Source organism: Gambusia affinis, linkage group LG08 (assembly GCF_019740435.1).
Source record: "Gambusia affinis linkage group LG08, SWU_Gaff_1.0, whole genome shotgun sequence".
NCBI classification, from domain to species: domain Eukaryota; kingdom Metazoa; phylum Chordata; class Actinopteri; order Cyprinodontiformes; family Poeciliidae; genus Gambusia; species Gambusia affinis.
This window is the reverse complement of record NC_057875.1, coordinates 3764807-3886702: the sequence shown is the minus strand read 5'-3', so window position 1 is coordinate 3886702 and position 121896 is coordinate 3764807. Positions and strand designations below refer to the sequence as shown.

The following is a 121896-nucleotide window of genomic DNA, read 5'->3' as shown; positions in this document are numbered from 1 at the left end:
TCCATCTTTCTGATTGGATGTCAGGCAAATTTATCTTTGAACTTTGAAGATTATTTACAGGAAGGAGCGTCGAGGCTACTGTAAAAATAATTTACAAAAGGAGTAAATTTCAACCAAAAATTTACATTTTGAGTTTAATCAGAAAGTTTCTGACATTGTGAAACTCAGCAATTTCCTTGTTACTTCTGAAAATTTTCTATTAATCTAAGATTCATGAGATTTTTGGCCTTAATTTACTTCCTTTTCCCCCCCCAGGCAAACAGCCCTAATATGTCGTCATAGACACAACATTTGATGTCTGGTAAACAAAAAATATTGGCTATTTTCTTATCAAAAGAGGGGAAATTTTTACTATACGGTAAAATATGACAAACATCAGATTCTGTTGTTTGTATCCTGGTGATAAAATCTTCCACCACAGAACTGGCCAACTGAAATCAGGAGATATGAGGCAGCATTTCTGCTAAATGAATATAATAATTAATGAAAAGTGAATAAAATAACAAATTAGATTTTTCTTTACATACTTTGCAGCATCAAATGTTTGGGAATCTTTGGTAAAAACAACCGGAAACTTTTCAGTAGTTGCAGTAAAATAATTCATACAATATTTCTGAAGGATAAATCTGTAGCGGTTCTGCTCACCATGGAAACCAGGCCCGGTCCGATCCTTTAACATGTTGGAAACATCTGCACTCAAGTATTAACCACTGGAACATCTGTAACGTGACTCAGTTTTGTTTTTTCTGCTGTTGTGCAAATAAAAACTTCATGAAACTCAAACGAAGCGTCTGGAAATTTCATCCTGCAAAATCCGAGACGCGTTTTTACTCCGTCCTTTCAGATTATAAAATATTAAAAACAAAACAAATTTGTGGCTGATATGTAAATAATGAGCAGGTTTTAAGTTTAAAATGAGGAGAAAAAAAGGATGAAGGACAAAGACGGAAGTAGGATACAAGAAATAACAAAGGAAGGAAGGACACAAGGAGGAAAAGACAAAGAGACAGGAAGGGTACAAGGAAGGAAATTAACAAGGAAGGAAGGACACAAAAGACAAGAGCAAAGGTATAAGGAAGGAATTCAAATGTTAAAAAGGAAGGAAGGAATGAAATATGGAAGGAAGGACATGAAGGGAAGTAGGAAACAAAAAGAGAGTAATAGTATAAAGAAAACAGACAAGGAATTAAAACAGGAAGAAAAGAATGAAATAGACAAGGAATAGAGGAACAAAGACAACAGAGGAAGGTACAAGGAATGAATTAAACAAGAAAGGATGGAAACAAGGAGGGAAGTAGACAAAAAGGACACAAACAGAAGGGAAGGAAGTAGGATATAAGGAAGCACACAAGGGAAGACAAAGATAATCAACGAAGGAAAGACAAAGGAAGTATGAGACAAGGAAGAAAATAAAAGAATTTAAGAAAACAAGGGAGAAAAAAGGACAGAAGGAAATAAGGACCTAATCAAGTGATGAAGGAAGTGAGTTTCTGAGCAGGAAATGAGTCGCCATCCTGAGATCATTTGATGCTCTGCATCAGGAGAGGCTGGCGGCTCATTAACTGCCGTCCATCTTATTAAAGTTCAAACGGTTTTTGGTTTTTGCTCGGCGATCCGAAGCCGACCTTCACATCGACGGATCTGAAATGAATCGCACAGGAAGTGGACGCTTTCGCCAGGCAGGCAGATTTATTCCATCATAATCGACACCAAGCAGCAACGATGACTAGAAACTCTAAATGTCAGTGGGGAGTTTACACAGACATCATTTTACACAGACATCATTAATCATTTTACAGCAAAATCATTAAAAAAAATGTTTTTTTAAATGTTAAACCAGTTTCTACCTGGTTTGGATCAGATTAAGCTTCAGATGATACACAGAATAAACCCAAAACTTGTCAATGGTGTAAAGACTCAAAAGGAGGAAGTATTAGAATGGGCGGATTATCAGGAGCTGAAGTAATTTTAGTTATTTTCCCTCAGCTGCATGGAGCTAGCAAGATGCTAACGCTAGCATTTCTTTTCCCTTCTCACTTAAACATGCAATGAAGTAGCGAACGCATCCCTTCCAGGTAAAAGTGCATGAGAAGATGCTTCATATTCAAGCTACATCCAGACTCAATAAATACAAGTGGCTCATTTTCTGCTGGTCATCCGGTGGTTTAGTTTTCTGTCTGACCTACAGGGGGAAGAAAAAAAACGAGAGGAAAACAAAGATGGAGTATTTCCCTTCAGTTTTCTCCCAGTTTGAGTCGAGCGAACTCATTAGCCAGCTGTAGCGCCTCCTGCAGGCACTGCGTGTTTCTGCCCGTCGCCTGTGCCGACATGTCTTTGCCGCCACCTTTTCCGTCCAGCAGAGGGCACAATTCCTGAACCCACTCGCTGGCCTTCAGGCCACGGTTTGCCACGTCCTGCAGAAGAAGAGGGAAGGGATTCAGTGGGAGAACAGTTCAAAAACAAAATCAAAACATTCCTGAAATGTTTCAAAGTGTCTGCGATCAACATTTCTAAAGCAGCTTTCAGGTTTCCATGGATTTTCTATAAAACTGTTTGCACAGGGACATGGACATGCTAAGTTAACATTAGCAAAACAAGCATAAATAGGCTAAACTATGCTAATAAAAATTAAGCTAATGTAAGGTCATGATACATTAGCTTAATTTGAGCTGAACTAATCTAAACAAATACAAACAAGCTAAAATTAGATAACAAAGGTTAAGATAGCAAGCTAAGCTAAATGAAGCCTATATAGAAAAAAATCAAACTAAAATTTTATTAAGATGACAAAAGTAACGCTGACTAACCTGAGACAAGATATAGAAAACTAAGATAGGTCAAACAAAACTTTTTAACCAAAGGTAGATTTAGCAAGGATAGGCTACACCACATTTAACAACATTAAATTAGATAACTACCTGTAAGCAAAAGTAATATAAATTTAGCTAGAACAAAAAAATAATCTAATGAACCAAATTAAGCAGTTTTAGTAAGGCTACAATAAGCTAAGCTAAACTATAAGTTAAATAGGCTAACGTGAGGCTAAGATAATTTTAGCAAAGCTAAATAAATAAAAGGTATGAGGTAAATTAAGGCAAGCTAAAAAAGTAAAGATTACAAAAAAAAACATAATGTAGCTTCACATGTGCTAAAGTGAATTAGCATGAATCAACATCAACTAAGAAACAATAAATGTTAAGATAGACCAACCTTGACTACCTGGGTGAGTTTATGGATTCTAAACAAAACTAAGATGAACTAAATTAATCTAAACTAAATTTAGATTTGGTAGGAAAATAGATAAAAGCAATTTGTTAGTTACTAACTCTTTGGAAAACTAAAAATTGTTGGTCCATATGTCAAACTTTTATCTTTGGCATCATGCAATCCTGTTTATCTGATGCCAAATAGCCTAAAAATCCACCTTTAAGTAAGTAAGTAAGTAAGTAAGTAAGTAAGTTATTTATTGTGGAAAAATGCACAGATGTAAAGAATGACTTGTATGCATGAGTGTCATACCTGAGGAACCTGACACAGACAGGTGATTTTACCAGCATCAGGGTCAACCGTGAACAACATGGCGGCAGTCTGCGGCGACTGGCTCTTCAGCAGCTTCAGCGACTCATTTAGAGCCTGAAATAAAAAATAAAAATAAAATGTTGGATGTCATGCGCTGCCATGTTTAGTTAGTGTAACAATTCGTTAAATAAAATAAAACCTGCAGATGTAGGTATTATTAATTCAGTGCAGTGCGCCACAGCAAAGGGAAAAATAACGCAGAAAAACCATAAAAGAACTCAAAACCACTTTTTTTCTCTCTTTCTCTCTGTACGTTACACAGTACGCTGACTTGTTGCCGTAGCAACTGACAACGCCATTATATGCATCAGGACAAACCTCCCCCCCCCAAAAAAACAAACACTCAAACGTTTCAAAGAACCGAACATTCAGTCTGATAGTTTTATGTTTTCAAGTTTGATATTTATTTTGCAATTATTAATAAGCGACTGCTGTGGCAGATTAGCTACCACTGCTATTAGCTAGGCTAACACTCTGGTGGTAGATTAGCTACCACTGCTTTTAGCTAGGCTAACACTGTGGTGGTAGATTAGCTACCACTGCTATTAGCTAGGCTAACACTGTGGTGGTCGATTAGCTACCACTGCTATTAGCTAGGCTAACACTGTGGTGGTCGATTAGCTACCACTGCTATTAGCTAGGCTAACACTGTGGTGGTCGATTAGCTACCACTGCTATTAGCTAGGCTAACACTGTGGTGGTCGATTAGCTACCACTGCTATTAGCTAGGCTAACACTGTGGTGGTCGATTAGCTACCACTGCTATTAGCTAGGCTAACACTGTGGTGGCAGATTAGCTACCACTGCTTTTAGCTAGGCTAACACTTTGGTGGTAGATCAGCTAACTGAAGCACCTGCTCCAATAATTATTTGTCAGAGTTGGTGTTTAGGTCGTCTTATTTTATTTCATAACTGAACTGAAACAAAGAATTCCACAGCACATGTACATGTTACGTTTGTCATAGTCAAGCTAGCATAACTGAACTACTTCTCTGTCCTTTGTTATATTCTTTTTAATTAAAACTTTTTCCTGACCTTGTCTTCTAGATGACAATTAATAGTAAAGCATTGAGTCCGTTTTTCTTTTATACATTTAAGATTCATGTTGTGAACTTAACAGCTAAAATCAATGCTAGTCAGTTAGCGAGCAGCTTTTCACCCTCCAGCAAGGCAAGGCTGCAACCTGTCTATAGAGGGATCAGACCGTTCTCAAACCCTAAAAACACCAAATCGAACTTCATGTAATTTTAAGTATTTTATGAACCCCAGGCGTGATAAAATCCAGCCTCTTGCCTTCGCTGAGGCTCCGGTTTCCATTTCCATGATGAGGAGCGGCTGGTTGGGCTTGTTCTCGATCTCCTCCTTCGTCTTCTCCAGGACTCTCTTCTGGATGTCGGCCTTGTAGCTGCGGTCCAGATCGTCCATGGTCTTCTTCAGAGCCTTCAGCGTCTCCCTCATCTCGTCCTTCTGCCACTGAGAGATCAGGGCCGTGCCTATAGACTGCAGGCGACACCGAAACATTAAAACGGAAACGCAAAGAGCGGCTCTGAAGCGCAGAGACTCCGCCCACCTCGGTCATATCGGCGATTTCTTTCTGCACGTCTTTGTTCGGGCACGTCTGCTGCTTCACTTTGTCTCCCAGAGCGGACAGGGACAGACGCAGGGCGTCGGCTTTCCGATGGGCCTGCAGGAAAACGAGGAGGGAAAGAGTCAAAGGAGGAGAAAAAACAAGAACAAAGCAAAATCCATGGAGGAAGATCAAAGACAATAAAATAAAATGTCTTCAGGGTCGGAAACACTTTTCCTTTCAACTCCAATTTCAATCTCATTAAAGTTTCACCAGCAAAACTTAAAAATTAGACTTTTATCCTACTTTTGTGTTCAATTCTTTAGTTGTTAAATCCAGAAACAATTTGCCAATCAGCAACCGAAATAAGAATATAATTATATTAGTTGTACCCAAGTACAAATTTAAAATTGACTTCATTGCAGGATCTTTAATTAATTGATCTCCTTTTGACTGAAGACTAAATAAAAATTGACAAAATAAGCAACATTTTCAATTCAAAAACACTTTTTGCTGTTAAATTGTTGACGAAAAAAAGGACAAAAATCAATAATGATTTAGGAAAAAAATAATAAATCACGTAAATTTTTTCTCCTAAAAATTTTATTAGCCCCCACTCAAAAAAAGGACAAAAATCAACAATGATTTAGGTAAAAAAAATAAAATAAAATCACCAACTCTTTTTTCCTAAAAGATTTTTTAAGTTAAATAAATAATTTTTGCAGAAAACAGACAGACTAAAAAAAATCATGAACTCGTTTCTCCATAATTTAGGCAAAGGAGAAAAAGGAAGGTGACGATATAATAAGTGCATTATTGTTTTTATATTTTAAATTTGCATTGTGTGAGTCTCAGACCTTCTGGGCTTCAGCTCCCGTCACGGCGACGATGCGGCGGATGCCTTTAGCGATGGCCTCCTCTGAAACGATGACGAACGGCGCAGCGTGACCCGAGTTCTGCAGATGGCTGCAGATAACAGAGACAGCGGCGCATTACTGAGCGAGCTGCAGATAACAGAGCAGAAAGCAGCAGCAGCAAGAAGGAGAGGCGGCAGATTCAGAGCGACAGCAGGAATTTAATACTTTGATAACAGAAAAACAGCAGCAATCGTCAGCTTTTAAAGAAACTGACTGTGGGGGCCACAAGGGGGCGCTGTGGGGGCCTCAGAAAGTTGGAGAAGCTGAGAAAAAACATGCAACATCTTTAATTCTTCATCTTATTTACTTTCTTTCTGACCCAAAATATCCGTGACTCTACGTTAATCAATGAATATTAGGGAATCGGAAAATAAAGATGCAAATCAGATTAAAAGTAAAGAGTTTATTCAAACCCATAAATGTTAGAACATTTTTTATGTTTCTGTCGTGACACCATTTGGTTATATTCTGGATGTAAACCTTTGTTTTGGTTTGTTTTTTATGTTATTTGTTCTTACCTAAACCTCTTTTTTAAAGTCTGTAATGTTTGTTTTACATAAACTAATTAGTGAATAAAAGAAAGAAAAACTAAAATACAAGTTATTATTTCTGATGCTCATTTTCTGCCAGTGGATTTATATTTATTTTACAGAATCTGAACCAGGTGTAGCTGAAACTTGAGGAGCTGTGAGTGAAACATGTTTACAAAGAATCGTCTTTTCTCATCTGAAATACAAAATGTTTGTATTTTTTAATACAGTTGTGGCTTTATTATTTCTCTACATATGCAGTTTTTTCAGCTCATGGTTTTGTTTTGAGTCTCTATACTCCAGTCAAGGAATAAATTAGTTGACAAAAATCAATTGATCACAATTAAAACAATTAATCATTGAGCTCTACTGCCAAATTTATCTGATGATTTTTGTATTTTTGGAGTTTACTTACTTTTAACCCTTAATTTCTTGTGCATTCTTGCTTCATTGCTGTTTTTTTTTTTTGTTGGAAGTATTGAAGTTTTCAAATTCAAAAACACTTTATTGATACTAAAGAAAATTAAATGTAGCTGTAGCTCTTTTAATGAAAGAGTTACTGTAGATGTAGATTTTATTCAGGTTGGCTGGCAGTGGGAAGTTATGATCTCCTGGTTTTCTGTAATTTGCAGGTTGAAATGTTTGAATCATTTTTGACGTTCAACTTGATCACCATAAAATGGAACAACGCCGCCACCTGCTGTCAGGAAGATGTAAAGCTTGTCTTCCTTCTACTTGTGAAAACAAAACTATTTTCTATTGGAAAAATTTATTTATTGATTTACTGTGGAAAAATCGTCAGAAACGTCAAAATGAGACACGTCATCTTTAAACTGAGAATTTCATCAATACTTAGAGACGAGTAAAGTACCCAAATATTTTATTCCAGTAAAAGAAAAAAGTACAGCAAAGTAAAAATACTCTTAATAGAGTTGGTTAAGTAAATGTAATTGAGTAAATGTAGCTAGTTACTACCCAGATTTGTTAATAAATGATGGAATATATTAAAACAATTAATCCCAACTGAGTTTCTAGAAACAACTGGTCATTTAGAAATTATAAAATAATTTTATCTTACTTTTTGTTTTTATGGTATGAATATTAACACATTATTATTATTATAGTTGACAAATTTCAAATGTACGATAGTAAATTTTTATTATCTTCAGCCTTTTTACAGTATTAAGGAAACTGAACTAAAAAAAGCTGTGAAAACATCTGGATGCTGCAGGTTATTGAATATTTTTTTCATTTTTATTTATGAATTTTGACACAGGAACAAGTGTTATTTACCAAGAATACAAAACAACCCAATCCCTCGTAAGACAAGACAAACACCACAACAAAACAGAAATATTACAAAAACTAACATGATCCTTATATTTAGTCTGATTCTATTTGTAATTGGTCATTTTTGTTTTGTATTTATTGTTGAAGCCCCTGCCATGTTTTTCCATATTTCTCTGTATGTAAATTGTGAATTATTAATCGAACCCAATCATGCTCTCTACTCACGTTCCGCCGCAGAACTCGATGGAGGTGAGGGACCCGGCGGGACTGTTGGGGTCGTCGAGCAGCTCCTGGACCGGGATGCCGATGGAGACGACTCGGACCGGGTCGGGGTAGGTCTCATCGAACACGGCGCGCAGACCCTGGATGGCCTTGGCCTCAGCCAGCGGGGCCTCCATGGCGTACACCGGCTGCAGAGCGACCAGCGGTCAAATCTCATCACAAAATTACAATTTTAAAACTATTGACTCCGTTTTTCCTATTCGTGATCCAGTTTGATTAAAGAAACCTGTCTACAGAACGTCAGAGGGTTCGTTTTGGACTTTCATATTCACACAGCAAATCTAGATGCTCAATTCAGATGTTGTAATTTTTTTTTGCGCTGTTCATTGTACTAATTAAATGCGAACCATTTCCAACCCCAAAGCGACGCCAATGCGCAGAAGAACAACGTTGATGTTGCACAGTGACGCTCTGCTTACTGAAATAATAACAGATGGTGCCGTTTATGGATGGATTTTAAAGTTCAATAAAATTTAAGACTTTTAAAAGACCTTTATGAATAAAATTTAAGACTTTTAAAAGACCTTTATGAATAAAATTTAAGACTTTTAAAAGACCTTTATGAATAAAATTTAAGACTTTTAACACAACAGAGATGTACAAAAGACATTCAGGAGACCAAAATGGTGAAATGTCTGGGGTCTGTTTGTGGCTGTGGGAATTATTTTTGTGTTTCTCACATGGCATATGGTTCTCTGGCTAACTAGCTAGCTAGCAAGTATTAGCAGCTAGTTACTGTTAGCCTTAACCTAAGGCCTTGAGACTGTGACTCAGTGAGTGCAGATGTCCGAGATAGAAAGAGCAGGTGAGAAAAAACCTACATGGAATAATGAGGTTAAATAGTCTTGACACAACAAAATTCAAGATTCGTGAATAAGTTAGCCACATTTAAGGCTACATTCATGAATTCAAGACATTTTAAGGCCTTAATTTAAGACACAAATTTACAACTTTTTAACACTGAATTATAACAACTAAAGAAGCGACGGCGTTTTGTGGAGCATTGACTAAAACTGCTGTGGATAAATCTGTGTGGATGGACCAGTAGTTCTGATTACGATGCGTCTTAGTGACAGACGTCCTTCATAATTACATAATTAGAATTTTCAAGCTGAAAAAAACAAAAACAAAACAGATCTGAAACTGAAAAGTATATTTTTTATATAGTTTTGTCATTTGTTTTTTGTTAGAACAAACATTTTTGCCCCAATTTAGTTCCATAAAATGCAGTTTATATAGCTCTAACTAGATTTTTGTCAACGTAGTCCAACTTAATTTTGTCAATTTCTTAAATTGACCAGATTTACTTTATCTAATCTAAATCTAATCTAAAATTTAAACCAACCCAACTTATTTAAGTCGCCACATACAGTTTGTATTTTGTTTTTCTTATGCTTAGTCTAATTTATCCAACCTAAACTAACGATTATAGTAATGGATAAATCGGATTATAAATCTGCTAAATTTTCTTTTAACCAATTGAGTCTTTTTTTTACACAATATTAGAAAAAGTACTATCTTCTAATCTGTTTATTTTTATTTTTTTATTAATAATTGGATATAAAAAGGTGCTCAAAAGGAGATTTTATTTTATTTTTGTACATAATTTGAACCAGGTGAAGCTAAACCTGCTATTGGAGGAGTTTTGAGTAAAACACACAAAGAAGATTTTTCATCTTAAATGCAAAATGTTTATATTTTTGTACAGTTTTGGCTTAATTACTTCTCTCACTGTTCTTCCATCAAATGAAGTTAAAAACTAATTGATTAATAAATTAGTTTACGATTATTTCAATAATCGATTCATCATGACTAATCCCCGGTTTAGATTATTTTAACTTAGATTTTAAAGAAAAGCAACATTACAAAAATCAAAGCATTATTATTAAGCTTGAATTTGAATGATTCCACCAACCTTTGCATCTTTTATCATGGCACAAGCGATCTCCTCGGTCCGGCGGATCTCTGCGGTGCTCAGAGCTCCTTTAGCTGTGAAGTCGAAGCGCAGGCGATCCGGAGCGACCAGGGAGCCCCTCTGGTCCGCCTCGCCCAAAACGCTGCGCAGAGCGAAGTTTAAGATGTGCGTGGCCGTGTGGTTGCTCATGATGGGCCGCCTGCGAGCCTGGAAACACGAATGTTTGTCGTTTTTAGCTGCAGAGATGGAGAAGTCGGAGCGAATGATAAAACTAAGATTTTCCACCTCGTCGATGTGCAGCGTGACCCGGTCTCCGACTTTCAGGGTTCCGTAGACGGTTCCGATGTGGAGGACGTAACCGCCCCGAACCTGCGTGTTCTTCACGGTGAACTCCATCCGCTACAGAGAAACAGAAAAAATAAACACAGCAAACCTGTGGTCAGAACCAGAACCATTACTGCTTCTCTATGTGAAAATATAGTTTCATTTGGATTGACGGGTCAGAGATCAGAACCTGACTATTTTCTGTCAAATAAAACTTCTGCCTGCATAAAATTTTTTTCAAAAACTTTCAGCTAAAAAAGTCGTTTAGAGCTGCAAAAGTTACACGACCCCCGAAAAAAAACAAGACAGTTTTCAATAAAGACCTCCTCGAGAAAAAGTGTTTTTTAAAGAACCATCATTTTATTTCTGCCATTTCTACCCTTTAAAATAAAATTTATTAAAAATAAAGGAAAGCTTGTTTGTAAATGAAGATGTGTGAAGTTTTATCGCGATAAATTCTGGGACAATTTATCGTCCAGCAAAATTTGTTGTTGTAGTTCAGCCCAAATACTCCAACACTTTTTGAAAATATTTATTTCGTAGTTTCGTTTTTAGAAAAGAAAGTGAAAAATGTATTAAACTGGTATAAAAAATATCTGAAATGTTATTTTTAAGCCAAATATTCCCAGCATAATGAACGGTCCGTGTTTAACTTGTTTAACGTTTGTGGCACCTACATCCTCAGAGCTGTCGTCCTCCCGCAGCATGTACCCCTCGTCGAACGTCTGGCCGCCCTGCTCCGCGTAGAAGGACGTCTGGTCCAGCAGCACGCCGCACTCCTGGCCCGTGGTCACCTCCTGGCAGAAGGCGCGGTCCCGCCGCAGAGCCAGCACCGTGGCGGAGGTCGGCCGAAACTCTGAAGACGACAGAAACCGTCAGCGTCTGTGAACGCAGGCGGAGCGCGGCGCAGCCGGAGCGTCACCAACCGTAGCTCCCGTTCTCCTCGGAGGTGTATCTGTATTTGGGAGAGTCGTCTGTGGCCGGAACCTGCTGGTTCCTCAACTCCTCGATGGCGTAGATGTCCAGCATGATGTGGTCCTCGCCTCCAGCTCCTTTGCCCTGAGACTTCAGCTGAAAAAACACGACAGGTTACAGGTTTGAACTGGAAACTGACAGAATAACCAGGCAGAGAGTCGGAGCACAAAGACAAAACAAATCATTCGCTCCAGAGGGTTTAAATCCAGAGTTGGGTAGTAACTAGTTACATTTACTTGAGTAACATTTTTGAAAAAAATTACTTTTAGGAGTATTTTTTGTACTTTTTGCTTTTATTTGAGTAATTCTATTGTCGACTATTTCTACTCTTACTTTGGCAACATTTCTGGATTTTCTGCCAACTGAGTGAAAAACAAACAAGTTTTAACCAGAAATCCACTGGAATCAGACTCACACCTGCAGATTTTGGTAAAGTTTCATTTGTGTTTTATTTAAAGAAACTGATTTAGAAAAAGCTTTTTCTGCCTGATTTTGTCATCTTTTGTTACTTGTATGAATTATTGTCAATTTCATCTTTAAAATACCAAAATGTTTTATTTTTGGTCCATCTGATAATATCCGATTATCATCCGATAATATTTGATCATTTTTAAACATGAAATGATTTCTAATTTAATTTTTACCAAATATTTTTTTACTGTTACTTGCGTAATTTCTTTTAACTTGAGTAAAAATACGGCGGCTGAACTCCAACCGTAGGAGAACGACTGCGCGGACGTCATTAGTTTAATTGGAACCGATTTTAATTTAATAAACGGATAATTGTGTGTAAGTTGATTATTTTTTATTTCTGCTTCCTTCTCACCTGTGCAGCTTTTTTCTCCTCCTCGAATGCAGCCAGGTTCACCGCCATGCCCTTCTCCTCGGCGATGAGCGAGGTCAGGTCCAGAGGGAAGCCGTACGTGTCGTACAGCAGCCATGCTGTGTCACCTGGGGAAACGTGGCGGCCGGTTAAAGCATCAGGAGACGAGCACACCTGAAGCTACTGTTGTGTTATTACCTGGATTATGAAAGAATTATGAATGTTTGCATCTTGTAATCAATGTTACGACCTCTTCTCAATGTGTAACAACTGACTGAAACACTCAATAAGAGAGGAGGGTTGAGGTTCGGCCCGTTCCAGCGGCGCTGGGTTTAAACTTTAACTGGTCGATATGGATGTAAAATAAAACCTCCCATTCTTTTTTCAAACCAGATCTGATTTTAATCAACTTTTTCTCTCACTTTCTTAATAACAAACAACAGAAAATATTTGCAAAAAGTGGCTTTTATTTTGATGATCCCTTCTGAGAGTTGCACAACAAACTATCAGGGCCAGGCTACCAGAATCTTTGTTTAATTACAAGAACATAATCATAATATTCAAAGAAAAAGACAAAATTATAAAAATTATGAGAAAAAAGTTGTTTTAATAAGAGAAAAGCTTGGATAGTTGGTTTTCTTTGTGGTGGATTTCTCATAAACTTCTCCCAACTCTTCTTAAGCTTTATTCTGGACTTTATACTTGCATTATTTTGACTTTATTGCCATATTACTAAGACTGTATTCTTGTAATATTATAACTTCATTCTTCTTATGAAACATTTAAATGTCTTACCCAAACCACTATATCTTGTCTCAATTCAAAGTCCAAATAAACAGAAACAAGATGGCGGCTCTGGGTGTGGTGACATCACTCCAAACCACTCAGGGAGTGGATTAGTGAAAAATAAAAAAGATTTCCCAAATATTAAGTCTTAATCGGTAAAATCCTCCAGATGTTTAAAAATTTCCACATAATAAAAAAAGGAGAAACAGGACAGAAAAATCCAAGTTTTCACTAAATTCACTCACCCGGGATCGTCTTGCAGTCTCCCAGGCTCATGATCTTCCTGTCCAGGATGCGACGCCCTCTGCTGAGCGTTTTGAGGAACTGCGTCTCCTCCTCGTTTATGACATCCTTCACCATTTCTGGGTCTTTCCTCAACTCTGGGAAAGCTTCGCCCTGCAGATTTATAGCAAATTCAACGCAAATTATTGCAAAGTAAAAAAAGAAAAGAAAGACAGACGGGCACACGGTGTTGATTTCAGCTGAGCAAGTCCATTATTTTCCACCTACCTCTGTACAATGTTTATTTAATATATAAAACAAGATTAAAAAAAGAAATGAGATGAAACTCTTACTAGAGAATCGACCACCACATCCACCAGAGAGGCGAAGAATCCCCTCTGAGCGCCCAGCTTCTCATGGGAATAACGAACCGCACGACGCAGGATCCTCCTCAACACGTAGCTGGACAGAAACCCGCAGAGAGGAAGGTCAAAAGGTGCAGCAATAAACAATTAAAACACTCTACAAACTATTGTCGATTCTAGGTCAACAACTGAGTGGAAACAGTTGTTGTGTATGATGGAAAAAATGCGTCTTTGTAAATAAAAATGGATCTTTTTAATCAGAGCTTTAATCAGATATTTATATCTGTATTGGTCTCAATATTGAACATTTTTTTTAGATTGGTATCGGTGACAATGTGGCAAATCTACTCAGTCTAATTCTATGCTTTATTATTAATTTACATTATATTTAGTTGTTCTAACTGCACTTTTTGAACCTTTCGGAAGAAGGTTTGTTACAGTTTATTTTTACTTTTGATAGGTAGTCAACCTATTGTTTTCCTCTGTTTCTTTATTATTTATTTTGCACTGGCTGTTATTCTCCTAACTGCACTGACTGACCAAATTAAAGTTGTTTTTACATGTTTGACCAAGTTTGTGACGCCATCGGTGTATTTAAGTGAGCTGTAGAGTTCTCAAATACATTTGTAATTCAGTACATTTTTGTCTTTGTTTAATTAAAAAGAAATGTTTTAAGTCAATTCAATAATGTTTTTCTGTATCGGATCGGCATCGGCCGATACTGAACCTCAGATATTGGTATCAAATTTGAAAAAAGTGGATCGGTGCACCTCTAGATGGAACATGGTGAAAGTGTTTAAGGTATATAGATTATAGATAATTCTGTAAATTAATCGGTTTTTTCTTTATTTTTTTTAAATCACTGGTATCTGTTAAAGTTCTGATTTGAATCGAGTTAAATTTTTAAAAAATGGTTCCCACGCACCCTCTGCCCGTGTTGTCGGGCCGTCCGCCGTCCGACAGAGAGATGGTGATGGTGCGGGCGTGGTCGGCGAGGACGCGGTACGCCATGTCGATGCCGTCAACATCATCAGCGCCAACTTTACCGGTGTAAGGTCGAGCCCCCGTACCCTGAGGAAAAAATCATTTCCAATTGATTCTGCAGAACAATCTGCTGTCAAAAACACATTCCTGAACAAATTGTTGTCCCAGAACGGCAATATTTAGCTAACGACACATTATTGTGATAATATATTACATTATCACAAGTAATATAGTGATAATGGCATAATAATGCATGTTTGCTCTCTTAAAATTTAATAAACTTTAGTTACGTAAAAAGCACTAGAAGATATTTTAAATATCCAATAAAAGAAGAAAATGAAAGGACCATAATTGCTTCATTCCTGCTTTGGTTGTTTTTGTTCTTATTTTGAACTTATTTATTGTTCTGTTATTATTTTATGTATGTAAACAAAATTGTTCTTCAAAAAATATTAATCATTATAATGGAAATTACATTTTAGTTTATAGTGCCATTAATTGATTAATTGGTTACTGCAACAGGTTTAGCTCTTTTCTTTCTGTAGGAAAGTCATTTTGTATCTTTTAAAACCTAAAATCAGTTTTCACACATCCTGGTTTTTGTGAGTGAAGTCCTCTGATGTTTGTTAAAGTTGCAGTTTGTCTTCGGTGAGGAATAATCCGGGTGTTTTCTCGTACCTTCTGGATGGCCTCAAAATACGGGACGAAGAGGTCGGTGTCGTAGTTGGACATTTTGTTCTGGAGGACGGAGACGAGGCGCTCCAGACCCATCCCAGTGTCGATGCTCTTCTTCGGTAGAGGCTTCAGCTCCGTCTCCGACTCTCTGCAAATAGAAATAATTTTAGTGATTCTAACAGACCTAAAACAAGAAAAGTTTGGTCTGACTAACCTTCAGATGAGAAAAAAAAAATAAATTGTCTGTCTTTTTATTGAGGTTTCTAGCAAACATTAGATTGCAGTTTGAAAATCAACCACTTTCCAGGACTTTCCAAACCTTTAAAATACCAAATTGAAATTCAAGCATTTTTAATCATTTATAGCACGAACCCAGCAGCTCGGTGCGTCTGACCGGACCTACCTGTTGAACTGGATGAACACCAGGTTCCAGATCTCCAGCACGTTGGGGTCGTCCATGTTCACCAGGTGAGACGCGTCCCTCCCTCCGATCCGGTCGTAATGGATCTCACTGCAGGGCCCGCAGGGGCCGGTGTCTCCCATCTCCCAGAAGTTATCCTTCATGCTTCCCGGGAGGATCCGAGCCTCGTCCACACTGCGGCACCATCGCAAAACAAAATGGATTTATCATTAAGGTGAAACCCAAGGACTGTGTTTATATTTCTGAACAGAACCGCATACAGCGCATTTTGAATCCCACAACAGACTCTGTTTGGACTGTTTCTCCTTCTTGTTCTGGGATGGTCCCGCCATCTTTATTTTGGTATCAACTCCACTTAAAATGCAACTAACCCCCAACAAATCAACTTTTTTGTTGCTGATAAACTGTCCAATATGTTTTTTAGGGTTCTATCTTTATATTTCAGTGTGAATTTTGACATTTCCATTTAATTTCGTTAGTTAGAGGGGAAAGCCTCGCATCACAGCAAGTTAAAGTCAGACTCACCCCAGATCCATCCAGATCTGTTTGCACTCCAGGTCGGGCTCCAGGCCTGCGTCGGCGTTTCCCCCAAAGTAGGTGACATACAGCCGATCGATGGGAATCCCGAACTCCTCAGTCAGCAGCTCCAGAGCCATCTTACAGGCCAGTTGCTGAGGGCAGAAAGAGGAAATCGTCGAGGACTTTGCATCTTCAGTTTGTCTCATTTCTGACAGACTAAACAAAGCATCCGTACCTTAAAGTAGTCCCCGAAGGACCAGGACCCCAGCATCTCAAAGAAGGTGTGGTGGTAGACATCTTTCCCGACGTCGTCCAGGTCGTTGTGTTTTCCTCCGGCGCGGATGCATTTCTGAGTGTTGGCTGCGCGCCGCAGTTTGGCCATGGGATGAGACGGGTCGATGGTGTTCAGGAAGATCGGCTTAAACTATCAAAAAAACATGAACAGTATCTCCTTTCAGTTTAATGATAATCTAAAGAAAAGGTTGGAAATCTCCCGGCTTCTACCTGGTTCATGCCAGCATTGGCGAACAGCAGCGTGGGATCGTCCAGAGGAATGGTGGACGAGGAGTGAACGTACTGGTGCTCATAACGGATGAAAAAGTTTATAAACTTTTGCCGAATTTGAGCTGCACTCAAAGACGAATCCATTCTGAATCAGCTTTCTGAAGAACGAAAAAGGAAGGAAACAAGGTAAATGGTCTATACAAAACATGTTCATTATATTTTTGCACAAAATGATTCTTAGACAAGAAGATTTCATTCTGCTCACTTCTGCCTACTTTGAGCTCCTTTCAGAATGAGGTTTTGTAGGCAGTTTTGCCACTTTAAATCCAAATAGTTTTGCATTCACACACAAAAAGAGGCTTCAAACAGATGCATGAATACATATCTGAAAAGCATTAATAGAGCCTCCTGCAAAACCAATAAGAATGCAGCAAGAGGTTTCTGGATGGTAAGTCCACAACAAAACACTTGTTTTTTCCAGTAGCAGTAAAACCAGCTGTCCAAACATGCTGGAGCTCAGCTTGGGTTGCTAGGTAACGGGCTAGGCTTGACTAGGGTTGCTAGGTAATGGCACAGTGCACATCAAATGTGACTCAACAATCAGGAGATCTTTGAAATGGCACCAAAAAAAAATAAATTATTGCCAAAAAATGTCTGGGTTTTTTTAAGTGCTTAAATTGTTTACAGAGCCAGTAAAGACCCAAATGTAAAATGTGTAAAATGTGAATTTTGCATAAATCTGTCCCTTTCAAGAAGGAATCTCAGACGAGGATTTTAAGGCAGCTTCATGTTCTTCCATGTCAGGGACATAAAAAACAGTTGTGGCCTTTTCACAGAACTTATTTTCCAAACAACAATCAGGAGAATGTAGAATAAAAAATTATCTTTTTCCTTTTGGCGTCGACAGCCGAGTTTTAACAATGCAATTAGCTGCACCCTTCATTCAGCAGCGTACAAACCACACCTTTAAATTCACTACATTTTCACACAGCACAGTTGTGAATTAAAAAGTATTTAATATAAGGTTTTTGCAAAATGCATCAGAAACTAAAGTAAAACAAGATGATTTATGTTTTATTTTTATCCAATTAGATAAAAAAATTAACTCATATATCAAATGTTTTGGCTTTTTCCACAGTGAATAAAAAGAATTGTGGCTATCCAAGTGTAGCTTCAGCATAAATCACGCTGTGTGGCGTTAAAACGGTGCAGAGATGAATAATCCAGCAGACAATCTGTGGAAAACCAGGAACCCTCACAGGAAGTCTCATCTGCTCTGCGGGGCCCAAACGGGTCGGGTGGAAAACAGCCTGCTGTCCCTGTCCTGACTACAGGGTCTGTTTATGATGGGATGGAAATATCAACCCCACTGTGGTTTACTGCAGGATGTAGCTTGACGGAGCACATCGGGGATTTGACCTGCTAATAAATATAAATGCTGTTGGTGTAGATACTGTGTCAGATAATAGATTCTTGGGAATAATCACTCAGAATCAGCCAAATAGTGTCTCAATTATCAACAGGGCTAAATACTTCCTATGATATTACATTTATTATATTGTCCATTAGTTTTATAAAAGTTTGCCGCACCTCTTTGTACTGCAAAAACATGTTGTGAGGTTTACATAAAGTAGGATTTTATGATCATACCAAGCTGTAAATGGAAGCAGCGATACAACTTACAAAGGAATCGGAATGTTGGGAGAAAATACGTTTTTCTTCATCCCACTAATTTCCAAATTATATCATTTCCGTATTTTAGTACATTTAGTTTTGTCTTATGAAGTGTAAAGAAATCACCTGAAATTGTACAGTATCTAATTTCTTTCTGGCTTTGAATAAACAAACATGCTGCAGAGCTGCTGAAGTAATAAATGGGGGTGATTGGTTTATCAAATCTGCTTTCTAAGCTTATTTGTGATATTTTCAAGACAGTAAAGTGTTTTAATTCTCTGGACAGAAATATAAACTAATAATAGAACACATAAACTGTATTTACACGACAACATGAATAGAAAAAATGTCACTAAACTGGTTTAACTGTTTGTTTTTTCACTCTTAGCCGAAGAGAAACAAGCTGACCTGACGTTAGCAAGCTAACATGTTAGTTAGCCTTGAAGGGCTAACTATTTTTCCAGGCTAAATTCAATAATTCGGAGCACATGTATCACAGGTAACCTGTGCAGACAAACTGGTTATTGCCGTGTATTTACACAGAGGTTCGTGATAATACTCACAGAAGTCGCTGTTATCACAGAATGAATCGGTTTCTGCTCCCAGAATCACCGCCTTGATCCACGCTGCTCGGCCAAAAGGGAAGCCTGAATCCAACGAATACGCCCATGAAGACCGCTGATTGGTCTGAGGGTAGCGCTACGTCAGCAGTACATGATTCCCATTGGACAATGCCGCTGTCCGTTTTAGCCAACCCCGCCACATCAGTGGTACAAACTTCAGCGGCACGGCTGATGCAATGGAGGAGACGCAGGTGTCAACGTCGGCACCTTACTCCTGAATCAGCTTTGATTTATTTATTTATAGCTTACTTTATTTTCTAAACACAATTTTTTAACTCATAGTTTTGATTTAATTATTTTATTTACACGTGTATTATAGTTGATAGGGTTTTTTAAAAAAAATATTTTCTTCCTTGCTAATCATCCCCGTGCCCATTTTCTTTTGCTGATCTTTTCATTCAGATCTCACAGCATTTTTTTTTTCTGTAATACGTTTTAGATCCTTTAACTGGAAAACAAATGTTCAGAAGCTGCTTTAAAACTGAGTAAAATTGATGTGTTGTCCTGTCATATAAATGTTAAAAAATACATTAATGTTTGTGGTTGTAACATGATAAACGTGTAAAAAAAAGTCCTGAGATATAAATACTTCAGTAATGCAAATGCAAATAGATAAATTGACATTAAATAAACATATTTTTAACATTCAGCAGTGTTTCATGCATATTTGGATATAACATACTGGTAGAAAATAAAATCTTAACAATACCAGTCACAGAATAAACATAAACCAGGGAAGACCAAAGTGTTTCCCGGGGATAATTTGGTTTGGGCCCATTTAAGAACGTAGTGGATTTGCGATTAATTTGAAATTTTTACAAGCAAAATCTTCTTAAACATTTATCTAGGCCCAGCAAGCGATGGGCAACGCTTGTCAAAAATATATGGGAAAAAAAGAAAACCAAGGACAATATAACCCCCCAAAATGTTTTGAAAATATTTAGTTGTCATTTAATACAGCAACTGTTTCTTGAAAAAATTTACTATTTTCCTTTTTTAAAATATTGTCAATTTAGTACATTATCGCAGAGATAAAGGTAAATAATTTCAATTTTAATAAAAAAAAAAGTCTCTCTCCTGTTCTCTCAACTTAACATTTTTGCCCTAATGGCAAAAAGTTTGGACATCACTGGCATAAACATTTAAAAAGACAATATTGGTCAACAGGCCCCCGGAACGTTTCTCCACTAGCTGTGGTTCACCGGGGACCGTTTTGTCTAGCGTTTTACTTCAGCTCGTCATGCCGACCGATACGAAGCGAGTTCGAGGGCCTGAGGCGTCTCAGAGTCCGCTCCTGTTCTGGTCCCGACCCGCCAAGGCTCTCCCTTCTCACGGACCCAGAGCGGACGGTCGCCAGCGGGATCAAGTTGACGTGCGGCCGGTGTTTGTCCGCTGCGGCCTGGTGAGTCAAGCTAAAGGTTCCGCTTACATCGAGGCTGGAAACACCAAGGTGCTGTGTTGCGTTTACGGACCGCGGGAGACGGAGCGGAGAGATGAGACTGACATGAAATCTGGACGGTAAGGACTGTTTATTAATCATGTTTATTTTCTGTCTAACCCACAGAAAACAGGATTGAAATAAATAAAAAAAACTCTTTTAGAAAATATTTTCTGTTGCTTGTAATTTCATTTTTTTAGAAAAAAAACTTTAAAAAATCTAAATTGAATTGAGTATAGAAAAAAAAAAAGATTTTATTTTCAAGCTGTATCACCCAGCCCTGTGGTTTGTTTTCTGACTCCAGTCTAAAAACAGTTCTGGTGTGTTTTGAGTCACTCTCTGTGTGTGTGTGTGTGTGTTTGTGTTTCTGTGTCTCAGACTGACCACCGACATGCGCTTTGCTCCGTTTTCCTGCCCGGAGCGCGGTTCCTGGATCCAGGGCAGCCAGGACAAGGACTTTTCCCTGATGCTCCAGGAGAGCCTGCAGCCGGCCGTCTGCCTCCATAAGTATCCGCGCTCTCAGATCGAGGTCAACGTCATGGTTCTGGAGAACAGCGGCTCGATTCTGGCCCACGCCGTCACCTGCGCCTCCATGGCATTGGCGGACGCCGGGATTGAGATGTACGACCTGGTACTGGGCTGCTCCCTGCGCCAGGATGGCGGCTCCTTCGTGGTCGATCCGACGTACCCGGAAGAGAACAGCTGCAGGTCGGGCAGCGGGGAGAAGCAGGGCAGGCTGACGGTGGCGTTCCTGCCCAGTCTGAACCAGGTGTCTGGGCTGCAGTCGGACGGTGAGATGGCGGAGGAGACGCTGACGGCAGGGATTCGGACCTGCATCGAGGGATGTTATAAGGTGTATCCTGTCATCCAGCAGGCTCTGATCAAGGCGGTTCGCAGGGCGGCTCCGCCACCAGCAGAGAGCTGAGAGACACTCAGGACTCACTTCTTCTCTTCTGTCTTTATGTTCATTAACATCACTTGTTTTTTATCTGCAGTGTTACAAAAAATAAACTATTCATTCCTCAGTAGCTTAACATGCAAACCTGTTTTTATACCCTTGTCGGACCTTTGCTTCCTGATTCAGCGTTTACTACACAAAATCTTACCAAGTATTTCTTGTCCAAATATCTATATATTTCAGCAAGGTATAGGAGCTTGTTTTATGTCAATAATCTTTTGTAGATTATTTAATTTAAGACATTTTCCCCCATATTATCAGTGAAATAATCTGCAAGTAGAACTAGCTCTTTTTCAGCAACATTAGAAAATTAATGCTCCTATATCTTGCTGAAAAGCTACTTGTATGTTTGTTTTGTCTCATTTGAAATGTATTAAGATATTTGAAGTAGAAAATAGACCAAAATTACTTGGCAAGATTTTGTCTTTTTGCAGTGTAGTACAGCGAATATAAAATATACAAACTGTCAAGCATGGTGGTGAAGGAGTTATGATTTTGGGCTGTTCTTTTTGCAGTCTTTGTATCCAACAGAAAAAAATAGCTGCTGATTAGAGTTGTTTGATAATTCTAAAACTCAAAAATATTTTTGAGTTTTAGTTCATCTGGCAGTTTTTTTATTTACATGGGAACATTGTCTTTTCATAAATGAAATAATCTTCTAGTGGAACTATTATCGGTATATATATATTATAAGAATAAGGAACTACTGACCTAAACAAAGCTATAATTCACCTATATCTTGGTGAAAAGTTACTTTTAAGTTAGTTTTGTCTTATTTCAAGTTTACCACAATATTTGCACTTGGAACTGGGTAAAAAATGCCTGGTAAGATTTTGTGTTTTCGCAGTGTAGTGGTGCAGACATAAAATAATACTTCTAACATGCAAACCTGTTAGAAGTATCTTTCTCTCAGATATATTCCAGATTTTTTTCCAGAACATAACTTGCAACTTTCTAGTTACTTTCCCAAAACTTACAGGGTGCATTCAGAGACCAGCTTTACTAAATTGTGACTTCTAATGTAGAACTTTCCAGAACTTACTGGATATTTTCCTGGAATCTACTGGTAAGTTCACAACCTAAAATTTACTGTATGGAATCTGTAAACTCCATAAAGCAACTGGCAATTTCCAGAACCTGCAGAAAGTCACTCAGTGTCTCTTTATGGATCTTAAATGTGTTGTGAAGGATTAAAATGTCAGATCCTGAATTCTTCAGCTCTCATCTCATCCTTGCATGTTAGTTTAGTTTAATTGTCTAATGAATCACCGTCTGCTGAGAGAGAAACAGAGCAAACTTCAGTTTATTCACCAAAAAGCTCTGAATCCCTAATGTAAGCAGGGCACAGCTGGGCCCACTTGGGAAGTTGTTATAATCCTCCTCTGACCTATAAACAGGAAAATACAGAATATAAAGCATCATGCTCCCATCTCCAAATAATACACTGACTGTGTTGTCCTTGTAAGGGAATCCACCTCTGCAGCAACTCCGGAAAATTCAAACTTTGGATCCGAATATTTTCTTTTGACACAGAAATATCCACATAATTATCTGAACACTGAGCTGAATGTGACTTTTCCACCATTTATTTTTTAGATTTTAGCTCTTAGTTGGAATGTTTTGCTATAAACAAACAATAACAGCAGTTTCTTTTTAATTTTGACAGTTTTTTTTATCCCCAATATAAAGCAGCCTCCAGTTAAACACGTTAGCAGCCATTATTGCCTTCACTCCAGCTGAATAGAACTTATTTAGAACCACAAAAGTTATCTGATCTTTTGAAGAAACAAAAATGTATATTTTTTATGCACTTTATAAAATTTATTTTTAAACCTCTGTCATGTTTTTTTCTGTTTTGTTCTTTTTAAACAAAGAAAAGTCCAATGTTTTTGCAAAAAGAGGATGGATACATGTCATTCTACAATGCTAAAATTTACAGAGAAATTATGAAGATGGGAGAAAGGTCAGTTTTCAACCTAATTGCTAAAAAAAAATAATCAAGAATAATACTATAGGCACTTTTAGTCACTTTCAATTTATATGCACTTAGGGTGTCTTAAATTCAGGTGTCTAAAATTAAGGCCTTAAAATTTCTTAAATGTATTTATTTATTTTACTCACTTGACTTTTCTGTCAGGCAAAAGTTTGAGGCCCCGCAGACATTGCGCTCGAGACGGGTTGCGGCTACCGGTAACTAGCTGCTAACTAGCTAGCTAGCAAAATCCCACAACCATTACCTATATTTATTTATTTATTTGTCTTAAAGTTAAATCAAATTGTCATTAAAAAGGTTTTTAAAGTTTCTAAATTTGACTTGCTGTAACCTGCAGATATCCTGAAAACAATTAATCTATAAAAATAACAAAAACCGCATTTGTCTAATTACAAAGACGAGTTGGTTCTTTATCCTTTTTAGCTCAAATTTTAAAGAGCAATTATGTTAGACTCACAGAGTAAATTGAGTATTGGAGAAGCACACAATCTTCCCAAATATTTTTCGCTAATATAAAACTAATATATCTTGTTTTAAGTAAATAATTACTTGATATTGATGAAATTTCACTCAACGATTTTTCTTATGTAAAATAATTTGTTAGTGGTACTCATTATTTAAAATGAGTACCACTAACTATAATTAAGGAATTATAGACCTAAAACAACCTCCTATCGCGCTAAAAAGTTTCTTTTAAGTTAGTTTTGTCTCATTTCAAGTCTACTAAAATATTTGCACTAGAATAAAATACGTGGTGAGATTGTGTGTTTCTGCAGTGCAGACCCCTGTCACTTTTGCTCAGTTTTACTCTGAATTAACGCTGAAGTTAATCCCTGCGCGTCAGGATTTTATTACGAGGCTCATAAATAAGTGAACAGAAACTGTTGAAAGTCATTTAGTTTTTGTTTTTAATTCTGTGACTCCCTCCCGGTTTGCTTGTCCTCCCTCTGCGCAGGGCTGGACCTGCAGATTTCAAACAGCACATCAGCGCGTTTCTGGAAATGCTGCCCGGAAATTTGTCCAAATAAACACAGCTTGATTCGGCCTGGGTGGGCAGACTTATCAAGCACTAATTCTGTAAACATATGAGGGGAATGAGCGGGCCCCTCATTGGCTGCGGGCCGGAGGAAGAAGAAGAGGGAGGAGGAGTGGAGAGGGGGGTGTTCGGTGAAATTTGAATGAATGTGGGTGGGCTGGGAACACAGGCCGGTTCTGATGGACAGTTTATTTCCCATTTCAGTGTCAACATAACGCAACAAACCTCCAACAGCTCTGGACAGTTTTCTGGGGCCCCATGAGTGTGAGAAGTCAGTCGGTGAAGCAGAGGCTCCCCTCATGGCTCTGTTCCCCGGCCGCCTGCCGCCGCTCGCTGTCTCCTCCTCGGCTCTGAGCCTCTCCGGAAACCCGCTGATCTACCTGTACGGAGGGGACAGCACATTGAGTCTAGTTCCGGGCTCCCAGGAGCCCCCCCAGAAGCCTCCTTACAGCTACATCGCGCTCATCGCCATGGCCATCAGGAGCGCGCCCGGGCAGCGCGCCACGCTCAGCGGCATCTACCAGTTCATCATGGATCGGTTCCCTTTCTACCAGGACAACAAGCAGGGCTGGCAGAACTCCATCCGGCACAACCTATCGCTGAACGACTGCTTCATCAAGCTGCCCAGAGAGAAGGGCCGGCCGGGGAAGGGCAGCTACTGGACCCTGGACTCCAGCTGTTTGGATATGTTTGAAAACGGAAACTACCGCCGCAGGAAGAGGAGGACCAAGAGCCAGCAGGACGCGCCAGACTCCAAAGATCCTGGTTCGAGACGCGCAAAAGTCGCCGTGTCGTCCAGGGGAACTCTGAAGTCTGACTGGGGGACAGCACCGGCGCCAAATAAAGAGCCGAACACAGAACCGTTTCTTTTAAAGTTCACCCATCAGAATCCAGTCGCACAGAGACAAAAAGCTCATATTTCCACGGAACCTCAAGCTGATCCAGGATCGGCTCAGCGCGCCAACCTGGCCGCTGCAGCACAACAAACACCGAGAGCGAACGTACAGAGGACGGACAGGTCCAAAGGGTTCACCATCGAGAGCATCTTATCCAAAAATCAAGACGAAGCGCGCGGCCGCGTCCTGGACATTTCAGCGGAGAGTCTCTGCGCCCCCCCGCTCATCAGTGCGCATCCCCATCACCTGGTCCAGGTGGGACTCCCCTTCTGCTCCTACCTGTCTCTCACCTGCTCGGACTCAGCGCTGCGCTTCCACTGAAGGGGAGCGGGCAAAAACATTCAAGGATTTCTGCGCACAGATGCGTAAAAGTTTGCTAATCAAAGCTGTATTTACCCAGAAACCACGAGATCTGCGCCATTGTTATTACGTTCATCACCATCATCGGCATTAAAACAATACAGCAGAACAACAGGGAGAAAGGCAGGCGTAATTACTGAATGTTTTTGTTCATGTGTGACTTCTTGTTTTTTGATTGCAGAGAAGCACGTTTAAATGCATTTTTGTTGTAATTTAACTCGACAGGGCCTGGAGATGCCAAACAACGTGAGGATTAACTTCACTGAACGCTGTAACCAAAACATATAAACTGGTCAGCTCTGAGTTGGAATGTTGCAAAAATAAAGTTCAGGTAGAGATCAAACTGTTGCATTGCTGTTATTGATTTATTTTATCATAAGAAAATCAGAAAATATCATGCAGTTTCCAGTTCACTGCACTGCAAAAACACAATCTTACCAAGCATTTTTGGTCGAGTTTCTTTACGGAAAATGTCTTCAAATAAGACAAAAGTAACTTACAAGTAACTTTTCAACAAGATAGGAGCTTGTTTTAAGTTAATAAGTTGATTTTGATGGAAAAACTGTTAGTTGCACTTACAACATGGGAAAAATGTCTTGTACTAATTGATTAATCTGCCAGGGGAGCTAGTACTGCTTTAATCAATATGAGGGAATTATTGACTTAAGACAAACTCTTATTTTCCTGAAAAGTTACTTACAAGTTATTTTTTCTTTAAGACTTTATTTGAAAGGATGTTTGAATAAGACTGACATAACAGTTGCATTGAAAGTCCATTAAACGTGTCATTAATTACAACATGACACTTCGTGACAACAGTGATAAACATTAATAAAGACTCGTTTGTGTTTATGACGGGGTTCATGTCAGTCTTATCCACACCCCTTCAAATAAACTGTTAGCTTTCTGTATTATTTCCAGTGAACTATTTGCACTAGAAGATCAAAAATACTTTGTAAGAGTTTTGCAGTGCGTTTGGTTAGTTGTGCATCACCCTGCTGATGGCAGCAGGACTGAACCAGAATGTTTCTGCTGTTTTCCTGCATCAAACTACAGCTAGTTGTCATCATTTAGCAGCTCGGGTGTCACAAATTCTACAAATAGATGTTGCAGAAAAAAAATCTTTGTCCCCTGGATGCAACTTTTAGCATCTTTATCGCTGGATCCGAAGCAGATCATGATGTCAGCTTTCTGTTTTTGCAGATAACATGCTGCAGGAATCCTAAAACAAATCAAACGACGGATCAGAGCAGGAAGCAACGAGAGGAATAAAGAGAAAATTACTGATAATGAAAGTGAATCCAATTTGCTGCAATTCTCTAATTGATTTTTTACAATGTACAAACAAACAAATTTAGAATTTAACTAAACGAACTATGCAAAACAAAACTTCAGATTATATAATTGTTTTGAACCCAAACTCCCCGCTTTATGCTGCTCTGTTCAGAGAGCCACATCTCCCAATTATAAACCTGCCACTTCAGGGACTGAAGCCGTTTTCTCCCCCTTATGATCGACATTAATTAAGTCTTATGAACATCTGCAGCATAAATTTTGTTTTATTACACTAGAACTAGATGTTTATATGAAATTTTACGTTTTAAAACAAAGTAAAGTGTCAAACCTTTACAAGAAGACAATTAAATTATTTTCTTGGATGAAACAGTCCAGATGTGTTTGAAATGAAGAAAGATGTCTTTAGTTCCTAATGAGATTTTATGCAAATGTAACATTTAAAAACGTAGAAAATATGCAGGAAAACAAAATGAAAATGACCAAAAAAACTGAAAAATGAAAGTCACATTAAAAATGGAGAAAGATGTCCTTATTGCTATGGAGACTCTATGCAAATAAAACATTTTAAAAAACATGTTAAAACTTATTTTTTCTTCTTATGTTTAAAAATACTTCTCAGGTTTTACGAACAATCGGTTTGGAGGACATAACGTAACTCTGGAACCTCAGATTGCAGACCCCTCGTCAAATCAATAGAGCCCGAATCCACACAGCGGAAAATTATGGCCTAGTCAAAGTCCAGCCCTCCACCTCATCTAAATCTTGCAGAAGAAGCAAAAAGTCAATATTGTTACAATAAAACCTTAAAACAACAAACGAGGCTCCATCAAGAGTTTCCAACCTCCAACCTGTAACCTGTATGAAATCAGAGCGCCGCATCGCCATCATGTCTAAATATAGACCCACGCTCCACAGAGGAGCTGTGAGGTCGACGCTGAGCAAATCAGGAATGTTTGTTTGAAATAAATAAACTTCCCTCACAATCACAAGCATTTCCTGTGTATAGGATTCCTTGGGCAGATGTGTAAATAAAACATGAGGAGAGGAGAGGAGAGGAGAGGAGAGGAGAGGAGAGGAGAGGAGAGAGGAGAGGAGAGGAGAGGGAGAGGAGGAGGAGGAGAGGGAGAGAGGAGAGGAGAGAGAGGGAGGAGAGGAGAGAGGAGAGGGAGAGAGAGAGAGGAGAGGAGAGGAGAGAGAGGAGAGGAGAGGAGAGGAGAGAGAGGAGAGGGAGAGGAGAGGAGAGGGAGGAGGAGAGAGGGAGAGGAGAGAGGGAGAGGAGAGGGAGGGAGAGGGGAGAGGAGAGGAGAGGAGAGGAGAGGAGAGGAGAGGAGAGGAGAGGAGAGAGGAGAGGAGAGGGAGAGGAGAGGAGAGGAGAGAGAGAGGAGAGGGAGAGGAGAGGAGAGAGGAGAGGAGAGGAGAGGAGAGGAGAGGAGAGAGGAGAGGAGAGGAGAGAGAGGAGAGGAGAGGAGAGGGAGAGGAGAGGGAGAGGAGAGAGGGAGAGGAGAGGAGAGGAGAGGAGAGGAGAGGAGAGGAGGAGAGGAGAGGAGAGGAGAGGAGAGGAGGAGAGAGGAGAGGAGAGGAGAGGGAGAGGAGGAGGAGAGGAGAGAGGAGAGGAGAGGAGAGGAGAGGAGAGGAGAGAGAGGAGAGGAGAGGAGAGGGAGAGGAGAGGAGAGAGGAGAGGAGAGGAGAGGAGAGGAGAGGAGAGGAGAGGAGAGGAGAGGAGAGGAGAGGAGAGGAGAGGAGAGGAGAGGAGAGGAGAGGAGAGGAGAGGAGAGGAGAGGAGAGGAGAGGAGAGGAGAGGAGACAGGAAGAGGGTCTTACCACTGTCAATCACTCTCATGTATGTGCTGCTTACAAACTCCCCCTTGATCTTTGCTACCCCACTGCTGCACTAACTGCTATTTAGTGATGACAGACTGTTTTCCTTGAACAGTAAATTGTTTCTTCAGCATCAATACATTTAGCACAAGGTACACAAGGTTGATTGTCAGCGCTAAGACCCTCCTCCTGGCCCTGATTGGCTGTTGTAGATCAGGAGCCGGGCTTTTCTTCACATATGGAGGAGCTTGATCTTTTCACAGTTTATCTGTCTCATTATGTACTATCACAACATGATGAACATTTTAGCAAATCTGGAAAAAAATTTTTTATAATTTTGTAAACGGACTGCAGCTTTAAAGAGGAGCGGCAAAAGCAAAAGAGGCAGATTAGCAGTGCTTGCCAACAACTGATGGTGCTAATCCATGACATGTTGCTGCTGAACATTGTTTCTGCTGAGCATTGAGCTGTTAGCATGTTCAGACCATCATGCAGCAACAGTCTTCAGTCAGAGGCTTCTTTAGAATCGTTGCAAGACTGACTGCTTCCACACCAAATCCACAAGGACGTGAAAAAATTGAGCTCCGTTATGACTTTTATTTTCCCTTTGGGATTGAGGAAGTGTTTTCAGTCTGAACTGAGCTGAATTTAATGTGCAGGAAATCTCAGTGGACCGCAGCTAATTGTCGGTTTTAGAAATCCCAGCGGATCAGCTCAGAGCATTTTGAACCCGATGTTGTCTCGATGTCTCAGTGTTCGGCCCGGTTTCTGAGACAAACACCAGAGGAACCATTAACTTCCTTCCATGTGGAATCGAGCTCTAAATATCCCCGTCTGGAGTTTTCTGGATCAAAAGAGCTTCTAATCCTGGTGTTTATTATATGTTTTCACTCCCTGCATAAACCACCTCCACTTGTCCAAATACACACTCAGCACCAGGCGGGAGGGCAGGGCGGTGATGAAGACGGATGGACCCGGTTCTGGACACATTAGCCGCTAATCACGAAAGGTTTACTTAGTTCAATAAGTCACATTGTCCGCCAGAGAGGCACTGATGCTGTTTACAACACGGACCCAAACACAGGCAGATGTGCAGCAGGAGTTCTGATGAAATCTCAGAGGAGACCCGAACCTGGTTCTGATGTTCTGAGACTCACAGCAGCTCTCAGTTCATCATGCCGCGAAAAACTAAACAATTCAACTCATTTCTCTTCCTGAAATACATCAAGAATCCAGAAAAATAAATAAACAAATACATAAATTAAAAAAAAATAAATTTAATTCAAATGAAAAATACTTTGATTCCAAGTGGAAATAAAATGAGAGATTTAATTTGTATTTAGAAAATTTAAACATTTTATGTTGCAAAGTTCACAAAACTAAATCAAAAATAAAATTTTAATTTTCTATTAGTTTTAGAATAAGTAATAAAAAGCTAAAGGTTAAATGTAAACATTTTTACATTAAATTGAAAAATATTTTGAGTAAAAAGATTTAGAATAAAATAAAAAAATATCTAAATAGAATAAATGTTTGATTTATATTCAAATTGTCAAAACGAGAATATAATTTCAACTTAAACGGGAGATGTAATTGGCATTTAGAGTATTTAAGCATTTTATTTTGTAAAGTTCACAATCAAAATTTAAATAAAAATAAAATAAGAAATTTGTATTGAAAACGGAATAAATTTTGCTGGGAATCACTTGTTTTATATTTTAATTTAATTGTCATTACCTTGTAAAAACCAGTTTTCACTTTGATGTTAAAGGTTTTTCAATTGTTTTGTAAAACCAATAAAATTGTATGAATAATTTTTTAATAGCTCTGTCATGGAAAACATAACCTGTTTCCTCCCCTTTAAGCATCAGTTTCATTTAATGTTTTATGACTTTTTATAAAAACTACCTTTTTAATCTCTGGATTAAAAAGTAAAATCCAAACAGAACATTCTCACATCCCGTTCTCGTTCCTCTTTCTTCTCAGAAGCTCAGCCTAAACATGGAGATTATTCCTTCATGTGTGCTCGGCAGCGCTGCGACGCACAGAAACAAATATTTATTGTATGTTTAACATTTGGATTTTGCTGTTGAAGCTCCACAAACTGAAGCTCTGAAGGAAAACATCCTGGACCCTCGGCTCCGCGAAACGAGACGTAGAAAATGTTTCAACATCTCTGCAGCTTTGCTTTCTCCAACTGTAAACAAACACTCACGATCCCACGGGGAGTGTGTGTGTGTGTGTGTGTGTGTGTGTGTGTGTGTGTGTGTGTGTGTGTGTGTGTGTGTGTGTGTGTGTGCGCGCGCGCGTGTGTGAAGGTTTGCACGCGGCAGCAGGATTACCACCCTCGGATCGGGACCACCCTGACTTTTAACACTTAATCCAGCCGGAAGTGGAGCGACGTCACACATCTCCTTGAAGAACCGTGTTCGGTTTGTCTCCACACAAACTCACACTCTTCTTCCGCGGCCTAAAAGCCAAACAAACTGCTGAGGACATATGCTGCACAGCTGCTCTCTCACAAACCCAACATGTTTGTTGAAACTGGTATTTCCAGAGAGTCTGTGAACGCATCGGAGTTTGTCATGAAGGGAGAGGAATTGGATTTTGGAAGGTCGGGAACAAGGGTACTACCTCCACCTGGAAGTATGGGAACAGCTCGGCGGCTGGGCTGACACAGTTTACAATCAGTCTACCGTTAACTCACACTTTGTCAATAATGTCAGAGTTGCTACCTGTAACTGGTCCGGCTCCTCCGCTGAGCTGCCAGTTTTGGTGAGTCTGAATCGCTGCCAACAGAAAAGTCAGGTTCATTTCCAAGATGAGGAACAAAATATGAGTCCAGCTTTTGCCTTTTCCTTGCTCTCCTTTTTCCATTCTTTTCACTTTGCTGCTCCATGGAGCTCCACTCATGTTAACTTGGTCCATAGAAATGCTCTAGCTAGTTTGCCAACTGTTGCCAAGTGACTGATGATGACGTTGGTGGACGCTGGTGACAAGCTTTACCCAGAATACACTTGGAGACAATATGGACTATCCACTTGTAATTTTGTGTGTCATGCCAGTCATGTACCACAATATTTTATTCAATATTTTACACCCACTGTGTCAATAAAATTAGTCGGTCTTGTAAAGGTTTTAGCAACCATGAGTCAACAAGGACTGGGGCAGCCTACTGTATAAACTACTGGGGCACCACACAGTAGAATCATACAAATGAACTCTTTCTCCAGCTCTCATCAGACATCAGGCTTGGTTCCCGTCATATTCTGGCTCCCGCCTGGGCCGTGGGCCCCCCAACCCCTGTCAAAGCTCCGCCCCTGACCCACAGATTCCTTTCCAGGATTAGAGGACTGATGTCTCAGTAAGATCTAGAGAAACTAATCCATGCATTTATCTTTAGTCACACTTATTACTGCAACAGTGTCTTCACAGATCTGCCTAAAAAAATAAAGAATGCTGCTGCTTGTGTTCTGACTAAAACCAGGAAGATAGAGCACATCACCCAAAGTCCTTCACAGGCTCCCTGTAGCTCAGAGGATAGACTTTAAGATACTGCTGTTTGTATATTAATCACTGAATGGCTCAGCACCACAGTACATTAAAGATCTGCTGTTGTCATGGCAACCTTTCTCAGATCTTCTGGTTCTTCTCTGCATCCAGAACCAGAACCAAACATGGCGAAGCAGCATTCAGCTTCTATCCACCACAAATCTGGAACAAACTTTCCAGAAAAAAGTAAAACAGATGACAATCTAGACCGGTTTTCAGTAGAGAGGCGCTTCCCTGGGGGCGCCAGAGCACTTTAGGGGAGGCGCGGTGCGAGGGAAAAAGTAAACCGGAAAAGCTATCTGCTTGCTGTCTACTGATGTGAGAGAAACGTCTTTTACGCACACGATCAAATCTGTGGATTTAGGAAAAAGTTGGTACTGTGGGGTGCGCGTGTGGAGCGGGGATCAGTGGAAATGTTTCCCACCTTAGAGGATCTTTTGGCCAGTGATGTCAGTAACGTTTCTGACGTCGGACCACTTTTTTCTGTAACGAGTAATCTAACGCGTTGCTATTTCAAATCCAGTAGTCAGACTACAGTTACTTATCAAAATCATTTTTGTGTTACTGTGCGTTAATATCTTATTTTGTTATTTAATCGTATTTTCTCTACGCGTCTTGTCGAGTGACCGACGTCTCTATGCAACAGAAATGTAAACAATGGAGGGAGATGCGCATTTTGTTGGTGGAAAAACTGGAACTATTTTCAGTTTCTGTCGCCAAGTCCGATTATTATAAGCGGCTTTGGGCTTCATCTTTTAAAAGTCGCTTGCAAGTTTAATGAGCGGCGGGTTGCGCCTTTTTGGGCTCGTTTTTGAACGTGAAGTTGCTCATTTGGGCTTGGAAATAAGCAGAGACTCAATAAATCCCAGAATTTGTCCGTCATTAAGGTAGTTTTACTCAGTCTCTCCCTGTTCATCATTTCCCGGATGATCCGTCCCGCTGTGTCTTTGTTAATGTCAACTTAATTTATTACCTCTCAATGACATCGAGCCGGCGTATGCCCAGAAAACTAAAATATCGAAACCAATATGAACAGCGCAATAAACGTGAAAACAGCCACGAATAAACGTGTCCGTAGTTGGCAATAGTTATAATGGCAAGTTAGCACCGTTATAATTATTAATATTACGGTAAGTGTCGCAGCCATCTGAGCTGTGGAGCTGCAGGAGGAGCTCTGTGCGCTGCGACATCAAACTCAGGGGCGTAACGCAGAATCTGGAGGCTGGGGGGAGGGGGGCTTTAAAATCCTTCTTTGAGTTTTCCAGACAACAGTGGACCACACAAATTACTCATGTTTTTTATTTTTGTACTGTTTTTTGTACAATCTCCTCTTCAGTTCAACCTTATCAGTGGAGACACATTGTTAATGTTATCATTATAAAATAACTTCCAATTAAGTATTAGCAAAGATCAATGTGATTTTCACAGGAGGCAGAGCGTTGTTGTTAGCAGCTGCTGAAAGTAACTAAAAAGGGGGGTGGGGGGGAGGCGCAGCAGGCATTGGGCTCCTTGGAGGGGGGCTCACCCTTTCATACTTTGAAAACCCCTGATCTAGACTAAAAACCTTCCTGTTTAGTTTTTTAAAAACCATAATAAATGAAAAACACTTTGATGTGTGAAGACGACTCTTGACAGAACTTAATGTTTCAGCTGCTGACTGTGATTTTATGATGTCAAGCCCTTTGAACTGCCTTGTTCCTGAAATGCATTACACAAACCTGATTGACAAAGTGTTTAAAGATTGGGTCTCATTTGTAAAGTTTGCTGTAAATCCTTTGTGTGACTGAAGAGGCTTAATGTGACTTAATGTTCTCTTTCAGACGCGGAACCAGCAGCCGTACATCCACGACATTAAACGCACCTACCGTCATGTTTCACGTCTGAATCTGGGTTTGCGAGCGTTGCATGACTGTGCCGAGGTCTGGCAGTAATTAGACGGAGCGGGCCGCTCATAGTGTGACACCGCTGACGGGCCTTTCACAGCTCATTGCGTGGCATCCAATCAGAGCTCAGCTAGCGTGACCGCTGTTTATTTATCCTGGGAGCTGGAAATGACGCGGAGATCGAGCCTGGACCTCTGAAGCGCATTGTCTCCATCAACATGGAGCAGACGAACCGAACTGCACAGGAACACGTTCTGGGTTTTTCTGTCACATCTGTTTCTGCTCAAATGTTTCTCCTTTAGGATCACTGTCAAGGCTGGGGTTTATTTAAATTATGTCAAATAAGCAAAGTCGATGTTTGGGACGCAAGAACAAATAAACCCGGCTACATTTTCTCATGCTTAAAAAATTATTTGGGTTACAGTATTAACCCTCTGAGATCCTTCCAGGAAAACTCACACTTCAGACCCAAACGGATCGCCGAAGAAGAAAAAATGCTCTAAAAATATTTTTTTTCTTATTTTTTAATAAATAACACAAAATAAAGCGACGTCTGGATGCTTGTAGAAGAATCTTATGGTGCCTTATAAAAGCGTACAAATTAAATAAGTCATTTTGAATCATTTCAGATTTTTTCCAAACATAACGTGACTTTTATTCTCTAATGGAAAAACAAATATGTTGCCAAATAATAGCGGATGAGGAAAAGTACGGGTTTTGTCTTTGGAGGTCACACCTGGGATTTTTTTCTGTGAAAATACTTTTAACTCATTTTGTCTGATTAAATTTAGTCAAAGGAGATTTTAGAGAAACTTTGAGGGCTGAGTTTTTAAGTTTTACTTAAAGAAGGAAGGATACCAGAAAAAAGATAGAAACAAAACTGGTTTCTCATTAATGAAATTTTTGTTCTTAATGAGAAAACTGTATAAATAAACGTGAAATAAAAAAAGGAAGGAAGGAAATATGAAATAAAATAATATGTAAATATGTAAATAATCAGCCTCTGCAGAAGAGCAACCTGGAAGAAACGTCACACTGAGAGAAAATATTTGTTTTTTTAAAACATAATCACAATTTAATCACCTTGTTTTTAAATGTTATTACATTAATTTAACATTGAACACATTGGACAGCTCCACTTGGAATCCAGAAACACTTTTGGATGTACATGAAGAGCGTAAATTTAGTGCAAATGGTTTATAGAGAGTCGACAAATACAACACAACAGATACAGTTACATTTCTACTCTGAATGGGTCGATCCTTCTTCACCGGATCAATGGAAACAAAAAAAAATGCTTTCACTTCACAGAAGAACCACATGGGGGCGCCACAGATGATTTTTCCACATTTAGCATCATATTTACACCAGAAATATTAACGAAGGTCACGGTTCTGACGCAATGCTGCCCCTTAGTGGCAGGACAAAGTCACAGCAGCTACCTCACAGTTCAGTCACTGGGTTTGGACATGCAGCATGCAGCGGGACCCGGCAGGCGGGCCGGACACGACACTCACAGCCAGGCTGATGAAGCCTCCCGGAGGAGGAAGGGAAGCGCGGCGAGGTTCGGGAGTAACGATCCACAGAAGGCACTTAGCAGGCGGGAAAATCTGTGTGTCTGTGAGGCGGCTAAAGCTGCTAAAAGCAGAACAAAATGTCACAATTTCACATCTTAATCCTCCCTTTTTTGTTTTTGTTGTTTGGTTAGCGGAATGTGAGCCTTTAAAAGACTGCACTGCAAAAACGCAAAATTTTACCAAGTTTTTTTGGTCAAGTTTCTGGCACAAATATCTTAGTAAAGTTGAAAAAACAAAACTAACTTAAAATGAACTTTTCAGCAAAATGTTAGAGCTTGTTCCTTAATATTGATGTAAAAATACTTATTTCACAAGACATTTTTCCCATGTTGTGAAATAATCTGCCGATGGAACAATAAGGAATTAATTACTTAATACAAGCTCCAATATCTTGTTGAAAAGTTACTTATAACTTGGTCTTAAGATATTGAAACAACACTAAAATTACTAAGACTTTATGTTTTTGCAGTGCAGATTGAAGCTTGAATTTCTAAATTATGTCAACATCTTGTCAGTTTAAGAAGGAAATCCACAGAACAGGAATAAAATCAAATCAAATCAAATAAACGTCTGAACATCAGATCACGGCATGCTGAATCCTTAATGAGACATTTCAAAACACCAAACGAGTCTGACAGGGATACGCGACACCTTCACGTGAACAGTGGATGCAGACTTTATGGCGTATTTAATATAATATTGTTCATATTCCAGCAGTTTGCAGACGGTATTTCTCAGCACTGGACCACATAAACACAGAAATGACGTCAAACTGGAAGGAAACCGGCACTGATCTCCGACTCACTCCGCCGCCATCTTCTCAATATGGTCGCTCAGCAGCTGGTATTGCTCTGCAGGTGGAAAAAAAAAAATAAAAATAATAATAATAATAATAATAACTACAATAGTTGTCAGCTGTAGCCCTAGTTGAAAACACACACAACATGCAATGGGATAGTCAAAGTCCAGCCCTGTGCAGGAACATGTAAAACATGTAAAAAAACAAAAAAATGTAATGAAGAACTAGTGCAGCTTGACCTTCGTTCAGGTTCCCGATGACCGCCTGCTTCTTCAGGAAGTCGTTACAGAGCTTCTTACTCAGACCGAACGCCAGCATGTTGTGGGTGAAAGTCCTGAAAACACAAACAGTAAAAAAAAAAACATGCTGCACAAACAACTTCAGTCAGAATCAAGTTTCAATACTTTCATCAATGTTAAGGAATTATTTACGAAAGCTCATATTTCGTCTTATTCCAATTTTACTAAGATATTTGCACTAGAAACCAGACTAAAAACACTTGGTAAGGTTTTGTGTTTTTGCAGTGTTCCTCACCCCAGCTGGCCAAAAGTGATGTTCTCATCGATTTTCAAGCTTTCTTCTCTCTCCTTCGGGGTCAAGTGATGCCACTTCTCCCTGCAGATCACACAGAGCCGCAATCAACTTTGACCTCTGACCGGGCCTCTCGTCTTCGCCATGGCAACAGCTCAGGGCTGGGTGTCACAGCAGCACCAAGCGTGACCGCGAAGCAACAGGATGTTTGACACGTTGCAAACAAAAAACACAACTCAGAAACAGAGCTTCAGACGTCAACAATGACATCCAACCCTGGAACTGTAAACTGCTGCGGTTGCCACACATGAAATGAGTCAGCCATCAGCAGCAGCACAACAAATGATTCCTCCACCGAGAATCATCGTTGGTCCGCCACAAGCAGATGAGGAGCAAAAAGTGAAAACGGCAGCAGGGAAGGTTTTCATGCCTGCACACACCAACAGCAGAGACATGAAGCGTTGCTTTCTGCAGATCAATCACAAATATAATACTGTGTAACGAGATACGGGGTTGGTGAACTATAACTGGGTCTCAGTGCAACGAGCTCCACAGACCAGCCACACTTTCCAGCAGAAACACCATTCAAAGTTTAAGCAGTTTACAGAAAGCTGGACTTTATTCCACTGAAATTACTTTTTAACACTTTTTAAAGTTTTTGCACAATTGCAGCTTAACTTTGATGATTTCTTTTCAGATTTCCCAGATAATGTCCCACAACACTAGATTCCAACCCTGTAAAATGTTCAGAAAAATGTGATTTGAACCACTTTCATGCCCACAGTTTCGTCTCCACGTATTCATTTTACACATAAAATTGTAGGGATTTCTGTCAACTTTCATCTAGTGTGTCTCCCAGTGTTATAGACTTTAAAGGTTTCTGACAAATAAGCCCAGAGTGAAGAGAAAACACACCCAAACTCTCATTTACTCCCATTATATTCCAGCTTGGCTCTCCTTAAAATCGCATAACTTGTGGTCAAAACTCATAAAAATGTAAATATGTGGCCACCAGAGGATCCTGCCTGCCGTGGTTAAATAATTTTTATATAAATTATAAAAACTACCACACAACTACTGTTTATTTGAGGTTTGTGTTGTCTGCCTCTGATAAACAAAAAATATGCTTTAGGCTCCTCCCACTTCCAGCTCCTGCCAAAGGAGGGAATCGCCATGGCAACCAGTAACTGCCTTTTCAGTCTGTTCACTTAGTATGCCTACAAACTTGCTCTTCTCATTAGAAATGATTATTATCTGTATTTCTAGTATTAAAACACTCAAAGGGCAAACAGGAAGTGATTTAGTTTGGCGATCCAAAGAACTAAAGTTTGTTCCTAAAAGAGCAAAAAGAATAAAATTATCAGTTCAGTTGGGATCAAATAATTTTTTCAAATTTAATTATATGCTGTATGCGCCTAAAACAGTGGTGTTCAAAGTGCGGTCCGAGGGCCATTTGTGGCCCACTTGATAATTTTATGCGGTCCTCGATCACGATTTAAAAATGGAGCAAATCTGGCCTCATGTCTAAAAATAGTCAGATTTTTACTAATCAAATATTAAAATAGAAATATTTCTGACTTGTTAACCAGATTTCTTCATTCATCCTATTTATATTAATACAGCAAAATATTTTAGAAGACTTAACTTCTATTTTTTGTCCTTAGTTTGGACTAAACAAAAATTTTTTTAGCCCAAAAATACAAAACTTACCGTAAAATTATGAACTGCCTGCCTTATGATAGTGCAAGACCTTTTTTTTTTTTTTTTTTTTTTACTTCTGGGCCATTGCAATAAAATCTTACTTGTTTATTTTATAATTGAGCAGATAAAATAAAAAGGTACAAAAAATTATTTAAATTTTAAAAATAAATAAATAAATCTATATTTTGTGATTCCATAAATGCCTCCTCTAAATGCCACTGCTGGAAAATTCAAAGCTGTTGCACGTTTTGACCTTTAAGAACTGAAACAGATGTGATTTGATTTCCTCCAGGCAATTATGAAATGCTGTTGATCGGAATACAGAGAGCAGAAAATCTCTTTAGATGCTCAGGTTTAGACCAAAAACGCAAAATAAATCAAGTAAAGGTTTAGCTTTTATTATGATTTTTTTTTTTGAAATCCTGGAACCTATATTTCAACCAAATGATGTATTTTAATCCCAACGTTACATCAGTCCATGTGGTGAAAATGTCCTGCACAGGAAAGCACAGAGGCGAGCAGAAGGAGCATGCAGATGGAGAAATCGTCTCATTTTCAGGCAGATCGTTGGCGTGAACATGCAGTGAGCTGTGAAGAAGCAGAAAGCACCTTCAGAGTCGACTGCTCCCCATTAAAATATATTTATTGCTGCAGTCATTTCACAACCTGGCTGTGACCTCTGTGGCTGCGATGCGTTTGCTCACCAGGGGGCGACACAAGAATCACAGAAGCAGCGAGACAACAGCATGCCAAGAGACGAAGACGGCACAGAAATATCGAAAGCAAAACTAGGGACTGCTAAACAAACCTTAAATTACTAAATCTAGTCCGTTAAAACAAGAATGACATGTTGATCTCTGATTAAAATATTTAATTTGTGTCTCATATCTGCTCTCATTTTGTCCCTCTCAGAACCTGTCCGGAAGTTGGACGATTAATCAGCAAATGCGAGATGCCTAAAGATTACATTTCATAACAATCCAGTTATTTCCGACTGAATCCTCTAAAAAAGTCCCAAACTGCACAGAGTCAAACGAGCCTGTGGGGGCGCTGCACCAAGGAAACCACATAAAAGCCTCTGAAAAAGATGCTTAGCGCAATTTACTTGTATTTACCCAGAATGCCCTGCGTCATAGTCTGTTTCCTGCTTTTGGAGCGGTCTCCGGTCGACGCCAAAGTTTGTTTAGATGGAACTGAGACCGAGGTTTGTAGGCGAACCAGTTTGTTTTATGGTCGGCATCAGAGTTCGATTTCACGTTCACATCTTCCCAAACAAATCAAACTTTCAAGACAAATGAACTGGAGTTCGATTAAGGCGGACTAAACGAGGCTGGTGTGAATGCAGCCTAAATGTTCAACAACAGGAGTCCAGAGTGAAGCACGGTGGTGGCACCATGGCGTGGGAAGTTATTTTTTAAAGGTTTTGTTGGCTCTAGTGGCGTTTATCTGAAAGTAGCCAGACAGGAAAGAGAGCAATGAGAGAGGGGGAAGACACGCGGCAAATGTTGCCAGGCCAGGAATCGAACCTGCGACCACAGCCAAGAGGATTATGGGCTCAATACGTGGGTCGTGCTTTGCCCCTGCACCACCGCAGCCCCCCAAGGTGTGGGAAGTTTTCATAGCAAAATTTAAAAACATTAAAAACAGCCAAGTATTATTCATGAAGCCCACTTTTCCAGAATGATAAACATCAAAATGTTGAAGTTTTGACTGTTTGTGTTGGTCAGATGCCACCAACTCAACGGGCCGTGTTGCATTGCTTCTCTCTGAGTTACAACAATAACTGCACCGCAGTTTTCTACCTACTTAAATCCTAACACTTGCTCTCATTTATGCCTTCGTTAGAGCCTGAAGGAAGGACAGACCTCTTGTCTTTCTCTGCGTCCTGCGCTCCACTGCCCGGTAGCAAGGAAACAGAGAGTCACAGACAACAAGCAGAAAGTCAGAAACTGCGTTTTAGTCAGAAAGGGAGGAGAGGCAGAAGACAAAAAGAGTCACTTCAGACCCTCAAAACTTCCTCAAAGAGTCAGAAACATTTCCACTCTTCTCGTCCCGACTCACCTTGTGGTCGGAGATCTCTTTGTCCGCTCGCAGTGGACGGCGTCGAAGAACGCCGCGTTCCAGAACCTGAGCGTGTGCCTGAAACAGAGGGAGCGCTCACATGTTTCCCTTCCGCAACAGCAACAGCATGAGCTCCACTCGGCCAATCAGTAAATCAATTAATCAGTTAATCACAGGATAAACTAAAACAAGCTCAATCATCTCCATTCTTATGATTTACTGTTATTCTATTTTCTCCCTTTCTACCAAAAGCTGGAATAAATGAAATAATTTTAGCAACTCCAGCTAAAATTATTTAGCTGAAGTTATTATATTATTATTTAAAATTAAACCTAAAACAACAGAAGTTTAGTCTGATTTAACTTCAGAAGGTGAGAAAAAATGTTTGTGTCTTTTTCATTTTGTTAGGCGTATGAAAATATCTGGTTTCAACTGTAAACATTTTCCAAATTTAGGTTTTTAATCAGGCGTTACGTTGCACCTTATTACAAAACTGTGCAGTTTGAGTATCAAGGACTTTATACAGAATTCAAGCTCTTTCCAGACTTTGAAAAAACAAACAAACACATAACTGAAATTCCATTATTTCCAAGCAAAAGTATGAATCCTGTTTTTATATAAAACATTTTGTAGCTCTGTTCCTTCTTACCAGATGGGCTGCTGTTTCAGGTGAGTGTACAGATAAATCTTTTCTCCCTTCTTCTCTTCTGGGGCCTCTGATCCTGGAGAAAATAAATTAAAAACATAGAAGAGTTTATTTTGATATATATTTATTTATTAACTAAATGTGGCGAATGCAGATTTCTGCTGCATTTTACCTGGTGATTTGGGCTTCATTTCAACGGTGCCTTCACTGTCGTCAGAAAACGCAGGAATGGAGACGCATGAGAAAGTTTTAATGGAGTGAGCTTAAAAGCAGACGTGTTGCTGTCACTCACTCAGACCTGGGAGTCATCGTGCTCCTCAGTTTGCTCTCCAGGCCTCCGAAGAAGCCTTTGACGTCAGTTTTCGATGTGTTTTTCAGAAGGCGCTCTGCAGCGTCTTTCTTCCCCGACAGCCAGGAGTTCGCCTTGTTCAGGTACGAGTCCAGGCCTGCCTGTGGGTTACCGCGGTCCAGCAGGTCAGAGGGAGACGGCGGGCACTTTCCTGCACAGGAGGCATGCAGACGGAGACTTCAGTCGTTACAGTAACGATCTGAGAAATTAAATTTATTCTATTGACCGTTTGCAGGTGACGTCACGCTATTCTGAACTTCACCATGACGGCTTCAAAGCCTGTCAAAAAACAGGCAAGCCGGCAGCGTAATATCACATTTATTTTGTCGATTTCAACTCTAAAATGGTCACAGGGTGCCACGTTAGTCGGCTGCATAAACAGACAAGGATACAAACAAACATGTCATTTTATTTTACAAGTTTTAACTTATGAAATAAAGTTAAAACTTATAACTTTAGTTTGTAAAGTTATAAAACTTTTACTTTTGTTTAAGTATACTTGGTATAATTTTGTTTACCAAGAGTAAACAAAACTCTTGGTACTGATGATACATTTTTAGACAAACTGATGGGAGAGAGAGGATGCAATTGACAGAAGGCAAATGCATCAGAACAACACATAGAAAAGGATAGCAGCCACCAATAATGATGAATACTGATGACTGTCAGCACTCAGTCAAATCATGGATTTGTAGCCAACACTTTTTACAAGATAAGAAGATTAATGTTCATATATTTTATAAGTAAGTATGATTGGAAAGATATCAAATATTGCATTATGCAGAAGGTCCGCCTCCAACTCGTAGTTACCATGGTTACAGGTTAGTACTGGTCTTATATAAGTAAGAAAGAAAAAATACAGCAAATAATCGGAGGATATTTCTGCTTTTTAAGTTGTAAATCTCTTGCCAACTGAAAAAAGAAATTAAAAAATCCGCCTTCGAGGGTTTACCATCAGCTGTCTGTGGTTTGGTTTCTGCAGACAGGTTCATCTCACAGGTTACTACAGAACAGCAGCTCAGTGTGAAAACGCCTCAACAGTATTTGGCAAAACAGTTTTTCATCCATCAGCTCAAAGAGCCTTTAAACAAACAGCCGGCTGCTTTTCTTTGGATCGAGTTTCGTTCTTGCTCTCGTGCGTCTGAGCGCAGCTTCCTGCTGCAGGTTCACCACCGGATGAAGCAGAAACGCCCAGGTGGAGCAACCTGGGGAGTCAGCTGCATGTTGATGCAACGCAGTGTGTCACTAGTCACACAAGGCCTCCTGCTTGCATAAGCAGAAACGTGGTTTTTATTTGTGGTGTTGCTGCAAGAAAGCAAACCAGAGCTGGTAACCGTCTGAATCAGCACAGAGTGATGCAAACAGCCGGCTGCCGTTCTGCTGCAACGCCGTTCGAGACGAGACCGTTTAGATCCGGGGTGTCCAAACTGTGGCCCCGGGGCCATTCGTGGACCTTGGTGTGATTTTAGTAATTCTAGATTGATACAAATTTCTCCTGTGCAGTACAGATGTTAATGCAAACTTTGCATTTTTAATCAAGGTAAAATTGTAACCAACACTACTTTCATATATAGAAAATTATGTTGTTAACACAAAGTGTGTCTTTTTATAACCAGTTTTAGAAACACATCAATGTTTACTGAAAAGTTGCTAAATCAGATTTTATTGACTTTATAAAACTTGGTGAAATATAACAAGCACTTTGACTCAAATCTTATTCTTATAACAGAATAAATTTGTTCAATCAAGCCCAAATGGAAACTAGATGAAATTTCTTTAAGTTTTGGATCTACAATGAATTACAAACAACAAAATCAAACAACTTCAATTGCTTAACTTTATTTTAAACTTTCCAATTTTTTTCCTCTAATTTAAAAACAAATTTTGGCCCAGAAGTTCTTTTGACTCGCCGAGTTTGACCTAAATGACTGAGTAACTAATTATTAATAAACATTTAAAAATTACATCATCAGACAAACCAAAATATAAAGTTAAGTGGAAAAATTGGTATAAGAAGGTAAAAAAAGAAAATAATTTATATAAGTAACAAAAAAATAACAAAATCCGGCAAGATAATTTTTTCCAAATCAGTTTCTTTTAATGAAAAACTGTAACAAAAACTGCAGATGTGTGTCTGTGTCTGGTGAATTTTTGGATAAAACTTGTTTGTTTTTCATTCAGCGGGTAGAAAATCCAGAAATTTTACTAAAGTAAGAGTAGAAATACTTCAAAATAAAATAGTAAGCATTGTAAAAATTACTCCTAGAAGTAAATTTTTTTCCCCAAAAAGTTACTCAAATAAATGTAACTGGGTAGATGTAACTAGTTCCTACCCAACTCTGCTGGTCTTCCTTAACTGAAGCCAGTCGTAAGAGAAACAAAGATGGCGGCGGTTACATCTCTGAACAGGAAAGTGACACAATTCAGAGTCCGGTGTGGGATGCAAAATACTCTTTATGTGGTTCTGAGTAGAAATGTGGAGGCACGTAAGGTTCTAAGTTACTTAAGTTAAGTTTCATATTAACCTGAATTAAAGTGAAAGGTGTTCTTTGGGAGTTAAACTGACAGAAACTGAAGGACAACTTCTAGACAATATCGATAAATATTTTAGTAATCCATCAGCAGGAAGGAGGATCTTACCGATGTAGTAAAATGTGAAGCACATGGTCATGAGGTTTTTCGCCGGGCTGTAGTCGTCCATCTGGTAACATCTGTAGAAACAGAAGTGGATTATGAATGTTCTGCTCTGGAGCTGCAATATCTCATCTCATATCAACCAAACAAGGCAGGAAAATGTTTCTAACTGTTGAGAAATTCAGTAAAAACACTGAATTATTCAGATGATTTGAAATCAGATCCAGGTCTTCCTCGTCGTTTTGATGAAACCACTTTGTTTTCTCCTCCAGGACTCATTGATCATTCTGAGGTATCTCTTATTTAGTAGAAGCGGGTCAAACTCAGTGAAAACACGTCGAATCCAGACGTACTCACTCAAACAGAACAACGGCAAATGACTGGACCAGCCTGTAGAAAGTGGCTTCGCTCACACATTTGGAGTGGCAGCGCTGCAAAAACAGAACAACTGAGTTACGTCTCTCTGCTGCACACATTTAAACGCTTTAAAGATGTTATTTCACCACACAATATTAAAACAAAACATTTTACGGCTATCTGAACTGTGATTGAGGTCCATCTAAATAAAGAAACAGTGTTTCTCCATTTTCAGAGAAAGCAGAATAATCTAACATCTACCTGAACATTAAGATTATTATGGTGAAGGTAACGAATAACAAAGTCTGTAGGAATCTTGATCTGCTGCCTTAAAATTGAACAAATGCAACCTTTTCACTTGCAAACTCATCAAGCATTTTTATTTTTTAATAGTTTTAGCTATGAGCTAAGGCAATTAGCTGGATTATACTTTTTTAAATGCAATTTTGGTTACAGAGACTTTATAATCCATTTTAATTATTGATGTTTCAGTTGGTTTGTTTATTTTCATTTTCAATATTTAAAATCTTTTTTAGTTTCACTGTTAAATATTATTAATAAGTTCAAGTGTGAGACGGTGTACTTGCATTATATTCCATTATTACTTTAATATTAGTTAAAAATAGTCTCAAAATGACAATATTGTCATTTAATTCCAATAATTTATGTTCTCAATCTTATTGTTAAGCTTGTCAGTAAAAAATCCCTTAAACTAATTTCCTAAAAAGAATAGTAAAATTATCCCCGCCTCAGAAAACGCTGAGTCACTGGTTGCTATGGTGATTTCCTCTGTTCCTATAATGAGTGAATGAGCGCGTTGGGAGTACGATCTCTGCACTCTGGACTGATTTGACCAAAAACTGTAAGTCCTACCGCAGAGGGAGATGCACCGGGTGAAACTAGAGAGAAATATCTACGTTTTGATGTATAAACTGCACATGTGGAAATGAAACTATGGACATGAAAGAAGTTTGAATAAAAATAAAAAAATCTGAATATTACACAGGCTCAGAATCTGGAGTTTGCGACATCGTCATTCTTAGCTGAACTTTCCGTAAGAAAATCTTAATAAATTCACCATGATTGTGTAAAAACCATAAACTGTAACAAAATATGAGTTCAGTGAAGTAAAGTCTAACTTTCTGAAAGATGATTAAATTTTAAATGATGTGTCTGCCGGGTGGGACGGCTAAACTATGAAGCTCTAAACAGGCTGGGTTTCCTCAGTGCTTTTACTAACGTCACGTTTTGTTAATGTGGCAAATTTTGGTGTGTTTTTAAAAAAAGAAATGTAAATTTATCACTTCAAAAGGTCACAGCACTTTCCCACAATGAGTTTTAGAAAAGTTCAGAGGGAAACAGACAAAAAGAAATACAAGGGAAAGAAATAATTCATTTTTTTTATTTTCTAGTCTAAACGTAAATAAGTGTATTCTTTAAAACCAATCTGTGAATAAAAAGAATAATTAAATACATTGAAAAACTATTCTTGAGGTGTCAGGATGAAGCTTTTCAGCAGTTTTGTCCCTGTTTTATTTAAGTCTTCTCTCTTAAAGCTGTCCCTGCAGTGATGTTTTCTTATTTTTAGGCGGTCAGCCGTGACGTCTGGACGCACTCACCTGGGCGCTGACGTATTTGGCAAACCATTCCCTGCCTTTTCCGTTCTCTCCGCTGCACAGCTCTCCAAACCTCGCCTTCTCTTCCTGATCAAAGTCCTCCCTGCAAAACAAACAGCTCAGCTGCAATTCATCAGATCTGTGGGGAAACATTTGGTGTGGCTCGTTTCCACACACACACGCCCACAAACACCCGCTTTCTCACCCCACAGAGTGTCTGATCATTTCCAAAATTCAACATCGTTCAGGGCAGTCCTGCCGTTTTAAATTCTCTTTTTCAGATTCCGTAAGAATTTGGACTTGTTTATGGCTAATAAAAGATGAAGCAGGTCAATACGATGATGTTGATGCATGTAATCCCTAAAGACTGGCTGGGTGGTGAGCGCAGCAGACCAGCAGGTCACTGGGTTTGGTCCACAGATGATTATTAATCTGGTCAGAACTGAAAGGAAAAGCAGCAGAAAAGGAAAAGGAAAAGTCTGAAATATGAACCAAAATGTGACGTGGTATTTAGAGAAGCTCGTTTCAACTCTTCACCCCGGCAGTCGTCGCCCCGGGGGGATCAGATGAGTTTTTAGAGACTCGATGTTTCTGATTATTGTGGGAAATAAAACGAGGACAACGGACCAGGAAGAAGCAGAGAAGACGTTCTGAGAAATCCTGCTGCTGGCTTATATTAGTATCTGTATCGATCCAGATATTGAAAAATAATAAAAAATAGATCGGCTATTGGTGACAATGCACCGGATCCATAACGACAGATCTATTCAGTCTATTTCTGTGCTTTGTGCTCTGAGCGCTTTATTATTTATTTTGCATTATATTTAGGATTTTCTAATTACTCTTTCTGAGCCATTTTAAAGGCTTATTGCGGTTATTTTTTACATTTGACCAAGGTAGTCAGCATATTGGTATTTTGTTTTCACATTTTTGACCAGGTTTATAAAGCGGCTGGTGTATCTGAGTGTATCGTACTGTTACAGAGATACCAAATAAATGTGTAATTCATGTAATTATGTCTGTGTTTAAAAAAATAAACATTCAGCTCTGTTTTTCTGCATCGGAACCGGAAGTGAAAAAAGTGGATCCCAACCAGTTACACCAGTTCTTTCAGGAGAAATCAGCCAAAATTCCAGGAAACTATTGTGAGAAGAAACATAAAACATTTGACTCAAATACTACAGGGCTGTTTGAGGCATCGGATCGGGCTGCTCTTTGGATCTTATTTATTTCATTAATTTCCCTTAGGAATCAATAAAATATTTTGATACAAAAACTATACCTCTTCTTTAAAAACTGAACAATAAACCCAACATCCAGCTCATTAACCAGTTTCGTTACCCAAGATATTATTAGGTGTAATTTTGTGTCAAAAGGTGACGTATGGAATAAAGGTTGTTGTTCCTTAATTTTCATGAAACACAGACTCTCCACACAGACCGTCATGAACTCCCTCATCTCTGTTATTTTGGCATCTGCGTCCTCGACGGCTCACAGTGGTGAGGACGCAGAGGAATGGGTCAAAATTTCATTAAACTATCCTGAAAAGTTTGTGAACCGAAACTCAAAACATTTGACTCGAACCCTACTGGGCTGTTTTGAGGCTACAGATCGGATTTCTCTTTGCCAGTCACACGGATCTTACTTTGTTAATTAATTTTCCTTAGGGATCAATACGACATTTCTGATACAAAAAGCTAAAAATCTTCTTGTAAAATCTGGACCATAGAAAGCGAGACATGGAAAAAAGGTCGTCATTCCTTACTTTCCGTGAAACACCTTCTCCATGTAGGCCTTCATGAACTGCCTCCTCTCTATCGTCTCGGCGTCTGCGTCCTCGCCGCTGTGAGCCGACGAGGAGGATGACCGCCTCAGTTCCCAGTCAAGAGACGGTGGGTCCATGTCATTCTCGCTGTCCGCAGACTCCGTGGCGTCGCTGTCCTCGTTGCGTCCGTCCGCACGCTGGGAGCCGGTTCTGGTTGGAGCCAGAGGTTCTGGTAGGAACGGGGCCTGATGAACGGACGCCCGTGGCTCGGGGGAGAAAACGTCCGAGTGGGCCTGGTGATGAGGCTCCACGCAGAGAGACGAGGCCGCTGATGGCTGATCAAAGTCTATCAGGTTGTCCATGTTGGAGGTTTGTCTCTTTGTATGAAACAACGTTTCAGAAAGTGGTTTTTATAGAAACATGTGGATGGAGGACCAGCTGGCGGCTTCAGCTGAGGGGAAACGTCTCACTAGGTCTGGATGGTCATCTCGCTCCCTGAGGACTCCAACCTCAAGAGAAGTCATGAAACAAACACATCTGTGGACAAAACGAAGGTAATCAGCACAAATGTTTCAAGAGGCAACTTACATCTCTGTCAGGACACATGGACCGATCAGCAAACAAAGACTCAACAAATGAACCGTAAAACTCAACAAATGAACCGTAAAACTGAAATATGTCCAGCTGTTTGATCTGCAGACACCAGCTGGGACGTCCAGACATCACCTGAAGTTAATGAAACATTTATCTGTGGTTTCTGCCAGAAGCAGGTGTCTGAAATGGCAAAAGGCTCTGCACATCTGCAAGATGAATTCTGGATGTTTGGTTGATATGAACAGAATATTTCAGCAAGAACTCAAAGAAAAACAAACCGGCAGAAATTAATTATTTATCACCCATTTCTCTTCTGTTCTTCTTCCATTGCCCTTCTTCTTTCCATTATTTTGTCACTTTTTTTCTTTTATTTGTTCTTTCACTCCTCCCTAATGGATCCCATCACGTTTTGGTCTCCAATTCCTCTCTTTCCACCCCTTTATCCTGAGTCATTCTATGATTCCCTCTTTTGTTTGTTTCCTTCATTGTTTGTTAGTTTCCATCTTTGCTTTTTTTTTATTTGCTAGTTTGTTTCTTCGACCGCTAGTGTCTCTTTGTTAGTTTTTCTCATTTTCTTTGTCAGTTATTTTTATACTTTTTCTCTTTGTCAGTTTGTTAGTTTCTTTGTGACTCAGGTTTGTTTCTCATTCCTTTGTTTTCTTCCTTCCAACATGAAATTGTCTTGTAAATTCCCTTCAATACAATTAATTTCATTCAAAATTACTTTATTCGTCCCAAAGGGAAATCAAATGCTGACGAAACTCATCATCCAAGCATCTGTAGAGTCGTTGTGGACAGTGATGCTGTGGGCAGGAGGGATCTCCAGTAGCAGTCAGTGTTTAAGCCTCTGACTGAAGACCGTTTCTTCCCTACTCTCTTGTTCCATTCTTTTACTTCAGTCCTTGTTCCTTTCTTTTCTTGATTCCTTTTTAAAACAGCATCAATGGATGCTGGAAGAAACATCTTCCTTCCATCTATAAATAAAACTTTCATCTTATTAAAATTTAAGATATTCCTGAAAGTCTACCTCTAATAATGCTGCTAAAAAAAACAAACAAACATGTTTTTATTAAGCTATGAAAGAAAAAAAAATATTTTCTGTTGCACTTGAAATCTGTGCAGGTCATCAAAAACCATTAAAGAAGAAATAAAAGTTTTAAACCAGAAAAGAAGCAAAAGCTCCAGGATGACATTTAAATCTGATCGTTGTAAAACTCAAACATTTATAGTTCTGTTTCTCATTAGAGATTTAAAGAAAAAAACAGGAAACCATTAACAGAAAAAGCAAAGTAACTTCTCATCTGGCCAGCGGTTTTCTGCAGAGCTCTGGTTGAAAATAAAGCCACAGTGTCACTGTGATCGTTTCCCTCCCAGCTCAGTGAAAAACTGAACCTTTTATTGGCTGCACTAATCGGTTTTAGCTGTTCTCTGGTCCGAAGCTGTAATGTCGTTACTCTGAACACAGACTGGAGCCGTGGGGTTTGTTTGATCTGCAGGTCTGAGGATGACGTGGTTTCATAATTCACTGTATCACCCGGGGGAAAACACCCAGACAATCAGCAAAAAACCCAAAGATAAACAAGATCAGCATGCTGGTGTGGAAATGTTTCTGCAGAGACGCAAATTCTGGGTCGTCTTTTTTAATCATTAAACACAAAAATCACATTAATTATCACCATATTAAAAAATTAACTATTTCTTCTGTTTTCAGCTCTAAATGATGAGCTGACCTCCTGTCATCTTATCAGCTCCGGCCTGCAGCCTGAACTGATCCGATCTGCAAACTGAACGCTATAAAAGAGGAGCAGAAGTGTTGAAATCATGTCTTCTGGCCTCAGCAATGGCTTCCTGTGAAGAAAAGCTGCAGCATCAGCACTCTGCTTCACATGCAGGAAACCACTGCTGAGAATATTGCATCACAAATACGTTTTCTGGATCATCAAGGACATCAGGTAGAGAGATTTTAAGCAGAAGTGAAGCTTCAAAAGCTGCTTTTCTCCAACAAAACCATCAAGAAGTGTAATAAAATAATTTTATTACATTAAAATCCAGTTTTACTGATGTTTTCTTGCATCTTGAAGCTTGAATTTATTACATTACTACATAATGCAGCGTTACTGGGATGGTGCAAAGGTAATTCATCAGATGAATCCTTGTTGTTCCTGATTGTTTGGGAAAACCAAACGAGAATATGTGGAAAATGGAGAATCCCGAACTGTTCCGGGTCTAAACTTCCTCCCAGTTCTGCAGTTTTATGCAAGAAAAGCCCAGAATCAAAATGTCCATCAAGACCAACATGTTTCAGCAACACAGGAAGGGTTTGGCGATGATGTGTGGATGTTTCAACATGGTGGATGAATGAGTCAAAACGGAAGAGGTCAAAGGTCAGGAGACTGAACCAGACTGAGGACCAGTTGTCTGTTTTCACAAAGCTGAACAAACTGGGATCAACTCCAGTCTGGGGCTGGGCAATAAAAAGATTTGATCAGTTAATCTAATTCAATGGATTCTTTTGTTTATTTTAGCTTAGAGCTTAGTACACCGGAAATAAGACAAAACTAACAAAACTTTGATGCAAAATATATGAACCTTAATATTTTTTTAAAAGTAATACTTACTGCCAATGAAACTGGTGCTTTTTAAAATCAATATTCAAGAATTAGTGACTTAAAACAAGCTTCTATATCTTGGCAAGTTCGTTTTAGATATTTGCACTAGAAACGTGACAAAAATCCTCAGTAAGATTTTGTTTTTGCAGGGTGAAAGTTATTTCTGTTCAGGTTTCACAGATCACCTTCTGTTTGAGTCACTGATGTCAGCAGAATAACTAAAACAGAAGTCTACTTTTTGTCTACTTACACATTTATAAAACCAAAAACTGAATATTTTTACTCTTCTAAAAGGCGGAGCTGCATGGAGCTCATTGGTATAAAATACTACAAGGAAAGGAGACGGTGATCTGCTCGGAAACTGACTCAGATGTTGCTGTTCATGCTGGAAATCTGCCAGGAAGATGCACAAAACAGAGGTCAGATGCTGCTTGGAGGAACTGGAAATACAACCAGGAAGTGGCCGTACGGCCACGTGCAAAAATAAACCCTCCAGATTTACAGGAACAGCTCATCTGCAATTTAAAATGCTTTGTTGTAAAATCATAAACAGGAAAAACTGGATGTTTGGCTCCTTCTGTCATCACACAGCAGCAAAAAAACAAACTACAAACTACAGTGGACATGCAGTTCAAACGTTGTATTTGTTCTGGATAGATACGTTTTCTCTCAATTCAATCTAGAATCAAGGGAAAAATCTAAAACTACAAAATATGTGTATATATATCAGACCTTTTGAACCTGCTCAACAATAAACTAAGCATCCAATATTTTAATTAAACGAGTAAAAATAGTCCTATTATTTTTATATAACTCACTTATAACAAGTTATTTTCCCTTGTTAAAACTCTGCCAATGGAAACAGGAGATTTTTTAAAAATCAATTTCAAAGAGGCAGGATTTATGTAAAATCAACGTTGTTGAGATTGAAATCATGTTATCATGTCATTCCCTCATCCAAAACAAACCTGGAGAGTTTCTGTGATTCTTTCATGCATGTTTGAGAAATCCTTTTGTCTCCAGGGCAACCATTCAGGGTGAGCAAAACACCTGGGGGGCCCTAGCCCCGCCTTCTTCATCTTTCAGAATGTGCTCTTGGGTTATTATTATGCAATTAACATTAAATTACCTGAAAATGGTCTCAAAACAACAATATTAATGTTTATCGCAATAACTACTGGGACAATTTATTGCCCAGCAACATATACTATAGTCACCGGCCTCTGTATGTCTCTCCAGGCTTTTCTCTCTTGTTGCAGACTGAATATCTAAAGATGATGCGGAGGCAGAGGGAACATCAGGCCTGCAGTCAAACAGCTTCACTGAAGGTGTGAGACGCTGCTAGTCACGACTTTCACCAGTGTGACGGCTGCAGAGCCCCTGCTCAGCAGTCAGTCGTGACTTCCTGCTGAGGAGGGACAGCAGCACCAGAATCACCTGCCGGCCTGCGTCCTTCCCTTCCTGTCCTGCTGCACAGCAACGCTGACTGGAAACGCTGCGGCGTTTCTGCTTCCATGAGCAGAAACAGGAGCTTCCCATCCCCCCGCCAACATGATCAGACACTCAGTGACATCGAGGGCCACCGCGTTCCTCCTGACAAGCTTGAGTGATGCTTCAGGGAGCGACAGACCTGCACTGGATGATCACAAGTCTCTAAAAACCAGCAGGAAACATTAAGGAAAGGAGCGCACTGCAAAAACACAAAATCCAATCAAGAGTATTTAAGTTACCTCTGAAATTAATAAAGTATTTTTGAATTTGAATTAAATTTGGAAGTATTTTTGCCAAATATCTTATACTTGGATTAGGACAAAATCAACTTACAAGTAAGTTTTCAGCATGAAGTAAAAGCCTGTTTAAGTAAATTAAAAAAAGTAATTCTACAGGCAGATTATTTTATTTATAACAACAAGACCTGCCACAGTAACAAATGTTACTAGACAATAAAATGTCCCAAAATGTATTGCAATAAATGATAAAATTGTTGTTTAGAGACAATTTCAAAGTAATATAATGCTAATGGCATAATAATTATGCAAGAACTGAATGTCTTCTGAAACTGGAAGACATTTTAAATAACCAAATTAAATAAACTAAACAACGGAAACAACTAATTAAATTAATTATGAAGTTGCTGTAAACAAAATTGTCCTTAATAAAAGGAGCCAGTTGAGACCAAATCACCAGACTGAAGACTTTAGTCATCCAGTTTCTGGTACAAAGAGAGAAAAGAGAAAAATAAATAGTCATGCAAATTGACATTATTGAGTTTGTTTTAATTTACTATGCGATTAATTGATTTATTGTTTTCTGCAACCGGCCTGAAAACAAGAAGGAAAATATCCTACTGAATATAAATATTCAGTAGGATTTTGTGTTTTTGCAGTGTAGAGCCCAGCAGCTCTGCACCCTTTCCATTTATCTCTGTCACCTCAGCTTTATGAACCATATGCAGCAAAAATAAAGGAATAAATCAGCCGCTCTGCCCTGCCACTGGTGCATGATGGGATATCGCTTCAGCGTAGCTGCGCTGTCCCTTTCCCGGAGTCATCACTGAACAAAGCTCATCCTCAGGAGAGCAGGAACCAATCCCCAGCGCGGGACTTCCTGACCCACAATCCTTCAGTGTCCTTCTGCAATCTGAGAGTTTTTAGATGGCTCCCATTATGGCGTCTCCCAATCGCAGAAGCAGCACCAGTGAAAGCCGCCTTTGTTTGTAAAAGAGCATTTTGTTCTTTGCTTCTTGTTTACACCAACACCTGACATGCGACACGTTTCTATTGTTTAACAAAATGGATCCATTTCATGATCCAGCAGGTCTTCTGTCCAACAATATCAACACGCATCTTTACGGCGATTCAGAAGATTTCCAAGCAATTCATTCAAATTTTCCACAACAGAATCAAAAGCAAAATCAAAACCCAGAAAGTCATCAGAGTACGTTCACACCACCATCCATGTACGACGTTTTCAGTCTGAATCACCCAATTCTGACCTTTTCACCCCCAAAAATCACATTTTTGCCACCTCCACTTGTCAAACTTGTTTTCAAAGCGTCTGCTATCTGAACGGTCATGTTGCATTTTATCCAATTTTTTCTCCGTTGACGTGAGACATGGGTCATAATTCTGCGCCAGAAGAAGCCAGACACAGTAAATCTAGATGTAAATACTGCTAAACCACAAAATCTTATGACATATTTTGGTCTAGTGCAAATATCCCAGTTAATACACTTGAAATAAGACAAAGGTAACTGAAAAGTAGCTTTCTGTCAGGATATAGGAGCTTCTTTTAGCTCAGTAATTCCTTAATCTTGATAAAAGTGTTTTTACAGTGAACAACAGCTGAAAATTGTAACAATGAACTTTTGATTGAAGTCTGTGCCACCAAATCACATCACAATCCCATCCCATCCCTCTCAGCTCCGCCTGCACATCCAACAGATTCATCGACAGAAGCTGCATTCAACGCGCCACAAAAGGCCGTCGCCATTAGCTGTGACTGCTTTTTATTAGCTTCCTTCGTCTTGTTGTGATTTTGTGACGATACTGTTGGCCACCACGGCTGAATAATTTAAAATCAATCCATAAAAGTCTTCATTCTGTTAGCAAGTCGCTGTGGAGTAGTAAAACGCTCTCACAGAAGTCTGATTTAGAACGAACATGCAAAAAAAATAACTAAAAAAATTAATAACTTTCTGTGTGAACGTAGACTTAAAGAAGCAACTGTTACTACCAGTCAATCTGGGAAGGATTTACAAGACAAGACACTTGAAAAATTAATCTACAAGTAACTTTTTAGCAAGTTATATGAGGTTGTTTTGAGTAAAAAAAAATTGATATTGATGAAAAAGTAGTAGTTCCACCAGCAAATGTTTCATTTATAATAAGACATTTTTCCATGTTATAAGTGAAATAATCTGCCAATGTAAAGTTAAATAAATGAATGTAAATTAGTTTTGTGTCATTTCAAGTGTACTAAGATATTCACACTAGAAACTAGACAAAAACTTCTTGTCTAGATATTTTGTGTTTTTGCAGTGCAGTGATGTGAGAGGAAGCTTTAGGAAGACGGTTGTTGGTGTTGCAGCGTGAGGAATGTTGGATGAACTGCACCAGGACGTGTTTGGCAGATTATCACCGCCTCTCGCTGGCGGTGATAACTTTTTATCTGCTCCTTTCGCCGGTGAGTGGGAGCGACATTTCTCTGAGACACCTCTGCGTTACCGTCAGCTGAAATACGATCACAGGCTCAGACTGCAGAGATCCACTCAAACGCTCCTGGCTTACTGCAGCTCAAATGGATTCACTCTGATTGTTGTGCAATTAGACTTTAAATCAAACATGGAGCTGAAGCAAAAAAAGGAGAAGTGTTTGACAGCATATGAGTTACTGCCTGAGTTTACAAGTGAGGTTATAAAATTATACAGATCTGAAAAAAACTAAGAGCCCTCCTGGTTATTCCACCAAATATTGATTTCTGAACCATTCCTGAGTTTAAACATTAGTATTATTGTTTCTAAATAAACATAAACTTGTTTTGTTTGCATTATTTGAGGTCTGAAAGCAGTGCATCTTTGGTAGATTATTTTACTTATAAAGTTTTGATATAAGTGATATAATCTGCTAATGGAGCTAGCACTTGTTCGTCAATTTTCAGGAATCATTTACTCCTATATCTTGCAGAAAAGATGTTTGTAAGTTTAGTCTTATTTCAAGTGTACTAATATATTTGCACTAGAAACTAGACCATAAATATTTGGTAAGATTTTGTGTTTTGCAGTGTAAGGAGGCTGTGCATGTTGGGAAATAAAGGAAATCATGCTCCATGTGTACGTCAAGATAAGCAGAGTTTCTGCCAGTCAAGCCGGCAAAGTGCATTCCTAGAAACATGCCGGACGAATTCCTTACATGGCGAAAGATTAACACAGACGTCCAACCCTGAGGAATTGGCTTATAGAATTTTTGATTTAAGAAAGAAACATTTTAACTAAAGTCTGTTTTGTTTTAGTCAAAATAAGTTAAAAAAATCCTTCCATCCATCCATCCATCCATTATCTGAACCTGCTTGTCCTTGCAAGGTCACACGTAGAAAGACGAACCCAGATACAGCACTACCAGCTACTTTTATGATTAAATAAATAGATAAAGAAAAAAATAAAATAGAATTTTAAAAATGTTGCAAAAATAAATAATCTGCACTTGAAAAAAATAATTATTTTAAACCACATATTTCCCAAGCAGGCAGATGAGTTTCCATTGTGATTTCTGCTAATTTTCTATAAGCGCATCCCAAAATGAAAATTACTCACAGAACAAAACATTCAGTCCACATCCCTTCTTACTTTACCATTTGCAGTCTTAATAAAAATATTAATTAATTTGCTTGACAGAAATATAAACTGTTTCAAACTAATCATCTACAGTTGATGTACCTTCAGTCATTTGTGTAAAATTGAAAAAAATTGCTTTAGGTTTTCAGATCAGAATTAGATTTTCACATCATTTCTCCAGTAACTTTACCACTTCTGCATAATATTTTCACCCAAATATTTTTCACTCCAGCCTGTGGAGTCTGACTTCTGAACCATGGGAATAATAAATAAAAAATAATTCTGTCATTTTCTACTCAAATTAAATGCACATACATGACTTAATGCGAAGCCATGTGTAAGAACAAATTAATCCTATGTAACAGAATGCAGATGAGAACGATTCGGATTACTTTGCAAAACACAAAGCCTTTACTGTTCACCCTAAACTAAACAATTTTTAAACCAATTCAATGAATGAATAAAAGAATGAAGTCCCAATCTGCTGCAAATAAAACAAGCTTAGTGGATGAAACACCAGCCGAACCCAGCTGTTTATACAGACTGTTAAAATACAATGTTGAGTCTGGAGGTACCTGGACTGGATTTGGGTCAGAGAGCTATAAGAGCACAAATTAGAGCATTTCTGAAAGAGGATCGGTTCCGCAGGAAGCGGCAGAGAGTAAACACAAACAGCTGACGTTTCCTGGAGAACCGAGTCGTGCTGTGACCACGGCATGTCCGTGGAGCCCTGTGCGGGGTCACGGGGGTCACCCAAGGAGACACCAACCCATAGCAACACACAGCAGAGGTCAAGGAACCAGAACCGAACTCCACTGTGACCCCGGGGCCATTCAGACTCACAGACAGGATGAAACGTGACTTCCGGTGAAGTAAACACGAGGAATTCAAAATAAAACCACAGCGTGACAGACAGCTGTACCTGAACGAACCGTCCCACGGAGTCCGGACACAACAGTAAGCCCACTCTCCTTGTTTCCACGGATCAACCTCCTCCACTGTGAGACTGTACTCTGCTGCGCATGCGCCAGTAGATGCGCGGACGAAGACAGGGGGGACCCAATGACGTCAGGAGGCGCAGCAGCCAATCAGCGCTGCGAAGACGTTATCAACGGTATTTCTCGGTTAAAAAAAATAACAAACCAAAAATAATATACTTATCTTTAACCAGAGAGTATAAGCAGCAAGCAAAACACAAATCCAACAAAAATGAATGCAATTTAAAAGATTTATTTTGGTAATCCGATAGACAATCTGTTAAAATTTGACATAATTTTGTGCAATATCTGTCATCATTTTTCTAATAAACAATAAAAAGATATTTGAAGAAGAGGGAAAAGGTGAAACCAGAGTATCCAGACAATTTTAAACTAAGCAACAACTTAACAGAGTTTAATAGGGAATTAAAAAAGAAAATGATTTAAAGTTATAAAAGAACTGGAATGTTTGAAATCTGGATGAAATCATCATGATGGTCAATTACCCACTTTTGTCTTCTTTCTGAGTGGTTTTCTTTTTGTCACCAATTGGAACTATTTTGATAGCCACATTTTTAACCTTTTAGACTTGTGGTCACAGACCAAAAACAGTCATTTTGAGGGCCACAAATGACCCACAGGCCACACTTTGGACATCCCTTTTTCATAGCAATTGTTTGGAGCTTCTGTTTCTGTGCTGAAAGTCACTATCAATCTAATCGGCCATTGTTTGAAAGAGACTTTGTGCAGACACTTTCTTCGTGAATCAAGCAACTCTGATAAAGATATGATGTTTTGTTCATGCATCCTACTTTAATCCAGTGTAGAAAAATAAGAGTCAAACAACAATTACAAGACATGAATGAAGATATTATTTAATTACATCCAGTTTGCAAAGCAGCCTGAATCAAAAGACTAAAAAAAAAGTCTAATTGTTGCAGGTAGTGATAAGCATTAACTGCATTATAAGTATTATTAAAAACCTGAACTAAAAATAAAACAACTTGATGCTCAGTTTGCAGGTTTAGCGGCTGCAGCTGCTGCTTCCATCTGCTGCAGCATCTGAGGGAGAATGGCAGTGACAAAATCGACCTTGTCCTTCTTCAGTTTCTGCTTCACAGACTGGTTCTGACCCAGCTCCATGTACTCCTGCTTCTGCCTGTCGTACAGCGGCCAGTTCACCAGACCAGGACCATTAGGAGAGCTGGGGACAAATATAAACAAGGCAGACACAAGCAGAAATAAACAATCTGGATAATTACATGTGAAACAATGAAGAAGCTTTCAAATTTATTGTTTTATTTTCTGCACTCGGCTTTTCTTCCAATAAATGTGCAAATCTTCTTCCTCTTCTTTTGGTTGCTTAGGTCGCCCTCTAGTGACTATTGCGGGTACAGTTCACTACCAAAACCCCGCAGCTTTTTTCAGTTTGATGAGTTCATTATGACGTTGTATTATTAGGATAATTGAATAAAGGGGAAAAAACGGGAATAGATTCCCGCCAAAAAAAACTAAAATATTTGGAGATAAATCGGAAATATTTTCTAGAAAAAACAATTAAGTTTCTGTGTGTGAAAAGTCTGAAATTTGCTAGAAAAAAAATTGGAAATTTTGAGAATAATCTTGGAGAAAGTCTATATAAAAAAAAGGAAGTTTGTGTTTCAAAAACGTAACATTTTCCATTTTTGAAACTCTGGCGTTTCCAAGTTTTTTCGAGAAAATTTCTTAAATTAATCCCAAAATTTGAGATTTTTTCTGTAGCATTTTTTTCACTTTTGAAACAAAGAAATGTTAAAGTTTTTTCTAGAAAATTTCTATAATTAATCTAAAAATGTATCAGTTTTTTCTAGAAAATTTTTGACTTTTCAAATTAAAAAATGTTATTGATTTTTCTAGAAAGTTTAGATTGTTTTTTAGCAGAAATTTACTCATTTTAATCAAATAACTGAAAAAAATATTAATAAATACTAAAATATTCATAGAGTATTCATGAAGTTGATGAGCACACGTTAAGTGGTCAGATTTTTTTAGACTGAAGGAAATATTACACAAACATGCGCTAAAGCTGCAGAAGTCTGAATTTCTCAGCACAATGTAAATACAGTATCTTTATATCTACAGATGTGCTCTTTATTTAGACTTAGTCTCAAAATCAAGCTCTATACAAATCTCCGAGATGAGAATCTTTCTGCATCTTCAGAGTTATTGATGTTATTTATTTACTTGGCCAAATGTTCACTTCTTACCCAGTTCTGGCGAAACTGGCCCAGTAAGACATCATGGTCCTGGAAAACCTTTTATCCTCATCGGTGCAGTTGACTGAACATGGAAAAAGAAGAGTTTTAGCTATAGAAAGAAGTTTGTTTTTCAGAAAATTACTGCTTTGAGTAGCATTGGACCTCAAACCTCTGAAGAAGACAGCGTAATTTTCTTCTTCACAAAATGTAAATAAAATGGAGTCACGTCCGATTTTAGCTGTTTGGTTTCTCTTTTGACTAATAAAGACAACAAGCCATTTCTCCCGCCAGCACTTGACTGCATGTTTGTTTTAGTAGTATTTACCCAGAATTCCCTGTGCTATAGTCCGCTTCCTGCTTCTGGAGCAGTCTCCGGTCCGCCTAGCGTTCACATATGTATTCAAACAGCATCAGAATTCACTTCAACCGAGTCGAGATCGAGGTTAATAGACGGATCAGAAATTGATTACTTTTTCATATCTCTCCCCAAAAAACTGACTTTCTAGAAAAACTGACTAGAGTTGGATTAAAGCAAATTAAACACACTGGTGGGAATGAACTTATATTCAAACTAATCCCAAATTGGACTCTGGTGCTTACTCCTGATTTTTCCAGACATAAGGCCAGTTGTGAATGGAAGATGACTTGACTTACATTCCTAACATCTGCAGATATAAGGCGGCACAGCAAGAAGACATTCGATGTGGTAATTGTCATTGTGAAGCTTGTATACCAACCAGTAATTCTGATGTGACTGTTCCAGAAACATACTCCAAACATGTAGCCGACGTCATCAGTATGGTCCGCCTTCACAAAGCTCGGCCTTTTGGATGTGGGTCTATCCGAAACGTAAACAAACTCATACATGTACACCGGAGCGCCTGCGTCTGGAGCCAGGAGGAACAGGTGTTAGCAGAGATGCAGACCAAAGCACAGTGGGTCAGCCATCTTTGTTTCTGACCTGTGTGGTATCCGGCCACCTTGATGGTGGGCAGCACCATCAGCAGGTCTCCTATGACCTCCGTGTAGGCGTCTCGGATGTCCTCTGGAGTATTTGCGCCTTTCAGATATTCAGTCACGATAAGAAAGTTGGCTGCATTGGCGGCCTGAAACACAGACAGAAGTTCATAAATCTGTAAAAATCAGATGCAAGGTTTGTTTCCATATTTAGAGTTCTTTGGATGCTCCAATTTGGGGTTTTCTATTTAGAATGACACATTTTCCAATGTTATACGTGAAATAATCTGACAGTGGACTAGGACTTTTTCAGCAATATTAAGGAATTATTATGAACTTAAAACAAGCTCCTATATCTTGCTGAAAAACTACTTGTAGACTGTTTTATACAGAAGAGGATTACGGCCAATGAAAAACAGAAGAATTTTAACTTAAATCTCAGAATTCTGACATTAAATTTCTGAGATCAAAAGTTAGAATTCTGAGATTAAAATTGAAATTCTGAAAACAAAGTCTGAATTCTTTTCTCTTTTTTCAGTGGTCTTAATATAATTTAAGTGTACTAATATATTTGCAGTAAAAACTAGATGAAATGTTCTAGTTGTTTGAATTTGGTCATCAAACTAAAAAATAATCTGTGATTCTAGCTTTATTTAAGCAGTTCTCACAATCTCACCCCTTTTGGATTAAACAAGTTGACCAACGCCAGCACAGTATCCCTGTTCATGCCTTTATCCCAACCACGAGGAGTGAAGACCTGCGATCCACCAAAAGAGAACAAACCAGTCCAGAATACTTCAACATCAAACACAGACACCTGGAACGTGTCATCGCTGAAACTTTAACGCCACCTGAGGCAAAATCCAGCCAAACTCATGGTTGGTGACGCCCATCATCACTGGGATGTTCAGAACTTCTTTCCTCTGCAGAAGAACATCAGCTGTGCCGGGAAGGAATTCGCCGTCAATAGTGGCTCCGAATATAATTTTGCTCTGCACACAAAATAGAAGCTTTCTTGCTACAGAAACAAGAAAAAAGACTCCCAACACAAAACCCAACAATCTCTCACAGCCAGAAAGGAATACATAAGTTCCCACAAGTCTAATCCGGAAGGGATTCATGCCACTGAACCGCCATCTTGGTAGGCAAACGCAGTGCAAAGCATACTTAAATCATAGCTTTGAAATAAAAAGTATACTGACACTCTTGACCAGAGGTGGGCAGAGAATCCCAAAACTGTAATCAAGTAAGAGTAGCAGTACTTCAACATATTTTTACTCAAGTAAAAGTAAAAAAGTACAGTGTAGTAAAAATACTCATAAAAGTAATTTTTTTTCCCCAAAAAAGTTACTCAAGTTAATGTATCTAGTTACCACCCAACTCTGCTATTGACCAATGTGCTAGAGAAAGACTCTTGTGGATTGTTGTCATAGTAACTACATTCCTGCTGTAATGTCAGTTTGTTACAGATGCCTACCAAGATGGCGGTCAGCTACTAAGTTCCCTACAATCAATATACTCTTAATCCTGTAACACAAACTTGAAACGAGTATCTTCAATATTTCTACCTCTTCCTCAAAGAGGAGGGGATTTCCTCTAAAACCTACTACAAGAAATCGTCCTGACTTCCGCCATCTGGTGGAAGACGTAAGTATTACAGTTAACAGGCTGCAATTTTTGTTTGAGTCAGGTTTTATAAGAATGGAGTTTACAGGAAGGGAAATGTGAAAGTAATAATTAATGATATAATGCAGTGTGAATATAAAATAAATTAACTAAATAAATTGAAATAAGAACAAGCATTTATTAGTTTACGATCCCTAAAATAACCACATTACAGAAAACAGTTGGACAGCCACAATGTCTTAAAACGTTCTTTTACCCGTTTGGTTGCAGAAATGAATTCATCTTGAGTTTTTCCTCGGAGGCACTGGACCAGTTCTTCTGTGCTGCTCATGTAACATCCAGTAAGGTTGGCAACAATCTGGTAATAACACAGGAAATGAGGTCATTAAAAACACAGAGAAGCGTAGAGTCACACTGGACCACCATGAGGCAAATACCAGAGATGTGCATAAAAGTCTTGAGCCATTTATAATTTATTTATTTTAAAAAAATGGGTCCAGATCAACATGGATGGATGGAAATGTGAGAATACCCATCCATTCTTTCATTGGTCCATCCTTCCATCCATCCATCCGGACTGACCAGAAGTTAATCTGTGCTTCCATCTATCCATTCACCCATCCATCCTGCTATCCATCCATTCATCCATCCGTTGGTCAATCTATCCATCCATCCATCCATCCATCCATCCATCCATCCATCCATCCATCCATCCATCCATCCATCCATCCATCCATCCATCCATCCATCCATCCATCCATCCATCCATCCATCCATCCATCCATCCACACTGATTAAGTAACTCTGAAATTAGATTCTGATGTTTGACCCTGGTTATATCTTAAAGCTACAGGACTTTCCTCTCTTCCCTTGTAAGTTTTTCCTTTGCCATTGTTTCCTGTCAGTGGGACATGCAGAGAGCAAATCCAAAGGAACAAATCATGGAGATGTCCACCTTAGGAGTGAGTACAAACACATTCAAACGTACATGGGCCTGAATAAGAGACTGATCAGAAGTATAGGCCCCAATAGTTGCAACTCCACTTTGAAAGATTGCCTTGTGGAAGAGTCCTTTCGACAGGGGAGACAGAGTCTGTGCAGAAAGACACATTTGGTAAGTTAACAGGAGGAATGGAGTGATAAATATTCAACATAAAACAGTTTTAAAAAGTGTGTGATCTCTTCCATTCCCAAGGAATGGGTTTTCTTTACCAGTATGGATGCGCTGATGCTTCCTGCAGACTCCCCAGCGATTGTGACAGATTGTGGATCGCCGCCAAAGGCCTCAATGTTTTCCTGAACCCATCTGAGAGCAGCCAGCTGATCCAACAAACCCCAGTTTCCCTTGGCATGTTCATCTCCAGTGCTTCACAAAAAGGAAAGTTCTTGCTTTAGGCAATCATTTGGACAACATGTGGACATCAGAACTTTCTTACCTCAAGAATCCCAGGATGCCGAGACGGTACTGGATAATGACTGTCACAACGTTTTCATATGCAGTGAATGAGGAATAATCGTACTGGGAGGCAGCACCCATAACCAGACCTCCTCCGTGGATCCATACCATCACCTGAATCACAAAAAAGAGCCTGATGGTTTCAGCTGACCTTTGGATATAGGAACTACGGCTACAAAGCCCACACTGTACACACAGACTCAGCCCAGACTGAGGTCGATATTTTTGTTTACACATTAACATCAGTTGAGCTCAGTGAAAATGTAATTACATAATCAGTATTTACACACTACACAAACACTGAAATGTTTAAAGCAACAGAAAGCAAGCTCTATGCTAATTTTTCTTGTTTTTCTTTCCTTAGAAAGTTCTCATTGTCCACAGCTTCTGGGTTCAGAGGAGAGTAGATTAATTCATATAAGATACAAAGTCAACCAATGAATGCATGAGAACTTCCTACATTAATTAGCTTTTTTAAGTAGTTGTGGATCAGTTTTTCCTTTGTTTAGCCATGTCTCTATTCTGGATAGTCATTGAAAGAGGATTTCCCACCATTAACTTTATGTACTCTCTCCCTTTATGTTTAAAGCCATGATTTTTTTCCTGGATGGAGTAACTGACAGGGTTTTTGTCCATTAATTTTGCATATACTCTTTGCTCAGTCCTATCTGTGTTTAGCTGGGTCTCTTTCCTGGATTTAGGCAATGACAAAAATGTCATGCTGATATCTACAGTACAGACCAAAAGTTTGGTCTTCTAATTGAGTTCAATTAGAAAGTGTGTCCAAACTTTTGGTCTGTACTGTACTTTGTGTACTTTCCTTTCAGAACAACCAAAAGTATTCTTTGCTCAATTCTTCACCTCTAGCTGGGTGTCGTTTGGGCATGTTGTAACAAAGCACTTCAGTGTTTCTTTGTTTAGCCATGTCTCTATCCTGGATAGTTATTGACAGAGGGTATCCCACCATTAATTGTGTGTACTCTCTTTTCTTTCCTATAGAAAGTACACTTTGGTTCTCCATGTCTCTTACAAGGACATTCTAAGAAAACACTCCAGCCTCAGCATTTCTGTGTTTAGCTGTGTCTCTATGCTGGTTTGAGGCATCAGCATTTGCTTTAAACTTTGTGCATTCTCCTTTACAGGAAGTACTATTTGAGCAATTCTTTATCTCTAGCTGCTCTTGCGAGTATATTTTAACAAGGTACTCCTGGTTCACTGTTACATTGTTTATCTCTTTTGATCTCTGCAGCTGTTCAACTCACCGGCAGCTTAACCTCTGGTGTGATTTCAGCTGGAGTGTAGATGTTTAGATACAGACAGTCCTCTGAAACCTCTGGCACCGTGAAGTCCATAGACAGGGCTATGGAAATATTTACGACTATTTCTCGATCCTGGATGCACCTGAGAACAGATGGACACCGGGAAGCAGAGGCAGACATGAACAAGAGTCTCTGGGATAGCGTTGATTTGTTTGGTGCTTTGGGGTTGTTACATGGGGGGCTGCTGTGTGCCGTCTCTTTCCCCCTCCCAGGGCTCCGGGCTCTCTGGGGCAGCAAACCGAAGGGGCCCTACAGGCGGCTTGGCGAAGGGAATCCCCAGGTATCGCTTCACTCTCCTCTCTGTGCCTTTTACAGTCACATAATCTCCTCTGATTTGGCCACTTTTCAGAGAAACCACAAGTTCGCTGCTCCCTAATAAGAACAGAGACAGGTTATGATTTTTCTGTTTTATCGAATCAGTTACTCTTTTAAAAACTGTAAAATTTGGTTTGGTAAAGTATCACAGAGAAAACAGCCTCCAAAAAGTTTTAAAATGACTCATTTCAATTTCAACATATAATTTCTTTCTAATGAGAAAGGAATTGCTACCAGACAGTAACGTAAATTGTCCTTGCCAATTTATTTTAAGGGTTTTTTAGTCCAGGTTTGAGAATGTTCTAGTAATTTAAAAGTATTACCTGACTATATTAGGCTGTTAAAGGGTTTAGTGTTAATATTTTATGCTTTTATTGTTGTTTGTGCAAGTATGGTTAAATGTATCTGATTGTCAACTGTGAAACTGAATAATGCTATTTGTTCCCACTATGCTTCCCCTCTGAGCTGTTAAGAGTTCATTTTTATTAGCTTTCTTCTGCAGGATAAAGACCAAAAACGTTTCCATACTGGGGTTTTTGGTTTTTCTTTGTGGGTTTTTTCTGTTTGCCTGCTGTTTTCACCTTCATCCACCAGATGGTGACAAGAGGCTGCAGACCTGGAGGGGCGTGCCCGTTGACTGTGTCAGCGCACCCATTATTCATCACCCAAACATTCTGGAATTTAAGAGGAGCAGACTGCCAGCACCTCATCGCCTGAGTGTTTGCCAGTAATGGTACTCTGAGCCCCTTAAAGATACTCTCTGTGTTTTCCTTAGACGAGCTTCTAGCAATCGACTCTTGTTGCCTCTCTCTATCTCCGGTGTTCCCTCGTGAGGCCTTGGGAAACTTCCTGTGAAGCCCAATACCTGGCTTCTTTGATTCCCTCTCTCGTGACACCATGGATAGTTACCTACTGGTTGCCCGAGTTCCCTTCTCCGCCTCTGCAATTTAGCCATAAACCGTTCCTGGATTTCCCAGTTGGCAGTCGTATCGCTCCTCTGTTTTCCTCCACGCCTGAACTTACCTGTCCACCCGCCACCGCAGTCTCCACATCATCAACCAGAACTCACTCAGTCGAGACCTCTCTCTGGAATCTGGATTTCTCCAAAGATGCCCACAAAGAAACAAAGACCATGAACCCACAGTTTCCTCTCTTCTTGTCAGAAGCGAGCATCAAATCAAGTAAGGTCAGTTTAATTTCTCTCGAAGTTCCCATTTCCAACAACCTCAAACTCACCATTTCCCTATGCTGCTCTTCAGTGTGCAGATGACTGCGTGTGCCCACCCCAAGGACCCGAACCACTCACTGAACCATTTCGTATTGTTTAAATTAACTTTATTTATCTGATTTTCTGTTCTGTTTGTGGGTAAAGAAACTGGAAACCATCATGACAGACGTGTTGTACAGCCAGCAGAAAAATTACTCACAACCACTTAAAACAGTAAAATATAATAAATAATCACAATAAAGACATAAAAACTATTAGACACAAATATCAACAAGATGTATTTAAAATTATGGTAACGGCAGATAAAAATAAATTCCTTTATTGTTTCTGTGGCTTCTATCCTTTTTAAATACTTTATACCTGATTAACAGTGGCCTTAAATACATTTAAAGTTCCTTAGGCACTTTTCTTCCATCTATCCAACTTTTGCTTTAAAAATTATTCATTTGTAAAAGTTTTTCTCAACCTATTGTCATTTTTTTTAACTACAAGACTCCAGCTTCCAGAGGCTGTTTTCATTTTCAGGTTTCAAAAATCTTTTTTTCCAGCAGCAAAAACATGTCTGACTTTACAAAAGGAGAAAAGTGGCACAATTAAAAGTTAAAATACTTTTCCTACCTGGTGCTGGATGTGCCGTCACCATCAGCACAGGCAGCAGGAAAACAACGAGCAGCACTGTTCTCATCTTGTGCAGCCAGGAGCAAAATACAAAGATTTACTGTCAGAGTTCAGATATATAAGCCTGCTGTTCTGCCCCTCCCCTCTGGTACCTTCACTCTTCACATACAACAAAGTCCAGTAACAGTCGGGTCTTTGCATAAAGGATGTACATTAATGATTTAACCTCTATGCATAAAGACCCATCCTGCTCTCTGAACCCAACAATATTTACACATGCATGATCTCCCACATGGACAGATTTGAGGCACAGTTAACAGGCTGGTCACATGTCTTGGGAGAACAGATACAGAAATCTTAAGACAGGTTTGAGCTGCTGAGTCATGCTGATGTAAAAATCAGAGGTGGTCCAGATTATTTAGACCAGGGGTGTCAAACTCCAGTCCTCAAGGGCCGCTGTCCTGCAGTTTTTAGATGTGCCACAGGTACAAAACACTGGAATGAAAAGGCCTAGTCACCTCCTCCTAGTGTAGATCAGTTCTCCAGAGCCTTAATGACCTTATTATTCTGTTCAGGTGGTGCAGCAGAGGAACATCTAAAAATTGCAGGACACTTCATTTCCTCACACTGATGTCTTTGTTATGCACATTTTTTCTGCCTGTTCTTCGTTTTTCTTCTATTACCAGTTGGATTTTTCCAAGTATAAACTGTGGAATAATCAGATTAAAAGCATCTAAGCCCATGGAGCTTTTAAAAACACGGGGAGCAGATTGGGTTAGGAAACGCTGTCAGTTTGCCCTACAACCTGGAGAAAACATGTTGTTTCATCAGGCTGAACAAACATGATGTGCTCCTTGGACCTGGTTGGATTCAGCCTCCCTCGCCCATTTCCCGGACAGTGGAGGCTTATCAGCTATATGTTGCAAAACGATGGCAAGAGGGGCATGTTTAACTCAGAACGTCAGCTGACTTACGAGTTTGTTGCTTCAAACTGAGATCTGAAACTGTTTCCTGCAGGAAGAATAAAAATGTTAAACCTGAAACATGAAGATCTGGATGAAGGCTGTGACAAGAGAGAAAATGGCTTTCGTTGGCGACTGCAGGGGCGGTTCTTACATGAACAGCGCTCTGGGTTCGTCCTTCCTCCATGTGCACCCACTCCCCAGATGTATCATATCATGGGTCCATTTGGTTCTGACAGATCCCTGTGATAAAATTAAGATTTGGTGCCCACGGCCATCTTTGTGCAAATTTCACCATGTTAACAAAAGTGTGTTAATTAACATTGGCGCATTAGGGTCACTGTTGATAGAAAAATATAAAGTAAATTTCTGTTAGGATGACATGAAAACTGTAACAAGAACCTTGATGTTACCAACTCTAACTGGTTGAGTGGGACCAGCTGCTGCAGAGGAACCAGAACCACCAAGATGGACCGCCTCTCAGTGGAATAATCTGATCTCTCTCCATGTACAGATCAATGATGGTGCTTAAGGGCCGTTATAGGAGTAAAACCCAAACTATTTACGGTTTCCTTTGATTAGTACTAAATGGAACATTGAACAACATATTTGTGTATTGATGATCTTTATCATGGCATTTGACAAAATGTAATATTTGCTGGTTTTCAGAATGTGTTACTATATATTGTGTTAGTGTTTCAGCTTAAAGTTCAAGGCCTTGTTAAACATTGGTTGGATTCGTCCAATGATTTCTTACTCAGACATTACCTCTGAGCTCTTTATGTGGTAATAAACTGAACTACAATAAGAAAACTTGTTCCAGAGTGCTTTCTTGTGCAGTAATTGTTTAGTTTTCAGTTTTACAACAGCAGATTTTACAGACCCAGAATGAAGCAGCCAGTGGCTCTCTTGGTCTTCCACTGCCTCTCTTAATAATAACTTTAGTTAAATTTTCTTAAACATATTTCATGACAAGTGCAGATTTTAGTAGATATTGGCATTCACGTTTGTTTTATTTCTTCAAAAGACCTTATGTATAAATGTAATTTTCATGTGGTGATGTTTAAGAAATGTCCACTAGATGGCAGCAGTTAACTTTGGTGGCAGAAACAAACTCAGTCTTCATCTGTTTTTAAATTAATGTTGCAGCAAACACGGAAAGTTTTTTTTTAGCTTCTCTGCACTATCTGTGTGTCTGTCTTAAGTTTTATTTATTTTTTTTATTATTTTCACAGCGTCAATTTTTAAATTGTCCCTAAAACAAATGATAAACCATTTTCTTTAACTTACTTAAAAAAAATAAATCTATTTATTTTTTTTTGCTTTATTTAATTGTGAATTGAATCATACATAGTTGTAGTATTCATATGTTGCATTTTGAGAGATTTTTATATGAATTCTTTATTTCACTTGATTTAACTTGAAGTGTAAATACTTTAAATTTAAACTTATTTTTAATGTAATTATTTGAGTGTAATTGTAATTATTAATAATATATTATTTTATTTTGACGGCTTGAAAACGACGCCTGTTCGTGGACCAATAGGAGTTGAGTGCGTCTTGCTACGTCAGACGCAGGGGATGACGTAGCTCCTCCTCTCGTTCTCCGCCTCTCTAGCCGCACAGTTCATCTGTACTAGCGCTGCGGCTCCTCTGGAAGCGGCTCTCCGGCTCAGACTTCCCGCAGGAGGACCAGTGGGCGGACCGGTGAAAGGAAAGTTGACAGAAACCAGCTGCAGGAATCCCGCCGAACTCCGCGGAACCGACGCTTTCTTACGGTAAACGGCTCTCCGACAGCCGCTAACGGAATAAAAGGAACCGCGAAAACGGAGGACAAGGTGCGGACTCAGCGGCCACAGGTAGCCCCAGCTGTCTGGAGGGTCATGCGGATCACTGAGCTGTGAACCGCCGCAGACGAATAGAACGAAGCCGCCACCAGAGGGAGGACCGACGGACGGAGGAGGAGAGCCAGCATGTCCCGGAGAAAGCAGAGCAAACCCCGGCAGATAAAACGTAAGGAACCGACAACTTTATTCCTCCTTCGTGCTGTGTTTTCTGATGGGAATGTTCCCAGAGAAACGGAATACTGGGAATTCAACCGAGTACCCACGGCGCTGAAGCTGGTGTCTGATGTGTAGCTCCTGCTTCTGTACTTGGATAAAGGGATATTCCACTAAATATTAAAAACCGAACCCAAATATGAAAAACTTTTACTCGTTAAACCTGGATTGGCTTATTCTTAGTATATCGAAGTAAATACTAGTATGTAAAAGTTTTATTTCAATGTTTAAAATCTAAATGATGCAGTATAATCAAATCTTAGCGTAAAATGCTGTTTTTAAATGATTACACAGATTATAGAGCGTTTTCAAATAATTAGTCCAGCAGGATCAAAAGATAAAGGTTATAAAGGCTAAAAAAGCATAAAATCACCAATTTTGGGGATTATATGAGCAAGATTGAGGTTTTCAGAACACAAATTATGATTATTTTGCACACATTTGAGATGAGATTAAATATTCCAAACAATATTGAATTAGAATAGATAGTTTTGGCTATCTAAATAAAAGTTCAGTTGCATTTTAAGGCTTAACAGACCACAAGTAGTGTTTTAATGAACTAATCGTCACTTTTAGATGAATCTAGTCCGGTTTAAAGGATCCGAATCAGACCCTAACTTCAGTAAATTGATCTAAAACCATTTCTGAGGACCAAATTGAGGCAGAACCGTTAAACTGAGCTCAGAGTTTTTTCCTCCCAGTTTCATCCCTTTCAGAGCCTCCCTGTCGGTGCAGGAAACTTTTCATTCCTTCCTCTCTCTCTTTCTCTCCGTGTTCAGCCTGTTTTTCTGTGTTTTTGTCCATCGGCAGCTGAGCTGAATGCGTCTCCGCTGCTTCCTGTTTAATTCTGTTGTGGAAACGTCAGTGTTCTCTGAAAAAGCCGATGTGAGGAGAGATAAGGCAGTGATCCGATGTGAGCTCAGATAAAGATTAAAATTGGATCTTTTAAAAAATTTTTTTTATTTGTTTTCAGTTTTAGGCTGCATCCCCCGCCCCCTCACCATCCCTTCCTCCTTTCTCCCAGAGATGGGGGCTGCAGATAGGCCTGCACGGCTGATCTCAGCCGCTGATAGCAGCTCACAATCGGATCTTTTTTTTTTCCCCATCTATCCTTTTAACTCAATAATGCATCTGGGGGCCGCTTGAAAGGGGCCCTTTTTCTGGTTCTGGTCTCCGAGCTTTTCCTGTTTATAAGACCTGCGAAGCTTTATCAGGTGGTAACTGATGTTCAGAGTTGATAGAAGAAGAAGAAAAAAAGCGCATTAAAAGGCTTGTTGCGCACAGAGTTTTAATGAGCTGAGGAACAGTTAGGAGGCTGCAGCTGGAAGGTGTCTTATCTGTCTGTTTGGCTTTTTTGCATCGCTGATTGTGTCACCCTGTCCTCAGAAACCTCCTGTCTGCTGGCAACACTTTGGAAGTTTAGTCTGCATGATATCACCTCGCAGAAATGCCTTCATGTTTGCAGCCGTAGAGGTCTGATCGCTGTGATCAGATCCAGCATGCAGCAGGTGCATTTCGCCACGTAGGAGTTTGTTCTGTCCTGAACTCTTCAGCATTTAGTCAACTTTACATTTTATTTGGTTTTTTACACAAAGATTTCATTTTTCTCCCTTTTACAAATAATCTCAAACGTGTGGAGTGCTTGTGTAATTCATCTTCTCTACTCAAACCTTTTAATTAAATCGTGTGCAAATCCTATAAACAGAAAATTCAGAATATTTTTAGAGAAAAACATGGAAAACTCTTAATCTATTTTTGTTCCTCATGCTACTAATTAAAGGCAATCAGACTTTTGCGTTAACAAACTAACCCGCATGCGCAGAAGAAGAAGAACGCTGACGTCACTCAGCTCTGTTTACGAAGTAATAACGGACTCCGCCTTCTTTGAATTGATTTTAAAGTTCATTCAGCAGTGAGAGCCAAAAATATTGTCCAAAAATAAGACAAAAGAAGCTAAAACAACTAATAGAAATAAATAACCTTCTGACACATTTTATAATTTCATGATTATAATTTTCAGCCAGTGTTTACGTCCAGATTGATCTGGTGCAGAATTATGACACATTTCTCATGCTAATGACGTAAAAGTTGGATACGATACATATTTAATTTACTGTCATATATGAAAGTGGCAAAAATTGTAATTTTTTTGGGTGAAAAGATTGAAATGTGATCATTCAGACTGTCATGAAAAAGTCGGACATGGGCAAAAAAATCAGGTTTGGGTCATATTTGCATGATGTTTGAGCGTAGCCATAGTTGAGCACTCCATAAAAATGTTTTTTTGGTTAGAAGAAAATAATTGAAATAAGAAAGTTGAAGATATTTAGTTTGCATTTTACAAGTGGAGAAGACTTAAAAAAATGTAAAGAGGTCGGTTTGAAAATTCAGCTTGCACTCCAAATTATCCTGAAAATGCCACTGATACTATGAAACATGGTGGTGGCAGCATCATGCTTTCCTTTATGAAAGGAAAGGAACCTGCTCAGAGTTAATGGGACGATGACAGAAAACCTGCGGTTCACTTTAAAACGGGACAACAATTCAAAAAAATGCACCTAAATGGAGCTACAAGCAAAGAATGGCCTAGTCAAAGTCCCAACCAAAATAGAGTTGTGGGAAATTTAGAAGATGGCTGCTTGCAGATGCTCTCCATCTGATCTGAAGAGTTTAGGATGATTTACAAAGAGGAATTGGAATAGACAATTTACATTAACCTATGGGAGTTGAATACAAATGCACTCCACACTTTTCAGATTATTGACTGTAAAAAATGCTGAAAACCGTGACTAGTTCTCTTTCACTTTCACTCCAAATTAAAAGATCAATGAGGTTCAAAATGTGGCAGAAGGGATGAAACTCTCTTCTTCTTCTTCTTCTTCTTCTTGAAGCGTGTTTCAGAATAAACGCCGCGCCTCCTTTCATTATTGATTCATGTTGTTGTCAGAACATGCTGATGGTTGTCTGTTAAACTTCCCCCAGACCATCGTGACCTTTGCTGATATCTGGCTTTATCTGTAGATCCTGAAGATGTTCAGCTTCCTGTCACATAAGCAACAAATCTGAGAAAGTAGACATTTGACTCAAATCGCTTTTAGCTGCTCACAGGATCTGCAGACGTGTTCATAATGAAATTCAGTGTTTTTAAAAGTTATTTTTTTATATACGACTGTTCGGGAATAAACTCACCTGCAACTTACTGCTGGTGAAAATAAACATCTGAATTTTAAGTAAAAAAACAAGAAGATTTTTGATGTAAAGTAGTTTGAATTCAAAATTGAAGTTTGGTTTTATCCTTTTTGTCTTGTTCTTAGAGGTTGTTGCTCTAAAAATGCTTAAATTCAGCAGGATTTCACCTCAGACCCTTCAGTGTTTCAGTGTTTGGAGTTGTTGCTTTGCAGATGGAGACTTTTTCTGTTTACTTTGCATAAGATTCTCAATAACAAATTAATCTTTATAAATTTTAGATATAAATGTTTTTCTTTTATTATCCATGTTTTTTTCTGTTTTGTTTTGCTTTCACTTTGATGTTACAGTTAATACACAATAGGGAAGCTTTTCACTCAAAAACAAACTTTGTCCTACCCAATAATTAAAACGGGCTTAATAAAGTTAAGGGTTTTCAAAGATGGTTTGTTGCTGGTAATAAATTAAAACTGATATCTTCACCAGCAAGTTAAGAAACTGTACAGCTTTGAAACTGATTTCTGCACATTTTTACTGGGGATTTACTAAGGAAAATAAAGAAAATATAAAATTATGAAAAAAAGTTTAAAAAATACAATAATAAAGGTGTATCATTATGACTTTATTCTCATATTAAGACTTTTTTATGAAAGCATTTTGACTTTATTCTCATATTATTGTGACTTCATTATTTAACATTATTAACTTTATTAACATTATTAAGTTGTGACATAAATCACAAAGATTTTTAAATGTTTTATCTTAAATGCAAAATGTATTTTTTGTACAGTTTTGGCTTAATTATTGCTCTGAATATGTTGCTCTTTTAACAACTGGCCTTTTTTATAGTCTGCAGACTCTAGTTGACGATTAATCGATTACGAAATTAATTTAAAAAATGTTTCAGTAATCTATTCATCACAATTAAAGTGATTATTTCAGCCATAATTAACATTCTTTTACCCTAAAATGTTCTCATACTTTTGCAAACAGGATTTTGCATCTTCATTTTGAAACTTTTTCGGTGACTGTAGATGCTAAGGGGAGCAGAGAGCAGCCGGGTTCTCATCCAAGTCCAGGCTTGATCCCTTCTCTAACCCCTGCAAGGATTAAGTAGGTGGACAAAATTAAAGTCGATGTTCCCATGCCAGAGGGGATATAAAGTCCCTCCAAGGAGGTCCGGACCCGATTTCAGTAGCAGAGCGCATCATATCCCTCAGACAGAACCAGGAAACCTTTCAGACGAGGTTCAGTTTGTTGGATCTCGTTTCCCTAAGCCGATCTGGGATCATTCAGCCTTCAGATTCACAGAAACAGCCACTGATTTCAGCTGCAACCTGCTCCGTGTCACTTCCTGTTTTCTCGTATCTCCTTCCATTTAGGGCAGCGGCTAACGATTATCTTGGTTATCGGTTATCCTGTCAGTTACTCTGATGATTAATCAGTAAAAAAATTGGCATATTCTGCACCTTTTTCTTTTAAATGCAAATAAACAAATTACATAATTCTTTTTAAAAATAAGATGGTAAATATTTTATTGCCTAAAATGCAAAAACGTAGCATTACTTTACTCTACCACACGAGAAGTTCTCGGTACAATACATTTACCATCCAAAGTTGTTTTTTTTTATCATAAATGCAAAATGTATTTATTTTTTGTACAGTTTTGGCTTAATTACAGCTGTGTGTGTTGTTCTTTCAGCAAATGGCCTTTTTTGAATCCGTTTACTCCACTCAGTGATTAATTGATAATTTAGTTGAATAGTACCTCAATAATTAATCGCTTCAGTCCTATTTCCATTCAAAGTTTGAAGCTCCCAGCTCCAGTACAGCCGAGACCTGAGGTTGTAGTCCAGACCCAGAGGCCGATAAACGCGGCCCAGGCTCGTTGCTCGTGAGAGAGCATGCATGTGCGCGTTTCCAGCGTGTCATGGCCGCCTTTGTCAGCTGCCTCGGTCCTCCATTTGTCCTCCACGCACCGGGCCCAGGCTGCCGGGCTGAGATCGGACGGGCTCTCAGCCCCATGACTCTCTTGTGATTCGGCTGACATTTTGATAGGACGCAGTGGGGAGTGATAAGCGCTCTGTTCGGCTGGGATATGTTGGAGGTGAGAGGGTTAGCCTCTGGTGCTACTCCCACCTTTGCTGCTCTTACTGCTGTAGATGTTTAGAGCCAAAGTCCCACCATTTTCAACAAAGACTGAAGACTTTAAGGGTGGAAAGTTAGAAATTGAAGATGAGAGAGACTTTTTCTTTCTTTTATTGGTTTGGTTTAACCATTTAAACACAATTTAGGCTTAGATAGAATAAACTCAGTCCAGATTAGCCCATTGTGGTTGTGTGGTGTTTGACAAAAACAAACGAAGAGTACTGAGAGTAACCTCTTAATTTTTTTTTCAAGCAGCCAGACCTTTATTTTATTATTAGAGTTTTAAGACATTCTTTTCTTTCTTTGCATATTTTTAGTTCAGTCCTTGTACCCGACCTCGACAGAATGATGTGCACTGTGTGCTCAAACAATAAGGATAATGGACAAGTTGATCACTATACAAGTGTCATGGCTAAAGAAATTCACTTCAGTCGTGTTTCAAACTCATGTTTACTTTAAAAAACACAGATATCATGTTTAAGGCACAATAAGTATGGCATGGCACCTGGTTAACTTAGCAAAAAGCCTATTAACAGGGGAAGATATGTTAGGCTAACATGATCTAGGGAACCGTTAGCTAGGCAAGCTAATTTGAGCTAAGCTAAAATGACCACAGATGTTTCATTTTACCTTTTACCGTAGGCTAAAGTAAAATGGTGAAAGCTAAGATTAGGTAATCTTTATATATAATCAAAGCTAAACCAAACTAGCAGTGCTAATATCCGACAAGCTAGGAAAACCCTAGTAAGCCAGGCTAAACTCAGATAAGCTAACTTACAATAATTTGGGTTAAGCTAACATAAGGTAAACTAAGTTTAGATAGGAGTACAACCTAGAGTACAGTAAGTTAATGCAAACTAATGTCAGGTTAGCTAAAGTGAATTTTAAATATGACACTAAAGAAAACTAAGGCAAGCTGAGAAAAAATAAGCTGAACTGATCTAAGATGACTAAGATGACGTGTCACACAAAGCTAAACTAATTTGAGTTTAGCTAAAGGGGGGTAAAATACGCTATTAAAAATATGTTTAGATTGGATAAACTAAGGTAACTTAAGCTAATCATGAGCAGTTTTATCAATATTTAGTTTTTTTCCTTATTTTGTGTTGTGTGAAGTTTCCCACATTGTTACTATAAAGCTGAAAACATCAATAATCTGATGGTCATTTGCTGTTCACCATTTTTTTTTTTACATAATTAATTTGGGAATCTTTTTTTTGGAGCTAAAATAATTTTTTGTCATTTTTTCACAGACGCACCAAAATAAATAATAAACAAACAGGTAAAAAAGAGCCTAGATATCCAGTTTAAAGTTGATTCAGTGAATAATCTTTATTTTTATTAATGTTTATTTACTCAACTCTTCCTGAACAACAACTTGCAGGAGGTGATAACAGAAACAAGAAACAAAAAATCCAATCTTGTAAAGTAAATGTATGCATGTTTTGGCCTTGGTACCGAACAGCTGCACTTTCACCAAATGTTTTTAAATAACTAGAAAAAAAAATCTAATCAGTGATTCATGTAAATATGTGGATGAAGGACAAATGAGCAAATTACACAACAAGCCAAAACATAAAGCTTATTGGACTGGATCTAAATGCTGCCTCTTGTGGCCATCGTAGGAACTGCAGCTTCTTTGCTTGGGGTTTTGTTTTTACCGGTAGGAGCTTTTTGGAATTTGTTTCTTTCAGTGAAAACTAAAAGCTGACAGCCGGTAAAGTTCCAAATTAGTCCCGATTTTAAACTTTCCAAGCTGACATAGCTTCAAAAAGATAACTTGAAGACAGCTGAGTATTTATATCTCTTTGAACAGTTTTCTCTCCAACAACAATGGATTAATTCCAGGGGCTTTCTGGAGCCTCAGAGTGAGGAGGAGAAGGAGTTGTTTGTGTAGCAGATAGATATTTGTCTATGTCTCTTTGTGCGTCATCCTCCCTAACGGTTGGCGATCTTTCAGCCTGATACGGCTCCTCTCATCGATGGGGGAGATAGCATGCAGGCGGCCCACTGAGGCTGGATTCCCCGAGCTTATATTTTGGCGGTTGAGATGGGAGACGTGATAAAAGTTGGCGGCGATCGCTGCAGCTGATAAGGCGGGAAGGTGGAGGGGGAGGCAGACGGAGGGAGAGTAATTACATCTGGATGCTGCATGTTGACGGGCTGCCGTCTGTGCGGATGAATGAATAGATTGAAATAAAAAGAGAAAAGCAGCAGGAAGTGGAAGTAAGCAGAACGCGTAGCTGTTAGATGAGTGTGTGTGTTTTTAATGGCAGCCCAGCCAGCCGTGCCGCTCCCCCACCCTCTGAGAAAGATGTTTGAGGCAGATAAGGAGGCCTGCTGATGGTAGATAGATAACCAGCTGCTGATCCTCTCTGCTGATTGGGCGCCGCGTTGTGACATCACCCTTCCAGCTCAGAGGTCAGTGTGAATAATAATGCTGCCTCCCACGACTGAGAGCAAACCAAGACGTCTGTAGAGGCCAGACGAGGAAGCTGACCTCCTCCTCCTCTTATTTTCTTCCTCTTGAATTAATACCAGCTCAAAGTTAATAAAAAATATTTGTTGTTTTAAAAGCCTTGCAGATTCACAGCAGAGAGATTCATTTGTTGGTGTTGTGTACTCTGAGTTCCACACACCCACCCGGTCGCCTCACACAGCGCGGCGGCGGCGGCTCTCCCCTCCTGCGTGCGTTTCTTTAACTCCGGCTTTGTTCTGCTTTTAGCTCGATGTGAACTTTAGATAAGCCGCGGGGCCTGATCTCCGGTGCAGATACAGATCTCCCGGCGTGATTAGAGTTGTTATCGGGCCGGAGCAGGCGGGAGCAGAGGCTCCGCTGCAGCAGCGGCGACGGGAGCAGCCGGGGTCCGGACCCTGGCAATCAGTTCCAGCCCTAATGGGATTAATGTTGTTGTATAATTAGATGATAGGTGTGAATGCATTGCTTTCTCCTCCTCCAACTTCCCTCCACTCGCGCTTACAAGCATTGTCATTGATTAATTTAATTAGAATTAATGCCACGTATTACTCATTCCTGATTGTGTGTCAGATAGCGCAGACATGTTAGGAAATTCTGATGTTAGTTGATTTTTATCTCTGGGTTTTTCTTTTTTTTAACTGTTCTCTGAAAGGCGTGAAGATTGTAGCGTAAACTGAAGGGGAAGAAGAAGAGGAAAGTGGCAGCATCAGCAGGATGACTCGCTCTTGGTTGATGCCACTGACAGATATTAATGATGGTGACTGATTGGGTATCACGCAGGCAACGATTCTCATGCTGGAGATCAGATATCTTTGCGGGGAGCTGCATCAGGCTGCAGCCGTGCACACGTTTAACTTTCACACGCTACCTGGGGGGGACAGAATGCAGCCAGCGGCGTCCCAGCAGACATGGTGACGCTCCAGCTGAAATTCTGCGTCCTGTGCAGAATAAGTCAGATGTTTACCATCTGATGTTTTCAAATACTTTAAAAGAAATCTCACTTTCAGGTGCCTGGTGGATTGTGGATTTGTTTGCATGCATGTCTGGGTTTGTATTGTAGCTGTCGAAGCAACACTGATGGAGAGTGTTTAAGAGTGTTTTCACACCTGATGGTCTGGTAAACTTGCAAGTTACAGGATTTGTTAAGTTTCCAGCTGCTGTGGTTCATTTTCACACTGCTCTGTGTCAAATAAAACAAACCCTTTGAAAAACATGTTCCCCTCCTCGCCTGCGGGGGCACTGCACCAAGTACCACTGAAAGAAACGACACAAAAACCTCAAAAAAAGACACTGAGCGCAACTTCCTTCTTCACAAAATGCAAGCAAAAATGGACTGTCGTCAGATTTGAGCTGTTTCGTATTTTGGCAAAATTAGATTTATTAAACATGCCAGTTTGCTTTGGTTGTCTTTACCCAGAAGGCCTTGCTCTGCGGTCTGCTTCTTCCAAAAATGGAGTAGTGATAGATTTTAGAAGTTGTAAGATTTGTATTTTCCCATTTCTCCCAGCATTGGGGCTGGACTCGCACATTTTTTTGTGATTGTATTTACCCACAATGCTGTGCACTGGTGTCCTCTTCTTTACAAAATGTAAAAAAAAATGGAGTAGCGTCAGATTTTAGCGGTTATAAGATTTCTCTTTTGTTCGTAAAAGACCATGAGCCATTTCTCCCGCTAACGCTAAACTTGTGTGTTTTGATTGTATTTACCCAGAATGCCCTGCGCTGTAGTACATTTCCTGCTCCGATCCATTTATTGTTCACATATGCATTGATACCGCACCAGAATTCACTTCAACTGAACCGAACCTGGTTTGTAAGTAGAGCAGAGTTTATGTTTTTAGTGCCATTACGCATTCACATCTCCCTTTCTAAAGAAATGAACCAGAGCTGGATAAAGCCGACCAATCAGGGCTGGTGGGAATGAACCCAACGTGTGTGTGTGTGTGTGTGTGTGTGGGCGTGTGTTTGTTTCTAATACCTTGTGGGGACCATTTTCCTGAAACATACTACGTTGTGGGGACCAACTGCTTTGTGGGGACCGAAGCCGGATCCCCACAAGGAGAAACGCTGTTTTTGGGTCAGGGGTCAGGTAGTTTTGGTTAGGATTAGGTATGTAATGGTTAGGGTTAAGGTAAGGGTAAGGATAAGGTTTAGGCTGTAGAAATCAATGGAAAGTCCCTGCAAAGATAGCTGTGCAAACGTGTGGGCGTGTGTGTGTGTGTGTTGGACCAGACTCGGTAAAAGAGGGAAGTCGGCAGGAAGCATGGTTTGCGTTCGGTGTGTGGATGAGTTATTACTTTTTCCTGCTGTTTACCCATGAGATGGCTCTGGTGGCGCTTCATGCTTCGCCTGCTCGCTGCAGCTGTAAATGCTTTCACCTTTGACCCCTGCTCTGGCGGCTCCACACAGGAGGGAGGGAGGGAGAACAACGGTAGCGTAATTGCTGTCCAAACTGTTTGCTTAAGCAGTAATTACCTCTCTGCTCACTCGTTTCAGGGAGCCATCAGAGGGCTTACCTCACTGCCGGTGTTGTTTACGTAACTGGGAGAGACCGCAGAGTCCAAACCTACCTGAACACAGAACTGAGGCCCGGTTCTGCTGGTTCTGTTTGTAGGGAAACCATGAGCCACGTGACTCTGATGTTTCTCGGCAGAAACTCCTGATCCAGCCCTCCTTTCTTTCTGAATTCCTTCCTGTGATCCAGACTTTCCTGTTTTCTTTTAAAATGGTCATGATCAGTGGTTCTGAGTATGCTTCCTCTGGACTTTGGCTGGTTTTTATTCACATATGAAGAAAATAAAATGGAGCAACTCCACCTGACGGGCTTCAAAGCTTTGCAGAAGTTGGAAAATCAAGCATAATAATAATAATAATAAACTCCTGCAGATGAATAAATCTAAAAGTTATGTTCAAAAACACATTCAAATTGTTCAGTTGTGTCATCTATAAGTTTATTTCTCAGTATATTAATATATATTTACATTCGGGCTGAAACTTTAAAGTATTAATTTTCATTAAATAATTTAATAGCTTTTATTACATTAAAAATCTCAACTTTTTTTCTATTTCACATTGAAAGGTTTTACTTTAAAAAAAATTATCGAATAGTTTGCTGGAAAAAAGCCTGAAATAGCATCTTACTGCTGACCGTGTAGCAGCAGCACGTTTATCATGCTGAATTCAGTATTTTCAAAAGAGACAAAACTGTTTCTAAAAGTCTCAAAAGCTGAACGGGTTTAGTAGCACTTTGCACCGATCTGATGGTTGAATCATCCAAATAACGGATTAAAAACAATAAATATCTTTGATGTTGGGCTCACATGTAAATTCATTCAACAATTCAGCAGCAAAAAGGGTTTTCAAATAGAAAATGTTGCTTATTTTGTCTGTATATAGATTGTGATTAAAATGCAATTAATTGCAGTTAATTAATTACAGACCCTGCAATTAACTCAATTAATTTTTTAATGGAATCCCACTTCTAATTTACATGTAAATTTGCCCAGTTTGAGCTGGAGCTAATTTACGTCTGTTGACATTTCAGGTATTAACCCCAGAGCCGCCAAGCTGCATAAACACACACAGGCTTCTAAATACTAAAATATCCATAATAAAACAATCAGAAATGGAGAAAATCACATTGTGTTGCATGCGAGGTGTTTAAGATGTTCACTTGCAAAATCTGACTGAGAAAATTAATCTACCGGCTCTAAAGGAAAGAAACGTCTTATTGAAATCCAACTGTGTAAATAATATACAGATTGATTTTGTATGAACAGTCAGATGTTTTGCAGTTGTGGAGATTGAAAGCAACATTTTCTAAGTTTTTGATTTGGCTCTTAAATGAAAGCATCTTGTCATGTTGGATTGGACTGAAAAGTTTTACCTTAATTTTTATGTGACCCAAGCCGGTTTGGACATGTGGTTCTAAATCCGACCTGAATCTGAACGTCCAGGTCGCGTTCATTTGTCGTGACGTCATTAATACTTGACAAACATCACTATTCTGCGATTAAAAACAACAACCACGGCGGACGATAAGGATTAAGTTGTCTCCAGTAGCACAACTTCAAAATCATAAGATACGCTCCACTGTTAGCATCCATGTTCACAAACACTGGTCTTTTCTTCTTCTTTGTTATGGCGGTTGGTAAAACACTGAGCACGCTCTTTGTATGTGATGTTATTGTAATGAAAGTCACATTTATTTGGAAGTTGGTTTACACCGATTTCCTTAATTTTGGGAGATTGGAGATCAGCCGATTCTTGCATGTGAAGCCGATTCTATCCACAGATCTTATTTACCTCGGTCGTCTAAAAATCAGCCACTGTCCTCTTCTGCTCTCCCATTAGAAAGATTTGACTGACGGACCGGCCCACCAAGTGAATCATGGACATTTGTAGTTAACAATATTCATCCCACTGTTGCCAATTCACCAACTTTCTTGCTATATGGAGCAACATTTCAGACAAAAAGAAAATTGGTATCGGCCAAAATTGGAATCAGCAGGTTGGGCTTTTTAAAAGATTGGTAATCGGTGATCGGGCAGAAAACTGCAATCGGTGCACCCCTATTTGAAAATGTGACCAACCGCGCAAAAAAATGTCTTGAGTTGAGTGTGAACGATCCCATCCAGTTTAAAAGATCACAGAAAAGTCAGTTAAACATAAAGAAGAGCGCTGTGGGTTGGGATTCATTCACAGGACTGTATCTGTGTTTGTGTTTCTGGGAGAAGGAGTCAACCGGTGTTATGACAAGCTCCCTCCTGCTCCTCGCTGGCAGCGATAAGACAACCCATTTGCTCCTACTGCGCTGAGCGCCGTGTTCCGGAGCGTTGAGGCAACCTGGACAAACAACACCACCTGACCTGCTTTTACAGCCACACGGCCTCACAGACAGACAGACGGACGGACTGTTACCGCCGCTGCAGAGCCACAGGCCTCAGATACTAAACCAGGCAGGTTCAGAGGTCACAGTTGAAGCAAACGTCCGGTTTCAGGAGCTGATAACACGATTTTCTGGACGATAAATCGTCCCAGAAATTATTGCAATAAACAATATTATTGTCATTTTGAGACAATTTTCAAATAATATAACAATAATGCACACTTTTGTTTCTGCAGAACATTTAACACTGAAACTGGAAAACATTTTAAATGTCCAAAATAAAGAAGTAAAGCAACTGAAACAACAATGATAAAAATAAATTATGAAATCTCTGCAACCAAAGTTGCATTTCAGAAATTATTAATCATTCAGCTCAGACAGGGGAGACAAAGTGTCAAACATTTGCAGCGTTTTTCAAAATGTCACCTTTTCAAAAACAATAATATTAAAGGGAAACATTTATTTTATGATTTTTGTCCAAATGGAAATGATAATGCTCATTTGGATTTATTATGCTACTTGATTTATTGTTTGCTGTGATAGGCTCAGTCATGATTTCTTGCTGTTTGGCTTTTATCAAACTATTTTATTGACTTACATATGAACTATTTTGTTAACTTTATAACAGCAATAATAATAGATTTATATTGTTAATGTCCTTTATATCTTGAGATCTCAGAGGGATTTAGTGTCCAGAGGAAACTTTCCAGTTTTTGTGCTTCCTCCAGAAGTAACTTTGCTAAAGTATCTCATGTTATTTTCTCCTTCAACTTTTTAAAACAACCTGGTTCTGTATTTTTCCGTCATAAGTTCTTAGATGTAACCTGCTATTAGGTTGTCGGTAACGTCTCCAAACGTTGACCTGGTGGTGAAGATCGGTAACTTTTATTAGTTTTTAATGTAGAATGATGAACTTCAGATAATTTTGAGCAAACATTTGCTGATGTTTTTCGGTCTCAGCATTGTGACAATCTGATCAAAATGGCGAAACATCTTTGATTCTCTACCCAGATGAGTTTAACTTTTTCCTTTTGCATTAAAACTGTAAACTTGACTCTAACTTTAATGGATATTTTGTAATTGACTCATCAATCTTAGTGTGAAGGTGATGGATGCATAATTTCCTTGACACAAATCTCAATTTATTTTTCTGATTATTAATGGTGCAGCGATTAAGAAAAACGGAGCAAAATTCAGTTTAATAACTTCATAAAAGCACCAAATATTCACATGCTGGAGCTTTGAAGCAGCAAATGTTTGCATGAGACAAACTGATTAGTTGTTGCAGAAACAATTACATCTGGATAAGAAACTGCAATCCAACAGCTCAGCTATTTCCTAGTGGCTTTATAAACTGAAATATTATTTTCTGGAGCATTAAGACGAATTTTAAGGCTGCACAAAGTTTTTAAAGAAGTTATTAAATATTTACAGTTTAATTCAAAAGAAGCAGTCGACGTATCAGGTGAATTCAGGAGATTTAAGCTGCTTGGGAAGAGAAACGCGTTGACCACAGTAACGAAGAAGAGGAGAAAGAGAAGATGATGAAGGGAATGAGGAAGTAGCGGAGAGGACGTGAGGCGAGGCGGCGATAAGGGCGAGCCAGTGACCGGGACAAAGCGAGCAGAAAGAGGAGAAGCTGGAAGAGCCTCCTGGGAGCCCCTTTAACAGAAGAGGTCTAGACTGATGGCTCCTCTCACTGTCTGAACACTCACACACACACACACACACACACTGATTGTGAGATGGCAAAACATAAAATTTGCACGTCTTTCTGACCTTCAGGCTCTTAAAACCTGGGAAATGCCCTGCAGAAGTTTCCACAGCGGACAATAGGTGATAAACAAGATATTTCCATTTCTTTCAGATCTGAAAGCTTTACTCTGCAGACAGATTTACACCTACAATGACTTATTTAAAAAGGAAAGTAAGTCCTGAGTGGGTGTATTTGCATCAAGGGGCAAAGCTGACTCATCAAGCCGGAGGATGACTTTTTGAACCTTAAACTTGTTCTGTCTTCTCACCACAACACCTGCTGATGACACTACAAAACACGAAGAGTAAATATTAGAAAGTCATCACTTTCTAAACTTAGTTTGTTACATTTCCAAAGTAACTATTTCTATTCCCAGATGTTTCGTCTTTGGCCACAGTGAGATTTGAGTCCAGCTCTGTTTGGAGCTCCACTGCTCAGCCACACTTTCCAGTAGAAACACCGTTCAAAGTTTAAACGGCCCACAGGAAGTGAAACTTTTTCTGGCTGAATTAGCATTTTCATATCTTTAACAGTTATTACACAGTCAGAGCTTAAGTTTGATATATTTTAGATTTTCTAGTATCTTCAGCTCAGATGATGATGATGTCACACACTAGATTCTGAGCTTATGAAATATTCAGAAACCTTTTGATTCAAACCTCATTCATGGCCATAGTTTTACTCCCACATGTGGAATTCATACATCGAAACAAAGATATTTTCATCTACTTTCACCCAGTGCGTCTCTCACTACTTTAGGACTTAGTTTTTTTCCAAATCAGTCCAGAGTGCAGGGAGCACACACCCAATCTCTAATTCACTCCCTTTTATTTTTCAGCAGTTTCATTTCAAACTGGAACCAAAGGCTGTTTTCAATCTGTCATATTTTCTACATAAAACACTGTAGGAAAATGAAAATTTCAACAAATGGCCACCAGAAGCTTGTGACACTGGAGGTTAAAAATCTTTTTAATATGACTTGTAGTTTTCACTCAGTCATTACTTGTTTGAGGCTTAAATGTTTATCTGTTTTCACATTTCCTTGACAGTTTCTCTCAGGTGTTCAGAAAAGGAGGGAATAACCATAGCAACCAGTGACTCAGCATTCCGTGGTTGCATCGCTTAGCAACCTTTTTGTTTTTTAAAAATTATCAATCTGTTATTATATAAGCTCCAAATTGCCAAAGAGGCCTGAAGAATGAATTAAATGCGTGTTGGATTTTTCAGGCAGGAGCTTCTTTGGTAAAATTTTTTAATCTGGTTTACTAAAATTAGTTTTGGTTTATAAAATGAAATGAATTTGTTTGTCGGTGCTACCGAGACTCCAATTGGTCAACTGCCTCAACAAAACGTGGAAACTTTTCTGTTGTGTTAGTACGACAAACATTTTTCATTATCTGTAAAACCCGTGACATTTATTCCTAAGCAGAATAAATGTGGACTTTGTGGTTCCAAACCTTTTCAGTGATGCTTGTAAACCCAGAGGGGTGGAGTCTGACCTGAGAACTGAGCCACATCAGACCCAGGTGAGACTATTCAGACGTGTGTTTTTATGTCAGGGTTGAGTTACGTTGGGAGGACGGCGGCTCCGTCTGTTGCCTTCCCTTCTCGTCTCACTGTGTACATTATGAGTCATGTGAGCCAGCGGCGTCGCAGCGATCCGGCCCTCTGGATGGCTTTGTGCTCGCCTAAACCGCGCTGCTCCGTCTCTCCCTGACTGATAAGTGAGCTGCCAATCACACCGACTCTGTCTGTGTGGGTGTCAGCAGGATCAGCATTACTGAAATGACTGCAGATCTGCTGCAGATGGTTTCCTATTGGAAGATATAATTCACTAATTCGGGGTTATGCAAATAAATTCCTGAAGAGAAGAGTTATTTCTGTTTTAATAGTCGAAACTAAACAGGAGAGTCTAAGCCTGCATATTAAAATGTTTCCAGCTAATTTAAAGTAACATATTAGAGAAGCTGATTTTGAGAAAACAAAACTTCCATGTATTAATAGTGATCTTTTAAAGTTATTTTTAGAATAGGGTTGAATATTTAACATTTTCCAGATTATATTTTTCTATTTTGGAAGCTGAAATATCTTAGCACAAAGCTACTTTAGATGCTGCTGGCTGTGAAGACGGTTTCCACATTGTGTGTTTTATTAGGTGCATTGAACATTAAATTGGACATATTTTCTATTGATGTTGATCATGTGTCTATTGCAATATAAGTTAATATTGCTTTATTTCCCAGCCCTAATTTCAGATATTTAAAACAAAAAACCAATTAGTAATTATCTATATCAACTGATATAAAATACTTGTATCACAATACAATTTTCAACCATATCATCCAGGCCTAATTTAAGATAATTAAGACAAAAATTTATAAAATTTATCAACATCTTCTCATATGAAGTGCTTAAATTATGATAATTTTCAGTCAGATCGATCGGCTCTATTCTCATATATTTAAAACAAAAACTAATCAATAATCATCAATATCGACTGATATGAAATGTTTATATTGCAATACTATTTTCAGCCAACTCTATTTTCATATATTTAAAACAGAAACCCATATGAAATGTTTATGTTGTGGTACTTTTTCCAGACATATCGCCGTCCAGCTCTATTTTTATATATATATTAAAAAAATCTAATCAATAACTACTGATATCAACTGATATAATCCTTTATATCGTGATACATTTCCTGCCGTATCGTCCAACATAAAAACCAGCGACAGCTGCTTTTCTGTGCACCTCTTCATGCGTCCTGCTGTCCTGCTTTTGAAATTCCCCTCGACCCTCATCTTCCTCTATCTCCACCCTTCCACCTCCACTCCTCTATCGCCCCCTCTTTCATCCCACCTATCTGCGCGCGCCCCTCCCCGGGCTGCGCAGACCCGTGGCCTCGGCCAGCCAGGTCCTGGCGCTATGATAATGTGGAAAGTTGAACTGGCCCCATTACAGCGAGGCTGATGGGAGGGCCGATAACGCTGTTGATAATGGGTGCAGATAGCGCTGACACAGCGGTCCAATAGCCTGGCCTCCCCCCACCGTTCACCCACCCCCACCCCACCCATTATCATTCCTGCCCACCGATGGGCTCCCAGAACGCTATCTCCTCTCCATTTCCACTCCTGCGACAGATAAGAATGGAAATACTGACTTCATAGCTGACTGATTAAAGTGTCTGCCTTTCTTGATAATACACAGATAAATTATGTTTTTTTTTCTTCCTCTTCTTCTCCTCTCCTTCCTTTCTCTATCTGGAAAAGGGTGGGGCCGAGCGGAGAGGAGAAGCGCCCCCCTCCCCTGCTGGTTTCTCGGCTCTTTTTAAGGAGTCATTTTCCGTTTCTGGTTGACCCAGGATGGTGTTTAAACGTCCGGGTCCAAGGAGAACTTGTAGTGCTGGTTCTGAAGGAGGGTGAAGAGTGGGCCGGGGGGGTTTGGGGTGGGGGCGGTTAACATCCAGATGGACAGAGATTAGGAGCAGCTGAACTCCCACTGCAGCTGCAGCCGTTTCCAGGTTGACTTTTTTATCAGCGATCGCTCCAGTTTGATACCGGCGAAGATCCCTGATGGATACGCTTCCTGCATCCGAATCCCCATCTGCTTTTCATCCCCCTCCCAAACAAAACCCGACCCCTCCCACCCCTGTTTCTTATCTTCAGCTCTCCAGCTCTCTGTTCGTCCAACTGAACTTCTGTCCTCCTTCATCCTTTCACTTCTCCTCCTCCTCTTCCTCAGGATCATATCTGCTTTCCTTCACTACCTGCCAACCTGGCTGGGATTAAAGGAGAGGTGTTCAAACTTTTGACACAGAGGGCCAAAATCAACACGTTCAAAACACTCAGGGGCCACAAATCATTTTTATTATGTTCAGTTAAAAATTTATGATTAAGGTCGAACTAAGAAAATATGTTAAAAATAAAATACAATTATGAGAATAAAGTAAAAAAAATGGAATAAAGTTGTAATAATTTGAGAATTTAGTCATAATATCTCAGTCACATGAGAATAAATTCATAATATTATGACTTTATTCTTTATCTTTATTCTAAATAAAGTTGAAAAAATACAATAATAAAGTTGTAATAATTTGAGAACTGAGTCATATCTTGAATACAGTCGCACGAGAAGTGATGATATAAGAATAATGTTGTAATAATAAGAAAATAGTCATAATATCGAAAGATTAAAGTCATAATATTACCACAATAAAGTCATATGAGAGTACTGTCGAAATAACAAGCATAAAGTAAAAATATTTTCAGAATAGTCATATAAAATAATAGTGCTTTATCGTCTATTACAAATTAACATGCAATTTAATTAAAAAGATCCTAAAATTATTCTCAAAGATGTAGTTTCCTAACTTGTTAGTTTACTCCTTCAACCAAAAACAAGAACTGTCTTTGAAATCGCTTAAATGCATTTTGCCCATTGGTGTGATAAAGTTTGTTTTTGATCAAGAAGTCGCTGGAGATTTATTATGCCGTTAAAATGGAAGCATAAAGCAAAAACATGGCTAAGAAAAAGGGTGGGAAAAAACCCCCACTTGTTTTGAACCTAAAATTTTATTACTAAAGATATGCATTTGTTATTGAAAATCTCGTACAAAGAAAAACAAAAGTCACCATTTACATCAGTAACATTTAAACCAGGGCAGGGGCCGCACAAAACTACTATCTGGGCCGCAAATGGCCCGCGGGCCGCACTTTGGACACCGCTGGATTAAAGCTACTGAAGGTATTTCTAATTCTGTCTTTAAATACCTCTGATTATTATTAGTGAGCAACACCTTAAATACATTTCAAGAAACACAAACCCTTCCTGCCACTTCGGCTTATCAGATATTGCATGCTTTTATTTTGAAAAGCTTGCAGATCCTTCTGATCCTGCTGTTTCTGCCGGAGTATCCGTGATAAAGTTGCCGACGCCCGTTTGCTTTGCAACCAGCTCCGACCTGTGCTGAAACGCATCCTTGTTGGAGAGTAATTTAATCCTTTAAACAGTTGATAAACTGTAAATATTCCTTCAGGGCAAAAAAAGTGAAACGTGTGTGTATCCGGAACCAGCTGGTTCTGGAGGCTCAGCTTGGTTTGGATCACAAACTGGACCTGAGACATGCTTATATCTTCTCCTGCTGGGTTTTCAACTCCTGTTATTGATTAGATTATCTGTGTTGCTGTTTAGGTTTGAAGCCCTTCTGACCCAATCACATGAAAGGAAAGTGGTGACAGCGTTTCTGCAATGTCTTAATTAAAAGAAAATTTTAAGCTTTAAAAACTCAGAAATTTCCAGATTTGTCACTCTGTCTAAATTTGATATTTGCACTAGAAACAAGATTGTTTGTTTTTGCAGTGCAAAATATATATATATTTTTTCAATTTTAACAAGACACTTGTCTTTTCCAGCAGCCATTGTACAGCACTTACAGTGGTAAAACCAGCTGACCAAATGTGCTGGAACTCCGTTTGGGTTGCTAGGTAATGGGCGGAACTCTGTTGTGGTTGCCAGGTAACGGCACAGTGCCTGTTGATTTGTGACATCCCGGAAGTTTTTGAAAAGGCTCAGAAAATTTTAAGTTATTGCCAAAAACCAGCTGTGTGGTTTGTTTTTAAAAGCTTGTGATGTTTTTAGAAGCCTTTGAGACCCACATAGAAGTATAAAAAATGCTAAATGTGAATTTTCCAAAGTAATTCCCTTTAACACGCTGTAAGAGCAATAACAGTCTTATGTAATGTGTTGTGAAATTAAGTTATTTTTACTTTGAGCTGCATTAAGTGACTGCTGGAAAACTTTGAGAGTTCACCATTTTCTTTGGCTGATCAAACAGAAAAGAGTTTCTCCTTTTGCTTTTCACAAGATAACAAAAGTTACAATTGATGCTCCCGTAGATTGTAACAAAAATAGCATTAATTCCAGATTTTGATCAACTTTGACTGATTGCTATCAGACTTTGTTGTTCCCCAGCCTCCACCTGATGCGCCTCGTCCACCTGGCGTTGCCACGGCGTCGCTCAGACATCCCTACGGCGAGCCCAGCCGAGCAGGAGTTGTTTCCCCCTGCAGGAAGCAGCGGGACGGAACAACGCGTTTTTCGGCGGGGCCACACGAGCTGACCTTGATAGATTAGACCCAGAGAGGCTTTTCTGTCTGACACAGAGCAATGATAAGTCTGCGAGAGAAATAGTTTTTCCTTTTCTCAGAAATATGGCTGCTTTGCAGGCCGGGAAGAGATTGTGAGCGTTTTATGTGAGTCTACCTCAACCAACCAATCTTCCTGTCTGTGTCTGCTAATAAGCAACCACCCTCCTCCCACCTCACCAGATCACTTATCTAAATATATTTTTCCCGTTTCCTAACCCCTCGCTCTGCCCAGCTCATATGTGACCGGTTCTATCGCAGCGTTTTACACATTAGCCGAGCTGAGGATGCACAGAAATCACCATAAAGGTTAATTCGATACCGAAACAGGCGAGTTTAGCAGTTTTTTTAAGGGCAGCGCTCCTTTTTTTGTTGTTTTTTTGTCCTGTGAGTCCACAGAGGGCTGGGAGTGGAAGGCTTGAGAAAGAAAAGAAAGAAGAAGAAAAAACAGAAACTGTGATAAAAAGCCGAGATAAGAGAGTGACCGTGTTGTGTAGGAGTTGATATCAATGTTATCTATCTGTCTTTTTTCACTCTGCGAGCCCTTCTCTTGTTTTTTCAGCCCTTATCTTGCTCCACCAAAATGCCAGGAACAAAAAGGGGAGAAAGAAAGAAATTACCGTGCAGATTATTCATGGGGTAGGCTGATAAAGTGTTGACGCTGAAATTAAGACCAGTGTTGAGCCGTGGCTTTTTTTCCTCCTCAGCATCTGTTTTTCATACCGTTGTTTGTATTTTTTTATTTCTGTCTGAAGGTTTCTGCTTCGTGTGCAAGCTGTGCAGTGATAATTTCCTGCCGTTGGTTGCTATTAGCAGATTAGACCTCATTTAACTCTTTGTGCCCTCCCTGACACCAATTCATTACATGCACACCCTCCGTCTACACGCACACACACACACACACACACACACACACACACACACACACACACACACACTCGCTCTCTCTCTGCTGGACTCAGATAAGCTCTGTTCTCAATCTGCTGCTAATAGAAAGGCTCAAACCAACATCGGACAGGTTCTGGTTTCCACAATGACGGGCCCAAGCGGGGCGGGGTGACACCGCGCCGTCCGGTGGCGTCCCAACAGAAGACACGGAGACAGGCGGGTCAGCAGCTTGACCCCACTTTACATCTGAATCCATGATTGCTGCTGAGAGTTTTCTCTCCTGCTGGAATCATCTGGCTGCAAACAGGTTGATTCAGATGAAGCAGGCAGATGGATAAAGTGGAAAATGATTAAAATAGCTTCATCTAGTGCGTCAGAAACGTTGGTCTCCTTCAGGTTTTTATAGTTAGAATCCGATCAAACGAGCCGCCCTCCTCCAATCGGTGAAGTCACAAGTCCTGAAAAGAGAAATAAAATCTTGGTCAAAAAAGATTTTCAAAGCAACTTATTTTAGTTATTTATTATAAAAATTGACAGTAAAATAAACTGACCTCCAATCAGTGAAGTCATGAGTCGTCAAAAGAAAAATAACATCTTACAGTTAAGAAAAGAACAAAAAATTTATTATATCAACTTATTTTATAGTTATGTATTATAAATATTGGCAAAAAATTTAGATCTTCAAACTAATTTTTCTAGCTTCTACAAAATAAAAGGTAACAGCAAAAGCTACAGAAATCCTCAAAAAAAAAAAGATGGAGTTTTATTTAGCTGACAATATGGCTGAAAAACTTCTCACAATATAAATAAAAAACAATTACAAAAGCAATAGAAGTGTTTCATATCAGTCGATAATTCTTGATTACAGATATAAATATCTGTAAAACTGCCAAACTGGTGGCATTTTATCCACAGTTTTTGTAATTTTTTTTTTACTTTTAAGCAGTTAAGAGGCACTGTGGCAAAACCTTAAACTGCTGCTGTGGAAGTTGTTGCTAGGTAACCAAAGAGTGAGTGAGTTGCTAGGTAACCAAAGAGTGAGAGAGTCAGTTGGTTCCACCAATTTTAGCTAGCTTGAGCAGCTAAAGTCTTCCCTCTTCCTGCGTCGTAATTTTACTTGACGTAAATAAGGAAGACTGTAGATGTTAGTTTCTGTATCAGTGCTAAGACGGTTTCTGTTGTGCGTATTGATTCATATTAAAGTATGTTTTGTGCTTTAGCTATTAATTTAGGCAGTTTGAAGCGTTTTTGTAGGGTTCTTGGTATCCTCAGGCGACTGTCGTCCCTAACTCCTGCCCTCTTTACTCACTCTGCCTTCAGTTTTTTATTAGCACTTTGTCTGACCCTTAAAACATTATTTCTGAAAATAAACAGACTTGCTAATCTTCAAGTTCTTTTATTTTGTTAACACTATCAAAGACGTGGACATCTGGCCCATCACAAAGCTCCATGCTTCCTTCACTTCCTGTGGACATATTTAATCTGCCACTTCATGCTCGGCATTAATGGCCGCCTCGGATGTTTGACGAAGTGAAACGGACGTAAAATAACAGCAAAACAAACTTTATGTCCGGAGCAATGCCGGCTTTTCCCTCCACAATTCTCTCTGCGATATTTAATTGTAATTTCATACAATAAGGAAATTACAATTCTGTTTTTATCATGATGGAGTGTACCTGTAGACTGGAAAAATCCATAACTGAAATGAAAGAATATTGTCGGAAGATTAATGAATCGACGGAGAAATGATGATTTAATTTCTCTGGAAGAGATTGTATTTCTGTTTTTCTTTTTCTACCTCTGATTGTGATCTCACATTTAAATAAAAAAAGGTTTTACTAGGTACTAAAAGGCCTTTCTGAGAGGAAAGTTGGCCCTGTTTTTACCCAGAGGTCACCTGGTGAGCTCAGGTTCCCCCTGAAAGTCCGTCTGATCGCCGTCTCCTCTCAGTTTAATCTGAAGTGGTGCATTATTCCCTCATTGTTTTAATAACATCAACAGGTTTCCACCAAGAGGACGACGTATCGGACATCGGCTGTAATTTCCTTCGCCTCATCGCGACTTCCTCACCCTCACCTCTTCCATCAGCGCCGAGTCTTCTTGTCTGTGTATTAGTATTAGCAGCAGCAGCAGCAGCAGCAGCAGCAGCAGCAGCAGCAGTGTCCCCTGAAGTAAAACAATCTGCTGTAATCTATCAGTGGCTTATCGGCCCTATCTGAGAGCAGAGAAAGCCGGGGCCGGGGCTGTGGCGCCGCTCTCCGGAGCTGATAAAGTTTCAGAGTTCAGCGATGATGAATGTTAAGAAACTACACCCTCGTTACCAGCCATGTGGACTCGGCGGGGCTGTGTGATAGGGAGGGGTGAGGAGGTGGAAAGTGGAGAAAAAGGGCATGTTGGGGAGGGAGTCGGAACAGAGAAAAAACAAAAAGAGGCTTTATTGGCATCGGTTGTAGCTCTGTTTTAGGTTGTTTTTTTTACCGCTATCACCTTGTGATTTTCGACCCTGTTCAGTCAGAGGGTGACATAGATGTTGAGTCGACTTTTTATCCATCTTAATCAGAGCTGAACTTTAGTAACACGCAGTTAGGGCTGGATCAATCAATATCAATATATTTACCACAACAGACGTGGTCAATAGCTATAGATAATAAGTCTGATAGAATATTAACTGCACAGCATTCTGGGGGATGTAGGCAGAGGAAAGACTTTAGCCGCTCAACGTCTCACGGTTAGCTGAGCAAGTCAGGTGGAATCAACTGACTCACTAACGATGCTAACCCTTAAGCGCTAATCATAAACATTACTTCTGCTAACGCCAAAGCGCTAAGAAAACCATGCTATTTAGGGGAGGCTAATGCTGAAACGCTAAGTTCAGTTCGGATTCCATTTTTTCTTGAAAGACTACAACCCTTGAGCAACAATTTAAGTTTGACTTTTTAATTCACAGGTTGAAAATGCTCCTGAATATTGCATTTATATTTATATTTTACCTCTCTACATTTTGTTTTATTATGTTCCCGACTGTTTCTTGTTTAAATAAAATTAAAAGCTAGATAATTTGACAAGAGGAAATGGAACTGCTGCGTCTTCACTCACTTCAAAATAAGAGCATGAAAATAAATTTCCAACTACTTGAAGAATTCTTAACAGTTTATAACGAAAACTTCGACACAGATGTCAAACTTTAGTCAACTGAAACTTTACAAAACAGCCAAGCAAATTTAGCAACTCACTCACTCAGAGTAACTTGCGCAGCAGCAGTTTAAAGTTTCGCCACTAGGTCCGTCACAATAAGCAATAAATCAATGAATTGCATGTTAAATCAAAATGAGCTCAATAATTTTCATTCGAGTGATTTATTATTTTTCTTTTTTCTCTCATTTTACCAAAATCTGGATGGTAAAATGTCTCCAAAGTTATTGCAGTCAATGATGATATTGTCGTTTTGAGACCACTTTCAAGTAATGCAATGCTAAGAGCAGATTCTCAAAGACCAATAAACTTTACATTCCAAGGAAGATTTGACACTGGAACTGGAAGACATTTTAAATATCCAAAATAATTAAACAAAGCAACAGAAACGACAAATAAAATTGCTTATAAAATCTCTGTAAACAATGTTGGCCTTCAAAAAAGGATCAGTTGAGACCAAATCACCAAACTGCAGATTTTTATCATCCAATATTTGTAGAAAGAGAAAAACAATAAATCATGCAAGTGGAAATTTTTGAGCTTGTTTTAATTTATCATGCGATTAATTCATTTATTGCTTATTACGACAGGCCCAATCACAGCTTTATGGATCAAGAAATCCTTCCCAAAACAGAACCACATTTGGTGAATTTCTTCCGACTTTTTTTTGTGACGAAGGCAAAAAAAAAAGAAAAAAAAAGATAGACGGAAAACGCAGGGACCAATTGTGATTGTGACAAAGTTCATGAGCGTATAATGTCGGTTAATGCGTGGCGGGGCGCGGGCAGCTTTGTTCGCCCGGCTGTGGAGCTCTTAATAGAATCTGATAGTCGGCCGTCTCCTCGGACTCCCAGCTCCCTCTGGCTCCTCTCCTTGTCTTACTGTCATTCTGTGAGGGAATAATTTGTCAATAATCAGCCGTGTCCCTCTCGTCAGGATGGTTTTGATAAAGCAGCCCCTCTTCGGGGGCCGGAGAATATCTCTCCCTCCTTTTTATTTTTTTTATTTTTTATTTTAAGAATTTTTAAAAGAGCGGAGCCGGCAGCATGTGGCAGCAGATCGGAGGCAACGATAGGGCCATTAAGCGCTTTAGAAGTATTTTAGCTGAACTCACACAAAGCAGAAATAGATAAATAAATAATGAAAGGGGGAAAAAGTGGAACGTCAACTGTCAGAGAAGTGATACAGACTTTAAGAAATCATTTGGGAGGAGGAAAAGATAAAAGATTATCCCTCTTTTCTGCCAACTTATTGCCTCCTCAGCCGCCGCCGCCGAGGCTAATTCGCTTACTGCAGCAGTCATGTGGACACACTGTATGTTGCTGCTGCTGCTTATACCAGCACCAGTTTATATAAATATATATATGTATGTGTGTGTGTGTGTGTGCTGTAAACGTGATCCTGCCTCTGTCCACATCACTCAGCAGTGTTTGGCATCCATTATCTGCTCCACTGTAAGGGGCAGGAATTTTCCACAGATATCCCAGAATGCTTATTATCTCTAAAATATCTGTGGATGGGCCGACACTCATCTGATTGGCTAAATCCGCCGGGGCAGACACATTCCTCTGACCCCCACCTCCATCCGTCACTGCAGTCCCGCAGAGGGAGAGGGAGAGAAAGCCATTCTGCAGATTAAACCTGAGAAACAATAAGAGGATGGGGGCCGAATTAATCCCGTCATCATATGAGGGAAGATCCTGGCTGCTGTGCAGAAAAAGAAAGTGATCAGAAAATATAGGATCAGCACACAGAAAATCTCTGGAGAGGGATGGACGCAATCCAAACATCAGATAATGTGTCAATAATTTAACATTTTTAATATAAGAGGGAAAATCATTCCCTTAAAAACAAAAACTTCTTCAGAAGGTACTAAACAGTTGTGGGCACTGCTAACTGAAAAGTTAGCTATGCTAACCCTAAAGCGCTAACAATAAACACTAGTTCTGCTAACACTAAAGTGCTACACAATGTAACATCATTAAATGGATTTATCAAGAAAAATCTGAATTCATGTTTTGATAAAATGTCCTTGATAATTGATGGACGATGTGATAAATTCTGATCTCTGTGATGGATTAATGACCATGATTTATTTTCTTATTGCTCCAGTTTGCAGCAGATCTGCAGCTCAGCAGCTAAAATTCAGATTTCCCTTTTTTAGTAGAAGGAAGGAGCGTTTCCCTTCTTCCTCCCGTTCCGCCGGTATCTCGGTGCGGATCTCGCCTGATAATGGACAGGCAGGTTCTGCTCGGTGTTTTTCTTCAGCAAACCCACACTGACCTTTCAGTCAACTGGCCCCACTTTGCATACCCACTCACTGTTTCCCTGCCATGCAAATGCAACGAGATACAGAGCGGGCTTCGTAGGAGCGCGGAGGCTGATGATTAACTGGGCAGTGATCAGATGTGCAGGTTTAGTTTTAGTCTGGAAACATCGAAACTTCTCACACCCAACTCTGATGAAAATCTGACTTCTAGATTTTCATTAAACCAGATGTAGTTGTTTTGAATTTCAGATGATCTTCAGCTTTTGATACAATTATGCTTTGAACTAAACTCTTTGAAATTTAATTTTTGCTCTCCGCCAGGTCTAAACGAGTAAAAAAATATTTACAACCTTAATTTCTTTCATGATTAAATATTAGAAATCCCCAAAATTAGCTAATCCAATGTGACTGGCAGACTTCTGCATTGTGTGATTTTGTGTGATTGGACAAACCACAACCAACCAACCAACCAACCAATCAATCAAGTTTATTTGTGTTGCACATTTCAGCAACAAGGCAGTTCAAAGTGCTTTAAAAATACAAAATACAAAATCATAAAACACTACACAGTAAAGCGGTAAACATTACAGTTAATTACTTTCCATGGTTACACATAAAAAACATCCTTGTTGCTGAAATGTACTATACAAACAAACTCGATTGATTGATGGAAAGGATTACTTTCATTATCTCAAGGGCAAAATGTTGATTTTTACTGCAAAAACACAAAATCTTACCAAGTATCTTTGGTCTAGTTTCTAGTGTAAATATCTCAGTACACTTGAATTAAGACAAAACTAACTTATAAGTAACTTTTCACCAAGATCTATGAGCTTGTTTTAGGCCAATAGTTCCTTAATTTTGAAAGCTACAGAATTTGTTAAACTGTGAGCTGCACTGAAGTAAAGAAGAGAGAAAAGTTCAAGTACATGCTGATGGTGAAACTCCTTCCTAAAGGTGAAGATATATCACAGATTTCAAAAGAAAATAAAAACGGGAGACCACGGATAATATAGAAAATAGCGCCCCCTTCACCTCCGGAGTGCAATGGTCCTATTTCCAAATAAGGTGTGAGACTGACAGTGGTCCGGCCCCTCCCCCTTCTGTTTGCTGCAGCGAGGTCCTTCTCCATTAGCGAGCCGGTCGCCGCATATCATGCAGAACGGACTTGTAATGTGGGAATCACCTGCCGGGATGAACCCATTCTCCTGTCTTTTCTCTGGGCCCTTTCCGCTTCACAAAGAAACTCTCCAGACATCTGATCTGTTTCTTACTCATGTTGCTGCTGTGGATTCAATGTTGGCGCGCAAGAGAATCCGGTTAAAGGATTTTCAAAATAAAAGATCCTCCAGACTCGGATAATACTTAAAACGGAAATATTTAATAATTTCTTGTGCGGACCGGTACCAGTTGGTCCACGGATCGGTACCGGTGCGCGGCCCGGGTTTTGGGAACGACTGCACTGAGATATCTGCACTAGAAACTAGACCAAAAATACTTGGTAAGATTATGTGCTTTTGCAGTGTTTGTACAGTCTTAATTGTTACTTTTCTTAAAATGCTGTTCTTCCAGCAATTACTCCAGACTCAAAAATAAATTAATTACTAAATTAGTTGACGATTATTTTAATAATCTCGATTAATACGATTATTCACTCTACTTCAGTTATATTTATAGGTAGTATACGTTTTTGTAAAGTTTTTGGATTATTTACCGCTCTAATTGTGCTTTCAGCAAATGGCTTTTTTTTTTTACTGTGTACTTCGGTTAACGATTAATCGACTACTAAATTAATCATGATTAATACGATTAGTCATTCCAACATACTATAAAAACATTTACATTTTCAAAGTTGCAGTTTTAGTGAACGGTTGACCATTTGTAGCAAAGGATGCATCTGCAGCTAAAACACATTTGCACACAAAGTTTTTTTTTTTTTTTTAAGACCCTAAAAGCAAAATGTATTTTGAAGTTTTTGCTTGAATCCTGCTCTCAATGTGTTGCAGTAGTAATACTCTTACTTGAGTGTAATTTTTGGGTACTTTACTCCCCTCCGGTGATGGATCCTAATGAAGAGTAACTTTTGGTCCGATGGAGAGCTTTCTGAAACCGCAGCGGGGCGTTTTGAAGCGGGAGCGCCGTAACCCTGGAGTCCCACATTCATTATTCATCAGCTTTAGCACTTTAAGGGCTGAGAGGGTGTGGGAGAGCCGCCGCGTCCTTATTAACTCTCCTCTGGGAGGGACGCCTCTCCTGCTCTCTTTTATTTCACTTTCAGCTCATCTTAAATTTCCATTATTCACCAAGAACAAAAAAGAAAAAAAAAGGCGAGTCGAGGCTTTTTCACGGCGACTCTTTTGACACGAACGGCCCCTCCTCTTCCTCACGGCGCCGTGTGGAGGGCCATTATTAATCACGCTTCTATCAGATCCACACATCTTCGCTGCTATTTGCTGTTTAATCACTAAAATAATACGGAGGGGAGGGGAGGCCGGGTCCGGCTGGGTGGGAGGGGGGTTCGGGTTTCCATGGTGACCGAATGGAAAAGGTCAGGCGTAGTTTATCTTATCAGTGATAGGGAATGGTTACTAATTACAGATAGCTCCGTCCACCGGGGCATTGCCTTAAAACACTATCAGCAATCCACACCGGCACCCGTATTAAAATTATCTCTGGAGTCAGAACCCGCTCAGACGGCGTCGGGTGGTGGTTCTGAAAGGCCGCGGTCCGGTCCGGGCCGGGTCGGGTCGGGGAAGACATGGCGGATCGTCTGGACCTGGAGAGAGTCTTTAACCTCTGACCGGAGGAGCGGATCTCCTGTCCGGCCGCCGGGTGAACGTTTGTGTCTGAGTCTTCAGTTCAGTTGGGATAGAAATTAGAAACTTAGAGGGAAGAAAAAGTTTAAACAGGGAAAATAATTTCAGATTAATTTTTTTTTATCCTTCAGTAGGTCTGATGAGCTGGAAAAAAATAAAATAGCAGCAGAAATAAAAATATAAATAACTTACAGACTGGAAACAATGGAAGCAAAACAAACTGTTAATCTGTTCATCTTTCCACCAATCCATACGTTCATTCTTCCATCCATCTAAAGGAATGTGTCAATAGTTAGATATTCACAATATACTTTAATATACATTTTAGTCAACAATCTATTTATCCCAGGTTTGAAACACGTTTCTTTCTACAAGTACTGACTCAGAAGGAAGAAGACTGTAAAAAGATAAAGAGTGAGTCGGTCTGCCATCAAAATGTGACTAAATGTTGCTGCCTGGATCTAAACTCTTAGGTTGGTTCAAAGTTGCAGCAGCTGAAGTTGTTTTGTTTTTTTAATGTGGCAGGTTGAATTTCATGATTTATTCACAATGTTTTTACTTTCTCTGATTCATATCGTCTCCTACAATCTGATGAAATGATCTCTGAGAACCCAGAGAAAATGTTTCACCTCTTACAGACAAACCAGGATTAAATCAGTGAAACGCGATCTCCGGTTCCAGTCCCAGGCAGTGATCTTCGTGGAAGATGTCAGGTGGTTGAGTTTAATGGGGCCAAACAAAGAAAGCATTCTGAGAGAATACTTGATAAATTCCTGAGAAGCACCTGCTCTGACAGGAAGTTCCTGCCTCTATGATTTTTATACGGCAGGCGGTGAAGTTACTCACACGAGCAGCGAAGCATGCAGCTTGTACAATGTGGGCTCAGTAATCTGCAGACAGTTGGAGATGGTGACGAGTTTGATGCAGATAACAACCACCGCAATTTATTTGCATGGCAACTTAAAGCAGAATGCTACTTTTTGCGTAACGGAATCGTTCGTATTGCCATTTTTTGTATCTTTCGTACAATTTTTTTTGACACCTTCCTAAAATTGTGTCTGAATAATTTTTTTGGCAAGAAAGAGGCGGTGATTTTTTTGAAAAAAATAAATAAAAAATACTCAGGCCATTATATAAACAGACAAACCTCAACTGAAACTTCTACCACTTCTTAGCAACGAGTAACCATGGTAACAGGGTAGCTGCTGGTGAAACAAGCCTCACATGGACACGGTAACACGACTTTAAGCTTTACCTTTTCAGACTGTCAGATTCAGAACCTTCTGGTTGTAAAATGTGTGAATTTTTCTGTGTTTTCAGAGTTTTTTTTACAGGAGATGTGACTGTTTAAAAAGAGCCTTCAGGTTCAGTTTTGAGGGGCGGTTATAATGGAAGTCATTGGGAGGTTAGGTGTGCGCTTTCTGCTTTCAGAGGAGCTTCAACAGAAAACCACAGGTTTTATAGTGGTGGGAGACACACTGGGTGAAAGTAGACAAAAATATGCACTTTTTGATGTTTACATTTTACACGTTGAGTTGAAACTGTGATTGGGAAAGTTGTTCAAATGAAAAATGTTTCTGAATATTTAAAAGGGTGCGTGACATCATCACTCAAAAAAAAAAAAAAAAATGAAATAAAAACTGTGTGAAAGCTGTAGATGGTGTTAAAAAGAAAATTCAGGTAGATCAAGTTCAACTTCCCGAGAGCTGCGTAAACTTTGAACTGCTTCTCTACTTTAAAGTATGACTCCGATATTTAACTCTAAAGTGGGATGGGATTTCTTCCTCATTTCACAAACATTAACAAACATTATCATGATTGTTAATGTTATTTTGTGACTCTTATAAGTTTTAGAAATATGTCAGACCAAAATTCAAAACACAATGTTTCTGTTTGATCTACAAATTTTCTAGCAAACTGTAGATTTGGAAAGAAACCATAAAAAATAAGTTATTTAGAGCAGGAAATTAATGTTTTAATGTCACCACTTTCCAAACAAATTGGCCTAAATTATTTTTTTGCTTAAAACATCTTTTGGAAAGAAAGAGGTATTCAAATACCTTTGAATATTCAAACAATTGTGTCTAAATGTGTATAAATAATAATTAATCTGCAGGGTTAGGTGATTAAAATGTGCATGTTTTAGCTTTAAACTGGTCTGTTAATTTCAGCTTGTTTTGAATTGATTTAATGTTTTCTTGAAAAGCTGAAGTGACAACAGCAGTCCTGTTTGTGTGAAGAAGAGTATTTTTCTCTTCAGTGTGTGTGTGTGTGTGTGTGTGTGTGTGTGTGTGATCTTGTCTCTGCACTCCTTCCATTTATCATCTGTGACATTTGGCTGTACTCCCCCGTCTATCTGACCATCATCTGAGGAAAGCACATTTTTCCCATCAGAAATCCCGTTGTGACTTTTTGCGTCGGAGGGGTGGGCCGCTGGGGTCGCCGATGCTTCCTTTGGTGGGGCGGAGAGATACATAGATGTGAGCGAGCGCATCTTTTCTTGGCTCTGTTTCCTCTCTCTCTGTGTGTGTGTGTGTGTGTGTGTGTGTGTGGGTTCGATCTGAGGAGTAATTATGGATATGTCTTTTGCACACACTCTCTCTCTGTTAACGTGGATGTTATCTGGGCAGTGAGGGCTCCACTGATGCCCTGCCTCTTGAAAATACCCCCTTTCTTTGGTGCTGCCAGCCATGCAGCGGGTTATATTTAACCAGTTATCTCCTTTACATCCCCTCTCCATGCTCCACGGGGCTATCGCACCAACACTGCTGCCACCATCTCACTTTATTTTTATTTTTATTTTAAGCCTTGTGACAGGAGGCACTGATAACAGATGCAAAGCCAACTTGTGAGTGGCACCCCCACCACCCCTCCCCCCTTCAGCTCTCTCCAACAAAAAGACTGCCCACCCCATCGTTCCATCTCTTTTTCCTCTTGTTTTTCTCCTCTGCTCTGCTTGTCTGTCTCTTTATCTTTATCATTTCTCTGGCCTTTTATCTCCCCTCTGCAGCCCTCCTCTCCCTCTCGTGGTATTTCTCTCGACTTCTCAGAAAGGTTTTCCTGCTCGAAGCTCCCTCTTCTTGGCGGCAGCACAGACAGACGTTCGCTTCCTGATCGCTCAGATGTGCACCACCAGGAGTCTGTCATGTGGAACTGTGGCATATTGAATGTTTTCTCTGACTTCATCTCTCATTATGTTACTTGCGTACTGTGGGGCGTGTGAAACACACGGCTCCAGGCAGGAGGCACAGGACTAAAAAGTTAACGCCTTGAATTGAGTGAAAACTCCCACAAGCAGGGAATCAACCAATCACGTGGCAGCGACTCGCTGCGTCTAGACGTGGTGAAGACTGAAGTTCAAACCGAGGATCAGATTAGAGTAGAGAGGGGTTATAAGGTGACGGTGACGGCAACATGGGCTGCACAGTGGTGCAGTTGGTAGAGCTGTTGCCTGGCAGCAAGAAGGTCCTGGGTTCGATTCCCGGCCCGGGGTCTTTCTGCATGGAGTTTGCATGTTCTCCCTGTGCATGGTGGGTTCTCTCCGGGTTCTCCGGCTTCCTCCCACAGTCCAAAAACATGACTGTCAGGTTAATTGGTCTCTAAATTCTCCCTATGTGTGAATGGTTGTGTGTCTCTGTGTTGCCCTGCGACAGACTGGCGACCTGTCCAGGGTGAACCCGCCTCTCGCCCAGAACGTAGCTGGAGAGGAACCAGCAACCCTCCTTGACCCCATTAGGGAAGAAGGGTGTATAGAAAATGGATGGATGACGGCGACATAGTTTTAGCTGAAACAATCATCATTAATCGATCGTTTGCATTTTATTAATCGCTACCTGGCTCATACAGACTGAAAGAAGTAATTTTCTGAAGAAACTACATATTCACAGCAGTAATTAAGCGAAAACTTCAATATATATACATTTTGCATTTAGGACACACAAAAAACGTTTGTCTTTAAATGTGTTTTACCCAAAACTCCTCAAAATCCATGGTTTTACGTTCACTTGGTTCAAGTTATGTAAAACATATTTTAATCCAATTTTGGATTAAACAGTTAATCCAAAATTGATCACCAGATCAGCTCTACACCAAACTGTTGTTGAATCAAGCAGAAATCGTGACTTAGAAAATGCTCCACATGTTGATGTTACCAGTCAGTTTTAGCTGCAGACGCCTCCTTTGCTACAAATGGACAAACATTAATCAGACGAATCATGACTGATTGATTGTTTATTCAGTTATCAATTAATCACTAAGTGGGCAAACTATGAAAAAAGGCCATTTGCTGAAAAACAACACACTTAGAGCAGCAACTAAACCCAAACTGTACAAAATATGTAAATATTTTGGATTTAAGATAAAAAGTAGCTTCAGTGTCTGTAAATATGTTCAACCCAGAACGTCTCAAGTGTCAGTTTCACCTTAAAATGGTTCAAATCATGTAAAATTCTCCTATTTTCCACCTTTTGTTAACCGATTATCAATCATTAATCCCAAAAACAGATTATCTCTACGCTGTAATGATGCCAAGTCCAGCAGAAAAGACTGAACTTTTCACATGTTACAAGTATTTTTTATTTTTTTGCTGCAGATGCATCTTTATCAAATCTTCACTCATTCACTGAAGGAATGCTACGTTGTTGCATTTTAGGCAATAAAATGTTTGTTTTTATTGTATTTAAATAAAATAATCTACAAAAGGTGCCAATTTTTAACCAACTAATCATCAACTAAAGTGATGATTTTAGTTGCATGTTTGAGATCTTAGGCCACATTCTCTGCTCCGATCATTTTGTCTTTAATTAGCGATGAAATATCAGCAGTTTTTTTTTTTTTTTTTCTGGTGAGATCTGAGGACTTTTGGGCTGTTTTGAATTCTTGGTTGCAGTCTGGGGATATTTTCAAGTCTCAGGGCAAACGGCCGATAAGATCTGAGACGAGAACCAGCCGCTGTGATAAAAACTTACTGAAGCATCAGTACAAATAACTGACTCACCAAAAAAGCATCTGATAGAGGTGCTGCTTTTAATGAGCGTATTTGTGTGATTTTTCCTGATGCAGCTGCAGCGTACAGATGACAGATTCACGTCGCACTTTGGTGAACCGGATGTAGTTTTGGATTAGGTTTCTTTGCTATATTTATATTTCTTCTGACTCATTATCTTCATTTACACTTGAACAATAGATGGAAATACAGTTGTGGTAATAATGTTGATTATTTTAGTGATTAAGCTGCTGCTAAGCCACAGTTTCCTAACTGTCTTTGTTCCCACCACTGTTCAAGACTTTCAGCACCTTTGCAGCTGAAAGGCATCAAGGCCAGTGAGAGTTCAATCCAGTGGTTGGATGTGTGAATGCATCTCTCCTCAACCATAATTTTCTCTCAGATGTCGTAATCCCAGGTGAATTTCTTTTGGTTGTGTTTATTAAAACATTTTTCATCCTAAATGTGAAACGTCTATTTTGTTTGTACAGTTGTGCTTGATTACTGGTCTGACTGTGTTGCTCTCTGGATGTTTTTGCAGCATTTCTGGGATGAAAAAAGGAGAAATTGTGAACTTTATTCTGTCACTCTCAGAACCCAAAGGGGTTCAGCGTCTCCAAACCTTTAGGAGGAATTAATAAAAGACCAAAGTGTTTCATTATTGGGGATAAAAAGATGGAAAAGGTCCAAAGACCTTCAGACATTATGTGAGACACTCCAATTAATGATTAATCGATTTCCAAATTAGTTGAGGATTGTTTCAATCATTGATTAATCACGATTAATCATTTTTACCTCATTGCTGTCAGAGTGACTGGAGATCATGGCTGCTCTGCCCAAGTGAGCTCATTGAAACTCCTCCAGATTATTTAGTTTCATGTCACGCTGCTCTGTAGAGGCAGGAAAACACTCCTGTCCTTTTCTGTCTTTATTTGAGAAACTTTAATTTCAATCAGTTCCAGAATTTCCTCTCATTTGTGTCCAAATGGAGATTTTCTTTGCTGTTTTCAGTTTTTGGACCACATGTGACAATATGCAACAAAAGTGACAATAATTAAAATAAAGCCAGCATATTTATTCTTTAGTCCAGGGGTGTCCAAAGTGCGGCCCAGGGGCCACGTGTGGCCCTTGGAATTGTTTTGTGGGGCCCAAAACTACAGTTGAAAATGATACAAATTTGGCCCGTTGATGGAGATTCAGACTTTTAATTTGTAATCAGGGTAAAAATTGTTGCCAAGATAATTTTCTTACACTAATTTTCTTACACTGTAAAATGTAAATACAACATAAAGTATTTGTCTTTTTATAACCAAACTTCAACAGAAAGGAAAACCAAGAAACTTTTAATGAAAAGTCACTTTTGCTGCATCTAAATCAGCTTTTATTTTTCTTAATCTTGGCTAAATATAACAAACTTTTTCAAAGAAAGTATTCCTGTTGTTATTCCTGAAAATAAATTTATTCAATTGAGCCCAAAGGAAACTTTTAATGCAGCAAAGGTGCAAAATCTGCCACAGCATAAGAGGGCAGAAAGTAGAAGTACATTTCTGCCAAAAAACTCAGAAATAGATTTTACAGAATCTCAGAAATTCTCAGAAAATTTAAAAAATATAAAAATCAAATTTTTTAGAGTATTATCAGAACTTTTCTACAAAACTCTTGGAAATTTCTGCGTTTCAAACAGGAAATATTCACTTGAAAAATTTCCTAGGAGATTTCAGAGATTAATCACAAAATTTCAGAGTTTTTGGTGGAAATTTGCTCCTTTTTTTCTGTCTACTATACCAGAGCAGGTCCTGATACACTGTTGTAAAAAACCCTTTCGAGTTTTGGATCAACAATAAACACCAAGCTACTTTATTTGCTTGATTTTAGGATGTTTTTTGGCCTGCAACTACTTTTGAGTCTACAGTTTTGGTCTGATTTTGTGGAAGTTTTGGTCTGATTCTGTCGGCAGTTTGTGTATTGATTACAGCATCGTAGAGCAAGAGGCGCCCATTAGCTCCTCCGCTCAGACACAGTAACCCTCCCTCAGGGCAGTTTGTGTTGCTCTCTCCGTCATGTTTGTGTCTTTTTTAGTCGGAGCTGTTTTCCTTCTTTGCTTGGAGTGTTTGGTCTCTGGGACCAGCAGGAACGTGTGTGTGTGTGTGTGTGTGTGTGTGTGTGCAGCAATACGGTTACCATGAAGATAAAAAGTAAAAGCGAAGGCCGACGGAAGAAATAATGAAATGAGGCTGAAGACGTTGATGATAAGGAGTCAATGAAAGACTGGGAAGGAGGAGTGAACTCCAGATCTGTGGTGTGGAGAGCTGCTTCATGTCAGAGCCGGCGGAGGGGAGGGACGGATGCTCAGACAGGGAGGACCAGTCAATCTGGTCCTCCTTAATCCTGCTGGAGTTTCTCAGCTTCACCCCACCTATACCAGAGCAGGGACTAAAATCTGGCTTTCCTGTTTTTCATTTTGGAAAGTTTCTGTTGAGGTTGTTACTCAGAGGAAGGTGAACTGCTGCCTCCAGGTCAGGGATGAATCTCTGGTTTGACAACTTCTGGTTGTTTGCTCTCATCCTGACGTTAACTTTATTCTGGATTAGGGCTGAAACGATTAATCGTGACTAATCGATTCATCATTTTTAGTCATGACTAGTTGACTGTTAAAACATCCATCAACTAATTTAGTAATCAATTAATTGACTAGAATCTACAGAGTGAAAAAAATAGGTTATGTACTAAAACCACATATTCAAAACTGTACAAAAATATATGCATTTTGAATTTAAGATAAAAAAAAAAAACCCATTTGTTTGTGAATATGCTCTGCCCAAAAGCTGGCTTCACCCAGTTCAAGTTCAGTAAAATAATCCCTTTTCAAGCATATTTTGCTAACTGGTTGATCCAGTTTTACCGTTAAATCAAGCAGAAACGGCTGATCTTTTTACATGTTGATGTTCGAAGGATTTATTTAGCTGCAGAATCATCTTTTGCTACAACTGATCAAATGTCCAGCATAAGGTAACTATTTCAAATTGGGGAAAAACATCAGGGTGCATTCACACCAGTTCTGATTAGTCCACTTTACTCCAATTCCAGTCCATTTGCCTGGAAAGTCTGGTTTGTTTGCACAGGTGTGAATCGAACTCTGATCAAAAAAGCGATCTCTGGTGAACGCTGGTGCTTTTCAAATTAATATGTGAATGCCTAGCAGACCAGAGACTGCTTCAAAAGCAGGAAGTGGTGTTCAGTGCAGGGCATTCTGGGTAAACACAGCCAAAACAAACACCTATAGTTTAGCGCTAGTGGGGAAAATGGCTGATGGGCCGCTAAAATCTGATATCAAAACATTTTTGATGACATTTTGTGAAGCAGGAAGTTGCGCTGAGTGTCTTCTGCAGAGTTTTTGTGTTGTTTCCTTCAGTGGTTCTTGGTGCAGCGCCTCCACAGGCGAGGAGGGGAACAGGTTTTTCAAAGGGTTTAGTTTGTTTGACCCAGTGCAGTGAGGAATAGAAGCACAGCAGCTGAAAATGTAACAAATGTTGCAACTTTTGTCCCCAATTGAACCGAGTCTGCCGGACTATCAGGTGAGAAAACACTCATATGTTAGTCAAACATCCGTATCTGGACCTAAACCTTCATGGGTTCAAAACGTCCACATGCGGGTTAGTTTCCATTTGTTCTGCTAAATCGGTTTCTTTGGGAGCTTCGGGATAAAATGGTCAATGCACCGGACACACGTGGCTAAAAGAGCCGCTGTTGTTCAGATTTATTCAAAGATCTGCTTCACTTTGTGCTGAAACCGCCTTCATTTCCAGCAGAAATATGTTTGCAGTCTGTGTGTCGGTGTGTGTGAACGTTCTCACAGGTTAACTCAAGGCCGTGTGTGTTTTATCTGCAGCGATGCAGACAGAAACAGTGTCTCTGATCTGATGATGAGGATGACTTCACACACACACCCACCCAGGTTGACCTTCTGTGTGTGTGTGTGTGTGTGTGTGACCTCCCTCTGACCACATTAGGAAACCTGCTGGTTGTTTAACTCCTGCGCTCTGGGATTATCTTCCTTCATTGTTCTGGGACCGCCGGGTATTTCCAGAACATCACGCGTTCTGGGAGCGCATGTTCTGGAGTTCTGCTCTGAGTTTTCCTCTCTCCGTCGGCTGCAGATATCGGTGGATTGAATAAGTCGCTGGATGAAACCCCCTCCTCCCTCGGTGGATCTCAGGACGGTGGGAAAGTTCAAATCTGCTGCTATTTTCTATCTTTTATCAGCCGGGCTTATCGGCTGGCTTTCTCGTCTGCATGCCTGGCTTCAATAGTCCAGGGTCTCGGCTCGGGCGGCATGGTAACCGCTCTCTATCTCCAGACTCCGCCCCCTTTTCCTCCTCCCCCATCTTTATGCGAAACGCCACCTGTTTTTTTTCTCCCTTTTTCCGTATTGGTGGATTAAAAAGACAAACAATACTTTTATCAGCTGCTGGTTTGTTCTAACGAACGTCAGAGGTGTTCACAGAAACAAGTTAAAGTTGATTTTATTTTATTTTTTCCGTCTGCTGAAAGAATATCTGGTTCTTCACAGAGACGTTCTGCAGGGTCCAAACATTTCTGCAGATGTGAGTCAGAGATGTGACCAAACAGGAAGTCAGATTAGAAAAGCATCTTTTCAATAAAGCCTTTATTCTCTTTGGCCACGAAAGGACTGAGTAGATAAATAAACAGATTAAAAACATGGATGATTACAAAAATTAATCAAAAATTATTAATTAATAAAGAGGCATGATAAACAAGTAGATGAATGTATTTATTTAGAAATAAATACATGTTTATTTTTAAAGAAAGAATAAAAGATGATTAAAAAAATGTAAAAATATAAATGTACTTTAAAAATTAAAAATATGTACTATAGGTGTTCCAAATAATTTTTTAAAATTAATTATAACTTTACACAAAAAAAAACTTGGCTTTAATTTTCCTGAAAACTTTAAGTAAAAAATTTAAAAAGTAATAAAATTTTTAAAAATAAATTAAAGAGTAATTATGGGATAATTAAATAGATATATGATACTAAAATAATAGTTAGAAAATATAATATAACAAGTAATAATAGTAATATAATATTAAAGACCCTTCTAATTTTAATAAATATATCTATAATATTTATAAAGTTATATATAAGTTTTTTTATATCATTTCTAAAATAAATAATATTATTATATTATTAAATGCATCATAATTATTCATTATAATAATTTATTTAGAAAAATATTCATAATATTTCTAAATAAATTATGGTATCAGTAAAGATGCTACTAATGAGGAAATTATTTATAATATAAAGCACCAGGTTTATCTAAGTATTTATAAATGTTTACATTGTTTTTTGCAGTCTTTTTTTTTCTTACTAAAGGAGGTCGTGGATAATTTTTAATGCTGATATTAATGTGATTTATTGTCAGGAAGTCCAGACATTGTAACTGAATGATTTCTGGGATAAAATCGGATTTAAATGAACTCTTTGTTTATCTGTTGATCCTCTGGGATGAGGAATAAAACACACAGATCAGATTACAGCGATGCTGCTGCCGCTGCCGGATACTTCAGGACCAATTTCCCTGGAAAAGTTTACTCTGTGAAGCTCTTTTAAATACGAGTCAATAAAACACCAGATCGCTGAGAGCTGGTTTGTTTGTGATGCGGCGCGTTTATCCACCCGCCAGCGAATTGTTAACATCATACAGAAAGGCCTTTTCTTTTAACCAGGCCTGAATCTAAATGTTTCACTTCACGATTAAAATAACACGCAGTCTTATCACGATGCACACATGTTCACTTTCCATGAGGAATCCGTTCGCAGCACCAGAATGTCGCTCGGCGAGCGTGTGGGAGGAAGGGAGGGCAGATGGAGGCGTCCTTGAGGAAAAATGAAGCAGTCGGTGACGGGCAACAGCGTCTGAAGTGCTGCCAGAGAAGAAACGGTTGTGAAACACAACACCCGAGGGAAAGCTTGATCCTGCACGCTGCGAGCTGCGGCGGCGCAGGAAACCCAAAAGATGCATTCCTGACTTGGGAGTTTGGGGAGAAGAAGAGAGATCTGACGGATCCCGTTCGGTCGCCTGCTAACCGGGAGAACGGCCGTGCATTTCATGCAAAGTGCAGCCAGAAGTGCGGCAGGAAGCTGAGGGAAATGCATCGAATGAGTGATGAAATCTGCTGAAATGCATCATCTTCAAAATGTTATCTTTCCATCTCAGTCGTCTTCGTTAGCACTCAGTGTGGCCTTTTGTTCTGCCATGAAACCAAAGATGATGAATGACGTTCAGTTATGCATCCAGGCTCCAGGAAACTCACTCTGAAAACACAAAATTCATTTTATTCAGATCCAAAAACATCATCTTAGTTCACTTTAGAAGACAGACGGGTCCAGTTCACACCCAGAAATACCAAATCAGATCTAGTTTTATTCATTTCTGAGTCACAATAAGTAATAAATCAGTTCATCACATGATGGATTCAAACAACCTCAATCATTTCCATTTGAATGATTATTTTTATTTTTTGTCTTTCTAACTAAAACTGGATGACTGACGTCTTCAGTCTGGTGCTTTAGGACAAAACTTCAGCATCTATTTTATTTGTTTTTTCTGTTGTTTATTTATTTTGGATATTTGGATTGTCTTCAAGTGTTAAACGTTTGTTAAAATTTAAAAGTTTATCATTGTATGAGAACGCACCCTTATATTTTTACCATTTTATGACTCTTAAATGTTCGCAAACAGCAACAACTTCTGGGTCAATTTATTATCCAGCCAACTGAGTTATTGAGACCTTTGACTAATGGGGTCAAAGTTAGGATGCCGTGTTTCTCAGGAAGGCCGGCGCGTTGCCAGGAGCTGTTGACTTTGCTGCAGTTCCTGCTCCTGAGCAAGCAAACTGATCCGTGAACTTTTCCAGAACAAGGCAGAGAAAAATGTCGTCTTTTTGTTAATTATTTGTTAATTCTCCCAGATTGAGCGACTCCACTTGTTGCAGACCTGCACAAAGTTCAGCCTGAAAATTTCACCATGTAAAGAAACACTTTGAGTCCAGCTCAGTCATCAGTCAGCAGCAGGAAATGTATGAACAGAACCAGAAGTAGAGACCGGTTTAAAGATCCGGGTCATTGTTATTTGAGGTTGGTGTGGCAGACTAAACTAATTTGGAAATCATTCTGTTATTTACAATCTGTGTTTACATCATGCTTGACAAAAACAAACAAAAAGTCTTTACATGAGATGTAAATGTTACTTATTTAGAAATGCCTGGTTTATACGGATTTAAAGATATTTTGTGATGCTATGGTGACGACGACATGAACTATTTATTACTTCATGGATCACAAATCATAAACCCAAACAATGCTCTTTAAAAACATTCACATGTTTCTTTAGGACACCAGTCACATGAAAAAATGATTAGTGTGTCTACAATGTACACAGTAACTGCAGAAAATAGTTTCAGCCTAAAAGTAGAAGCCTTTCTTTGAACAGGCCCAAAATCAGGTAATCTGAGAACCAGAATCTTAAAAACGGCTGAGTCGCCGGTTGCTATGGCGATTTACAACTTTTTCTAGAAGAAAAGCCAACAAACACAGAAGAATCATTATTGTTTCAAAAACTGTAAATCATGTTGACATATTTCTTTGTTTTGTGTTGGAGAAACGGCAGTAAAAAACAAAACTCTTCAGTTTCAGTTTGGAAAGAAACTTGAGAGTTTGTGTGAGTTTTGTCCACTCTGGGCTGATCTGACAGAAAACTGAGAGACACGCTGGGGGAAAGCAGACAGAAATACCTGCGTTTTGATGTAGAAACTGTACGTGTGGAGACGAAGCTGTGGGCATGGAAGTGGCTTAAATAAAAAGAAAATGTGAATATTTCACTGGGTCAGAATCACTGTAAGCTGAACATCCTGAGGTAAAATCTGAAAAATGAACGAAACTTAAACAGTGATACTGTAAAAACTATAAAACCAGACAAAAAACAGTTCAGTCAGGTGAAGTTCAACTTTCTGGGAGCATTTTTTACTTTAACTGGTGTTTCTGCTGAAAAGCTGCCGGGTTTTCCTTCTTCTTATGTAATTTTACTATTTTACAAAACTTCTCAACAGTTTGTTGTGTTGCTGAAAACAACCCAGTATTTTTGGTTTGTTCTGCAGATTATTTCAATCATACCAACACATTTTTCCCTTCTTATAAATGAAATAATTTTGCAATGGAACAAGTGATTTTCCATCAGTATTAAGGAATTAAAAACAAGCTCCTATGTCTTGCTGAAAAGTTACCTATAAGTTAGTTTTGTTGTATTTTAAGTGTACTAAGATATTGGTACTAAAAACTAGACCAGAAATACTTGGTAAAATGTTCTGTTTTTGAAATGTTTCCCATGCATTACTTGGAAATGAAATCAAAACAATCAATAGTATCGTTTTTTTCGCGATCTCTTCTGGGATGATTTATTGTCCAGAATCGTTGGTTATCGTGACAGGCAGCCGATAGGTGGGTCCGAAGCAACATGGTGTCCAACATGCAGCAGCAGCGGGGGATTTATTTCCTCCTGAGAGCCTCCAGACTATCAGCTTGTTCTTCCTCCTCCTCCTCTTCCTCCGGGGGCCGTGAAGGATACCCCACCGCCGGACGGTCAGCAGCGGGAGGGAGAGCCGTATCACCTGCTATCTCCACCTGAGAAGCAGAAACGCGCTCCTCAGAGGAAGAGGAGGAAGAGGAAACTAAGCCTCCCTTTGTCTGTTCTCCATCCCTCCATCGGCTCTCCCATCTCTCCGTCTCTTTGTGTCCTTCTCTCAGGGTTCGTCTCGCCCCGCCGTCTCCCCATCCCGGACCTTTATCAGAGAGACGACTCTGCTCATTAAGGAGTTAATTTTCTCACTGCTATCTCTGATTAGTACCGTCAACCTAAAGCACTGTGAATTCTTTAAATTTTCTTCCTCCTTATCAAAAAGAGAGGGAGGAAAGAAAAGATGGGAATGGTGGGGGGATATTTAATCATTTAAGTAGTCTTCCTGGGGAGCCGGGTTTTTTTTCCCACTTCCCAGCAATGTAAAGAAATCTTAGCTGAAAGCCGGCCCAGCTCAGTAATTCAGTTTTTAAAGCAGCGAGGAAGAGGAGAAGGAGGAGGAGGATGAGGCGGCAGCGGTGGAGGGAGAGGGAGAAGAAGAAGAAGAAGAAAAAAAAAACGACTTGATGAAATTCCGCTATCAGCTCCGAACCAATATGCAAAATATCTCTCTGGAAATCAAATAGCTATTATGTTTTCATTTCCACGTCGGCGTATTTGCTTAATGAAGAGGAGACAGATCAGACCGGCAGAGAGAGTCTGCAGGAGCCGATAACCGCCAACGGCTCGCAGCTATCCGCGCAGAGTGACGCTCCCAGTCACCGCGCTTTCTGCAGCACAGGGGGCGGGGGGCAAAAAAAAGGGATGAAGGGGAGGCAGGGAGGGTAGGTGATGGAGTGAGAGCTCCACAGATAGGAGAGAAAAGGACAGAGGGGAATGGAGAGAGGAGGAAGAGAGGATATGAAGGAATGATTGATAGAGTCGGTCAGGAAGAAAGAGAGAGGGAGGAAAAAAGTGCATCTTTTTCACTTTATTTCCCTCTAAAACATTTGTTTTCATTCCTTTGATGTGCATCGCTGCAGGATAATTATCACCCATCCTTAGTTTCAGTTTCACAGTAAACAGCTGCGCTCCACGCCGCGCCGGGCTGAAGGTCCGGGCTTCTCAAAGTCAGCAGGAGCTTTACTTCTTTACTCAACGCCTCATTTTTCCATTGGTTTCCATTTTTCCATGATATTCCCTCCAGCCCGGTTCGGTTCGCTTTAACCCAAGTCCAGTTAGGGTAAGACTGAGGGTGAACTCTGAAGCTAACTGTGAAGCAAACTCTGGTCCGCCTGCAAACCTCTGTTTCCATTCGGTTGAAGTGAACTTTGATGAGGTTCGTAAGCACATGTGAACGCCAATTATACCGGAAACCACAGAGCATTCTGGGTAAATGCAACCAAAACATACATTCCTAGCCTGGCGTTCATTAAATATCTCTGTTTAATTTTCTCCGTTTCCCCAGGTTTCATTGGGAAATTTAAACAGAAAATTCCTGTTGTCATGTCTGTTGAACTCGCCGGTGCTTTGTTTAGTTGGAGGCGGTCACGGATCGGCGATACGATCGCTGCAGCGCTGAAGGAAATGTTTAAAGTGTAAAGTTGATGAGGAGCGTTTCCTCGTGACTCTGATCAATAAGTGGCTCCTCTCCAGCTCCTGACTCTGTGTCAGGTGCCATCCTCCTCCTCATCTTCGCCTCCTTTCTCTCTCTCTGAATTTGCTCTTTTCATGTTTCTCTTCAGGAGTCTGTGATTCTTCTTCTGCAGCTCTCTGCAGGTCTGATGTCTTGTCTGCGCCGCGGCGGCTCGGCTGCCGTCTGTTTAATCAGCTTGTTGAGCGTGCAGGTTTGATGTGCCTTGTCTCTGTGTTTAATCAGCCAAGCTGCAGGTTTGATGTGGACCCAGAGTTAATAAAGCAGCATCTTCAGCTCCTTCATCAGCCGCAGCACTTTGTTCCGCCTCTCGTCGCGTCTCCGAGACAGACAGCTGCTCTCCAGTTTTCTAGTATTCCCGTAGCTCCGTATCTGTTCCCGTTTAATCTCTGTGAGGATGGAAATTTTATTCATGTTAACTTGGAGCCAGAAGTTGCTCGTCTTCAGCTTAAAGGAACCGTTTGCCTGAAATACATCAGTCTGCTTCATTTAGCGTCTTAGAATCTCCAGAAAATAAGACAGAAATCTGCTGTTGAAAATATTTTTCGTCTTTTATTCATCAGCTGATTCTGTATGCTGCTTGTTGGTCAGTTTTCTATTTCCATCCAATTAAAACCTGGATTGGATTGAATAAGCAGGTTTGTAGAGTGGGAACAATCTGTCACCTGTCTTTCATGCAGCTGAAATAAACCATAGAAGAAGAAAAATCGAGAGTCGCCTTCAGGAACTCTCAGCTTTTTCAGTTTTCCCTCCATATCGACGGTGACGGTTTGCTGAAAACAGCTGATTTCACTGCAAAAACGCAAAATCTTAACAAGTGTTCTGACTTCTAGTGCAAAAAATCTTGGTTCACTTTAAATAAGACTTGTTTTAAGTCAATAATTCCTTAATATTGATGAAAACGTACTTGTTCCACTGTCAAATTATTTCACTTGTTACAAGGCATTTTCCCATGTTATAAGTTAAATAATCTGCCAGTGGAACTGGTAGTTTTTCATTAATATTCAGGAATTATTTACATAAAACAAACCTCTTAGAAAAGCTGCCTTTAAGCTAGTTTTGTTTTATTTCAGATGTATAAAGATATTTGCACTAGAAACTGGAACAAAATGACTTGGTAAAATTTTCTGTCTTTCCTGTATTGATCATATGATCAGTGATGTAACATGATCATTGCATGAATCAATCATTTATTTTCACATCCTCTCAGTTCAACAATTCCTTATTAAGTAGAATCTAATTAAGTTTCAATCTGATGCTAAGCTGCAAGCCAATGGAAACATTTTTTACACTTCTTGTTATTGGCATGCGTTCTCCTCTCTTTATGATTTACTGCTCGTTGCTTCTGATCAGATATTAAAAAAAGATCACAAATGACAATCGGTAGCTTGGAATTAGCTAAAACCATAAACGTTAAGCTGATGTTTGTAGCACAGACTGCGGTTGGAAAACTGTTCAGAGCTCCACAGCTCAGTAGAAACTTTGTTCAAATCTTCATTAGTTCACAGAAAGTTGTGTGGATTTTTGATAACTTTGAGTTTTTACACAATCACAGTTTAAATATTTGAAAATTTGGTGATTTTGCCCCAGATTGTTCAGCTTCGTGATGTCGTCACACTTTAGATTCTGACCCAGTGAAATGTTCAGCAACTTTTTTATTTAAACTTCTTTTATGCCACCAGTTTCCACCCCACATGTGCAGTTTATACATCAAAAGGTTGGTATTTTTCTCTACTTTCACTCAGTGTGACTCCCACTCCTGTAGGACTTAAGGTTTCCTGTTGAATCAGAGCACAGAGGTCACACGCCCAGGCTCTCATTCACTTCCATGTTAGTACTGGAGGGTCTCTTAAATGTCTCATTTATCCTGCGTAAAACCTTGTTCACATTTAAAAAGTTAAATGTGTGACTGCTGGAATGTTTTGAAACTCAGAGTTCAAGATTTGTTTTGATTGGTATTTTTCACACAGTCAGGTGAGCGGCTTGAGGAGAAAGGCAAAGTGGAGTAAAAAACTCTTTTACTAAGAATGTAAATGAATAATTCCCAAACTTGTAACTTGTGAACTGGAGCTACAGTGTAAAAATAAAAAAAAATTTAATCACCAGTTAATTTATAATGTTGAAAATTCATTAAATGCACCATAACTAAGAACTTTAGCTACTTTGAATCAGCTTCTTCTGGAGTTTTTCTGAGTTAATAAAATCAGATAAAGGCTCTGTTGCGTAAATTTGGCGTAATCTTTGAACTTCTTGATTTCCTGTTTGATTCTAAGCCATTATCTCCATCAAAAAAAAGAACCTGATGTGCTTTTTATTTCTCTGTTACACACTGTATCTGGAATCAGTCAAAATTCAGAACCTGCAGACCAAACCTCAAAGAAAAACCCAAACTGAAATGAGTCAGGAAAAGCCAGATTGGTTAATCTGCAGTAGCATCAGAGTGTCAAACCAAATGAGTGTCTGGGAAAAACAGACGCTGAAGTTTGACTCATTATAAAGTTTGTTTCATCTCATATTGGTGCAGCGCTAATGTGAACCTGAGCTGGAGTGAAATCTCTGTCCAACCTGGAGACATTTTGATTGTTGTTTTTTTGTGCAGACACTGAACAGGGAGCCAACACATCCTTAAAAAGTCTGACATTCATTTATCTAAAATTATGGCCATAAAACACAAACTGACCTCAAGTCTTGTGTATTCTGTGTATTTTTTTTTTTTTTCATGTGAGTTTTCAGTCAGGTATAAACTTTGAGTTGCACTCAGACATCTTTATTGCTTTCCGTGACCCTGCGGTGTTCAAAATGTGGCTCAGGGGCCATTTGTGGCCCTGGAAATGATTTTATTGGGCTCCTTTCCACAAATAAGAATGGTAAAAAATATGGCCAACAAAACAGAAAACAACTGATGATCCAGCCATTTTGAAAATTGTCTCTTTTTTTAAATAAATAAGCCAGTTTTGGATCTTTAATACAGATTTTATAAAACTTTCATAAACACAAAAACAGAGAAAAAAATCAGGGCCCGTTTTGGCCCTCGTTGCACTAGCTAGCTGCTAATATGCCCTTGCTAGCTAGCTAACTTTTTTTGCTTCCATCAATAAGTGCAAATTTATCACCAGTTGGCTGGAGGAAGTTTGAACATTCCTGTGGAGATAAAGGGCTTAAATTCCACTCATAATTGTCTTAAAAAGTCTTAAATTTGAGTTGTTGAAACCTGCAGAAACCCTGTGAAAGTTTTCTTGGCTCCAGAACAGGAACAGCTCCAGGTGTTCTCAGATCCTGGAAAGCCGGATAATTCCCAGTTTAATTGATGAGACGCATTTGGAATAAGTCTTCTTGTTATTCCTCCATCTCTGGAAGGAGTTCAGTCCCAATTTTCTAGGATATCTCGCTGTAGCAATTAACGACTTTAAGTTTGAGACTAGTAAATGAAGTAGAACATGGCTCACTTATCGGAAGGCCCTTCTGCCAACTGTCCGACACCGGAAGAGGAAAAAAGAAAAGGGGAAGATATTTCTGCCGGGATAAAAGGAGGCGGAAAGCGGAGCTGAGAGTTTTCCACACCATTTGATGTGTAAAAGCAGCGATGCAGCGATTGATTCATTAAACCGCAGCGCTAACGAGGGGAGGAATCATAATTTAAACTTCCAGTTTGAACAGGATTTATAATTGGAATTTTACACACAGAAGTCCCTTTGTACAACTCTGATTAAAGAGAAATTAATTGTATGGAAATGTCCTTCCAGATACGGAAAATTAGATGGAGCAAAAGCTTGGACGACATGGAGCTAATTCTAAAAATATTTTCCACACCGAATCGATCTTTTTCTTTCTTTCTCCTCCTCTCTGTCTTTTTCTCTCTTTTTTTTTATATGAAGGTCCAAATCTGCTGTTAATTTTTTATCTGAAATTAGAGTGAACCATGCAGGCGTGGAAGTTGAAATTAGCCTAAAGATGTTTCATTTACAAAGACAGAAACACTTTGTCAGCCGCCGATTGTTTCCCGGCATTATCTCTGCCTGCTTTTAATTGCTTTGGAAGTGAAATTAACAGAATTAGAAATATTGCCTCTCCCTTTTTCTACAAGCTGCTTTATTCACGGGTATTGTTGTGTGCTTTGTATAGATTATAGACTCCTTTTGTTCCAGCATTGTAAATATATACGCCCCCCAGTCACGGCTTTAGAAACAACCCGCTAACCCCCCCTCCCCCTTTGCTCGCCCGGCCCGCCAGTCTGCGCAGACTCCTGGAAATTAATTTGCGACCTGTTCTGGATCGAGGATTGTTAGAAAATAAAGAAATTAAAAAATCCTGGATCTGTGTCGGGATTTGTTTCACTCAGAAAAATCGTCTTCATCAGCGTGTGTGTGTGTGTGTGTGTGTGTAAATGTGTGTGCAGGCCCGGACTGTAAATATGGGCGAATATTGGATCTGTTAGCGCGCCATTAAAAGATCCATCCTATAGAGAGCGCATCATTAATGAAAGTCACTTTAAATCCATATTAACTGACTACTTCTTCTTCTTCTTTTGTGGATGTAATCTTCAAACAGGCTAAAATAGATCAAAAGTACTGTATAATTACTCTGGTCAGCAGGGATTATGGGACTGTAATTGATAGCGATCAGCCCGGCACTAATCACTCTTTTAGCTGTAATTTTAGGTATACTGTCATTTGGCTCAGAGGTTCCCTTCGGCTTCGTGCTATTAATCTTCTGGATTAAACCGTTCAGCGTGTCCAATCCTGAAGCCTGTTTCTGAATTACTGTATTTAAAATATATATAAATATCTGTGTTAAGGGCTTTAATTTGTTCCCTTTACAGTACAGGCATCCATCTTTGTCATGCTGGACTGCAGAGCTTCAGGGAAAACAAAATGTTTTCAGATCAGTCACAATTTATAGCTGAGCTAAACGCACAATAACATACTGAATTAAATATGTATTAAATCAATAAATAAATGAAGCAAATGTATTTAATTTGCAGTTAATATCCAAAAGTGTCTTATAATGTAATTTTTGTTCTTTTACACTTCAGTTTTGTTATATTTGTCGCCATTTCCCCAAAATATTTGGTAATTAAATAAAACAAAGAGTAAGGGAAAGTAAGCTGAGAATGTACAGATGTGTTGTCAAATCTGAGTTCACGGAAATAAAGATTTAAAAATGATTTATCCAGTGAGAACTGGGAAATGCTACCTGAGTTCAGTTGGTTGGAGACCTATCAAACCAGCACTGTACCTGAGATTTAAGAGTTACAGGTCATGAGCCAAATCTGGATGCAATACAGTCATATTTAATAAATTAGATTATACGTCATTAGTCTTGTTTCTCAGATTAAAAGTACTTAAAGCAAGTATTAAACATACTTTACATCAAGCCCACATTTTTGTTTTGGTCTGATGTAATATTCTAATTTTAAATGTCATGTTTGCATTAGCTGAAAATGTAGCACTAAAGAATTAGCAAACTGCTGTATGGTTTCTTCTGGTTTAATAAATACAATATTTATGATTAATGTAGCAGAATTGTACTAGTAAAGATTTTGCAGACATTTTCTCCTGTCCATTGAGTGAAAGGGTATGAGGATGAGTGACAGCGGTCACGTTGTTGCTTTGATTTAATCATTTTACAGGAAATTATGTTAAGTAAATCAGAGAATATTGTGACAATTTAGTGATAAATCCACAGTTGTGCTATTGACTGTTACAGAAGTAAAACCCAGAGTCCCCAAGGCTAACAGGCTAACAACAGTGTTATTCATAAGTTCAATCAGTTTTTTTTCTTTCAATTTACACAAACAGATAAAAGAAAAAAAGTTAATAAAATGACTAAGGTTGATTTTTTTTTTTTTTTTTTTTTTTTTTTTACTCTTATTTTCTTGGTCTCAGGTTCCCACGGGGATCTGGACGGCGGAGAGGAAAACACAGCGGACACGCCGAGCCTATCAGGCGAGGAGGGCGGAGCCTCGGATCCAGAGGATTCAGCAGAGGGAGACAGCTGCAGCCCGCCATCGTACACGGCGCTCTACAACGAAGGTCAGACGACCGTTCGTCCATCCATCCATCTATCCGTCCATCCATCCATCTATCCGTTCATCCATCCATCCATCCGTTCATCCATCCATCCTAGATAGAGCTGAGAGCTTGATCATAAATCAGTAAAGTAATATCTGAACCAGAGCTGCACAGCATTCTGGGAGATGTAGGCAGAGGAAACACTTCAGCTGCTCAACCTTTCACAACGAGCTAAGAAATGTTGGAATTGACTGACTCACTCGCTCTCTGGTTACCCAGCAACCCACTCATTCTTTGGTTACCTAGCAACAA

At 39.4% G+C, this 121896-nt stretch overlaps 6 protein-coding genes across 16 annotated transcripts in view; 3 read left to right on the top strand and 3 right to left on the bottom strand.

Annotated features, from left to right (window-relative positions):
- Positions 1-1665: 1665 nt before the first annotated feature.
- Positions 1666-19042, bottom strand: aars1 (alanyl-tRNA synthetase 1). The gene is made up of 20 exons (XM_044125841.1): positions 18916-19042; positions 16679-16836; positions 16410-16598; positions 16181-16326; positions 15638-15829; positions 15238-15382; positions 14501-14646; positions 13564-13672; positions 13234-13384; positions 12206-12330; positions 11331-11475; positions 11082-11260; positions 10366-10479; positions 10081-10287; positions 8109-8293; positions 6004-6112; positions 5150-5263; positions 4873-5079; positions 3520-3633; positions 1666-2414 (listed from the first exon to the last, which is right to left on the bottom strand). Exons 2-20 carry the CDS (start codon positions 16820-16822, stop codon positions 2235-2237), a joined length of 2901 nt encoding a protein of 966 aa, XP_043981776.1. The 5' UTR covers positions 16823-16836; positions 18916-19042; the 3' UTR covers positions 1666-2234.
- A 1104-nt stretch (positions 19043-20146) lies between these two features.
- Positions 20147-21447, top strand: exosc6 (exosome component 6). Its single transcript, XM_044125840.1, has 2 exons — positions 20147-20493; positions 20792-21447. Exons 1-2 carry the CDS (start codon positions 20216-20218, stop codon positions 21336-21338), a joined length of 825 nt encoding a protein of 274 aa, XP_043981775.1. The 5' UTR covers positions 20147-20215; the 3' UTR covers positions 21339-21447.
- A 2837-nt stretch (positions 21448-24284) lies between these two features.
- Positions 24285-25986, top strand: foxl1 (forkhead box L1). Its single transcript, XM_044125839.1, has one exon. The coding sequence runs from the start codon at positions 24700-24702 to the stop codon at positions 25615-25617; it is 918 nt and encodes a 305-aa protein (XP_043981774.1). The 5' UTR covers positions 24285-24699; the 3' UTR covers positions 25618-25986.
- A 9271-nt stretch (positions 25987-35257) lies between these two features.
- kiaa0513 (KIAA0513 ortholog) lies at positions 35258-57807 on the bottom strand. 5 transcript variants are annotated; one of them, XM_044125834.1, is made up of 13 exons: positions 57699-57806; positions 48242-48778; positions 46480-46579; positions 44861-44934; positions 44510-44580; positions 41813-42020; positions 41693-41727; positions 41524-41596; positions 40875-40952; positions 40679-40708; positions 37116-37196; positions 36821-36915; positions 35258-36633 (listed from the first exon to the last, which is right to left on the bottom strand). In XM_044125834.1, the coding sequence occupies exons 2-13, from the start codon at positions 48601-48603 to the stop codon at positions 36584-36586; spliced, it is 1257 nt and encodes a 418-aa protein (XP_043981769.1). In that variant the 5' UTR covers positions 48604-48778; positions 57699-57806; the 3' UTR covers positions 35258-36583. The 5 variants fall into 5 exon arrangements, with proteins under 5 accessions (XP_043981769.1, XP_043981770.1, XP_043981771.1 ...); XM_044125835.1 differs by having other exon boundaries at positions 41819-42020; XM_044125836.1 differs by lacking the exon at positions 40679-40708.
- A 183-nt stretch (positions 57808-57990) lies between these two features.
- On the bottom strand, positions 57991-67665 carry ces3 (carboxylesterase 3). Its single transcript, XM_044125832.1, has 13 exons — positions 67510-67665; positions 65522-65720; positions 65292-65430; positions 64010-64143; positions 63786-63939; positions 63562-63666; positions 62830-62931; positions 61799-61939; positions 61624-61704; positions 60952-61096; positions 60728-60877; positions 60000-60072; positions 57991-58957 (listed from the first exon to the last, which is right to left on the bottom strand). The coding sequence occupies exons 1-13, from the start codon at positions 67574-67576 to the stop codon at positions 58765-58767; spliced, it is 1683 nt and encodes a 560-aa protein (XP_043981767.1). The 5' UTR covers positions 67577-67665; the 3' UTR covers positions 57991-58764.
- Positions 67666-70062: 2397 nt separating this feature from the next.
- The window catches only part of zfpm1 (zinc finger protein, FOG family member 1), a 102678-nt gene continuing 50844 nt past the window's right edge, over positions 70063-121896 (top strand). The window contains exons 1-3 of one of the 7 annotated variants that reach the window (XM_044125827.1): positions 100022-101532; positions 101620-101754; positions 121459-121605. In XM_044125827.1, the coding sequence (XP_043981762.1) occupies positions 101688-101754; positions 121459-121605 (214 nt within the window). In that variant the 5' untranslated portion in view covers positions 100022-101532; positions 101620-101687. The other 6 variants (XM_044125829.1, XR_006371412.1, XM_044125828.1 and 3 more) reach the window with 6 other exon arrangements.

Coding starts and splice junctions, on each gene's coding strand:
- aars1 (XM_044125841.1), bottom strand. CDS start 16,822: ATGGATTCGTCTTTGAGTGCAGCTCAAATTCGGCAAAAGTTTATAAAC. Junction 13,385..13,563: donor ATGTGGTGGTCGATTCTCTA/GTAAGAGTTTCA, acceptor ATAAATCTGCAG/GGCGAAGCTTTCCCAGAGTT. Junction 8,294..10,080: donor CCATGATAAAAGATGCAAAG/GTTGGTGGAATC, acceptor GTCGCTCTGCAG/CCGGTGTACGCCATGGAGGC.
- exosc6 (XM_044125840.1), top strand. CDS start 20,216: ATGCCGACCGATACGAAGCGAGTTCGAGGGCCTGAGGCGTCTCAGAGT. Junction 20,494..20,791: donor ACTGACATGAAATCTGGACG/GTAAGGACTGTT, acceptor TCTGTGTCTCAG/ACTGACCACCGACATGCGCT.
- foxl1 (XM_044125839.1), top strand. CDS start 24,700: ATGGCTCTGTTCCCCGGCCGCCTGCCGCCGCTCGCTGTCTCCTCCTCG.
- kiaa0513 (XM_044125834.1), bottom strand. CDS start 48,603: ATGGACAACCTGATAGACTTTGATCAGCCATCAGCGGCCTCGTCTCTC. Junction 44,935..46,479: donor CCAAATACGTCAGCGCCCAG/GTGAGTGCGTCC, acceptor CTGTTTTTGCAG/CGCTGCCACTCCAAATGTGT. Junction 40,709..40,874: donor AAGAGATCTCCGACCACAAG/GTGAGTCGGGAC, acceptor GCTACCGGGCAG/TGGAGCGCAGGACGCAGAGA.
- ces3 (XM_044125832.1), bottom strand. CDS start 67,576: ATGAGAACAGTGCTGCTCGTTGTTTTCCTGCTGCCTGTGCTGATGGTG. Junction 61,940..62,829: donor TCATTTCTGCAACCAAACGG/GTAAAAGAACGT, acceptor TTTTGTGTGCAG/AGCAAAATTATATTCGGAGC. Junction 58,958..59,999: donor GCCAGTTTCGCCAGAACTGG/GTAAGAAGTGAA, acceptor ATTTGTCCCCAG/CTCTCCTAATGGTCCTGGTC.